Source organism: Dromaius novaehollandiae, chromosome Z, assembly GCF_036370855.1.
Source record: "Dromaius novaehollandiae isolate bDroNov1 chromosome Z, bDroNov1.hap1, whole genome shotgun sequence".
Taxonomy (NCBI): Eukaryota; Metazoa; Chordata; class Aves; order Casuariiformes; family Dromaiidae; genus Dromaius; species Dromaius novaehollandiae.
In genome coordinates this window covers 65,684,784-65,828,962 of record NC_088132.1, presented here as the reverse complement: position 1 = coordinate 65,828,962, position 144,179 = coordinate 65,684,784, and the positions used below count along the sequence as shown (strand labels likewise).

Below are 144,179 nucleotides of genomic sequence, written 5' to 3'. Positions count from 1 at the left end.
GGTGGTGGTGGTGACAACCTTATTTGCACAGTACCTTAGTTGCTAGATCTAGACACTAGATTGTTTCGAAGGAGGTGATGGTTTTTGCAATGCTCTTGTCACCAAGTAGACTTGCAAGGGGTCTAAGACTGGGTCAGCTGAAGAGAGAGAATACAAGAGAAAGCATGTTTTGGCAACCTACTGCCTGGGAGGAAGTCACAAATTTTGACCTCTGCTCCTAGAACCATTTCTGTGCTTGCCATTAACCATCATTAGGTTTGGTGCCGATGGGGAAAGACTTAAGTGCTGAGTGAAAGCAGACCCAGCTGACAACAACAGAAACAGAAAGAACAAAAAGGTGTGTGTGTGCGTTTGGGGGAGGGGGGTATTACCTGTACTGGGACTGGTGTGGTGCTACTGGAGGGGCTTTGGATCTTTGTACAAGGAACTGGGTAAGGAGAGTTTGCTATGTAATGCATATTAAACTAAAACAGCTTTTTTTTCTCCTAACGACATGGGGAGTTGTTAGGTGGCTGATTAGTGTTGGGGAGAGAGAGAAGGGGAAGGGTAACACATGTATACACATAAAGATATGTCCAGCTGAGTGGAGCTGAATATTGCATATGCTTCTTACTCAAAATGTGAACTGCAGACCAGATTAGATCAGGGAATGTTAGCCACGTCCAGTGTGAAATATGTTTTGTTTTGTTTGGTTTCTTTTAAAACAGAGGGAGGGAGCATAAGTTCAGGGAGGTAAGTGAAAGTTCAGTGAGATTTCTCCACATTCATGAAACCTGAGTTCATAGTCGAGTTACTGAGTCACATACAGATGAGGATCTTGCCTGGTCAGTTCAAAAAAAAAAAAACCCAACCCCTTCCCGCTGTAAGTTCCTTGATGTTTAGTAGGTGTGGTTTGGTGAAGAAAAGCCAGACCAATACCAACAGCTGCATGGAATCTTTCCACAGCTGAAAGGTGAATAATTAACTCTGTTATAACTGCAGCCCCTAAGGGGGAGGTGAGTCACTGGCCCAATTTAGAGTTATGTTATCTTGTAATGAACAATGAGAGGGAAATCTATACATGTCCTGACAGTTCTGGTGAGACATCGATGATCTGTGCCCCAAAAACCTCAGGAAGGGAGTTGATCAAATGCACCTCTAAGAAAAAAACTGACTTTGTACACACAACTCATTAGTGGTTCGAGGAGATCATTTTTTCTACGCATGTGAAATTCCCTGAGTATGATGCTGTGGCTTAGACAAGGAGGAAAAAAATGTGTCAGTTGTAATTGGCAATGTTGTGCCAATACCTAAAATCAGATACAATCAGGCTGGAAATTAACTTATTTTTCTGAGTCCAGTCATGCTCATACTGCGGCTTCTGGACACAGGGGATGGTGGGCGGGGTCCACAAAAGGCAAATAAGAAAAATAAGCCTGCTGTTAGGTGACTTAAAAACCTCCTACTAGATTTTTTCCTAAGGAACTGAGTGTCCACTGGGAAATCTCTTGCAGTTTGCAAATCCAAAAAGGTTAAAGGCTGGTCTAAACCTGGCAAAACTTAGCATACGTTAACAGTGCCCATGTGAGAAAGGCAGTATAAATTGTGCTTCCTCTTATGGAGGGAAAGAAGACTGGAGTCCTTAGCCCCTGCTCCTGAGCAGAGTGCGAGGCAGTGCCCCCTCACTGATTCCCCAGGCTTGCAGTCCGTTCATTGAGACTTTCAAGGTCTCCGCAGGCTTCAAGTTCAGCAAGTTGCTAGTAGACGTTACCCTTGGATCACTCTTTACTAAACCTTGCAGAAGACAAGTGAAATGGATCTGTACCAATTTTTTTCCTCCAGCTAAAATTTTATTAGCTTGATAGAAATGGGATGACTGTTCCTCCTTTGGGGGTTCAGAACTTACAGTTCCACAGCATGACAGCCATAGCGGGACATCAGCCTGATTTGTCATTGCAATATATAATGCAGTCATGTCCTGACGGAAGAAGCACCTCTTGGGTGTTTTCTCTCTTCCAGCGAGTTTAGAAGTAGCATCAACTGATCCAGGAGGGAGTTGTGTTTGTGTCATCTCAGTGAGGAATGAAGCCAGCTCTCCATGTGAGAGGAAGCAAATGACCAAGGGAGTGAATGAAAAGTTTCTTAGAGCTTTGGGAAGGGTTTAAAGAAGGAAAAAAGTTTCAAAGACTGACTTAAACCATGCTGTTTTCAAAGAGCTATGGCCCCTATGTGATCTCAGTAGAGTAGTGTGTTTGTGAACAATACATAATTAAATACGTAATTCCATAGGAACATGAAAAAAGGAAATAAAATAACACAAACAAGAATAGTCTAAATCAAAGCTGCTCGTCTGACCTTAATCCTCATTAGTGGAAATTACTCTTGATGACTGTATTTCTGACTAATCAATGGCAATAAAAGAGAAAACTTTACTGTATGTCAACAGAGACACTAATGTCCCATCTAGGGTCAACAGACTGTCACTGGGCATGCTTTAATTATTGCTTTGTCATCATCATATGTTCAGTTCATCAGTGCAGATGGTCCAGATCTGCTGCAGGAATCCTGTGATCAGTTGTAAGTTTTTTTCCATAAAAATGAGAGCACTTAGAAATGGAAACTGGGATGCTAGAGAGTAATTTAAGGAAAACAAAAACCTACTCTAGAGTGCGGAGAAGACTTTCAAATTGAACGTTCATGTTCTCAGGTGTCAGAAAGGTAAACCAAGATATCTCTAAGAAGCCCTTTCCTGCTTTCTTTTTTTTCTTTGGGGGAGGAAGGAAGGAAAGAAAGGAAAGGGAGGAAGGAAGGGAGGAAAAGTGCTGAAAGGTCATAGAGAGCCCAGCCAAGCCTAGTCCCACGATTGTGTAAAGTGACCCTCTAAGCCTTGGCTATAGATTTGTTCTATTTGGTCTCTCATATATATGTAGTGGAAAACAACACATCTGAAGAAAACTCATTGCAATGAAATAATCATTTCAGTTTGTTTGCACAAAAATACCTATTAAGGGGACTATCAAACAAGCTCTTTGTTTAGAATTGTCCCACTTACTTGTCAAAGCTAGAGCTCTTGACCCCTAGGATTTCCAGCCATGCTGCTTGTAACACGCTCTTAATTTAACTGATATTTCAGTGACTTGTTTTCTCCCTGCAGTTCAGACAGTATTTTTTTTAGCCTTGACAGAATGGCTAGACTAGGTAATCCACGCAAACAGCTGCTGCATGCAATGTGATCTTTTCCCCAAACCTTTTTAACAAAGACTTCAGAACTGTTCCTTAGTTTTGGATATGTTGGAAATATCCGGAAGCTAAAATCCTTCAATATGAATGTAATTGACATATCAACTGTCTGACCGTACTGCTTTTAGCTTGAGAAGTGTCCCAAGATTAACAAGAGCTACATGTTCACAAAACCACTCCTTAATCAGAAAGCGTTCATCAGGAAAATAGCTCTCATTCAAACCATTTTCACAGAGGATTTGCTTATTGAATGTGTTCTCGTATGTGGTCTAGTGAGAGGAAAGATGCTACTGTTTTTTTGTAGTGTGAGGTCTGCAAACTTTCAAACTTAGTGAAACATAACATAATTGGGATCTTTCATTATAATGAATTGTAATTATTTCATTGTCAACCACAGGCATTTCTGTCTGATGGAACTCCTATACAAGCCCAAGTAATATTAAAGTAAGTGTTGCAAATATTGAAGGTATCAAATAATGTTAATGGATCCATGGAGATTTGAAAAATGAACAGGAGAAAGGAAATAACAGTGTAGTTTTTGAAAAGGCCTGTGAATATAAGGGAAAACACATTCAGTAGAAGGGAGGAATTTGGAAAACAATCATTTTAAAGAAGTCGAGAGGTGAGAGTGGACAGAAAGTTAGGCATGCACAGGGAACAGAATATAGCATCAAAATGGGTAATCCAGCTGTGGATTGCATAGGCAAGTATAACATTCTGAGTGGGCAGGATGGCAAAAGTCCTTTTCTAAACATTGCAGGTATAATTCAACCCACAATACTCCACTATGTTTTAGGAATTTATGCTCTGAAGAAATCAGTGTATTGGAGAGAACAATAAAAAAAGACTAGAGGCAAGGAAAATTGATTCTAATAAGTAAGATTAAGTACTAAATCTGTCTAATCTGGTTAAGTGAAAAAAAGGCCACATGGATAAATATTTAAAAGGTATCTAATAGGAAAGGAATTATTTTAGAATGACCAAAATGTTAAGAAAAGGAAAAAAGGATGAATGTGAGAATGAGGTGTATCAGACTGTGAAATGGTCCCCAGTGGGATAAGAGAAAAACCATTCTTCTAGTGAGAATGACTTTAAAGGAGATTGGAAATTATCTTAGTGACCAAAGGGGCAGTTGGGAATATCAACTATTTTTGAGATTTTGTAGGCAAAGATCCAAATAAAATAATTTTATGAAGGCCTTATTTTTGCACAGCCTCACACCCTTTCTTTTTCTCAACAAGGTCTGTTGGGTAGTTTCAGTGCTCTGCTGTTGCTCTCCACACCGTGAGTTAATTATGAAGTAGGTGTATGGCCGAACACTTTGCTACCTAAATCTATGCCTGTCCAGCATCCCTAAATAAAAGTAATAAGGATTGCTGTTGCATGGCAAAAGCATTACTTTACACTGTGTATTTCCACATCCTGTGCTCTCCCAAGCAGTCTGCCGACTGCAAGTACAACCCCCAAGGAACCTGGAGAGTCAGAACCACCTAAACAATGCCAGTAAACTAAACCTTTAGGCATTTCTTTGCTTTGATCCAGAGAAATGCATGTGCTGTGCTGTTTGTACCCTCAGAACAAATGGCAATCTTGGGAACTAGCATGGATATTTAGAGATGGTATTTAAATACCATGCCTTGGGAAATTCCCACTGCTTAAGAAAAGACCAACTAAAACAAGAGTTTTCTTTCCCAGAAGGCTGAGACAGGCATAATGAGGATTAGCAGGCATAATTGATATCATTTCTGTATCCTAGAGGATCGTATGAGTCATCTTTCTAGTCACGTCCTCCCTGTTTTTAGGACTGATGAGAGTGAAAATGCTGCTGTGAAGTGTAAAGAGGCAACATAAACATACTGTACGGTACAAGCCACTGACTGCAAACAAATAACTTAATTAAGCAATGCCCATAATAATTCCTCGCTTTTATATAGCACTTTTCATCTGCAGATCTCAAAGTGCTGTACAGATGGAAAAGCTCAGGAGGTGAAGCGAGTGGTTTGAGGTCATTCAGGTAGACAACGGCAGCTCGGGGAATAAACCAAGCCACGGTACCTCACTTCGCGTTACAAATGCCCCTGCTGTGGAATGCTGGACGAGATCGCTGCAGCTATCGCTTGGAGAGGGACAGTGCGGAGCTGGAGCTGAAATAAGCCTGAGTCTGATCATAAGACCTTTGTGTATTAGAAAGGCCAAATTCCACCCTAATGTGCAATCTCTCTTGAAATCAACTAGAGCTTTATATTTAAACCTCCAAGTATTTGCAAGGTTTTCCTTCCCATGGTGTCTGAGTACCAGCAAAATTACATCATACCAAAACAATCTCTGAGGATGATTCCTTACTACTTCTTCCTATTAGCCCCAAGAGCCAGTATAGATTGTTTCATTTTTATCACTTTTTTTTTAAATTACACATAAACACTGGGCCTAATTCACTAATCATGGAAATCATGGAAAGTGGAGGAAAGGATTATTTACTACCTAAAACTACAGTAGTGCAGTGGTGCCCCAGGCCTAGTAAGTACAAAAGTCATCATGAAACGATTTCAGTCTCGACTCTGTACATTTAAGAAAAAAAGAGAGGAAAAAAAATTTCTGCAGGCATCCAGCAGCCCCAGCTCACAATAAGAGAAACTGTGCAGATAATATTCACAAACGCTCCATGTGATTAAAAAATAAAGAACAGAATATGAAGGGAATCAAAACACAATATATCATAAATTCCAAAATTATAAATCCCATTATGCCTGAAATTTGGAAGGTAGAATACATCCTACAGATTCCTGGAAGCAGGAAAAAAAGGCACTGATCTTGAAGCCACAAGTCTAGAGTTCCTTGCTGGCCCGGCTGCAGGCTCCCTCTGTAATCTTGGGCATATTGCTTTACTTCTGCTTCCTCTCCCACACTGTGGGTGTGCCTGCGCTGCAGTCAAAGTGGGATTGTAAAGCTTGTCAACCCAACTGAACTAGCTTTAACCAAGTTAGCTTGGTTACTGGTAGCAATGCGACTGTAGCATGGAGTTGGGTACAGACTAAGTTCTTAGGTGTGGATCATGAAATTTGGGAAGATTAGAATCTGAAAATTATCAGAAGAATCCCATTCATCTAGATTTCACATTATTCTTTATTTTCTGAAAGGATACTTAAAAAAAAAAACATATTTTCTGATTAACCATAAGAGTTGAGCCAGAAAAAAAAAAGATGATGGTTGAAGTTTTCAAAGTCATTTAAGGGATTTAGCCACATGCTTCGCATTAATGTGAGAGTGCTGCTCTGGGATACAGATCTTAAGAATGGGAGATCTGTTCCTGAACTCCATCCAAATCGTACTGTAACTAAGGTATGAAATGAGATGAGTTAGTCTTCCACAGGGCTAAGACCAGCTGAAAAAAAGTGTGCTTCAAAACTGTGAGGACGTTTTAAAGGAAAGTTGATTGTTGTTATGTCGAAGACTAGCCAGCTGATAAATAAAATTGTATTAGGCTGTAATTATACATATTATAAGAAAACACTCATATATTGTGCAGTAAAAAAATGATCTACTTGTTTTTTTATGAAAGCATACCTATAATGTGATTTAAAACTCCAGATCAGTGTCAAAAGCAATAACAAAATCTGGTATGGCACTCCCCCCCACCCAGCTAAATTGCTCTTATGTACTCTTAAAAATAGCATGATAGTTAAAATACTAATAATGGATATTAGATGGAAATGATTGTTGCAAAGTACAAACACATGTAAGAGAGTTGCTTTAGAAAGTATGGTGAGAGACAGGGTAAGAGGAAAAACTTTATTAATGTCAGAAAGATACAGTGAAATATTTAGTGCACACATGTTTGGGATAAGAGTTGGGATGCAGAGCCAGACACTCAGCTGGTGAATGTTGATACAGCTCTGTTTAAATCAGTGGGACTATGCTGATTTACATCACCTACAGATTTTACAGCTGGCTTTGATATGCATACAAACCTTGAAAGTTATCCGGACTTACCTGCCCCTCTACTCTCTGGAAACAAGGCTGGAAGTCTGGTGGGATAAGGATTCTCAAGGAGATCTCTTGCTTTTCTGTGGGCTAGAAACATGGTGAAGACAAGTATTATTGCGGTTAGGACAATATTTCTACATTTTCCTAGCCCCACGGGAAATCAAAATGCACACTAAAAGCAAATAATTAACCTAACTTTGTAAGCCTTCAAGAAACATTCATTCTGGTATGATTCAACCCGTATTTTATATGAATCAGTGTTCCCCTCCCTACTTAAATGTAGACACGTTATTTCTGTGGTCTGGAAGCTGAGATCAGATTTCACCCATAATGATTTTAGCTGCCACACAGCTCATCAAAATTGCAATTATAAATACCAGTGTTTTTCTTTTTCTGGAATGTAGACTGCATCATACAAGATCCTGCCAAAAGATGCAAAATTAGCAGTGCGGTGGATATACTTGTGCAACCTCCAGGGAAGGACAATTAGGGAACGAGGAGTAAGAGGAGAGAGGGAGTTGTCGAATGACCAAAAGCCTAAATCATCTTTATATCCATCTTCTGCACTGGGAGCTTTCGATTTTGCAAAGCCTTTTCACAGAGAAACAGCACACCAGCCTCAAAGGAGTGATACCAGTTTGCATGTAGTAAGTTTTGACTTGAATAACAATTGCCCCACAAAGTTCACTGTCATAATGAGTACAGTGACAACTGCCAGATTTCACTTCTGCCATTTTCTTTCTTCCTTCAACCGCATGTTATTAGTGTGTCCCTACAGAGCTTCTGCTCTGAAAGGATCCAGCTAGATTTAGGACAACTATCCAAATTCACTTGGAGGTCGTCAAGAAGCAGTTTTAATCCTTCTCTCCTGTTTGCATTCTACCTGTGCTGGCTTGTATTAGAATTAAATCTCCATTGAATCTATGACAGGTGTAGCAAAGATACTGTAAATAATACCAGACTACTTAGCACTCACATTATAGATGGAGGAGAGATAGGGAAAGTATGAGCTGATCAGACATCCCTGGAAGTGCAATGCCACTGATCCTGCCTCCAGCTTAGGGCTGGTCCAAGGACAGCTCAGTTCCTCATTCCATTTCATGTGGAAATCGAATATACATTTCCCATCTGTTCTTTTTGAAGCAGTAGCTTTACTTTGACAGTGCTTTGAACTGCCTCCCAATCTGCATGAAAAATTCCGCAATGTGCTTTGTTTAATCACGCTCAGAGATTTTTGGGAAATAGCTCTGATTAGTTCCAATAGTATTAGGAATGGCTGGGCTGTGCTTTTACATGTAGAATGTATAACGTTTCCAAATGCATAGTCTTTTATAAAATGACCAGCTACAACAGTAATAGGGAAGGCAAGAGAACAGTGAAGAATATTTATGAAAATTCTAACCTCCAAAAAAAAATGAAGGTATCTGTGAGTCCTCAACTCAGCTGCTCAGTTCCCAGCCCAGAGGGGAGACGGACTTGCAGGACATGGTTCCCAAAAGTTTTAGCACTAGCTGAAAGGCTATGAGGACTCGCACTGTATCTGATGGAAATTAGAAGCACACAGTTTATTGCGTTGTTGGAAGAACAAGTCTGAACTACAGTTTGTCTAAACACTTCAGATTCTCACTGGAAGTATTTGTGTAGTGTCTGGCTAGCCAAGTAGTTTCAGATGTTAATTGAATTCAGCAGCTCTATTACTGTAATCAGAACATAAAATAGTATGGATGCAAGGGTTGAAATATACTGTATGATCTTGATAACCCAGAGGACTTGAGTTATTGAGTACGAAATAAATACAGCTATGTTTATTTCTGTGACTTTACTCCTTTCTTCTTCGTGATGACCAAAGCAGCTAGCATGTGGAAATCCAACCAGCAGTTCCATTATCTGGATTTTGTCTGCACCGCAGAGGGCTATGTTTGTTTTTTGCTTTAAATAATTTTATGTTATTAAGTTGGTCATAAAAAAATAATGGTAATTTGGCTATTAAAAGTCACTGAACATTTTTTCCCTCCAAATCAAAGTAATTATAGGAAAATGTGAATATTTTGTGTGTCTGCCTGCTTTCCTTTCATAAGCAGTTGTTTAAAACATAGGAACTCTATGGAGTAATTCTGGAAGACATTTCATATGCTGCTACATGAACTTGCGATTGAGTAAACAAATCAATGTGGCCCACACAGATTAAAAATTGGCTGATAAGCATTAAAATACAACTGTAATCAGAGAATCCCTGTTCCTTCTGAAGTCGTTCTACAGTCTGTTCTTTGTTCCTCTCTCATTAGATATTTTCTACCATTAACCTGGAATGAAGAATAAAATTCCTGCTAATGAAATTTACATCCCATGCAAATATTGGAGAAGTGATAAATGACAAAAAGAGGGAAGCCACTGATACAAATAAATTCTAAATTATTTGATGTTGCATGGGCTAGTAAACTGTATATATACAGCCAAATATTAAATCATGCATGTATGAAGAGAGAGCATAGGCCACATTTAAAGGAGACAGGGACTGTAGCTGTGTAAGCAACTACCTAATAGAAGATACTAAGTGAACCTGGAAGAAAATCAGCTGGTGGGATAGACAGCAGCATCCAAGTACCTGGATACCTGGGCAGGATGCTTAACTTTTATGAACAGCAGAAAAGAAGCACTGCAGCAACACCTTTGCCAGCCGAACGGCTGGCTTTACTCTGCAGGTGCAGAACAAGCAGATGGAGGTTTGTGGGACGCTCGGCGATCCCAGGAAGGGCTGGATGGCTGTGCACACAGTAGAGAGCTGGGAGGTGCATGCTGAATGGCGTTAGGCACCAGGCTGACCACCACCACTCCCTCTGTGGCTCACTGTCTAAGCCGTGGTCCAGCGTGCCTGTACCAAGTGGTGGTATGGCTTCGGGCTCCTGTGAGAGGTGGCATCTGCAAGCACCCTGCCTTCGGCCAGTGCAATTTACCCAGCCTCCCACCAGCCCTGATGTTGCTCCAGAGAAAGATTTCCACCGGGAGGAGGACAGAAATTTAAATTATCCCAGAAGCTTGCAAATACCCCAGAAGCCATAGGCCGATCTTTCCTGCAGTTTCCATAGTACTAATGCAACCCTGACTTGTATAAGTAAAGGAATTTCCAGCATGAATAGGGAAGTTACAATATTCTGAAACAGCTGTGACTGTTTTTTGGAATATTAGGTAGGACTCATCTCACCTAAGTCATCCACACAGACTTATTCACCTTTGGTTTCATTATAGTTAGGAGTTAGAAATAGGCAGCTTTATGGTGTGATTCATTTAGAGCTGACTTACGAAATTCATCAGACGAATTCCATCCTGAAAGTGCCTATTTCTCTTTAGTGACTTATGGGGACTTTGGAGTGAGTAGTCCACATTTGGTCAGTTTTCTCCCACCCACTGTGTCTTTTCTGGTGTTCATGACTCTGAAAAAAGGCAGAATTTTCACAGATTATTCCAAAAAGGAACAATGAGAATGAATAGATATTTGGGAAATTGACTTTACTTTTAGGTAATGTAGGAGCCCACACTGTTCTGCTTAACCAAAAGAAAATTAAGAGTCAATCTATCATATTCTGTAAATCCACATACGGAAAAAATTACACCGATCATTAGCTCTTTTAGCTAACAGACACCAGCATAAGAAGTTTCATTAGAAGACAGAAGAAATTCAGAGTAGATATAAGTAACACTTTTTTTAACATTAGAGCTAATTAAAATTGCGACAGTTTAGCAAAATTAGTCAAATATTAACATCATGTCTTTCTGCATCACATAAAACAAAGAAGATCACAGAAAAAGACACAAATTAAATAAGAACTGAGTGCTGCACAGGGAAAAATGATGTTACTATATATCACCACCTGGGAAATTCTAAGTCATGTCCTGATGAGCTCAGCTCATAGTCTTCTTTTCTAGTACCTAAAGAGCAACTTTACTGTTCTGGAAAGAAAAGCCTGGTCCAGAGGTGTAAGCCTAAGTCAGTGAGTCAGAAACACTTTGTGTCTAATCCAGTTTTGTCTCTAACTCCTTCTCTTGCCTTGGGCAAGTCACTTAAACACTAGGCTAAGAACATTAAAGACTTATGAGCTATATTAATGCAAAGTATTTTTATTTTCTAAAATATAATCTGTCAAAACCCATTAGTATAAGTGGGAAAGAGAAAAAGTCCACCTTGTAAGGCCCATGAGAAATTTTGGGAAGTCACAAGCAATGACAAAGCCAGAGTACATGATTTGGAGAAGAGAATGGGGAAAAGGAGATTTGAATCAATCTAAGCAGGTTGCACTTACACTTTAACTCATTAAGTTTAATTCACCTGATACAAGATCAGATATTTGCTTTGCAGAGTATGCAGTGAAGGTTTGTGTAATGAGGGGAAAAACCCTACAGAATGTGGTTGTCATTCCAATTGCATGAAACATAAAAATTATAAACCTTCTATAGGTACACCAAAAAACTGGAACAAAGACCAGCTCATGAAAACTTTGATATCTTCCCACCAGGAAAGAATTAGAAAGAGCTGGGCTAGATTAAACATAATAATCTAAATTCTAAATCTAAATTCTGCTCCTGATTACATGCATGTAAATCTGAAATAACATAACTTAAAGACTTATTTGGGACTTAAATCGGTGTCTCTGTGAGCCTGAATTTTTGGGCAGCTTTTATTTCAGCTGGGGAGAAGAAAACATTTATAAAATCTGAGCAGCCTACAGTTTATCTGCCTTTAACAAGACATACACTGCGTGCAGACCAATAACAGACTTTCACTCATACTGCAATGCTGAATTGTACTGAAAAACGTCTATTGACAACAGCATACATTTTGGTAGCTGGGGAAGAGCCTACTGTGTTCACCTGTCTCTGTATCAGTTCCAATTCCAGAGCATCAGGGCAAGCTGGTCATACACACAGAATGCACTGAGCTTTATGAAAGAACATATTTCCATCAGAAAAAAGATGGCACAAGTGGTTGGGTTAAGGGCATGGAACTTAGGAGGGCGCACCGTTTTCATAGCCTGCCTCTCTTGTTCAGTCATGGGCAAATCACTGATATTCACATTTATCTCATCCAGCTTCTGGCACTTAACAGAGTCTTCCTTAGGAGCTGAATTGCCCTGCACGCCCCAGAAGGGAGGAGAGAGCAAGAGATGGGCTGCCCTGGCAGGTGATTAACCCCATGTAAAATCTCAAGCGCCTCCTGAGAACGCCTGACTTCCCCTCCTGAGTGCGGGGCATCCTTAGAATGACCGAGTTTCTAAAGTGGGTACTAGAAAGGGCAAAGAAGCAGGATAAATCCTTGCTGGGCTGCTGTCTGTGATTTGATTGCTCAGCTGTACAATGGAAATAATAGGTTCTGACAGGGAAAATGTGAAGATACAAGAGAGACTATGAGGAGCTCAAATGTTATGATAATAGATGTTGTATATGACCTTAAAGTAGATGAATACGAAACAAATTATTCAGATATCTTTCATTAGTCTATCGCAGATCCATCTGATTCCAACACAGCTGCAGTGACCTGCACATTTTCAGCTGTTCCTGCTTACTTGCTTTCTTTATACTTTTTGTTTGTATTTAATGTGTTTGCATGGATAACTTTTAGCTAAAGACATATTATTCAAGAGTAATAAATAATACTTGTAATGTAATAACCTTTGGTTTCCAATGAACCCCAGGAAATGTTCAGGTTTCCCTGTCCCCTTTTTAAAATCTCCACCCTAGGAGTATATGCAACACATGTGAAGAATGTCTGAATAATGAGTAATTCTGAGTCACGAATAATGCTTCCAGATTTGCACTTTTGGCAGTTGGGAGTAGGATTCCCTGTTTGTACTGTGTCCAGTCCGTTCCTCCAGCTTTCCCCCTCAGAGGCCCTGATTCTGTACACAGATTAAGCAGGCAGGTCGTTTTGTCTACGTGAAGTGTTGCTGATTTCAGAGCATCCCACCCAGGAACGCAAGCAACCTGCTAAATACTGCAGAATGAGAAGCTTTGGGCCTCTTCTCCTAAAACACAAACAGATCCCTAAGTGCTGGATTCCTACTGAAACCAATGAGAGATAGATGTTTAGGCAAATATTCAGGTACCCAAATACTATTAAAAATATATTCCCTGATGAAGGGAATGAAGGTATTCCCCTTCATTGCCTGAGATGTGACCCTGGCATCATTCCACATCCCCGCCAAGGCCGCCTGGGTCTCGTGCCGCACTGCGTGGTGCCCGGTGCCCTCGAGGCAGCTCGGGCTGGACTGCATGGCAGTCCAGGTGGCTGCGGGGACTGCAGGACCAGGGCCTTGGCAAAAGCCTTTTCATCAATATTTTCACTCTCAGGCTTCTGCAGCTTTTGGAGGATGATCATAAATTGTTGTATCTGCTGCTTTTTATGAAGTCAATTGGCATTCTCAGTCCACTTTACATACAACTACACTGAAAACATTCACAACATTTGCTGATATGGGAAGAATATGTCACTTTTTGGTAATGTAGTTATGATTCAAATAGGCAGTTGTGTTCTTGTGGCAGTTTTGTGTTCTTGTGGCAGTTTCAGCAGAGGAGCCAAACTGCACATTCACTGGGGGAAGGAACTAACTAGTGACCCCTAAAGCCAGCTCCTTCAAACCAAGCCTCGTGTGTACTGGTGAGGAAAGCACAGAAAGATTTGCAGTGCCGCAGTTTAGACTGTTGGTGTGTGAATGCACAGAAAATGTATTTTCCATCACATTTCCAGACCAGCAGTCATAAGCACTTTAGCAGCCAGTTAGCTAGAGACTGCGTAGAGTCAAGTATCAGCATTTGTTTTGGTGAGGCAGATCTTTACCTCTGGGAGAGGCAGCTCCACTGCCTTTCAGTGTTATTGTGTATTTGACCTTTGCTACGGGAAAGCCTGTAAACTCGCTGGTGTGGGCAGTGCTGGCTAGAGTTATCCACTATTCATTGATGCTAAAAGCGTTTCCCTTACGTGATAACCACCCTCCCAGGCAGCTGTCTGACCAGCCCAGCCCCCCCGTTCCCTCACCCTCCCCTGTGCCCGTGCTGCCTGACTGCGCCAGACACGCTCGTCTGTCCCCCCAGCTCCCGGGCCCCAGAATCCCGTGTGGGCAAGACGGGCAGGGACGCACAGAGGGACCCAATGCCCTCTGTCTCTCGGCGTGATCTGCGCAATTCCACAAGGGAAGGAACTGTAAGAATCCACATAACAAATCGAAAGGAAAAAAAAATGCAGCCAAGCAACGACTGTTCCTCTGATCGGCATTTCAGTCAATGGTAGAAAAAAAAGGATATACGGATTGTGAAAACCGGATCGCTCCCAACTAATTTTAGTGCTATAATTGTATTCCTCTGTTGAAGTGAAATGCCTGATTGCTCCTAAGTATTGTAAGTCTGGGCAAAACAATACAGTAAGCAGATACACTTTGCATGTGTTTTAGCTGTTACTTAACTATTTCCTTCAGACTGGGAACTTCAAGGTCAATGCAAGGTCAGGTTTTAGCTGACTCAGTCTGCTTGGGTGACACTGCAGCCCGTGTATCTGCTAAGTAGCCAGGGAAAGGGGGGCTGAGCCTTCATTCCTTACTCACTGGCTGCAGGCATTTAAAATATGAAATACCCACCTATGTCAGGAAGAACTGCATCATTCAGGGTGGACACCCAGGAATATTTTGCCCTAATTAAGAATTTTTACAACCCAAACCTGGAGGTTGAGTTATCCCATTTGGATGTCCTCCATAAGGGAGTTAATGATCTGGGGCGGATCAAAGGCATCACCCAGCATGACGACGTGAGATGCTACATGCACTGCAGCACAAAGACGGGCTCTCACTGTCAGACAAGCAGTGGGCCAGGAGTGACCATTGCTCAGTCACCATCTTTACCTCCAAGAGAGAGGATGGAAAAGCTGTGTCATTTGAAGCGCATGCACAGTAACTTTCAAGCTTGTCAGCTCATAAAATGGCATTAATGAATTCAGCTGAGGGATTTCCACTTCTGTTTTCTGCATTCTGCAAAGAATAAAGTAATGAATAATTAAATAAACAATTTGGAAAAGTATCATAAACCAATACTAAACTGAAAAGCAGATTTTCAAAAGGTTGCATTAAAAATTTGCCATTTGTGACTCAGTGATAATGATGCAGTGTGTGATACTGTAATACCACAAAGTAGTGCTTGCTCCCAGATCTGTTCAGGTTATTATCACTGGATGGGATTCAGTGGTAAGTACCTAGCTTAAGAATTACTTTGTCTACATCTTAGTCTCTTAGTTCCAGGAGGGATGATCCTTTAATTCAAAAATAATTGCCCACATTCCTATAAAACTGATGGAGAGAAGTAAGGGATCTTGAAGACGTCTTGCAGGAGATTCAGTCCAACTAAATTAGTTGTCTATTACTCAGTTGATTCTGTAGAGCCCATAGGCATGTTCATACGCTTGGGATCCTATCCACCAACCTGTAATTGAGAGGCGACTGCCTATCATCTGAGAAGAACTCAGGCAATGAAAAGAAGTGCCTGACAGCTGGAAAAAGCTGGCATTGTGCCCATCTTAAAACGGGTAACAAGGAGGACCTGGGGGACTGAGGCTTCCCTGGGAAGCTCACACACCACCTCTGCTTGGGATCCCTCTCCAGCCAGAGGAAGGACCACCAGGTAAGTCCTGGGGCTGTGTTGGCACGAGAGGTTTGACTCACAGCTCCCATGTCTCCAGCCAGTCACCTACCCAGCAGGTTCGAGCACGCACTCTCCACCTTTCACGGAAGGCAGAAGCGGGGACTAGAAGGAAAAATGTCTCTCCCCTCAGAGGGGAGAGAACTGGGGATGCAGAAAAATAAGAGAGACGAATCCAGCAAAGAAGTAGGGATCAGAAACCTAGGCTGTCTCCTCTTAGGTTTGAATTAGACTCTGTATGGCCTGCTCTTCTTCTGGCCCAATATTTGGGCATTTTTTATTTCAACAGAAGAAAATTGCACCAAAATTACCACATATTCAAGTGGTTTTCATCCTGTCAGGATGAGGATAGCTTGAGAACAACCTCCTAAGCAAGAGGTCACCTTATGAAGATAATCTTTGAATACGGACCTCATCCACAAAGCTAGGACAAATTATTAAACTTTTTCAGTTACTCAGAAAAAAACTAGGAAACCTCCCCACTGGAGCCCAAACTGCATTGGAGTTACAGCAAGACATAGGCACCTTAGTATATTTGTGAGTGGATGTGGACAACTGAACTAGACACTTGGGAAACTCGCAGGCCAGTCAGGGAGATGTTTAAGCACTTAGGCAGTGATGGAAAACAGAGGGACTGTTATCCTACCTGGAACATAGACAGAGTTTATCTGTGTCCCAGTTTAAATGGAATTTTGAATGCTACCTTCTTATTATTACTTACATATATGAAAATAATATGTAAGTAATGTAAATATTGCTATTAATTAATTGAATTTCCAACTATACTGGAGATGAAGATGCTATCTTGATAAACACTGCACAAACAGTGTTACTTACTTCAGGATAAAATTTTTGGTTAATTCTGAGGTGAATTATTTTTAGATTCTGTTCAAATTTTAGACTTATTCTAACTGTATTTTTTTAAAGATAAGATCTTTGGCATGAGTCGCCTAACTGGAACACACTAGAATGTCATAGTCTTTCATACTTCTGACTCTTTCTTAAATAAATTTTCTTTTCCTCCCCAATGACATTTAGCATTGTGTCCATATATGCCTAGAGTTCTACTAATTAGCTTTGTAATGTATTACTGTTTTCAGTGTGCAGGGCTGATTCTTTTACCATTACTCATGTTGGATGGCACCTTACTCTATGACCAATAGAGATGTCTTAGGAGTGAGGTACGACTGAGTATGAGAAATACCAAAATTTCACCCTAAAATTTTTAAATTAACATGGAAACCAGACAGCTACTGTGAAATGGCCTGAGGGCCATTCAACATGCAAAATTAGGATAAACCAGATTATGAATACTCAACGGCCTTTGCAGCTTCAGGTGTAACTTATACAGAAACTACATTTAAACTCATGCCACCAAAACAGGCTGCGCGATCATGATTTTCTTGTTAAAGCCACTGACTCTGTAAAATGTTCACTAAGCCTACAGGCAGCAGTGATATGCCTTTTCTGAACTACAAGCACAGAACTCAGAGGGGGTCTCCCACAAAAATAATTTTTTAGATCATTTTCCCTGATCACTGTTCATGATTTTTGCCTAGAAACTACCTTAAAAATGAGTTGGTTGTATGGATTTTGATTAAGAAACAATAATAAAATTCAGTAATTTATTTGCACTGGGATTTTACTTAAATTCAGAACTTGAATAAGTATAAATAGCAAGTAAGTAAAATATTCAGACCAATCCCTCAAGAATGAAAATTGAAAATTTATCTCTAAACACAACTTCTCATGATGTAAAAAAATATCAGCTTATTTGTGTCTCATCACTAAAGTGGCTGTCTGAATTATCTGCCTCTCCCTTGATTGTGTTTGTTTGTTTGTTTGATTGTTTATTACCATAATGACTACACCATATTATATCTAGATATCTGTACTAATACCCAAACAATCATGGTACCATGGATGTCCAATGATACTAGAATTTATTATAGTCTACTTGATGCATCCCTAGATTTTAGATAAAACTCTTTATTAGTGCTCAGAAGGCAAAAGGGAGAGAAAAAAACCCTGACAAAGTCAGGAAACAGCCTTAGCAACAAGCACAAGAAAAAGGACAGCGTAACTGAGCTGCTGTCCCTTGTCTTCCGTTGTGTTACGCTCTACAGAGCTGGACTGGGTATGTTGCCTGGAGCTTACTAAGGTAACACACACATATCTCCCATGCTGTTCTTTAAGCTGTCTTTCAGATTTGCACCCATCAGGAAAGAAGAAACAGAATAAAATCTGCATGAAGGAAGAACAAATAAAAGAAAAGGTTCTTACTACTACAGATTTCTTAAAGCACTTTGTTTATTTTTGTTTTCTTTGTATAGAAATGGCTGACTGGGTATTTTAAAGAACAGTGTTAATTCCCTTAAGTCCCTCAGTTCTTCAGGAACTTTCTGTGTTTTGAGACCACTCAGAGCCATCTCCTGTATGGGAAGAATTAGGGTAAAGTTATAATAACAAACAGATTTTTGAAAAGCCGTTTCTGTTTTATTACAGGACCATCAGAAAATGAAACAAAAAAGGCCTGAATGGGGTTGACTTTGTTTCTGGCCTGAACAAAAGTTCCAGAATTGTTAAGACAAAACTAAACAAACTTAATTCAAAAAATTACATAGGCCAGCGTCCCAGCTCAAGGGATAAAGCCATTCTCATAACTGTTCCATCTGCAGAGAGAGTTCATTCAGGTTCCCACTGAACTTGTGCAATTGAATTCTTCACAGTGATAGCCAAGTCATGTCAGGGATGGAGGTGAGTGTCACAAAAAAATCAGTGTGGTCAGCAAGAGAAATAAAGAAACCAGTTTCAGTAAAGCTTCAAGAATGCTCTGAACAGATTCTTTGAAAAAAAAATCCAGCATTTTCATAATTAACTCTTAGGTGTACAACCATTTTGAAATATACTTTAAGTCACAATAATCAATATAAATGCCGGCTTACTGGAAAGGACTTATTATTTAATGTGATTGCTAATCAATATATAACATTAATTTTATTTTTAACTTCAGTCTTGACTTAAAGCATAGGTGTTAAGTTCAGCCTATTCTGTGTCATTTCTAAAGATTTTTGCATCTGATATCCTGATCTCTTTTTCACTGGTCATAACTACAATATAAGTTAGAAATAGATAAAAGTTACTAAACTCAGATCTGTATTTCCACAGTCTGAAAGCATTAAGATCCTCTGTCCCAGGCAGGGCCACTTACAAAAACTGTTTGTCTACATGTATAGGAAGAGAATGTGTTTTCTGCAGCTACTGAAAATGGTGTCTCTATAACATACCTATAGGCAAAATTTAATTCTCTCCTACTCTCACCAGTACAAATCAAACGTAACTGCAAGAATTAAAACATGCATAGGTATGACAGGAGACCCAGCTTTCTAATTCTACCTATAAGCCTTTACTTTTTGTGTCCTAGTGGGTGGCAACGGGCAGCTCACCCTTCAGCACCCCAACTATGCATTATCATACAGATGACTTTCTAGCCAACAGGAAATTCCAGATAGTGGAATCTAGGTGCATTTTGGTCTGGTCAAACTTGGGCCCAAAAACACAGGTAACATTGGTCATCTATGTTACCTCTATACCTTATTTATATGAGGAGTGACCAAATAAAACAGAAAGTAAAGTTTCATTCATGCATAATCTCATTTCTCATGAGCTGATCGATTGAATAAGAAAAGGTTGTGCCTTCACAACTTGCAAAACAAGTAAAAGTGAACTTTAGCTCAGAAATAGGCTTTCCTTCTCACTTAATTCAACAGAATTCCTTCTCTGAGGACTTCTTGGAGACAAACACAGGAATGAAAATGGATGAGGCATAAATTAAAGTGTGTTGCAGTATTATGGCAGGCTAGGCAGTTGTGATCTATTACAGGATAATCCAGTCCTCTTTAAGCATAGATTTAGTATTACGGTGAAGTTTGAGTAAAACATCATTGACGCTATTAAGAACAGTCCTCTTCATATAGGGCAAACAGAAGACGCAAGTCCTTTTTAGTATAAGCCACAGAAGACAGCTGAAACAAATGAGTCATTACCCAAAACTTTGGCCATATGCAGCCCTAATCAGAAGCTGAGTTAGATGGTGAAGGACTTTTGCTAGGAGATGTCTATAAATTCATCTGAACTGCTTATTGTTTGGTAAAAGTGTGTGTGTGTTTATGGGCAGCAGCCGCCAGATGCAAGCGGAGAAGCCAAAAAGCCAGCAAGACAAGTACTTACAGGTTTGAAAGAAAGCGAACAGATGGAACTTGGGGGACAGAGTACTGGCTGAAAAAAAGCCTTGTATCTGTGAGCAAAGAAAATGCCTTCTTTTCTTTGACCTTTACGCAGTTCAGAGAATCTGAATGTTACCTGGACTCTTTGTAAATAAACAGGATCACATCAAAAAATATATGACTGTATTCTATATCTTCTGTCCTAATGGAAACAGTCTGCAAAAGCATGAATGTTGGCTACCTACTCTATAAAAACAGTAACAATGGGGTTAGTAGTGAGATCCTTTTTGAAGGGGAAACTGAAGATTTCCCCAGGGCAAGAAATTGTGAGCTGAGATTCCTATGGAGCATTCTAAACTCAAAGATCGCCAGAAAGGCTTTCCAGTCATAGTCTGAAACTTCGCAAAAGGAATTAAAACAGCATCTGGAAACTTCCCAGGAAGGGCTAGGAGAAAAGCTGAAAAGAGGGGGGAAAATCTCAGTTTAACAGCCACTGTAACAGCCATTGTCTAGATCCATTAGGAAGCCCAATAACAATGTTCCCATCATTCAGTAGCAAAAAAGAAATCAAAAAGGTAATCAGAAATCTGGGTGTCATGGATCAGAAGGTTTCCTGGAAAAAAAGGGAGGCTGAAGCTGAAAAAGGTGTAGCCAACTTTGAACTTGCCAACAAAGTTGAGTTGCAGCAAGGACTCGAGCAGATGGTTCGCACTGAGAAGAAAATCAAAGGATCACAGACCTTACTGGCAGTCAGCCACCTAGAATGGAGCTGGGCCATCCAGAGAACTGTAGTAAGACAGAATAATCTCAATATTCTTCTAATACATCTCTAACCCTCAGAGGGGAGAATCTGGATTGTCAGACACTTCCATCAACTTTAACTGCCCAGACCTCATCACAGACTGTAGGGGTGATCTTTGTACACTGATGGCCCCCTTTCCCAAAATTTCCCCTTTCCTTTCATTTCTGTCCCAAATAGAAATCAAGAAATTATAATAGTAGTAGAATTTCTAACAAGCAAACAGATCTGAGGTTTTAAAAGAATTTCCCAGAAATCTAGGGAGGATTCTTTTTTTCTTTTAATTCAGACTATCCAAATTTTTGAAGAATCAAGGGTCTATAAAGTGCCCCAAACCACACCCTGAGTCTGATGGGACAATGGATAAGTTCAACAGCTTCCTATCTTTTTAAAACATCAGCAGTGGAGCAAGCCCCAGCACATCCCCCTCCTTGGTGGTTTATTCCACATTCCATCAGAGTACAAAACATACCCTAACTTTCCAAAATCTTGGGCATAAGCTAAGGAACTGCTGAAGTGGAAACTGCTGCAGTGGAACAATGGCATTTGGACCATTTGTATTGTGCAGAAAGGTACAATCTCCAATTTTAAAAAGGTTGCACCATTTGCTAAATAAAAGGTAAGGAAGACAAGGCCACATAAAGGAACTTTTAAACTGGGCTACCCATCCTGTTTTCCCATGGAAAAAGAAAAGATTAGAACCCAAAGCTAGGCAAGTATAAAATGGCTGTTCATATAATGCTGCCCAGAAGAGCAGTCACAAGTATATAGGCAGATCTCACTAGTCCTTCAGGCCCTGAATGCATAGGCAATACAATTGATATTGGCTCAGGGGTCCATAGGTAAAATTGGCACTGTGCAAAGCCACAATCAAGAGGGACCAGGGGAGCTGGTCATGGCTGACCAGGCAGCAAGCACCGTTCTAGGCCTCAGACATTTTTGCAATTCAGTCCAAGGAGAGAATCTACCATTATCAGCAGAACTGTCTGAGAAAAGGGCAAGGAGACAGTATTCACTATGATCACAGTCTAACATCAGATATCCATATAGGATGCAAAGTTCAGTGCTCTGTGTTTGCAAAGTCTAAGGACAGTCATATTTGCTGAATATATCCATAAAAACAGAAAGTTTGAGAGTACCGAAGAAACTAGACTGTTTTGTACAACTACAGAAAAATCACTCAGAGCAAACAGCCCAATTCTCTTCATACTTACTGTGGTAAAAGTCTCAAGCAGGAGTAATTCTACAGGAGTAGAATATGTGTGAGTGTAAGAGGGGAATTCAGTCCAAAAGGCACAACATTGACATAAGTTTCATTACAAATTTCCTTATCTTCTATTTATTAATTGAATAAAAGACATGGTCAAATAAAAGACATGGTAAATCAAAACTAAACTCTCAATTCCTTTCTGTTTGCACTCACAGTTTGCCAGGGAATTTGTTCGGTTGGTTTTTTGGGGCAATTTTTTTTTCAAGGTCATGTAATTTCCTCTAAAATAGACATTCCAGTTCCTGGAGTGTTCAAATGTTGTCCTTTTTATGTTCTCATTTCTGATCAGTCCAAAGAAGTCTGTTTTGGAGAATAATTTGCTGGAAAGGTCATTCTTTGGAAATAGTTTTGGTGACATACTGTTTGTGAAAATTGTGTAGAAAAATTCAACTGCAATTGCCTTGCTATGGTATTGCGGCACAGTATTTGAAAACCACATTTAAAAAGCTAAAATATGAGACAAGTCATGAGTGGATCACTCAAGCCTCCATAAATAGTTACCTGCCTCATACCATACAGCACTGCATACTGCAACACATCACTAGGAAAGGATGTGTGAAGCAGAAACCTCAGATCAGTCTGCTTACTATGGGATGTACTTCTTCTGCCTTACTTTTGCTGGTGTAATTGTAAATAGAAAATGAGAGTATTACAATAGAAATGTCATTGTAAATAGAAAGGGAGAAAGGAAAAATATGCTCTGGGAAGAAAAAAAAATCAAAAAAAGCAGTATGTGACAAATGCTAGTTAAATTAATTAGGGTGTGATTTTTTAATTTCTTAGGCATTTAAAAGTGAAGACAAAGTCACAATGGGATTTTCAAAAGCACCAAGGCATGTAACCCTAGTATGGCTGCCACATAATTTCAGGGTATTATTGAATGAATAGAATAGAATAGAGCACTGAAGTAAATGAGCTTCATTTTTAATACTCACCATCCTATACACTTGCCCAACATTACATTAAAATAATTTGGTGAAAACAGTTTTTCTTCTCTTTTGGTTTCTGGTTTTGGTCTCTCTTTGGTTTTAGTCATGTGTGAACATTCTTCTTAACTCATGGTTTGTGACAATTTTTTCCTCCTTCCTATGAGTGTTACTGGCTTCGCCTGGGCTGCAGCTAAGTAAATAAACAGTTGGAGTTGTGAATAACTTACAAGACCGTTATGGTGAGAGGGGTAATAGTTCTTACACTGATCTTAGTACACTATACAGTGCACCCAGGCAGCAACGATAACAAGCTATACTGGGTGAATAGAAGCACAGCCAGGAGAGGGAGGGAAGTGAGTCTCCCTCTTGACTCAGCACTTCTTAGGCTACGCTGAGATAGTGTCCTCTGGTTTGGGGCTCCCCACTACAAGACAGACACTGCCAAACTGGAGTGAGGCCAGCGAAAGGCCACCAGGATGCTCAGGGCTGGAGCACCTGCCCTGCGAGGAGAGGCTGAGGGACCAGGGCTCCTTCAGCCTGGAGAAGGGTAGGTTTGGGGGAACCTCAGAGCAGCCTTCTCGTACCTACGAGGAGGTCAGTGAGAAGAGGGAGCCAGGCTCTGCGCAGCAATGCATGGCATTAGGACAAGAGACAACAGGCATGGGTTGAAATCAGAGAGGTTCAGAGTGAACATAAGGGTAGTCTTTTTTTCTCAGTGGAGCAGGTTGCCCAGAGAGGCTGTGCAGTTTCGATCCTTGGAGGCTTTCAAGACCCAACTGGATAAAGCACTGAGCAGCATGGTCTGAATTTAGTTTTGACTTTTGGAACAAGAGGTTGCACTAGAGACTTCTTGGGCATCCTTCAAACCAGATTAGTTCTGTAATTCTCTGACTCTATACAAAGCACAGTCAATAGCTTTGCAATTTTTCTGAATATGGCTAAAATAAGTTATATATAGCTGGATCGCCTAGAGATTTAAGGTGCAAGAAACTACATAACTGTAATTTTGTGAACAGAAATAATATGTAAAAAAACGTGGGTGAAGTCCTGGATTTGCATGAGCTCCCATTAACTGGGACTGTGCTCTTTATTAATCAGAGGAAACTTTCCCTATCTCACATGATCTGTATTTATTATTTAAAAAACATTTAATTCCTCATACCTAACTCCTCATAATGGAAGCTGTAGGACTGCACAAAATGAGAACAATGGCCAGGTTTGTAGATGTGCTGTGTTCATAGTCCTTTCAAGTTAGACAGTTTGCAAAGTCTAGACTTCCTGCACCTTTGAAATCAAGGACTAAAGGCCAAGATAAACAAGGAAGCTTTCTTTTTCTGCTCTTCACTCTTTGATGAGCTGGAAACACCCTTCTTAAATGTAGCAAACAAGTCATTCCAGCCCCCTGGTAGTCTCCCTCTCCCCCCTCCGCCTTCTTCCACCACATAACCCAAATACGTAGTTAGCAAAAGGTATCAGATGTTCCCCAGATAGTTTGTAAACAGAGCTGTCCAATATTTATTAGATCATTTATTAAAATTCCAACCCACTTGCCTGCAGAAATAAGAAGCAGAATAACGATAGTAAACATGTTCAAATATCCAAAGGATGTAAACACCAGCTATTCAGTAATTAGATGGAATTATGTCCTGACATTGTGACGTATTAGGTTTTGGAATAGTTCCCCTGGGGAAGTGGTTAGATTCCTTGGAGAATTTCAAAACTAGAGTGGACTAGCTCTACTAAACCCTGCTTACTTTAAAGTAGGAAACAATCTGAAAAAGGCAGGAAGTTAGATAATTTGAGGTAATAGGTCTTTCTTATACCTAAGTTGTATGATTTGGTGAAAAGACATCTTTAGACATGTTATTTTTATGTCAAAGTGTATTGAAGTGGATGAAAAACCCTGTAAGTGATATGACAATAGTATTCAATCAGCAAACAAGTGGGTCACTAAAAATTTCAGATACAGAATTCATGGGTTTTGAAGAGGAAGTCTGTCTGGTTTTTGAAAAAAATCTCCTTTCCACACATTGACTTTTAAAATATGGCCTACATCTGCATTAATGAGTGACAAGGAATTTGAGAAATCTGGTGCACATGTGGCTTGGCAGGTGCTTTATATTGAAAGGCACATGAGGTTTTGTCAAATTGTGTAGAACTGCTCTAATCATAACCTCTGAGCATCAGTCATTGTTTACCTTAATTCTATCATAAGCACATCTGGGTAACTCCTTAAAATAGGTAATCGTAATAAAATAGGTAATTAGTAATGAATTGAGTTGGAAATCTGATAAAGTACTTATGACATCCATATTGGTACCAAATGAATTCATCATGGTTAACATTGTTACAAAAACACTAAAGGAATTAATAATAATTTGTGCCAGCATTTGAATGTGTTGCTAACATGAGACCACGTATAATGAATGCTTTTTAGAAAAATCTTATTATAGAGGTATTTCAATATCCCAGCAAAACTTCATGTCTGAATTCTGTTACTGATAAAGCAAGTAACTCTTTTTCATGTATTACCATCCCTCAGGGAGAGGACAAGCAAGTTAATTTTGTGCATCTTTTCCAGTAAGTTTTCAAGATAATTCTTCCAGGCAGCATTACAACAGCAGAACACTACCTCTTCAGACCCACTGCGCACTGCAAGGTCTTTTAGGTGGACACAATATACACAGAGTCCCACTGCAGAAATACATGAATGAATAGTTATGGTAGATCTGATTCTTGCCTGTTTTGAATTGACATAGCTGTCACTAAGGTCAGTAGAGTAATAGATGGTTCACAGCACCTAAGAAGTTGGCCGTATGTGGCTGAGGCAGTGACACTATCACATGAAGCTGGGGAAAGCCTGATGCTATAAAGTGTGACTCATGCTTTGAACCAGGTCAGGGATCTTTAACCAGAACTGTCCAGTTTTTCAAGCTAAATGGCTACAGCTTCCTACATTGCCTGCCGAAAAAGTATTAGCAAAAAGTTCCATCATTCCACACTAATATGAAAGTTGTCTAACGCCAAGGTGGAAAATTTCTGCCACAGAGAAAGGAGCCTTATTATAAACCTACTTATGAACAGGAGGATGTATACATGTGTACATTGCTGTCCTGTCACTTCTATTTCCAATTGTGTCAATCCTCAGTAGACTTTGAGCTTACTAGTTCAGAAACCTGTACCCTGTGGAAGCTGCGGCACCCACCACGACAGTAAAAGCCAGTGCAGCATTGAAATGGCACAGCCATCAGGCTGTAACCATGGGACGGCGGCTGCTGCCGCGGCTTCCCTCCGGTTACCCAGGCGCCTCCTTCCCCACCGTCCCAGCATTTCCACTTCTGTCTGCGGCCCCTTGGAGAGCTCCTCTCCCTGGCCACTTACTTCCTGGTGGCCAGCTCAAATGCAACCTCCCGCTTGGGCGCGCAGGCGGGATCCCAAGCCTTCCCCATGTTTCTGCCTTTGTAGCTCTAGTCATACATGCATGACTCTGCGTCTCGCTTTGACTTCCCTTCCCAGCCTGACTCCCAAAAAATCCTTTTGTTTTTCCTTTATGTTCTTGCAGCATTTATCCTTTCGTTCTCACTTCTGCCACTGAAAGCTTTACTTGCGCTTTAGTCACCTGACTTCCATAATTTCTTTCTCTCTTACCCTCTTTTTCTTTGTCCATTCCTGTTTGTCCAACCTCATTTCCTATTCTCACTACTCAAGAACGCAGTGATCACCTCTTTGAATTCCTCACTACCGCTTTTCCACACAGAAAACTGTGCCAGGAGGCAGTCAGCCCTTCAGTGTTTGCACAACAGCACTGTGGTTACACCTCTGCCCTAACATCCACTGACGCTCCCTCTGCGCTTTCTGCCCTGCTCAGCCTCCCCCGGCTGCTTTGCAGCCCCCGCCAGTTCGCTGGAGATACTTGCAGTCACTTGCTCACTCTGATGGAACAACTTTGCCTTTGTATATACTGACTTGCCCTCCTTTTTCTTAGCTCTTCTTGCTTCTGAAGTGCATCGAGTATCCTTAACTCCAATGGCTCTCCAACTCTCCAATCTTTTTTTTTTCAGCAACCCTTTCCTCCAACACAATTTTAACAATGATCAGTCTTGTAATTGGTTCAGGCATATTGCAAGCCTCCTGTATAACATCTCTGCCTACATCACATTGTGAGCTCTGTAAAGTAAAAAATGTCTTATTCTGTGTCTATATAGCATTAGGCTGGTGCTTGGCACTTAAAAAGAGTGATTTATTTCTCCCATTTATATTTCCTTAACTTGAAGAAATGTTTTCTCATTTTGAATGCAATTTTTCTTCTGATGTGAACCTGTCATGTAATCATATCAGTGTGTTTGTGACAGCAACAAACTGTGATGTCATAAATGCAGGGTTTATATCTTTTCTGCAAAATCAAGTAGAAGAAGCAGATGGACTAAAAAAAGAGAAAACTCATTAAAATACCAACAGTTTCTAAAAACTGCAATAAAAATACCAGTGGGAACCCAGACAAATATTGTTTAATAGATTTCTTGCTATACATGTTCCCTGATTTTTAAAAGCTTGCTTCTCTGAATAAGCCCCTTTTTTGGGGGTGGAAATATATTTTAAAATAACTGCACAAAATAGGTGTTTGGAATCAAGGCTCTAAAATTCAAAACAGTTGCCTCAGACAAATTAAATAGAACAGAAAGAAAAGGGCCACAATGATGAGAAAATACATATAAAAATTTCTGGGCTACTTTTTCTCACAGCTAAATTGCCAGTTATTCATTAGAGTGCCTATGACGTATTAAGGATGTACTTGTGTAGATTATTTACAAGAACTAAGAATGATTAATAAGAGGATCGAGTTGAAAACATCCTCTGCGATGTTCCTGCTAACAAGTGGGCCCAGCTTTGTAATCAGACATCGTCAGAGACAGCAGCACATCCCAAAATGGTATGAATCATTACTGACTTCCTGCCCTCCCTCACTGAAAACATAGACGAGGAAAAATGAAAACTTCTGAAGATATATAGCAGTTTAAGAAATAGGTTCAACAAAATCATATCTTCTCCTGGAAATGGCAAAACAAAAAGCGTTTCTAAATTAACGTTCCTAAACAACTGGGTCATGTCTAAGATAATAACATGTATAATATAACATGCTTTGCACTGTAAATGATACATGTAGTGATTTCTCCTGAAGATCTCAAAGGATGTTACAAATGTAAGTTAAACAGTAGCAAATTGCTGTCTTTAGAGGTCTGTAAGTTTTGCTTCCAAACTGATTCTCACAGCATTGCTGATAAAATTCAAATAATATCCTTCCAGCTTGCCTGTTCTTTCTACCCACACTATTCTAAACAGATTTATTAGACAGATGAAAAAGAAGCTGCTGTTTCCTGCTTTTAGTTACGTTGAAGGTAATTCTTCCTCTGGACCCAGAAGAAGGAAGCCTTCTTTCTGAAGTGTTCCTCAGGACTCCAGTCATGGGTTTGGATGTGAAGCCACACACGTGCTGTGCAGTCTGATACAACTGTGTCACCCCCAAGAGCTATAAGAGACAGTTCAACAGCCTTATTGAATACCTACAGGTGATCGCATGGTTTCCACCAGCTATTGCTGTGGTCCTTGCATTTGGCCCTATAAATAGTATCACTTGTTCCAGTGGGACTACTTTCAGTATAAGGTAATGTTCAGTGTGAGTTGCTTAATTTCTGCCCCGTGCTTTAAGAGGTTCCAAACAAAGATACTCCAAGTTTTGCAAGTTGTGCATAGTGCATCCTTAACTTTTGAATCAACATGAATCTTTATTTGCTTACCAGTTAGGCACCATCAAAATCCACCATTGGATTAATAGAGAATGATACATAATGAGCTCAAGGCCAAACCTCAGAAAAGGTTGCCTATACTTGTGACAGCACAATAAACTATTGCAGCCAGCTGGTGACAAGCAGTCCAGATGTGATCCAACTGGTCTGTTGACAAAATAATCCTCGATGGCTTTCAGAAGATGGCTTTCTGTAGCTCTCCGATGACTCTACAAAGAAATCAACATCACAGTCAGTCAGACTGAGGTATAATGTGCCTAACATACTGCTGGCATGCAATCCATTCAGTAATGTAAAAAATAGCCATACATCTTTATGTTGCAAGCATTTCCTACCTACATTTATATAGATATAAAACTGTTAGTAAAATGGAAGCTATTTGAGGCTTGTAAAAGAAAGCAGAGCATATTATCTGGATTATTTCCATTTTGGACATATTTTTTTACTTAGCCCAGTATGAATGGTTTATATTAAAACATTTAAATATTGAAAGAGGTTTTGGGTTACAGACTGATAGTAGTTCCATAAAAACAAATTATTTTTCCATTTCTACAAAACCTAATTAAATACGTGAAAACAAATGTGTTGTGTAATATTAGAGTTATTCTTACTTGTGTTCAAAAATAATGCAGAATACTAGTAATTCACTATGGACTTTTTTTTTCTTTGGTGGCTGTGTGGCTGGTGGTTGGTTTCTTACCACTTTGTAAAATATTTCTCCATATTTTCTTTTTCTCCTCTCTTTTTCTGCTGATTTCAATTTAAAACATTTTCCAACTTTTATTTCTAAATTATTATAGATGCAAAACTTGGGAGAGTAAAGCATATAACTCAATTACTATAGTGAACTTACTTACACTACAAGATACATTTAAGCATGCAAATCTCCCTTAAATAAATAATGACAGGCAGACACACTCTCCCAGGTCTTGTCCATAAATGGAACCATGCCCTCTCCAGGTAGAAGTGAGACCTGGGCCCTAATCCATGCAATTGCCATTAATGGTAATCTCTCATTTAATTTGACTGAAAAGATAAGAAATATAAGGTGATGGGATCCTTGACTTAGAAGCTTCAGTTAAGCATTGTCAGAAACATTTTCTATCCATTTTTAGGCAGCATAAATCTGCTCCTTTGAGTATAACCCAAGACCCAGTGGCTTAGCAGCAAGGTAGCCACATGCATGGAAGGAAATCTGCAGCCTCATAGATAGTGTTACTTCTCAGGTCACAGCTTACATCACATACCTTTACTTTGGTATGTGCTATTATAAGGGCAAAGCAATCATACTTATTTCCCTCTTCAGCAGTCTTCTGAAAATACTTGTCTTCATCCAAGCTTCCTACCTTCTGGGTCTCTTTCCACCCTTTCTCTTCATTGGCTCAGTAAAGCATTCATAATGTATATCATTTACCCTCCCATCACCTGTTTTTTTGAACTGTAACAATCTCAACAACTCTTTCTCCAGCCCTCTTCAAACAGGAATTGTTACTTGAAGATCTTGACCTTTTGTCAATAATGCACCTGAAAAAAAACCAAACACAATTCTTTCCTTGCTTTAAAATCTTACTGACAGCAGAATCACCTCACTCCTGTTTTCCTCCATTTCATCCTCTTTGCTTACACACCATTGAAAAAGCACCTGCCAGTATCTCCTGTCACTGCTGTAATTGCTAGGACTCCAAACACTGAGTCTGTATCATATACTCGACTCACTCCTCACAGTCTAATTTGAACATCTCACATCGGGGTTTTGTATCCCTACCATTCTGCAAACTATGGCTCTTCTCCTTCACCCTTTCCTGTGGTGGGAGACCACATCAGTGTCAACGCTGCCAATGTTTCCTCCTAATTGTCTTCTCCGGATTCTCTTTTCAGTTTTGCCTGCAGCTTTCCTTCCATGAAACTCTTTATATCTGAACTCTGTCTGCCTCTCTGTCTTTCTGTCAAAATATTCATAGCATGCTTATCATCTCAGAGGTCAGGTTTCTGTCCTCTGGCTTGACTAACCTTCACTTCATTGATTCTTCCAGGATATTCCTTGTATGTCAGATCACACAAGAGGAGACAGGAAGGTCAGCCACATTTGCATCTCTTTTAAAGGCCCACAGGCAAATATCTTTGTATTATTGTAACTGCTCACTAGATTGGGATCTTAAAACATCGATCTCTGAATCGTCACGAACCTGCTTACAGACCAGTTAACTTTGATCTTACTGTCTGATAAGATATTAAGTTCACTTTCTGAAAAAAAAAATCTTTAGGAAAAGTGACATATAAGTAAGTTTACTGGACTAAACAAAGTGTTAACTTGCCAGCTTAATTCATGTTTAAAATCCACCAAGATATTTTTGCTGTGGTATATCAGACAATTAAGTTCAACTTTAAATGAACTTAAATAATCCAATAAGTCTAGAAGAGAGACACAGGAGATGAGAAAATTGAGAGGGAGGAGAGAAGCAAATGGAGCTAAGCTGGTTTCACAGGACTGATTTGGCTTTAGCATAATGCCCCAAAGACAGCTGTACTGCAACAATACAATACAGTTAAATGAACAGATGTGTGCACCAACCATACGTTCATAAAATAAGAGGTAGCCTTTTTATATGCATGTCTGCTAAAGGAATAGGAATAGAAAATAACATATTTCCAGTCCAGGAAAGGGTAGAATATTCAATCCATACAGAATGGCTGGTCTTTACCTCTCCCTCTTTATTACTGTAGTAGTAGAAATGGAAAAGTTCAATTAATCATCAGCAGTAAAATTACTAGTCTGCTGTGGTTTTTACAGGCTTAATAAGTGTTATGCTATTATTGGTGACTTTTACCTGATTATCCATATGATCCTTTAAAATAAAACATAGAAGGTTTGAAAAAAGAAATACCTATTAAATAAATACAATATCATTCTGTCCTATTTAAATAAACAATAAAACTCTCTGCCTTTTCAGAAAAAGGCCAAGTGTATATCTGTCAACTTCTAACCACACTGGAATTGTAAATACAAATGGTATGAATCATGAGATAGAAATGGAAGATGGATGTTACCTTCTGTGTGTTGTGATAAGATATTATCACCCTTCTATAAGAAGATTGATGGAGTCATATAATGAGAAACGTTGTTTGAAGGAGAGACAATATCATGACAAAAACCAGTTTCTCAAAGTTTCCCCACTTCGGAACTGTTCTTTGGGAAAATAATACTCAGGCATTCACATCTATAATAAGTGATGGAACTCTGGAAACGTTTGGATACCGTGAATATCTTGTGATACCGGTGATCACTCAACTTACAGTGTAGGTAGATGAGAAGTCGAACACAGTAGAGCCATGGACCCTTTCCTGGTGAAACCGACTACAACAATAGGAATTCTTCCATCTTCAGTAACTTGCGGATCTTTGAAAAGGAAAAATATCTCCAAGTACATGCTGCTAAGTAGATGCTTCCTAAGTAGGAAGAAGCTTCAAACCATAGTAAGTACAGTAATCTCTGGATAAGACCTTTTCAGCATAGCCCATGTGCATCTGTAGAGGCTCTAGGTAATCATTTTACCTCACATTAGCAATCCAAATACAGTGTATCTAGTTTGAGTTACTAGTCTAGGCTCCCTATAAAGGTACCTCCAAAGGGCAATTCCTTCCATCTCAAAGTCATCACTGAAATTACCACCCTCTTCCTCTTTCTCTCCCTCAGGTACAGAAGGAAGCTAGCCTGCTAATGCATACTAAACATCTAACTCTTTTTAATAAAAGTTAGGTGATATTAATTCCAGCCATTGTATGAAATCTGTCAAGTGTCACTCTAGGAATAATGAAAATTATAAACAAGTAGATTGAGTGCTAGAAACATCAGTAAGTTAAAAGACTTCATTTGTTTGGTGTCTGGCATAAATTGGCATCACTCCACTGAAGTTTCTGTAAAAGGCTTGGCCTCCAAAATGTTGGTGGATTTTATATTAAAACTGTCCAGAAATGTACCCTTCCTGTATGTCTCAGCGTTGATTGTTACAACAGAGTCCATTACCAGGAGACATTCTGTTCATTCCCTTGGGTCTGATTCACTCTCCACTTACACCAGTGTGAATAAGACAGTGAATGACACAGAAATTATTATAGACACATCAAGATTAATGAAAAAAAAACAGAAAAATCAGAGGAATCAGATGTAACTCAATCTGAGGATCCTCTTTCTTTAAACTATAGATTTTCCCTCATCTTAGTTTCACCAGCTTTATACCTCGTTCTCTTTTTATATTCTTAAACTCTTTTTCTAGGAAAATTAAGCTTATAAGCCTAATTATGGTGATTCTGTGTGTGTTTGTGTGTGCACATGCTTATGCATCTGCGTATTTCTCTCTCTCACTGACTCTGGCCTTACCTCAAAGCTTTTGAAGTCATTATCCAGGTTCGTTGACCGATATGACAGAGGGGAGTGACTCTAAGAGATATTAAGTTCCTATGAGCTTCCTGAAAACAGACAGCTGGAAAGAGAAGATAACCCCTACCAGTGTCTGTGAAAAGGCCATGGTGAGAGTCTGTATCTCACTGGACACTAGAGAATCTAACCACAAAATACTGCTCTATAGTAAACTGTGCTTCAGTAGTTCCACTGTTCATAGACCTATTAGGAATGAAGTCTATCACCCACCATTAAATTTCTCTTAAACTACTGTGGAAATGCCTAAGTGGCTATAGATGCACAATCTCATTTTAGAATTAATACATTGCAGACTAACATCACTGTCATCCAGAGGAGCCAGCTAAGCAGAGGATTGGACTGTCCACTCAGAAAGGTCTTCCTGAACCAGCAGCCATCCCAGCAGCGGCAGATTGCATGCCCAGAGCATAGACTGCATAAATGTCTTTTCTAGCACAGACTGGACTCCCCTGTGGGCAGGGACCATATCCTTATTCTTTGCATGAAATAAATTTAATGCCCTATATAGAAATGTTAATTAGTAACACCAGTGAGAATGCCAGTGCCTGTTTTGAAATGAATTGAGATGCACACAGTAAAACCCTGCCAAACTTGAACCAGTTCTGTGAGACCCAATGGCCTTGGAGTTCAAACTCGCTTTTCTTTTAAAAGCACAGGAACAAACCACAAGCCTGAGAGCAAAAGAATAGCTTATACCACCATACTTCATTGTTGCAGGAGAGAATTTAAAAAATCCCCATCCTGGCCTCTTCAAGTCTCTCCCTTTGCATTTGTGCTTCAAGCTCAAGTGGCACAAGAAGATCAACAGCAGGGGAAACTGGAGGTGTTAGGAGGTATCTGGCCATTCTCCACCCCAGTCACTTTGTAATGACACAGCTTTTGCCAGTGGCATTTCTATGAGAGGAGGAAAAAAACCCATAAAAACAAACAAAAAAGAAAGAGCACCACCTTGGTCTAACTAATATTTCCTTTCCTACTTGTTTTATATTACACAACCAAGTGTGCTAACACTAAAACACCACATCGTCCATGCAGAAGTATGAGTTAGAACAGCTGTAGCCACAGGATAAGTGCCCTTGAACACTCTGAATTTTTCCAGTGTATCACAATTACAGAAACACCTGTGCCAAACAGCTTTCTTCTGATCCTCTATAAAAGTTCACAAAGCCCTCAAACTTTCTCATTTCATACAGGTCTGCATTGCCTTGAAGCCAGCTCCATACGTCTCAATATGGGATACCGCAGAATTGTTCCTTTTCATGCCTTAAAACATAAAATAAAGAGTATGTGCAGGTGCACTAGTAGACATGTGATTCTGCTGGTTGACTACAAGGCATAAGACACCATACAGCAATATTCACTTTCTCAGTAAAACCTTTTGATGCACAAAAGCACTTGCAAAAAGAAATTAAAAGCACAAATATTGTGACAACAAATATTCTCCACACTATAGTACTTGGGAAACTATGTATCCTAAATTTCTGCAGATACAACTATTCCACAAGTATTTCTTAGCTGTTATTTTATTATCTACTCTGTTTTGGGATAGGGGGAGGGGTTGTTGAGTCATATGAATGTGCCATGGCAAAAGCCTAAAGACTGAATACATTTAGTTTGGTTGCTGTTTTATGAACAAGATGCTATGGCTGCATTAGCCTCAGAAACTGCTGGCTGAAGTCTATCAAGTTATTTACATTTAAAACTACCCAAAGTGTCCGTTTTAAAAGGGTCAGAAGAAAGTCACCCTTAGCAGTCACCCCAGAAAGTGTGACTGACTATCCTTCAGGCAGAGCTCCAGAAAAGGGAAAGGGAAGTGGCAGAATTCAGCTACCAAGCCTAAGTGCTCAGCTCATGCATAATTGCAGTCCGTAGATAAGCCTGCTTATGAAAGATGAGGAGTATGTAATAATTACGCAGTTTTCCAAGTCTTGGCTCTCTGCAGTCATTCCTAGCTTTTAGAAACTTATCCATATCCAAAAACTCAACGAAGAAAAGTTTCAATAATACATTAGCCAAAAAGGCCAGATTTTCATAGTTTTCCAGTGTGGAAGCCTTCCACCACCCCCATTTACATAGCCCAGCATGAAAAAAAATGCCTTTTTTTTCTGCAGAGCATGAGCAGATAATAAATAATATTACTACATTAATTCGGGAAGTAATGTACAATGGCGAGTATGATATGAACTACTTCTGCACTACTTACACACTCAAGAAGAACAGCTAGATGCCATTGTACAGAGCTCAGGGGAAACATCTGTTCCAACTGCATTGATCAGCAAGTAATAAGGCATATTACTGAAAATATCTAAATGTTGTTATGCAAATCAGTGGTATGCCCTCATGTTGAATATTATGTTCTGTTCTGATTTCACCTCAGCAAGGATTTAACAGAAATAGAAGATGACTGGAGACAGCTGATAAACATGTTACAGCCATAAGAAGGATTCCATAGTCTTAAAATGTTAGGACTATTTAGTGTGGAAATAAATAAAACCAGCAACCACAGTGCAAGCATATAGCATAAAATAAAATAGTATGAAGGGTGTAAAATGAATACTCTTATTTTGTTTGTGTTTTCTGTCACTTTTCTTTCCCTTCATCTGTCTGGTCTATTTAGATGTTAAGATATCAGAATTAGGAACTGTCTATTACTCTAAATTTGAACCATGGCTACGACAATGAGGCTCACAGATGGTCACTAGGCAATCCCATAACAAACAAGAATAATCGTATTTACTCTTTGTCCTTATAAAACGACAAGGAGACAATTAAATTTAAAAGGCAACACATATTAAATGTTGAAAAGGAAACACTGCCATAACATAGCCCCAAGCGAGGCACTTTGGTGGCTTATGCAACCCTGGGAAGTATCCTCTGCTTACCCGGGAGGGTACCAGATCGAGGAGCAAGCTGCCCTCCCAGGGCTGTGTCCCCCACCCTGCAGCAGCCCAGCCTCCTGCCCCTTCACACAGCCCTGCAATGAACCTGGGCTGCCAAGGAGGACAGCACGCTGCTCTTTAAAAGGACCTTTCTCACTTGCCGCTGGAGAGCTTGGCAGGCTGCGAAGGACTCAGGGTGCAGAAAGAGGCGCTGAGGTTTGCCCGCGCTCTCACTCATCGCCTGGCACGTGGTGCAGCTCACCCCGCACAGCTCTGCTGAAGCCAGGTGCTCCAAATGTTTCCAGCCAGCACTCCAAACATTTTGTGCAGTATAGTAAACATTTTTGCATACTCCTTTCTGGAGAATCTGATACTGGAGAGATAAGAATCTAAACTGCTGTGGTCCAGAATTATATGTTTCCAATTCATATTTCCACCAAAATAGGAGGTATTTTTACTAGTGATGAAAAGAACTGCTTTACTGAAGTTTTAAACTCATTGCTACAAGATAAAAACCAAGGCAAAGACTTTAGCAGGATTCAAAGGGCTTAGACTCTGTGACAGGTCAAAACTTCTGCAGTTACATAAGACAGACAGACTACATTTTTTTAAGAGAGAGAGTATAGATGCACATGTTTCAGTCACAGAGCTGACCACTAACTGACTACTACAAAGAAGAATCTTCCCTGTGGTCATATTATTCCATATTTATCTACTCTGCGGTTTCTTGGACTTTTTTAGAGGCTTCTGGCATAGATGATCTCTGTCAGAGATAGGCTGCTACACTGAGGCACCAACCAACTCAGTATGCTCATTTCCATGCCCCAGATAAGGAACTGAAATTTCTTTCTTTTCTTTTATCTTTTATCTTTGTGTGTGTGCATGTGTGTGTAAGAGAGAGAGGGAAACAAAGGGAAGAGAGAAAAAAATCACTGTATCTTTTATGCTTTTACATTTCGAAACAGAACTATTACAAGCAAAACATCTGAGATGGGAATCTTAACAGTGGCAGAGATCAAAAATAATCTTCCAGCTGTAGTATTTATGGTTCCAGTCTTAGTTTCAGTAGATAGGAAATTTGTTCCAGCATCATAAGCTTACTTCCATTTGTTGTCTATTGCAAGCACTGGCACATACTTTTAGTATGGCTATTGTGGATACAGTCTGCGAATACATGTTGGCACTAGTTCCCTTGCAGCCACGGAAACACCTGCCTCGAAGCTAATTTATAATCTGCACCTATGGCCATGGGCCACTTACAAGTTTATTGAAAAAGGTCTTGACAAACCATATAGGAAAGACTGTTCTTTCTCTTCCTGTTCCACATGACATAAGTTTGGCATTAACAAGTCACATTTTTATGTCCAACTTTATAGATTGTTAATAATATGTAAAGATATTTGATAGGTAAGATCATGGGTCAAATATTTCTCACCTTACTCATGTGAGTAGTCTCACGAACTTAATTTATACAACTAGTCTGAGGAAGACAATCATGCTTTACTTTCTCTGTAAAATTACTCTGCAGTATTATGAAGCAGTTTTCTCCATAACTTACAGTATTCTCATTAACTCTGAGGCACAAGGCATGTCCCACTCTTGAGCTGTTCAGACTAAATCCCATAAGATGAAGGAGAGTTGTCCACATATACAAAAATATCTGCTAATGAAATAGGGTGCCCTGGTTCTTCTCATGTATGATTCACCATACTAAAATATTGCATCCCCTTTATGTTTTCTGGGATTAACGTATCCCATGTGGTTCTACCTAGAAAGGATTATGAAAATCCATTTAACCACTATTTCCTTGACAATGTTTTTTTCTTTTGTTTATAAATGACTGTGGAGAACAGGTCCGTAAATGAGTCATTGCTTTTACTCTAGTATACTCAGCTGGCATACTGTATCTTGGCCCTGTGCTAGAACTAGGTGGTTTGTTTTCTTATAATTATCATGTAAGTAATCAGGAAGTGGAACCTCCTAGGATGTTTATAAATATCATGAAGAGTCATTATTAAAAGTACCAGGAACAACCCTGTAGAAGATACGTCACATGGTCTGGATAGCGCAGAGGAGAAGTTCAGGTTGTAGTAGCTTTTCTCCACTAACTTGCATAGGAAAGAAAAACAGTCCATAAACTACAGAGCAACATAAACAACTCATTTCGATTCAAATCCGGATCAAAGCAGGAAGCACCTTGGGTTTAGCATTTAGCACTGAGACCATTTCAACATAGAACAAATAGCAGAAAGTTTCCATGGCATTTGCAGTTTTATTGGAAATCAGCAGATGGTCCTTCCACAAGGCCCTTTACAAGCTCTGCTTAATGAAAAATATAGGTGGCTAAATCTTGGTGAAATGTTAATTTTAACTGTCATGCATTGCTGCGTATTGCACCTGTAAAGGCTGCTCATTGATCAAGTTTCTTGTATTTTTTTTTTAGTTGCTGACCAACCCATAAAATGGATGAATTATGTCAGAAGCTTCACTGTTAAGGAAAAGTAGTCTCAGTGCAGACGATGGAGCAGGTATTTGGAGTCTGCCATTCTATTCCCCAGAGCTTGAATCAGTGATGAGAACAAACCACATAGCTACTTTGCAAGGTTTCCTTGAAATCCAAAAGCATGGACCTAAGCTAGATGAAAAGACAAAGCCCTGCAGAATCCCGGCATAGGTCTCTCACCTGAAGAGGAGAAAGAGCTGAGGGCATCATCAGATGAGACAGGTAACAAATAGCTCTGGCACAGATCTATTAAGGGGTAAAAGTATCAGTAACAGAGATGCAGCTGCTTGCATGGCCACACTCTACCTTGATTTCAGGGTTAGCAAGGGAAGCTACCTCACATCTCCACTCCCTTGGCTTGCACCCTCAGCTGCACAGATAACTGGCCTTCTCCTCTTCTGCCCCAGAGTCAGCAGGTAACTGAGGGAAACAGTGATGAAGCAGAAACGTTTTGTTCCCTCTGTCAGCATGTGCCACCAGAACTGTTAGGATGTGACAGAAAGAGACTGTACACTGTTGAGGGACAGTATGTTCCTTCTCTCTTCAGAGAGGGGGTTGCTTTCCACCTCCAGTACAGCACACTGGCACGTCTTCCCATATACAGGTTATCAATCCAAAATCCAGATGTCTAAATTATCCCTACAGCTACCTTGTGCACATTCTATACTTCACAGCAGAGCTTCAAAATAGCCCAGGACCAAATATTTCATTCAGAATTAGACTCAGATTACAACATCCAGGTATACTATTATCATTACTCTAAATTTAGAGTGACCTGGAACAAGACAAATGAAATGAGTTTCTCAGGATGACACAGGAAAGAACACTGGAGATTTTCCAACTGCTAGGCTCTATTTTAACCTCAAGTCCATCTTTCTTCTTTGCAAATTAATCTTAACAATAAATCTTGGTCCATTTATATCCAATACCTTATCCATTAACAGAGGAACCCTGAAGGCATTCCTGAAAAGTGCTTTAAAAACTGAAATACTGAAGGCCAGGAAGAAATAAAAACTATTTCTTTGGTTTTCAACTGTTTGTGATGGCATAAATAATCTGGTGGCAGTTAACATATCCAGACACTGCTAACAATTACTTCAAATTTCCAGCTTTCCTTAGAGCAGATACCTGAGAAAGGAAGCCACTTCAGGAACAAAACAACATGTGATCACAGTTTGAAACGGTCATGTGGTGCAACACCTGGGAGAAGGGAGTCAAAGAAGCAGCTATTGACAATTTCAGTTTAAAAGGGACTTATTTCATGATCCTGAATATGACCCACCATCCATCTCCCTAAAAAAAACAGAATCTCCATTTTCCTTTCATCTTGGGATCTCTACATCTGATTTTTATTTGCCTGCTTTACAGTGAATCCAGATTAATAGTAGTTTGCTATTTTCTCTTTTCTCCACCACAGGGGAATGGCCAGCAAAACTCAGAAGCCAAAAGCAAAACCAGTAAGGTTCGACAAGAGAACCAAGAGCAACCCAGGGGTAGTCCTCGATGTGATATAAATTAACTGGGCAAAGGCAAGACCTCCGAGAGGGCAGCACACGTCTTAGACCTCAGACCTCAGGTTCCTATGGACCTCGATGGGATTACTCCCTCAAGGAACGTGTTAGCAACGCACCTCTGGACAGCTGCTTGGTAAACATCTGTCTTTCTATGCAGGTTTTCAGAGAGCCAGAACTCCGATGTGATCCGAGCGATACCTGGGGGAGCATCCGCGTGGCACCCTGTGTGAAAGACACTGAAGCCATTTCTGACAAGCAAGTGAAATCCCACCCGGTTCCACTAGAGGGTTATGCTTCAAGGACAAGCCTAAGCAGCAGCAGTAATAGACTGAGACCAGTGTGCTCTGCCTCAATGTAAAGGTAATTTTAATTTTCCAAATACAGGGGTACAGTCCTACTTTACACCACTAGTTCTAGAGGCAGAAACAATTTATGAAGCATAAAAACTCTAACTTTTGTCCATTTTTCCTAGCCTGTGTCTCTGATTAAGGCCTTCAAAGTTCCCACGCCAAGTCTTTCTGATTTTGATGCCTAGGGAACAAGAAAACTTATCTGACTGCAAGACATTAATACAAAAAAGATGCTAAATGATGTCTCTTCTTCTCCTCCACCATACCAAAGAGCTACTTTTTTAATGACAGTGCATGTTCACAACATGAGCAAAAAAGGAATTCTTGCAGAAGAGCTTGTCCAAAATAACAGGCCATGCATAATAACTGTATAAATAAGAAAAAGATGGATCCTGATCTAATAATAGACATCACCTCTACCAATAGGAATACTCAAAAAAAGAGAGATCAGATTTGAAGATAATCTTAATTCTGCCCCTAAAAGGACATCGCTGTAATTGAATCACAAACATCCTAGCAGTTTAAGCAAAATATTAAAATAAAATACAAATAAACTCCTGCTCTCTACCTTCTCTCCCAATATCCAAACATACATGTGACCATTCATCTTTGTGTCAAGTTTTTTCTTTTTTTAACTTGGGCTGATTTTGTCCAGGATTTAACCAACCTCTTCAGTAAAATGAATATGATTCCATTTCTGAGAAGCTCCAAGAACGTTTTGGAATTTTTTTCTTTTTTAAGTATGATGAATAAAATCATCACCCTCCTACAAGAAAACTATTAAAATTATCTGTGTCTGTCCTGTTGTAGGATAACAATGATGAACATGTGCTAACAAAGTATTTAGGAGGCTTAAGAAAGATTGTAAAAATCATGTTCATCTTTAAACGAGACAGGGTAGAAATAGTACTTTTATTTCATTTGTAAGTGGTTCCAGACATTGTGAATTATGTTGCTGGTAAACTACTATTTTCCTCAAAAGAGTCAGTTGCTTCCCTTGCAGTATTGAATTTTGGGTTACTGAGTTTTGAGCCAAATAGCGCACACAGTCTGATGGTTAAATGTCTCTCTTACTATCCAGATTTGTGACATCTTCATCTTTAAAAGGCACTCATCTGTAAAAGACTTCAGAATTAATTCTTTTAAGGATTTGTATTTTCCTAATAGCAGGTTACTAAAGAATGCTTCAAAATTTTGTGAATAAAGCATTCACTTGCTCGTTCACTTTCTTTCCAACTTGTGGATGTCAAATCAGTTTTGACTCAGGTCTTCCCATGAATGCTTTCCATTATGCTGTTTTCCTTTGTTTCACCAACAGGTGAGTAGGCAACACAGAAATCAAAGACATCTAAGGGGAAAAGAGCTAATGGAGTTCATGCTTAGTCCTCAAGAGGTCTCTCTTATTTTATGAATTCTCTGTAGATGTCAGTTTGTTGTTGTTAACATTATTTTAAATTAATATACTTTCAGATTTTTTAACTCAATTATTTACCTCTGCATATTCCTCCTCCTTCGCTCTCCCCTGCTCCTCTACCAAAAATTCTTCAGTTTCTGTAAATGAATATGAAGAAAAGTCTCTTTCTCTGACAGTCATATTTCTATAAAGTAGGCCACTTTTGCTATTCTGCATTCAGATCTTTCACAGCCAACAGGGCCTCATAGCTTGAAGGTCTAGCTTAGTAGCTGTAGTTGGAAACTCTGTTTATATCAAGGAGACATTTAATGTTCTTCTTAAAACTCTGGCTACTGCAATCAAGGCATTATATAAGAATCTCAGTTTTCATTTTTTAAAAATTATTGTCTAAATGTCATTGTACTGCGAAAAAGCTTGAAAATGTGACCAGAATCTCAGAAACCAGAAAGTAGGAAAGAAAGAGAACCCAGTTAAAAAGCAACTTATTTAGTCTCACTTCTTTTAGTCAAGCTTCACAATACTCTTATATTCAGGACACTTGATCTTGGCAATACTGCAGCCAATAAGGTGAGCAATCATTGCAACCAAAAGCTCGCAAGAATCGCTGGTGAGAGAGTGAGAAGAACAGCAGCACCCATTAGTTAACCATTATGGTTATCACTACAGAGAAACACGGGTCTGCCCAAACTCACCCAGACACGTTTTCTTTGTCCATACATGTACTGATTAGCACTCAGCTTAGGAGGAGTTTGAATGGTCTGACTGATTAATTTTGTACTATACCATGACTTTTCAGATTGGCAGAGATGGCCTCCTTTGCATACAAAGCTGTCTGATTGCAGCTGGAAAGGAGACGAAGCCACCTCCTCTACAGAATTTCATCTTTCTTTTTGGAACCTGCAAAGGATGCTCAAAAAGCTCAATTGCCTCAGCAGGATGTGGCCAATGAGTGTGATGAGGGACTAGAAACAGATCAAGTTTAGAGTGGAAATGGGGACTTTACAACTTTATGCAGGGATGATTCTGCAATTAAGGTGGAACTCTGGGGCTAGAAATAAGGAATAAATGGAGTCTGGGCCAAATCACTACCTTCTTCTACTGCCCAAAATGGAAGAGAACAGAACAGACCTCATGAGTAAACTTAAGATAATTGTTTCAGGTCTGCGGGGATATTTGAGCACCTGCATTCGAGTCTTTTTTAAAAAAGTGATTCAATACTAACTGTAACAAATATAGGCGAAACACAACCACACAATACAGACCGAATCCTGAATGTCAGGATTTTATGATGCATTCGTGAAACAATTTATTTTTTAATAACCATCTCTTCCTTATCATTTCATATTGGGGCGGGGGCATGGGACTTGTCCATGGACTTTTGCAGGTGTAACTGAGATAAAGTAACACAGCAGCCAGAAAGGATGGCCCAGTGGAGACAAAACTAGTCCAACTGGGGTTTGGGGTTTTTCTTTGCTATTCCACAGTCATTTGCCTTTGGGCAGGTCACTTAGTGCTTGATTCAGTTGCCTAAATATAGGCATCTAATGTCATTTGTAATGTCCTAGTGTATCCAGGTTATTCATACACAGCTGGCAGATGTAGTGCCACATCTGTGCCAGACACTTGTACTTCTGGAGCACAAGTTACAGGCCCAATAGGATAGGCACTATAGGTGGGAAAATGACTAAAACCTTATTCTGCTTACACTTATCTGAGAACACATCCTCTCCCTGCTCACCCTTCCTGCTCTCGCAGCAGTGCAGGGTCTCAGAGCTGGAAGCTGCGCAGGTGCCAGCCCATGCTGGGGAAGCAGAAGTCCCCGCTCCGGGATCACGCGTGCAGCGCCGTCCTGCAAACAGCCCGACTGAACTGTCTCTCCGGGGCACAGAAAATGCACAATCTGCTCTGCTCTCAAGATAAATCTTTTTCCAGACATTCAAGGAGAAAGGAAACTCACTGTAGCCCTAAGGACTGGCAGTGTGGATATCAATCGGCTTATTTAGGCTCCTCAAGTCATCTCTCAGCCAATTGTAGAAGAAAGCCCATGTGAACTGATAAATTTAGTGGACAGACTTGGAGCCACAAGGCTCTTCCTAGACCCCTCCTTGGAGGAGGAGTGGAACGACGTGAGCAAGGCAGTTTTTGTGCTACTAGAAGTAGACAACTACATGCTGCAGGGCCAACAGAGTCTCAGCAGTCCACGCATGACCTCCACTCGAAAAAAAAAGGTATGCAACAGGTCACAAGAGAGAGCATAAATTGCCACGGGCTTTTTTCCTTCCCATACCATTATCTAATAATTGCAGTCCTATTTAGTCCATAAAAACCTGACTCCAAAATAATGTAAAATAGGTTTGCTTTAGAAGGTCCACAGATATCACTGCTGTGCACTGCAACATTGACTTAAGCCTACAGAGTTGCTTGCAATGTCATTTAGTTAATATAACTTAATACCTTTAGTTTGAATTAAAAATTCATTTTGGAAATTCACTGTTGCTTATACAATGGCAGAAATGTGCTTTTTAGCGAACTGAAAAGAAAACTTTGGTGACTTACAAAGTGTTTTAATACATCTGATGTTATAGCAAGTCTTGAAATAAAAAGATGTTTTAACACTAAGCACATTTTGATATTCTTATTCCATTACAAAAGAAAAATACAAAAGAATTAGAATAATCATGAGCTACTCATTTTCTACTCATAAAAACAAAGAAGATCACCACAACTGCGGAAAAAAAATTCTTTGCTTCCATCATAGCCATAGCCTTAACTTTTCCAAATTCTGTGTTAGAATTAGGCTGGTTCAGGTCATATTTCTGCTCTGGGTTCTTTCTATTTCCTTTCTTCTCTCACATGCTCTATATTCAGCCACATGTGTAAGAAGGTGACATTTGCAGTTTATCACATGTACTGTGTAGGGCAATGATGATAATGTTCTAATAACTTGCCATTGACTAAACAGCATTCTAAAATCCATTTGGTTCCATTAATCTCTGAAAGTAAACCATTAAAACCGATCCTCTTCCTTGATGGGCAATAAAGTAAATACAAACCTCACAATAAGAAGTTAATGACCTGTCCCTAACAAGGCTGTAACTTTGACGTACTCAAGCACCTACTCTCTCAGCCTAAAAACAAGATCCAGTACATCACCCGATATATGCACTGAGCCAGAAATTGTCCATTTGTTACCCCTTTTGCCATGCTATATTGAGCTTTTCACAGTTGGCTATGGATATCACTCTCAACAATGATTTTTATTCCATTTGTGTTGCAGGCCAAGATCCACAGTCAAACAAAGCCATTTTTGGACTAGAAAATGATGTGCCTCCACTTATCCGGTGAGTCAAATATGCCTTCTGCATTAACTTTAATAGAATCAAACTAACAAGAAGAAAAATAAAGTAATAGCAAAAAATCAACTGAATTTTCACAGTAGTTATTTACAAACTATGTCCGTCCTCACTTTAATCTTGGGTTCAGTCTCCCATCCTGTTCCAGCTGCAACTGATTGCCAACTGACTTGTCTTTTGAAGTCTGCCACGCAAAATGTTCCAGACCTTACAAGTACAATAACAACACATAACCCCACCATTCTTAAAGCACCATTTTCCTCATCTATAATTTTAAAATCACAAATTTGAAGTTATATCACCAATTGTGGCCTAGCTCAGTTTGGCAGAGTTGCAGAAGTAGAAAAGGCAATTTGCCAGCCAGGAAACTGGGTAAGAGCCATTTTGCACTTAGTACATGACTTGGGTCAGCCTAAGAATAGCTTAATATTGCACAAGCTGAAATGGTCTTTTAGGGGCTGTTCTGTTTGACAGCTTTGCTCTTTCCCTGCTCCCTCCCACTATGCCACTTCTTGTGCCTTTACATGGGAATGGGTTGTTCAGAGCCGGCAGTGCTGGCTTCCTGGCGTTCCTTTAAACCAGTGGTACCCTAAATGGCTGTTTAGAGCAGATTTCCAGCAGTTATTGCATTTTCTATTGTTTGTTTAAGTTCTCCAAATTTCATTTAGAATCAATGTTGGAATTCCTGCTTCTGTTCATAGCACTGCAGTCCCAACAAGAGCAGAGTCATTTTCTGCTCTAGAAACTCCCTGGTCTGTGAGCATTTCTGGTTGTTTTCTGTTCTCTGAACAGAAAAGTACAATAGAACAGTATTTTTTTTATCATTTTTCACTTACCTTCACCAGATAGTTAATGATCTTGATGTTTTCCTTACAAATTTTTCCACTCTTATTTTGTACTTTTGTCTTGGCTTAATAACATGGAAAGCTTTTGTAACTTGTTTAGCAACCTGTCACAGTTTTCATTTCACTCATGCGTTAAGCCTAGTCTTATCACATCGCACGCTGTTTGCAATGGATACTGAAAACAAGGCCTGCAGCACTTTCCTCAGTGCTGGTTTGGGGTATTGACAACACAGGAGAAAATTTCTCTAAGACAGTTTGTCCTGTTACGGCCTCCAACAAGGCGAAAGTAACCACCAAGCTGCAGAGTTTATGTTATTACTCCCAGAGTTACCAATAAAACGCAGGGAAGGGGTGAATTTGGTTCCTACCACATATACATAGACTTTATTTGACCTAAAAGGTGAAGGCCACCTGTCCACACGCCCTTTCTGAACAAAGCCACAGACACACAGAGCTGTTAAACCTCCATGGGCTACCAGAAATTTCCCATATTTAAGATCAGAGTGCTCACAGTCACAGTATCATCCTGTTCCTTCCATGGCCAAAAACGAACGATCAAGCTAAAACTTTGGGGTGCCCTCCAGGCAGTGTGACCATCTGTCATAGGGTGGATTATCAAAACTGCATATTAGTTACCTACAAGAGGACGTATTGACCACGCTCAAGTCCTTCCTTCCACTGAACCACAGAGAGAAATTTCAAATTGTATACCTGCTTCCAGCTGTCTTGGTCAAAGGTGATGATAGCTTTTCAGATCTGACTTGCCAAATATTTACTCATGATCAAATTAATATTCCCTTGGCAATTTTTGCCAGTGACATTTATTAGGTAAAATTCCCTCTATTTTGTAATTCAATCCATAGTCCACTACCTGAAAACAGTCATGAATTTTTGCGTCAGCTTAAAGAAAAAATAACTGTTCAATGTACTTGTTTACATCTCATAAGTACAACTCTTACCCATAGCATAAAATATAAGTTCTATGTATAATAGTCTCACTTATGTGTAGGAACTCAGTGTGATGTGTAGTATTACTCAGTGTAATAGCACATGTACCCACTACCTGGAGAAAGTAATACTCTAACTTAGTTAATACATTTTGGGGCTTAGTACCATCAAGAACTTTGCTTGTTTTTCATGAGAAAGTCTTGGCTGAATCAAGAAATGAACCTTTGCAATCCAACTAGTTTTGTTACTTTCCTCTGAGAAACAGCACATGAAATTCTACAGCAGAAAAGGATGTTCGAGTGAACTGCCCTACAAGGAACAAAGGAAAAGCTCTTAAAATGGAACCATACAAGGGTGCTTAGAAACGCCTCTAAATCTGAGATCTGAAACAGGTGAACTTTTGTAAAACTGCACATTTCCAGAAATGGCCGCCTCTTTTTGTGACAGTCAGAACAATCAGGCAGGAGTAAAGGAGGCTAACAAGTTTTCTCTCCTACCAGAAGAGGACGTCCTACCTTTATTTGAGCTTAACTCGGTAGGCGAAGCCAGCTGTAAGAGAAACCACATCATATGATACATGCAGCCCATGGCAATTGGATCCTATCTGAATCTTCTTCCTCTCTCTTGAATTTTAGGTAGGGAAATGTCAGGGTAGGCCTCCAGATTTTCTCTAGCCACAAACCCAGATCACTTCCAAATAATCAGCTTTGTTTGGAGTCCTACCCATATTCTCAAAAATATTTATGCAGACATGCTCCTTATAGAAGAGAGGGTCCAGATGTGGCCCATTTTTGATACAGAGTGACAGCTCCTCTGTTGAGAGATAGTACCTTGAGGGGCAAAGAGTAAAAGAAAATACATTATACTAATACAATGAATATTGAATTATCACATCAGAAAACAAATACACCCAATATAGGAATGTATGGGTATATACACATACGTACATACATATATATGTGTGTGTATGTAGGTATGTTAATAGCACATGTTACACAAAGTTACACTTTGGGATTATTTTTCTTTCTACTCCGCATTTTGCTGCAATTTTCCTCAGAGACCAGCCACGCAATATTTTTGGTTATGGAGTCTGTTGTAGCTACAGCTATATTAGAGATAGGACAAAGCCACACATTTTATGTAAATTGAGAGCTAAATCTGAACTTTCTGAAAAATTTGAGATGCTAGTGCATAGGGGTTTTTTAAAGGCTTTATTATTCCAAGATCAGGGCCAGCTGCAAAGATTGGATTCACATCCAAAAACATATATTAAAATGCATACACTTCTTGGTAGAAAGAAGTTTTAAAACCTGTCAGGCTGAGAACAACACTCTTTTTGTGTGCTGCCTGACAATTCAGTTACAGATTGACCCTATTGTTTTTTGGTAATTTAAATGTGATTGTTGGCAAAGCAGAAAGGGGGGGGGGGGGTTATGGAGGCACACAGATAAAAGGAAGAAAGCATTTCTGATTATACAATATAGCCCTGACACGTTGTTACACACAAACCCAATATTTAGCATTTAAAAAAGAAAAAAAAAAACAATAAAAGAAACAGCAGCTGTTTCTATGTGATGTCAGAGAACAGGTGTGATACAAATCTCCATACCAGCGCAATCATATTGATCTCCTGATGATGCACGCATGAAGCACATGTGCAAACGTTATCGACCCATGCGGCATCTTATTTCCAGGAATACGGCCTGAAAACGCCCCTCTATAATTGAAAACATTGTCAGGATAAACACTGTGCCGGCCAATTATTAAAACAACCAAACTGAAAAGAAAAAGGTGAACCTGATGCCCCCCGCACGCTCCCGCACGCTCCCGCATCCCGGCGCGGGCGGCAGCAGCAGCCGCAGCCGCTACCCCGCCGCCGGCCCGTGACCCCGCCGGCACCGCCGGGCCGCCGCCGCGGGGGGAGGCGGCAGAGCCGGGGGGCAGCGCCGGTGCCAGCCTGCGGGATCCCCGGAGCGGGCCGAGGTCCGCGGACGGGTGTCCCGGGGCCGGGGCAGCCCCCGGAGGAGGAGCTGGCGGCAGCGCTGCCCGGGATGGGGCGCGGGAGGCGCGGGCAGGGGCGGCGGGGCAGGCGGGCCGGCGACCCCCGTCGGCGGCGCGGGGCGCGGCGCTGAGCGGGCGGCCTGGAAGGGGCGGGCGCCGCCGCGGCTCCCTGCGGCCCCGCGGCTGCACGGCGGCAGCCTGCCCCCAGGCGCCGTCCCTGCGGGGGCCGCGGCCGCGGGCCGCGCTCTCGGCGGCTCCGCGGTGAGGGGTTTTGCTCTGGGCTGTTGGAGTCGTCTGCCGTTAGAGGGCACTAAGCAACCCTGCATTGAGGCCGCGCCGCAGAGCGAGGAGGGAGAGGCAGGCGGAGGGAAAGAGTGGCACCAATTTGGGAAAAGATTAAGAAGGATGTGGAGTCCCGGAGCTTCTGAAGTGATCAAAATGCCCGGGCGCTGCTCGGGACGATGATCATAATAATAACAAAAAAAAAAAAAAAAATGCAGCGAGGTCAGTCATTTACCAGTCTGCTTCTTAATGCGTGTGACTGCAGGTGGTACAGAGGGACATTGTGATTCATGCCCACTTTCAAAGCAGGACCAGGGCCCGGTCTGAGGCACCCAAACAACTGTCTTCTAATATTAGCACGGCTGTATTTCTGGATCTATTATAGTCTGTCCAGACAGATCCCATTGTAATGGGATCTTTTATTAAAAGATTAGCACTATCTCCTGCAGTTGGTGGAAAAAAATCTGTTATCACTGAGTTATTTGCAGTTGTGGGGAGGGGGCGGGCGGGGGGGGCAGCCGGGGGACGCGGTGGGCGGGGGGGTGCGGGGAGGGCCGGGCCGCGGGCGCGGAGGGTTGCGCGCACCGTGCCCTGACCCGGCGGTGTCCGGGAATTCCTGTCTGCATACTTCGCAGTCTGTTGTGCTTTGGTGGCTCAGAAAAGCGAAAGAATCGAAATTAAAAAGGCAGCTTTTGAATAAACAATACAATTTTCCGTTAAGTAATCGTTTTGTATAAAAGGAAATATCGCCTACTCAGTTTCATTCAGCGGTGCCAAAAAATGTTATAAATGAGAGACCGCCAACTTTTCTAAGGGGAGAATAATGCCAGACTGTGCTTAATAAACTAGTGCCCTAGAAGTTCATTATCGATGTTGCAATCTTTTCTGATTCTGAAAGGAGACCGCCTACGTCGCCCCCATTCCCGTCTCGTCCTCCCGGGCTCCCAGTGAAAAGGCTGTCACTGGGGCAGAGCCCTAGGTATTAAACTTTTATTTGTTTGGGGCTTTTTTTTTGGTTCGGGGTTGGTGTTCGGGGTTGGGTTTTTTGGTGTGGGTTGTTTTTTTTTTTTCAGACGAGTCCCGCCGAGCGCGATGCGTGTGCGCGCCAGCCGCCGCGCTGCCCTCGGAGGTGCGCGGCGCGGGGTCTCTCCGTAGCCGCGGCGTCGGGTGGCCATGGCGGCGGCCGCGGGCGCGCAGCAGGGCGGGCGGGCGGGCGCCCCTCCGCGCCCCGGCAGCTCCGCCGCCCCGCGCTCCGCACCCCCGCGCACCGCTGCGGACCGGCGGGGGAAAGGGCCCCCTGCGCTGGGACCCCCGCGGCCCCCAGCCGGGCGGCGCGGGCGCGGCCCGCTGCGCGCCTCCCCCGCGCGCGGGCGCGGGCGGCTCCGCGGCGGCCGCGGCCGGGGTTGCGCTGCCTCCCGCTGCTGCGCAGGCGGCTCCGGCGGCCGCGCCGCGCAGGGCTGGCCCGGGGGTGCGCGGGTGCGCGCCTGGGGGTGCGCGCCGGTGCGCCCCTGTGCGCGCCTGTGTGTGCGTGCACCTAGAGCAGATAATTGGAGAGGGTTTCCAGAAGGTGGAAAATGTCACCTGATTCACACTGAACTTTTTAAATCTCCCCACCCCCGAGCAGACACACACACACATTAGGAGACCGCCCACCGCAGACAGCTAAGACCCCCGTATAGATTTAAAGAGAGACTGCATTCAGCGCCTGACGTTCATTCAATAGAGCGATCATCGCCGGCTGGCTGGTGCTCGCTCCCTCCGCCTGCTCCCCGCGACACTGCTCCTGGGTCTCCTCACTCCGGCTGCACGGAGGATGTTACACCGGAGAAGCCACCCGGGCATGCTCTTACTCCTGATGTTTCTGTGCCACTTCATGGACGACCACACAGTGCAGGGTAAGATGAGATTGTTTACTCGCAGATGCGTTTTTCTGAAACCTATTTTCTCCCTTTCGGGCAGCGCTCAGTTTGCTGCGGTGTTTAAACGCCTCTCTCCAAGGTCCAACAGGACAGAAGTTAGCTGTGGGCATGGGGCTGCTCTGTACCGGTGTGCAGAGGTGTCATTTAGGTTCCTTTTCGATCGGATCTTCGCACTGCTGTGCATAGGCACAGAGGACAGATGAGGATGATTCTTAGTATTTATTGTTATTCTGCAGCATGAATGAACAACAGCATCGCGAGGGAACTTTCTTAGTGTCGGATTTCGAATGAGTGCTCAAAGTTTGTTGGTAATTTAGCTGAGATTTTTATCTCGCCTGCCTGACGGAAGGAGAGGTGGTGATGGGGAGCCCCACAATTACAGCTGACATTTTCAGAAACCAGTAGTGGTCATTTTCCGGACATTCCTTTAATATTGGGATTTTCTTCCCCCCCCCCCCCTTTTTGATGAATAATGCTACTATGTTGTAAATTCTTCTGCGCTGAAGAGTATGGCTAAGTAAGTTTTTTTCCATGCGAACAAAACAAACCCGAACCTGATATTGACAACTCTTAAGAGCCCTCTTTCGACACAAGGGAATATTGATTTTTAGTTTTGGGATTTTTTTCCCTTTTATTGACCGTGTTCCAGCCATAACCTGGATCTCTTACCATTGCTTATCATTGGTTTTTTCTTTCTTTTTTTTTCTTTTTTTTTCTCCACTGAGCAGAGCATAAGTTAATGTAACGCAGGCAACTGTAAAACACAAAACTTTCTTTTTAAAGGGCGTTGTTTATTCAATGATTTGGGGAGGGGGGAATGTTCCCCCGCACCCAGCGACATCTCGGATGGCCAATCCTGACCCCTCACTGCGGTAAATTCCCATCGGAGTAAGGAGGCAGGATCGAGCCCTCGCTGGATTAGCACCAGAATCAATTGGTATTGAGTTGCTGGAGAAGTCACATTGGTTATTCACGGGAGACTCATCCCAACCAAAACTCTACTCTCCAGCTAAAAAAGGGGGAGTTGCTTGGACTAATGTTCTTGGCTTGACTCCACAAATAACAGGGATACTATTAAAAAAAAAAAAAGAAAGGAAAAAAAAAAACCTCTATCCGGTTTAAGGACAGTGTACTTTCCTCTGAATTGCTTGCGGGAGAGACGACACCTATAACTTTTCCAGTCTGATCGGTTTTTAAAACTCTGCAGGGACCCTCCTACTCTATGTGCCACTGTATTTTGCATACTTTGCTCACTTTTTTGGATCTCTGCTAACTTATTTTAGTAAAGGAAAGACATTTGTTAATAGAAGCAGCAAAATGTGGAGATTTCGAAAGACTTCTCTAACAGCAAATGTTCCCAATTCGTGCAGATTGCAAAATGGGCTGGGACTGAAACTCTGTGCGGCACTAAAACAATGCTGCTGTGCAGACGCGGTGAGGAGGAGAGGGCAGGGGGAGGAGGAAGGAATTTGCAAGCGCGATTTTCTTTTTATTCCCTTTTAAATGCACATCCTTTTCAAGCCTCTGTCACGTGCAGGCAGTGTTCCTTCTGCTCTACATATGGAATAAATACCTAAGAAAACTGCCTCGTCCTGTTTTGATCAGTTTGGGGGGGGGGCGGGGGGGTTCGGTTTTTTTTTCAAACTGCACTCCCAAATCGGCCAGTGTAGCTGCGGGTTATGAAATGGGACAAATAAAAGTAAACAGTCTAGTAAAAGTCAATGCAAGGCGCACGTGTTGTGTCTGGGTCACTGGTAACTGACACTGATATGGCTGAGTGTCTCCCCTCGCTCGCCCTCTCCCCCTCCGCAGCTGGGAATTGTTGGCTCCGGCAGGCGAAGAACGGCCGCTGCCAGGTCCTCTACAAAACTGATCTCAGCAAGGAGGAGTGCTGCAAGACGGGTCGCCTGACGACTTCGTGGACAGAAGAAGACGTCAACGACAACACGCTTTTTAAGTGGATGATTTTTAATGGGGGAGCCCCAAACTGCATCCCATGCAAAGGTGAGGAGGGGGCGTGTTTGTGAGCTGCATTTTGCTAAGGATCAGTCCAGCCAGGGACTGGGATGAGGAGGAAGAGGAGAGGGAAAGGAGCTGGGGAGCGGGGGGACAGTGGCCTCCTGCTTCTTTCCTCACTGACGGCTGGAAGTGCATCTTGTACCAGCCCTGGGATCAGCGAGGGGGGAGCCCTTGCTTGTGCAAACCAGGGCTGCGGAGGGGAGTGAACTCCTCCCTCCCCTGCCCTCACAGGGTAGGAGGATTCCCCTCGAGTTTTGTCTCCTGCTTGGGGGGAAAGGTGTTTGCTCTTTATACCCTGGAGTTGCAGTGGCTTTTTTTTTTTTTTTTTTTTTTTTTTTTTTTTTGCAAGCAGTTTTGACAGGAAGTCTGATCTGCACACTCGATACTAAAGCGGTGCCTCTTTCCTTCCATCAGAAACATGTGAGAACGTGGACTGTGGACCTGGGAAGAAATGTAAAATGAACAAGAAGAACAAACCTCGGTGTGTTTGTGCTCCGGATTGCTCTAATATCACTTGGAAGGGCCCCGTGTGTGGCTTAGATGGGAAAACCTACAGGAACGAGTGTGCCCTTCTCAAAGCCAGATGTAAAGAACAGCCCGAACTTGAAGTCCAGTATCAGGGCAAATGCAAAAGTAGGTTTGCAAATCTAATCCGATCTCCCTCAAATGCCAAAGGGTGTGTGTCTGAGTGTAGGGAGGAGGAGCTGACGTACTTCCCCACAGTAACCAGAGCGATGTTCCAAATGCTGGGAGACAATAACCAAACCACGCGCCACAGACAAGGACGTAGCTGGATTGAGAGTTCCCCACAGTCTAGCAGCGCTTGTGTCCTACTAGCTACCCTGAGATGGGAAGGTTTCCTCCAGCGGCCTTTAAATGACAAAAGCTGCTGAAGGCTTTTATCTGATCATTTGTTTCATTATGTCACTCATTCACTCCTCGCTTGGGCTCCGGGATCTCCTATTAATCACTGCGTATTTCCATCTTTATTTCAGAGACCTGTAGGGATGTTTTATGTCCAGGCAGCTCCACATGTGTGGTTGATCAAACTAATAACGCCTACTGTGTGACATGTAATCGAATTTGCCCAGAGCCTACCTCCCCCGAACAGTATCTCTGCGGGAATGACGGCATAACGTACGCTAGTGCCTGCCACCTGAGAAAAGCCACCTGCCTACTGGGCAGATCCATTGGATTAGCCTACGAAGGAAAATGCATCAGTAGGTATCTCGGTTGGAGGGTAAGAGTGGGGAGAGCTTCTTGGCTCAGTTGTTCTGGAATACTGTGTGTGGAATCGGATGGACGTAGATTGTGTCTGGGCGCAGGACACAGACCTCCAGCAGCCTGGGCTTGTGTCCCCTCCAGGAGAAAGGAAAGCTGGGGCAGCTTTGCTCCAGCAAAGGTTGCAGAAGGGGCGAGGGTGTAGAGGGCCTGTTCCTGCTTCTCTTGCTGTCGGTGTGGGTGGGTGCTGACATTAGTGTCCAAGGGAGAAGTACCCACACCATTAAATAGATGATGACATGGTTACAGTGTAATAAGGTCTCGATATTCAGTGGATCTGGATTCCTGGAAACAATTGTCTTCAAGTGGTCTTGGCAGAGCTTGCTTTAACTTAATTGGAAACATCTGATCACTTTTTCCTCTTTAAAAATACTGCAGAGTTTGGAGACAGTTGGTGCATCTCTGTGCATCCTGACATTTTGTATTGTGACTGTGATTTCCAGAAAGGAGTGATAGTGAAGTGTGAGTGTTACAAGGAAGCACCTTCAGGAAAACCTCTGCTCCCCAAAACTGCCGGGGGGATTCTGGGGAATCTCAGGCTGCTTTTAGTTGGCCTAGGTTGAGGTAAATTCACTTTCTAATCTTGTAGATAACTACCGTACATGGTTTAGTTTAAAAATAATTGATTTAGAAATGCCGAGTGTGTTGGTAAATTCTGCACTTAGCACTAAAGTTATGGGGAGCTGAATTTCCACCGATGATCAGACAGAGCAGGGAAGGACGTGTGCAATATGCAAATGCAATTCTGCATTCCCAGGGCCAGACTCTCCTGGCACGGCTCGGTTCCCTCCCCCACAGATAGACAGGCAGCGCTTTCCGAGGAACTGCTTGCTTGAGTAAAACCAGCAGGTATCATCACATCTACCTCATCTGAGCTTTGCCCGTTCACAGTTCTTGGAGGAAAAGGAGTCTGGGATTGTTTGTTGTTGCTTTGCTTCTCTCTTTGTCTTTTCACTTACCTCTAGTATCCTGTGTGTATTTTTAGAAGCAAAATCCTGTGAAGATATTCAGTGCAGTGCTGGGAAGAAATGCTTGTGGGATTTTAAGGTTGGCAGAGGTCGGTGTGCCCTCTGTGATGAGCTATGCCCTGAAAGCAAGTCAGACGAGGCAGTCTGTGCCAGCGATAACACTACTTATCCAAGCGAGTGTGCCATGAAAGAGGCAGCCTGCTCCATGGGCGTGCTTCTAGAAGTAAAGCACTCCGGATCTTGCAACTGTAAGTGAGATTTTTAACTCTGCAGTCATTTAAGGCTTCTGAAGGCAATCCCTAGGTAATAAAGACTTATGCCTTTAAAAGTAAAAAAGGCTTAATTTAGAGATTCAAGATATGGTACATGTGCAATATAAATATGTATATATCATGCACACGCTTTGGTTACCGATAAAGTGCAATAGATCTCCAACAATTGGTTTGCTTCCAGCTTGGGGTTTTGGGGCCATTTTAAGGAAAAGTCATTTTATCAGAAAGGGGTTGCCCTAGGAGCATAATTCTAGCGATTTTTTCCTAATTTGTTTGCTCTCGTGTGCTTCGCTGATTGCTTTATTAACACTCGGATAAACTCTAACTCTGTCCAAAAGAACAAGCTTAATGGTAGCACATGGGCATCTGGTTTAGCACAGTTGCCTCTACTAACTCTGAATGAAGGGCACAAAGCAGTTAAACCTAGAACACAAGAGCGCTTTTTATTTGATTTCAGGAATCTGCCAATAAAACCTGAGCCATTGATTCTTCAGAACTTTCTGCAGTAATGACTTCATAGATTATGTATAAAAAAACCTTATTGCATAACAGCAGATGCCAAAGAGCATCTCACTACAAGTCGCATAAAATGCAACGCTGTATTATGGCTGTTCAGAGGGCTTTGAAAACATGCACTGAGCTGCTTCTGCGCTGTTGTTGTCCTTATTTAAACAACAGCTCCCCTGTATTCCCCCATCTAGCCATTAATGAAGACCCAGAGGAAGAAGAGGAAGATGAAGACCAGGACTACAGCTTTCCTATATCTTCCATTCTAGAGTGGTAAAACCTCCATCACTATTGGAACAGCCATTGGGCACGAAATCAATGTCCATACTGTAAATAAGTGTATGCTTATTTATTTTGGGGAGAAAAAAAGTATACATATAGTTGAGTCTCGTAGACATTTATTTATACTGTGTCATGTTTTATAATTTATACATAAAATGTCTGGTTGACTGTACACCTTGTTTTTTGAAGAAATTTATTCGTTACGGGAAGAGCAGTGTTATTTATTGTGAGGTCTCTTGCTTGTAAAGTAAAGCTTTTCTTTTTTCTTGTAAACTATAAAAGTCCATTCCTTAGAGCTTACCCACATGATCTCATCTCTTTGTTTCACTGATGTTAACTCTTTTCCACTTTAACAAACTTGCATGTCGGTTTCTGTTATGTTTATTTATTGGATTTTCTTCTTGCCGGTTCTGTACATAAAAGATCCCTCGGGTTTTTGTTTACAAGGAATCTTGACTGACCAAAAGGCGTTGTAACTCACTTAAATATACTTCCAGGGTGCAGTGAGGCGATCTTTAAGGAAACTTCTTCCACTTCACTTTTCTCTACTGCTGATCACATCATGTACTGAAGTGATCTCAATGTGCTGAGCATATATACTGTACTATAAGAATTCCGGACCCAAAGAAATCGGATTATGAAGGCTGTTAATAGCTACATGGCTAACTGTAATAAGAATAAAGTTTTTATTTTATTTTTATTGTTTTTTTTGTAACACGCATAAATGTTTTATCAGGTGTTTCCTTTAAGATGGTCTTGCAGTACCACTTTCAAAGTTGTGTTTTCCCAATCAGTGTGTCACTAAAAGTTATATCAAAGCTTTATCAGTTCAAGTTTCTTGCTTTTCATAATACTTTTTTTCTGAGGCAATTTTATATTTTCAAACATGGCGAGTTAAATATAAATTCATTTAAATATATAGTTTTGTACTTTTCTACCATGTAAATGTGCAATGTATATAAAAGTTATAATGTGTATTTGTAAATAAATGATGAGTGAAAAAATAAAAAATGGAATTTTCCCTAGATGCAGTCCTCTGTCTTTGCTTTTGAAGGATTCTGGTCCTCTGGTGCAGAGAAGAGCTATTGCTGGTCAGGGGAAAGAAGGCTTGTGTGTGACATGGAAGTGAAACACATTGGTTATGGCCAAAGCTTTCAGCTGAAATTGATTCAAGAAACCCTTCTTTTCAGACAGGATCAGTGTCTTCAGGTTTTGGTATTATATAATTTTAAACCCAGGTAAACCGATCAATGAGATGAGAAACAGCATTTCTGTCTCCCTCTCCCTCCTCTAGGTAAAAAGTTTGTCATTTCTTGGACACCCTACGTTTGCATACTTCTAGGAGGTTTTGAATATGTATTTGAATTTTTGCTAAGCTTCACATTCATGTTACTGCAGTATTCTGTTGAAACTGTATCATCATTTTAGATGACCAATGGAAAAACACAAAAGATGGCCTAGTTGCCCAAATGCTAGCTCTGCAACCATTACCACAGAAGACAAGAAGGTAATCAAAGAGCATGCTTTCTCTTGGAGATGACTCTCTCCCCAGAGGAAGTTTAATTCTGAGATTCTGTTTAGTGAACCAATATCCAGACTGGCCACACTTTTCAAGGCAGATTCCAATACAGTGAACTGAGAGGAAGGAAGTAGCCATAAGCATAGTGAACCGAGAGGAATGGTAACAGCCATGAGCATAGCAGGGACAAAAATTCTCTTTTAAGCCACTTGGGCTATGCTATTCTGCCAAATATGGCCCCATCTAGCAAAATTTCTTATCCTACTGCATTCAACTTATAAACGTACTTAAGCACCTTATTCAATAGCATTTAAGTATTTTTCTGAATTGAGGCCTGAGAGCTGAAGCTGACTTACCCATTTTGTTTAAATACAAAACCCATTTAAAGGCTGTTCCTGCTACAGCGCTCTGTATATTTTTCACTATAAACTCTAATTTGTTATGGGTTGTTTAGTATTATCCAAAGCTAATAGAACTTATTCATTTCTGAATAAATGCACAAAAACTACAGGACTGCATTTATAATATTGTCTTCAAAATACTACCAAAAAATTCTGCCCTAGCTCCTCCTGTTGCTTCGTTTAGACGAGTAGTCTCTTTGGAAGGAAGTGCCTGATGAGAGGAGCAAAGTGAGCAGAATTTTAGTCTCCTGAGGGCAATAGAACCTGGAAGAAAAGAGAATGGGGGCTGGGAGAAGAGAGGGATGGAAAAGGAACCTTTCAAAAAATCTCTTAAGGAATTAATAAATGCATGACAATGAAACAGAGATGAAATGTTTAATAGATGTGGAGAGAATCAGAGGACATTTTTCTCAAATTCAGATAGGTGCCAGCTACTCCATGTCCAACAAAGTGACAACACTCAAGACTGTTTTTAATTGCACATATATTTACATGTTTTACAGAGAGACTGTAGCAAAGCAGGTTTTCTGGGTTCTAATTTTATGTCCTGCCCCTGGTTCACAAAATAACTTTGAGAAAGTAACCGAGGGCCAAATTCAAAAATGCAACAATAATGCCAGTAAGTGATATTTAGGCATGTACCTGTTTGTGAAAAAGCCACAAAAATCTACATCAGGTTTTTGCTGATAAAATTATCTAAATGTTCTGCAACTGTATTATACCATCACTACTGCTATTTCTATATAGTTGAAAGTCTTGAAAATTACCTTGCACCAAAGCCTGCCTGTGATGTGCAGATGGGGCATCTCCAGAGAGCCTGACAAGGTAGGCATCCTCTGAGCACACCTAACGTACACCAATCTCAGCATGAAGTGCAACAGCTCAGAGACCTTCTCCCAGAAACGTGTCCAGAGGTGGTGGTAGCATGACTGCCAACATTTTACATAATAGCATACTTGTAGATAAGGCACCTGCTCATGAGGTTCAGGTCCATCACCAGCCTCTTCCTGGGGAGATCATTCCCACATCTCCCAAGACTGCAGCCTCCACCAGCCCAAGGTGAAGTTCAGGCTGGAAAATGGTCTATCATGCCTGCTGCAGCCATACTTCTGTATTGGAGAGGAATCAAGATTCATCGAGAGAGGATAATTTGCAACCCTAATAGGTGCTCCTTTTGAAGAGGAAGTCTTGGGTTCTTGCCCCATGGGGTGCCTACACATTTTGCATTTGTAATTGAGTAACATACATAAAAAGTGTGTGAAGCAGGGGCCAGCATTCAGGTTGCCTCTCCTTCTCCTTCCCTCAGCATGTAAGTGCCTCCATCCTTGAGCTATGAAATCATGCTTAACCCTCTGTTTAAATCAAGATTACAAATCTCACTTCCCTCTCTACACTGAGTCATAGTTACAACAAGAGAGGTTGCACTTTTTTGTCGCCTTTCTTCTAGGCTTGCACCTGGGGAACTTCCTGGGAAGTGGAAATGTGAAAGTTAGTTCCCTCTGTCTGAGGATGGCATTTTCTGTCCTATTTTTTCTGCTTCCTGTCTAACTAATAGACTATCCTACAACACAGATATGCTGGATGTTGTTTAAATGAAGAAAGAGAGGTGTCTGGAGGCCTAAGTGCAGGAAGGTGGTTTTCAGCTCTGAAATGATCTTGCACAAACGCCAAAATCCAGAAAAGAAATAAGATTTCAGAAATTTCTCTCTCTTCAGTATTTTCTATTGGCTGGCATACGTGTTCACCTTGCTCAACAAACCCATTGCTGTAAATCACATTTCTGGCACTCTTAGTTCACTGTGGCATGTATCTGGGTACTGAATCCCAGGCCCATAAGTTATATTCACAAATGCAGGCACTGAAGAGTCAGGCACAGTAACACGAAGTGAAATGTGTATATTTGAAAACAGAAACCCATCTTCTGGAACTTCAGTAAAATCAGTTTAATTCCAAGAGCTCCAGTTTTAGACATTTGAACGATAGGAATATTGCCTCTAAAGCCCTGGTTCCCAAACGTATTAGTCTGTGCAATAACTGCAAGCAAGTATACAGAATTTTGATCACACTAGGATGCATTCCTGATAGCTACATTCATAAGACAGACTCAAGAACAATATAATGGATCTCTTTTGCACCTTTTACCTCTTTGCTTGCTTTCTGCCTGCTAATACACCTCAACTAAAACTACATTCCAAGCCCCTCAGCAAATTTCAAACAGCTGCCATTTCTTTTTTTATGACATAAAAATGTTTCCTTCTTTCCCTCCAAATGGGAATCAGGTGAAATTAAATTTCAGTATGCAGTGCTGTATTCTAGGCAGTGACATTTTACCATACAATGAATCACCAGCACTAGAAACATCTGTATCTTATCCCTTTGAAGAATTGGGATTCCTTGCTTTCTAGCGAAGCATAACATTTGTACATAGACCAAGAGGTTCACAAGGTATCAGATTTTAAATTCATAACTCCCTGAACATAAAGCAATTACATTTTTTGTTTGATATTTCTGTAATTCCAAGGCCTGCCTGACCCATTATGGTAGTGTACATTTTGCAGCTAGAGGCAGAGGAAAAATAGTTCCCATGAATTAACAGTTTGAAATATCTTTTTTTTTTTGGATAACATAAATGCATAACGGACAGTGGCTACATTCTTCCAACACTCATTTGGGCTGATCTGCATAATTCATGGCTTCATTATTCCTAAACAATGTGGCCAATAAAACTATCACATAGTGTAGAAATCCAACCTGAAAATGAGGCGAGTCATAATGTTCAGCTTAGAGACTGATTTGGAGTTAAAACTGCACTGTATATCTAGTTTTCCTGTAATTTATAGGTACATTGTTTTGACCTCTTAATCTTTAAGTGGATTTGTTCAACTTTGCCATGGGATTGAAAAGCATTAATGTGTTGGAAAACTGAGAAGGAACCTTGGAGTTTGATAACAGCTAGATGCTGTTACAAGATAGTTAGTTTAACACGGTGGTCCAGTGTAAATTTGAGTGTGTAAAGGCCCCTGAATTCCTACCTGTGCAACTCAATAATAGCACCTGAGACTCCCAGAGCTTCCAGGCAGATTTACAGATATTCAGAACTCCCCCAAATGAAAGCACTAGTATGGAGCTGTCTACAGTTGCATTCAAGCAGCAAATTTTAGTCACCTGGTTTTAAAGATTTTTGACAATTTCTTTAACAAATTTTGGAAATACTTTTCATGGCATATTAGATGTTCAGCAAGGCAACATTTAAAAAATCATTATTACTCTGTGCAGAATGATTGTATATAAAAATATATGGCAAGATATAATCTGTAGTTTCAATAATTCCTTTATAAATAATGCAGTTGTTTTGCCCATAAGAACAGTTTTAATATATTTCTCATTGAGATCCATTAGCAATGCGGAACACTGTTATTCAGATAATAGCTCTCCTATGAACCTTCCGTTGAGTTTCATGTCATATACCTTTATTTCAAATTTCGGTCACTTCATACTTTAAGAGGCACCTGGAACTACAAGGATGATGTTGATGGGTGGCTGATGTAGAAACCTTTCATTAAACTGCTTAGAAGATGCTAAAATATGCTACCATTTGATTTCTGAATTAGAAGCATTGCTAAAAGAAGTCACAGGGCAAGATATATAGATAAGCCAGATATGTGTTTAGGCAAGTCCTTAGACTACGCAGACAAAGGCAGTGTTGATGACAAGTGAGTCCAGCGGAGGGCCACCAGGACGCTCAGGCTGGAGCACCTGCCCTGCGAGGAAAGGCTCAGGGACAGGGGCTCCTTCAGCCTAGAGAAGGGAAGGTTTGGGGGCACCTCAGAGCAGCCTTCCTGTACCTAGGAGGTCAGTGAGAAGAAGGAGCCAGGCTCTGCGCAGCAGTGCATGACATTAGGATGAGAGACAACAGGCATGGGTTGAAATAAGGGACGTTCAGAGTGAATGAGCCTTTTTCTCCATGAGGACAGTCCACCTCCTGATGTCCCTTCCAACCTGAATTATGCTATGATCCTATGAAGAGGTATGTCCACACCCTTGAGTCTTACAGACTCCAAAATCAGAAAGGAATGATCAGTTAATAAGAAACAGTTCCCAGAAGGAACAAATGTTCATGCAACAACCATGTCACCACAGCTGTTGGATGCAATGTCAGCAGGAATAGTGTTCCTTCTTCAGTATGTCTTTCCCTTACATGATCCTTAAAATTTCTCATAAAATCTATTTTCCCATTGATTTTAGTGAAGCTTTTTGCTGTGCAAGGAATGCAGCGTCTATTCACTAGAACATTCATGCTATGCAGAGTAGAATGCATAGAGAATAAACTGCAAGCAAAAGTTCATGTCTGTATTTTTAAATGAAAATGAGTAAGTAAGATGAAAGAGTGAAGTAGTTAAAATGCAGTTTAAAACTATTGTATTGTTCAGTTCCACAATTTTTTTTAAACTGACAGTAACTGTCAGTGAGGCAATAACAAGTACAAGCTAGATTGGTCAAGACTGCAAGGAAAGCAAAAAAGCCCCAAGGCAAGACACTTGGAAAAATAATGGATAATGCCTACCGGAGCAACTAAAAAGACTCCTTCAGGGATTTTTCCCATAATCTTTTCCCACATACAGATGGTTTAGTCAGGGCAGTTCCAATCCTTGTTTTAAATGGTGGCTCCACCAAAACTACAAAAAGCCGAAAATGTTAATTAATGTAAATTAAATTTTAAAAAAATTTAAAAATATTGAGTACTTCCACATTTGGACTCAAACTTTGGAGAAATTAATTTTCATTCATTTTCTGAGAAAGGAAAAAGGGACTGAGTTTATCTCTACAAAGACACAGACATGGAACTCCAAATTTACACAGCCCACAAGCTGGAGAGTTGCACTTCCCATCCCAGCATGCCTGGAAGTTGTGACAATTCGTTTATTAATCTCTCAGGCATTCTCCACTCTTGGGCTCAGATGAACTTCAGCCTTAACTGAAAGGCACTTTCCACTGTCAGCAGCCTAGCAAGCAGCACCACATGTGCTGATGAGGCAGAATGCAACCAGGGCGCAAAGCAGAAGCCTGAGCAAAACCCTCATTTCCTATTTGGAAGAAAGTACAGGCCAGAATCTGAAGTGTTTAGCTGGAGTTTGTGTAAAGCAAAGGTAGCATAACATCTAGACTTGAGGACATACAATGTCTTTGGATATATTCACAAATACATTGCAAAACAGAAAATCACTGTTTACCTCATACTGCAAAAAATACGTGTTGAGGCATAGTGGTATGGACTGTTTCTGATATTATTACCATTTTGTCTGTAAATTGTAGGTGGTCCATTGCAGTGCACTTCTGGAGCCACACAAACAGATACATACTTACGACCTTGGAAACCCTTGAGACCAAATCTTCCTCCCTGGGCTCCTCTGAGTTCTCCTCAGTAATGAAACATTCTGGGTCTAGATAATTCTCTCTGAAAAAAATAAGGTAAGGATTTCCATGTTATACGATTTCTTTTTCCCCTTTTGCAAAAAGAAAAGTATCATAGCAAGGAAAACGAAAAAAGAGAAGGGGAGAGTAGAGATCCCAGGAAAAGGGCACAAGACCAAAGAGAAATAAAATTATACTAAAAGTTGTATCTAAAGAATATACACATTTTTATCAGCTCCTCAGATGCATAAGCAATGCTATGAACCCTGAAGTGCCATCTACTGGTATATCTAGTATTAACGAACCGTGTTCCATGGCGTCCATCATGGTATACAAGAAACTTGGGAGTCATCCTTCTCTCTGCCATCGACTTTCTGGTGACTGTGAGCAAGAGACTCTGGCAGATCAGTGTCCTAATCTCCCCCTTATAAAATGAAGATATTAAGACTTCATGAGCTGTATAAAGCTCCTTGAGACCTAATGCTAAAAAGTTTGGTAAGACAAGTAGGATTTTTTGTAGCATTATCTCTGTGTACAAACTGAGCACTCCTGTAGAAAGGGTTTAAAAATGAAGAAGGAGACACGAAGAAAAAGAGAAAAGAAGAAAGCAGAGGAAGAAGAAAGGAGAAGAGGGTAAAGACCAGTAGGAGTTAAGGAGGAAGAGAGCTGATAGGATACACTGTAAGTGATTAATTGCTAAGGACAATACAATCTACACTGCAGCTTTAGCAGACGTGTGTGTGTTGCTCCAGCTGTGGGAACAGCAGACTCTCCAGATCTAGTTTCTGACACACAATAACTGTGAACTCTATTACGTGAAAATAATAAATCTAAGCAGCACCTCCAACATATGAATGAGCAAGAAAGAGAGGGTCCTATTTTCAGAAGTGTCAGCACATATTCGTCAACACCCTGTTTAGCTAAATAGCACAAAGGAAGACTACAAGACAATGGTAACGCATGCCCAAAGCAGTATGTGAGCTCACGAGGAGATATATGGTTTTGAAAGTCTGACCCATGTTTAATAGGTAAGGCCTCTAGGGATGGCAGACTGCACGGGGTCTTGGGTAGAGTGGACAGATCTGTTTTGCTGATGTATTTACTGGCTGGTATGTTAATTTTTTCAATGTGTTATAGAGCAGTTCCAAGTTAGGGTCATGACCCCACTTGGGGCCCACAAGCCTGGAAGTGAAAATGAAAGTGGGGTTGTGACCCTGGAAGTAGGGTTGCTACGGGAAAACTTTGGGAAGCACTGGTGTTGTGCTACTAGGTAAGACCTCTACATGGATGGTGAGTTTAATCATTGCTGAGGGATAAAAAATTTTAAAGTGCTTATATTTTCAGAGACTTAGGTCTCATTTTTGACTGATTTACTGCCAGATTCAAGTAAAGGCCTCGGGTTGTAAAGAGACATTTGAGAATCAAATTCAGAATTGTACATACTGCAGCTTGAAAAGATCAGGCCCATCATGCAGTGAAGACAGAGCCACCATTTTCTTTAAAATGCCCTTTGGTAGTTGTAGTCTACTGATTCGAGCACTTCCCTTACCATCCTTAGCCTGAAGAAATCACACTCACCTCTGCCATTTTCCAGGAAGGCAATCTTAGCACCAAGCTGTCATGGTGGGATGTGGCCAAGCTTATTGTTTTTGCACAACTCAACAGTGTTATCAGGGGAAGTAGGGGTTGTCCCTCACCTACATGATCTAAATGCTTTGGGTAAGGCAAAAGAGAGGTTAGCACCTTGGCCGAGGTTACTGAACACGAAGGGATATCCACTCTGAAGGAAAGAGCAAGTCTTACACAGTTTTTTTGAAGAAGTGGCACAGACACCTACTTCACGAATAGCTCCTAAGCTTGAATTCAGCCTGCACTCTGAAGGCTTATGGTTCAGTTGCCAGCACACACTCATCTAGCGCCACTTCAAGCACTCTAAGATATCCTGGTTGATGTCCAGCTGCTGTTCCCAAAGGACACAGTTCTTCCATAGGTTCTGTGTTGTATCTGACAGCCCCACGAGGACGTCTGGGATATCCTACTGCATTTTAAATAACACAATGTTCCTATGTGCAGACAAGTTAATTGAGCCCTTATTGTCCTAAATTACATAAGTACTTCTGAATACACTCATTAAAAGTAAATACAAAGAGCTCTGTCTCCTTATTTCCCATGTTGTATGCACATTTATTGCAATCTCAAATTATATTGTGCCATGAATATAGCGTTCATGGTAGAACTGGAAAATATTCCTGACTTTCACCTTGTGAAATATTCTGTAGTTAATAATAAAATATTTGCGATATGTAACATGCCATTTTCGTAAATGGAGAGTTATTAACAGGTGATTTTTGGCAGTGACATGTCTCTGTTTCTCATTTATTAGTAACTTGTATTGATTTATACCAGGATTAATTATTGATGCAAATATTTCATCCATATTTTTTCTGTCACAAACAGGGAAAAATGCATGCCTGTGAATAATCCATACAATGGTTTATGAAGCCCAAATTCCTCAGAGAGTATCACATATCCACCTGGTCTCCCTGAGTGCTGGATTTCACATCTAGATCTCCGAATTAACAGATGTGTACAGTCACATACACGCAGATAGCTCCTTCTTGATACTACATCTGAGGAGGCTCATGGGCACTGTTTATTTTAATAAAATCGTGGGATATCTTGAGCTTGTGAAATTTGTTCCAAACTTACTAGTTTCAGAATGGTAATAACCAGTATTCTGCTCAGAGCTGAACTTGCAAGTTATAGTTTATAAAGCACATCTAAAAAACATAAGTTTACCTACTATAATGTGTTTCCAAAAACAGAGGCACCTGATCCTCAAAAACATACCTTTCTAATGTATGCAATCCCATTAAAAAGTAAATTTTATTACACGTTTTTGCCTGGACATTTCAATACATGACATCTAACACATTTCAGATTAACTCAGGCAAATTTAAAATTTATAGAAGTCACTAATTTAAAATTTATAGAAGTCACTATTGTCAAAACTACAGCGTTAAAAAAGGGAGGTCCCAGAAAGAAGGAAATTCATTTAAAACTTACAATAATATAAAATACTGCAAATTTCAAATAATTCTATTTTCTACATTAAAAGTGGGGATTGTAAGAGCATTTTAAAGCTTTTCACCACAAGAAGAAAGACAGCTGGAAAGGTCATTTCAAAGCTAGAAAGATGTTTTAATATGAAACACTGACTTTCATGCATTCATGTTATGCAAGAACCTGAGGATTTTAAGAAACAAAACAAAAACAAATATTGAAAAACATGATAAAGTTATAAGAGTCAGTAGGGCTGACTGCCAGACAGAGAGCAGTTTATTTATCCAGAACTCTTCTGGCTCTATGAAACAGAAGCCTTGCCTACTTACGGATGCCTCTTTTTATTAGTCCCACATACAGTAATCCTTTCCCTTATCTAGAAATAACATTTCTAGCTTAAATATGTTTCTAAAAGTGCATCTTACTTCCAGTCAGTGAAGCAAAATCAGTATCTTCAGCAAGAGTGCCAGTATACCTACATCTGCATTAGGGCTGTGTTAGGCACAGTTAGGATGATGAAAAAAATTGCAATGCTAGCAAACATAATCATGCCAGTAAAACTTATTAAGTATAGACCAGACTTGAATCCACTATTTTCTGCAGGAACCACAGAAACCAAGTTGACATTTGGGATTTGCTTTTTCACAGGAGCTAGTAGCCACAGCTGCTTATAAAGTTTTAATAGCTATGTTTTTCACTACAGTAGCAAATCATATAAGAATATATCAAATAAGCTTTTATTATAGTCTTGTAAAATAGTCAATGGCATGTATCAAGCCCAGAGCCTATGTTCCACGCTTTGTTCTGATGATGTTAATAAAGAAAAAAATACATAATGTTTTGACATAACTAATCCAGAGAAGAGGAATAGTTGACTATGGAGGTCATTTTGAAATCCTCATCTTTTCTAATGAAAAGCAAAATATTTAAGGACAACTTTTCAACGATGCATGGAAAAAAGCCTGCATATATTATTTGCATATTCAGACCAAATAACTATATCATTACCTGCACGTACAATTACCTGTTCTCTGTCTCAGGCAGACTGGCTGCACCACCGTGCATAGAGTTCTCAAAGCTGGGCCTCAAAGATTCCCTCGATTTCACAGAAATTTCAAATCACAGATGATTTGTTTAGAGCTTTCTTGGGGGGGCGGGGAGTGGCTCAACAAAGTATGACAACTGTTGCTTATTTTCACAAGGGAAGTTAGACAGATCTGCTAAGCATTCTTTCTTGCTTCTCCCAACTTACTTTGAGGAAGGAGGTGATATTTTTGGCCTTCTACACCTTCTGTGGAGGCAAGCAGCCCTAAACCCGCTGGGTTGGGAACTGAAGGCTAAGCCAGGGTTTAGGTTATTCAGCTAGAAAGGGACATACAATGGTATCCTGAGGCAGGCAAGGATACAACCAAATCTGAAAACACTATACTGATAAGCTAACAGGGCTAGAGCACAGGTGTGCAAGTGTAGTGTGAAATCATTATCAATGTTCCTGGAATAGCTTTGGCTCAGGCCAAGTCCCACCCTCACAATTCAAAGTTGCATTTCAGGAATTCACACAGGCCAGGACCATTCCCAATAAGCATGAACATAGCTAATATAGTCTGAAGGGCAAAAGAGCTAGCCATATGGACACAAGCCTTGCGACGCCAGTTAGACTTGGGACCAAACAACAATCCTTAGTCCATTTTATTCACTTATATAGACATAGCCTTCAAGTCAGATTTATATGCTGTATGCATGAAATGCCTTATTTATATGGTCTAGGAATTGCTTGTATAACTTAGGAGAGATGGAGTGACATAAGACAAAGCCACAAATGAGTTGTGCATGATACTCATCTTAACTGTCTAGCAAATGCACACATGTATCAACCTGCTGTGTTCCCTTACTCCTTTAACACAGAACTTCGGAGATTTTTCTTGGAGAGTCAGGAAAGAAAGACAGCAGGTAATTCTCAATTACTAAATTAACTCAATATCTTAATATGCAAATAGTGTATAAGTAATATATTAATAACAGGAAAGGTGCTTGTTATTAATATACTTGGGAAGAAATTGATCAATTTGAATAGCTCAAGTGAACTTCACAATCTGCATAGGAGAAATGCCAGATTTGAAATAAGTAGTTGCCTTATGGAATCTTGGCATTTTCTCCTGTTCAGAAATGCAAACGTGAAGTTCAACTGAGCTATGCAAATCATCTTGTCTTATGCTTCTCTTATTAGGCAATTCTGTCTTGATATTCTGAGTAGTGAACTACACAGTCCCAATGGCATGTGGAATCAATGTGTTACTTAAAGAGTGGAGACACTGTTAGTAAATAATTATTTAGAATAATTTCTTACATGTTTAAACTGAGGAGCTGGTGTATGCACAAATATAGCTAGGAGGACCGAAGCAAGGAATAAGAAGGAATGAAGAGCATTTGGACAGACCTCGTGGTGTCCAAATGGTGCATCACTCAATCTGAGATACTATCTAAACTAGGGGATGTGCATAGATCATTCACGTTTCCTTTTCTATGTGTCACCAATCTGTCTGTATAAGAAGAATTTATCTGACTCACTAAACATAAAAACATCATGAAGCTATGTTTTAGAAAGGATCACAGCAATTTTTACAAAGCTAAAGCAAATATTAAGATACAGCAGTAAAATATAGGGAAAAAAAGGAAGAATGCTTGACAATAAATCATATTAAAAGAGCCAGATGGATTAGTAGTCCTAGCAAGTGAGTAAAAGAGTTAAATCACACATGCTTATGTATGTGGCTTTGTTTTTATTCCAGAAAGATGATCTTACAGCAGGTAATTAACAGCTACCTTCTTGTAACATCCCAGTGGAAAGAAAGCACCCTGGTTTTCCAAAAGGAACTAGGCAGTCAACACTATTGCCTTCATACTTCACAGCAGGAACAGTATTGTCTTGTCTCCACTAGGACTTTATAAGGAGTGGGTACTAGTTGATCCAGTGGGAAAAGAAGCAGGCAAAAAGGGAAGCAGTGAAAACAGCTTCTGAATCTATCCTGCAGTGCTAGCTAGACTAATATGCACCTGATTTTGAGCACCCAGGTTAGCCTTCTCCTAGTGAGCCACAGTGCAGTATTACTCCTCCCCCAGCTAGATCTGTACTGCCTTTGTGTGTGCAGTTTGGTGTTCTTGGGAAGATCTCCCATTGTTTTGGGGTTTTTTTCCTGCAGTAAGATGAGCTGTTCTCTAATTCTTTCATTAGAAGAACTTTCTGTGTTGGGTAGAACTGTTGGAAGGCATTAAATGACTGTCAGCACTTTGATGATTTTAGCTTGGATTTTCACTGCAATAGAAATGGGCAACCAGCTTTGATAAAAGTGAAATCCAGACTCTAATGACATAAAGGTAAGGCAGTGAGAAAAGTGAGGGAAAAGTTGTACAAAATGCTGACTATTGCATTTCTGAGGCTAATTTTAGTAGTGTGATTCAGTAAGATTCATTAATTATTCCAATAGACCTAACTGCAACTACAGACATCTGTCATAAAATTCTCTTGATATCATCTGAAAATAAAACCTTGATCTCACTTGCCTGGTCTGTGCATGGAAGATGAAAAAAATGTTTATTCTTTTATTGACGAGGGGATTTGGGGGCCAGTTGACTTTTTTGACAACATATCTCTTTCCATCAAGATCTGTAGACTGCTTGCAGAAGATACAGTCAAGAAGTCCCTCACCAAGGAAGTCACATCCATCTCCAGAGATTACGCTCTTAAAGTAAAATAAAATGCCACCCATATTGTCAAAAAATGTTAATTTCTGCTCTCCATAAAAAGTAAGATGAAAAAAGGGAGGCCTCAGAAAATGCCTATATTCATCCTGCAAATTAACATGGATCTTTTCTGCACTATTTTGCAATCAAAATCCATAAAGTTGTGGGGTTTTAGTTGCTGTAAAATAAAAATCACTAAGCCTTTAGAGTTTTTTATTATACAAAAAAGCCCTGTCATATAAAAATCTGTTAAAATAAACATTCATGCTTTTCGCTGAAAATAAAGTGTATTTTCAGCCATCATGAGACACTTCTGCAAGAGATCTTCAAGACATTTGTGGACAGCCTGCATTGTAATTCTATTCTAATTCTGGAAACCTATTGCCAGAAACTGGCCACAGGGATATCAGGGGCTTAACATACTACAAAGAAATACAACTGTCCTCCTACATATTTAGATAGATTCATAGAGAAATATAAATTTTTTTTTTGTGATTTCTTTCTGCTGACTCCTCTCCATCTACTTTTATTGTAATAAAGGAGGATGACCTATGCCATAAAAAACACTACTTAGTGACTTGTCAAAAAGGGAATGAATAATACAAAAACAAGAACAAAATCGTACTAGGCTAGAATCAACTTCTTAGCGAAAACATTCCTTAGGAACTCTGAGTTTGGAGCTTATTTTTGCATAAAAGTAACTTTCACTTATATTTACAGTTGCAGACATCCCAGTACTGTTTTTTGTTTTCCTTTAGTAAGCAAGGCTCAGTTTCTGTCTTACATATTTCAGCTGGCTGGTATATCAAATGGCAAAAGTGAAGGACGTTCTGGGAAATCTGTAGCTCATAATTCTTGTTTCTTAAAGATCTGGCACAAGAAGTTTCAGGTTCCATGAAGCTGGTCTACAGTAAAACAATGATAAGATCATTATCCATAATAACCCTTTGAACCAGCAAATGTAGCATCTATGTTTGAGAAGGGAGAAGAAGGTGATACAAGAAACTATGGGCTTGTTAGAATGACCCTAACAATGTGCAAAACTTTGTAACAGATAACTTTATTTTTTATAACTTCATAAACAGATTTTGAAGACAAGAGTAAATGAAGAGAAAGGAAGGCTATAAGAGATGGCAAAATGCTACAGGTAAATTTTGTCACGCAGACACTGTGTGTCAGACTGCCATCTTTCTCTGATCAGATAATGTATTTTAAGACTATGAGTATTTTCAGGCTATTCAGAAATGCAATAGAGATAATCCACTTGGACATCAGCAAAAGTTACGTTATGACACCATGCAGGTATCATAAGTCATGCCAGGAGAAGGTGGGGATTACTGAAATAATGCTAAAGGAGGTAGAAAATGGCAAAAAGAAGGAAAAGGAGATGATCAGATGTAGTCTTGAGAGAGGAAGTATCACACCAGAGTGCTCCTCAAATATCGTATTTTATATATTTGTTAATTACCTTGAGACAAATGTTCAAATATACATGTTGATGACAAGTTAAGATATATGATCAGTACAGATGAAGACACAGATATCACCCAGAAAGAACTGAATGAATCCAAACTGTGATGGAAAACTTTTAACCTGGTAACAGTCAAACCATAGTAAAGATAGGGAAAAAAACACAGGTTTTACCTTCTTAGGGAGACCTTTAAAACAGAAGGCTCTTCTGACGGAGAGGGTCGTAAAGGTAATTATTCAAGGAAAAGTTCAAAATAATTTACAAAAGAATTCCTGAGATTCCCATTTATTTATTATCAAGTCAGTAGCAATTAAACAAAGTTGATTCTAAATGTCCAAAATTCTGGCATTTTGCTGAATACATCATTTTCCTTGCTGAGAAATCAAACATTGCTTATTATTTAACTATAGGAATTGTGACTGTTGTGGATGGACTTCATAACTTGGACATTAGCAAAACATTTTTCAAGAAATAGCCCTAGAAACTGAAGGTCAGAAACATACAAACAGGTTTCAACACTGTAATCTGTGTTCTTAAAGACAGAAAAAAATAGGAAAAGGGAGAATTCCTTCTCTAAGTTTACTATACTTTCTGATTCTAGTTGTCTTTCTGTAGTGTAAACCTCCAAGTTTGTGAATAATGAGGCTATTTCACATCATTTCACATTTGTTTTATCCAAGCAGAAAACTGTGACAAACTTTTTTTTTAAAGCCTCTTTTTTCTATCATCTTTTGGAAGCTGTACTTTCTTGCAGGTCTTTCCGCTTTATTTGAGGATCTCAGTTTTGTGCTGCATTTCAGTTTATTGGAAATTTAGGCCTCAATTCAGCAATGTATTTTAGTATGTTCTGACCTTCTCCGAGCCCATGAATATTCCCTTTGAATGCATAAAGGAGGCTGTATTAGTGTGAGAAATAGAGCTGGCCATTAAACAGATTTGAGGAAACCTTATAAAGCAATTTAGACTAAAATACAAATAGTCAGTGATACGTCAATGAAAAATGCAACAGTAAAAATTGAAAAATGCATTTGTTTTTGAATATATATTTCTACTGAGGTAATATAAGTTAGTGGTACATCCAATACCTATACATGAGGCTACAAAGTTCTCTTTAAACTGTTTGAACCTCTTATATGCTACTCATGCAGTTGTTACATAGCTTAACAACAGTCTTTGAGAATAGAAATATTATTTTCCATTTCTAAGATTCATCAAAATTAGAAATGAACATGAGGCTTGAGATGAAATTCAGGCTTTCAGAATATGTTGCTAATTTCTTAAATTTCTCTGAGAGCCTTTGTTCTCATGCAGAATGTCAGTGATCCTCTCTGAATCACAAAGATTCAATAGAAAACCTTGACCATCATGTTCATGTTGTTCATAAATGTACCCTTTTATTTCATCTTGTGCTCTCTATTTTCAGAACAACCACCCCCTTCTGCAAAAAGGAAAACCCTGATAGCACTTTCCTCCAAAGAATTCCAGTAAAAGGGGCAAGCAATAATAGAAGTATGGATTCATGGGCACTAAAATGAAACCATACAGAAACATGGGCAGAGGATTTGTGCAGGAAAAGTACTGTTTAAAAATTAATCTTTATGGCTTACGGTGGATTAAGAACACTGAAAAAGTTCTGAAAATTATTAATTCAATGCTGTTACACAGCTGATGAAAAAGCTAAAACAACATTGATGTTGTAGAACTTGCTCACCGTAGAATGACAGCCTGGAAATGCACTTTGTGACCTAAATGCTAAACTAACAAAAGATGCCCAAGAATACTTATTGTATCTGCCATTTAGTCACAATTTCTGTGGCCACTGACATATATACACATGTATAGGGAATTTATTACCCTGTTGTAATATTACTATCCTTCACCTTCTGATGAGTAAAACAGAGAATGAGAAAAAGGAAAGATCTCAAAAACCTCACATAACAAAGCGGGAAACATGAGATCTATAAAAATATTTAGCTTGTTGTTTATTAAAAGGGCTAAACACATTTGTAACTTAAATTACAGTATTAGTTTTCTGTCTGTTTTTCCACTACACTTCAAGGATATAAGCTGGAATTTATGTGAGAACAGCAGTTTCAAAGAAGGCTTTTTATTAGGATAGTCTCTGAATTGACAAGAAGAATACACGGACACACAGGGATTACAAGTCTCTTTGATGAAGTCCCTCTCATTTCAACCTGTTTCTACCTTCTTCATGAAACAAGATAATCTCTCCAAGATGAATATTTTTTTGAAAAAAAATGACTCAAAGAAAGATAATTGCTAATGTAAGGCTCGGAGGTCACAACAAATGTGGGAAGAGAGGTAAGGAGAAGAATAATAAATATACAGCTAAATTTAGAAGAGGGCTAAGATGAGGTAAATTAAAAAAACAATTAATCTAGCAAACACTTAACTATTTCACTGAGGAGGAGGAAGAGAAAAAGTAATGTTCATACAGCTTTTCATATGGAAGAGCCTTGCTTTCACAACACATGGATCAATTAGATCCTCCCTGATTTAATCTTGACATGTTAATGTCTGAGTCAAAAGGCATGAGTGTAAATAACTTCACTCTTTGTTTATATTAGCTAAAATTAAACTCGGCAGTAATATTGAACTGGGTGGAAAAGACCTATTTTTGTCTAGCAGTTTCTGCTTCAGATGAAATATAAATTTATTTCTGTGGGATTTTTTGTGTTGCAATACAACTGCCTTCGATGAAAACTAAATCTGATACAAAGCACAGCAACAACAGTTTAGTCAAGCAAATGTCATAGAAAATGAAGTAGAAAGTGACCCAAAATTAAAATAAGACTGCATGAATGACTTTCTTTTATTAACATGTTTTAGGGAATTGTTTTTATTTACTTAATTTATCTCAAAATAACAGTTCAAATTAATTTGACTGAGAATTAATGTCAGTTTTGCTTTGGCACTGCTTCCTGTTGGATATAAGTAATCTGTTCTTCAGTATGACAGTGTCCTGCAGCCGAATGGCTGATAGTGGCAAAGAGCTATTAATAGGCTAAGCCTTTAATGGCATAGGAGAGAACCATTCTCTTCTCCCCAGATGTTGCAATAGGCCTACAACTTATCAATCGATTTAAAGACTCTGAAGTCTGATTTGGTAATCAAGCTATAGTCTCCAAAATTAAGAATATAAGTATTTCTTCTAAGTAGAAATCCTGTGGCTTTTCTATGTCCCAAAGTTATTATTAAATTACACAATATTACCTTAAATAGAATAAAGAAATGGAGGAAATAACTCATTTATAGCACTTTCTAAAATCATCAAGAAAAGATGCAATAGAAATTGCACAGCTACTAGAATGATAATCCCATAATTGACTGTGTATGCTACTAATGACAAGGTAGAGCTCAGGCCCTTAGAACAAAACTATACTGAAAAGTATAGGTAAGCAAACAACCTTTTTCTGTACTGCATTTTTGTGATTAGTTTTATACAAGCTGTAATATCTTAGGATGAGGAAAAATAGAGTGCATCACAGATGCCACTTTGATTAAACCAATAAAAAAAGAGTTCATAGAAAGCTATTTAGAAGTAAAGAAGAAGAGAAAACAGATAATTAATTCTGAATAAGCAATCAGAAGCATATACTCCTAAAAATAAGAGCACATTTTGGAAAAAGTGTGGTGGGCAACCTAAAGCTGCCACTGCCAAGCATCTGAATTAAAAAATATATTCATACAGCCCATAGGCTGACCATAGATTATTTTGAAGAGGGCATAGCATACTTTCACCAATGTAGTGAGTAGAACCAGACAGTTATTCAACATCTTTTCCTATAAATAAGTCAGAAACTTTTTACTGGGAATTTGAAAAATATTCTATTTAAACAATATTCTGCCAATATATAATATTTTGGTAATTTACTTCCATGGAAACAGAATCATTAGTCCTTATGAATTCCAACAGCTGCTCTACAGAAATCATATTATTTTCCTGGCACCATAATCTTTTTTGTAGAAACTAATTTTGTCACCAAAACTAACCTTTCTGGAAGTCCTGATGTATTAAAATGCAGTGATGGTTGTAATCAAAATGTAAAGTACCATTTAGCAGGCTGCATTTTAGCAAAAGATTTTGATCACCTTTGACCAAACACAGAAGGGTGCAAGTGTGGCCACTTGCCAAAAACGCCATGAATGCATGTGTGGCCACTTGCAGTTCTATCACACCAGTGCATAAAGTGAACAGATACAGAGCTTGCAATTCCTTATCCAAAGCACTCAGAGACAAAGCAAGCACAACCCAACTGGGATGCTGCCTTCCTTTTTGTAGTCCCTTGATTTCAGATTCCAGCTGCAATAGGGAAATCTACCTTTTTCTACACGCACAGTCAAAGATAAGAAGACTTGTTGGTAACTGTCATGAATCTTAGCCTCCCAAGTGGCACAATTAAGAGAAAACTTAATTTTCATTTTACAGCAAAGATCCAACGAAGTCTTCACGCTTCTGTAAGAAAATTTGAATATGCAAACTGAGTGAACCAAAAGACCTCAAAAGTCTGGAGGCAAACTACATTTTATTATTTTAAAAGAACTTTTAACCAAACTCATGACATTTTGGGTGCAACTTCTGACTTCTGGCCAGATGGGGTTTGCAATGCTAGGTTTGTGACAGATGAATCAGCCCTCACACAAGTTATACTATGGTCTCCCTTTTGACCAGATGGGGACCTGGGAATTTCCATGGGAGGGGAATCCCAAAACTGCACAGAGCTGAATAAACACTGCCCTTTCCCAGAACACACTAGACAGGGGAGTCTGTTGGGGTAGGCAGGCAGTACGAGAGTCTGCATTCCAGTGAACTCTGAGCAACGCAGTAACTCCTGCAAACACCACAAAGAAAGAGAGCTGAAACCAGCGCTTTCTTCAGCCTGGTCAAGAAAAAGGGAGCAAAATGGCACATAGCTTATGGATTGTTACAGGCAGGAGAAAAAGCAAAATCACTCCTTTAAAATCTCTTGCAAGTTTTGCAGCACAGTGGTCAGATTCTTAATCTCTTCTGTGGTTCTGAACCACAAAACACCAAGATCCAATTCAGTTTGCATGGGGTGGAAAAAAAACAGTTGGCCTTCAAGTCCTGTTTACATGAAAGCGAGGTGGGGCTAATTGAAAATTTAGGAAAATAATTCAAAAAACCCCAAACAAAACAGAACTAGCTTGTGGTGTTTACTACCACAGAATATTATCAAACTCGTAAAAAATGCATCTTTCAAAGAAGAACATTTATGGGTAGGAAAAATCTTAATCATTAAGAATATTATTTAGGATTAGAATGTCAGTGTGGAAGACTTAATGTCATCCTTCCCTGCATTTGTCTCAGAAGTACCTGGCAGCGGTGCCAGTGGTACTCTCTGTACTAGAGACAGACTGTTGACAGGAAAGGACCTCAGTCTGATCTAGTATTGCACTGTATTTCCATATTCTGTTCTATATTTCAGTTCTCATAAGGCTATAGCAAATTCTTTTCCTATATATCTTATTGGACAGTCTGGTTGATTCATCAAAATAATTTTTTATTACATAACTTTAATAATTCTCTGCTAATCTCTCGAAACCGTTAAAAAGCCTGTTCCTTCAATGAAACTGGTACCATCTGGAATCCATAGTTGATGCCATTCAAAAAAAGGCAGACCAAACAGAAGAGAGAGAATATTTTAGTCAATTTTTAAAAAACATTCAAACCTCTCTAACAGAATGATGCTACTCTACATAACACCTCTTGTGAAATCTAACTCCAGAATTAGCTTATGAATCCAAATGAAGATCGAATGAGAAAGAGACTGAGCTTTGAATGGCACATAGCAAAGGAAGAGAAAAAGGAAATAAAATCACAAATCAGACAAACAAAATGTTAATTTTAATATAGGTCTATTCCCTTTAAATAAATTAGCAATTGAGCAAGCAATCTCTCCCGTAATTTATTTTTCTAAATTCTCAAATGCATTTATTTTAGCGTGCCTATGTTTTCTTTATTCATAAAGAATTAGAAACCTTAAAATATAAATATTTGAAAAGCAATAACTTCTTTTCAGTAATACACTTAGAAATATTTCCTAATTTTGAATGACAGGGAATTTAAGTTCAGAAAACTGGTACTTTTAGTGCACTAGATGTAATTCTGTGACATAGTGTTTCAGTAGTATTATATATTCACCATTTTAAAGTATTTTTCTTTCATATTAACCAATTTAGGATTTTTTTTTCTTAACACCCATGTATTATTTCACAAAGAACCTAAAATCTCATCACTTGAATTATACTATCACCTGATCATATCCTATCAAAACCATCAGATATATATCTTTATGATGGTTGGCCAGAGAGAATCCTTTTAATTTTGGCAGCATAATTGGAATACCAAGCACGAGCCAGATATACTCTGTCACGACTGGAGAGAACCATTTCGTTAAGTCTTAATTCTCCATGAGCCTCAGGAAAAACTATGAAGGAAGAATGATTATCATTCGCATTTTTTATCAAGGCATATCTGACCTGGACTGCTAAAAGGACCAGAATCTCCAAGAATTGCTCTCCTTTTATTATTCTGACACTTCCACTTACAAATACTCAGGCACACCCAGAATCTTTCAGAAATATTATGAGAAAGCAGATGGCTATAAAAATTCAAAGACTAAAATCTGCTTCACCTCCAGTCTCAAAAAAAAAAAAAAAAAAAAAAAAGTAGAAATTATCCTACAGATGTTAATAATTGTCTGGGGTGGGAGCTGGGGGGGAGTCTGGCTTCTAAGTAAACAATACAAAAAATGACAAAGAGGTCCCTGCTGATGTAAAACAATAAAAGCAGTTTTCTCAGCAGTGTCAGCTTAGCAAGCCTGAGGGTCTGTATTTTAAACCCCAGTGGCCTGACGTCACTCACCCTGATGGTGTGTGTGAAGGATGCTATCTCTCTGCGATGACCGACCTGAAAAGTGTTTTCAAAGCCCAGTGGGCTAATGTCACTCACACCGATGGTGGATGGTGGGATCTCTCAGGGTGGCAGCCTGAGGGAAGCGAGCTGCAACACCAGCAGCCTACCATCACTCACTCTGATGGCAGGGGGTCAGCTGGGATTCTTTGGTGGCCTCCCGGGCAATAGTTAAAAAGAAGATTTTGGTTCACATGTCAATGTCTAGCCTGAAAGCAGTGAGTATAAAAAGTGATTTTTTTTTTTTAATTGTAGTTCACAAGTGGCAGCAGTGCAGGCAGGAAGGGGAGTTTCCCTAGGCGGCTGTTTGATTGCATGTGGAACTCACAATGGAGCTGGCGTTGCCTGGTTTTAATTTTTTTCTCCTGTATGAGCTGAGATGTTTCATTCCCCCATATGAAAGGGGCGGGGGGGGGGGGGGGGGAAATTAAATCCAGACAGCTCAAACTGCACTTTAAATTTCATATACAATCAAACAGACTTTAAGAGTATTGTCATATTCCTTACCAACCTGGCTGCCATGTAGAGAACATAAGTAAACACTAAAATCCCTAAATATTACGTCTTTATGCTCAACTTTTAATGCAGAAATTGGCATTTGGGACAAAATCTCCCATTAAATTTATCCTGACACCTAAAGTCTAGTAAGTTTTACAAACGACTATCTAGGAGAAATAATCTTTGTTTCACTGCAAATACTCAGGGAAAAAAGTGTAAGCAGAACTGCAGCTGATATTTCATCAGCAAGAGAAATCATTTTGGATAAAATGGAGCCAAAGGAGTCACTCCTTATAAAGTGAGCTCTTAAAAAGATAAAATATATTTTCCAACCTAAAAATTAATATTTTTTAAACTAAGGTCCAATCCTATAAATGCTCATTAATGTAAATAACTGCATATTAAGCTACTTTCATGCTTAAGTACCAGAGGGGTCAGGATCTGAGAATTACCAAGCATTGAAATGAGTTTCCATATGTAAAAGCAATACAACCAACAGCAAAATGGAACTGAGAATATGTAGCCATAACCAGTATAATCAGTTTGCTAGTATGTTGTAGCCCTTTTCACCAGTCATCATCAGTTCTTTGCCTCATTAAACTGTAAAGATCTTTGAGACAGAAACTATTGCTTCCTATATGGCTCTTCTACATCATCCAGAATGAAATGCAACAATTCACAATAATGATACATGCAGGAATATCTGTAGAATCTTGCTATCACTGCTAACAGCAGTTTGTTTCAGACTAGAAAACTATTTGTATCAGAACTGATTTGCTCAGACATAGAGTAAAGCTTGCACAACCTTACTCTTACAAGAAAAAAGTAAAAGGTTAAATTTTCCTCTTGAATTCTCACAATGTGTGCAACTCACATGTGAAGAGAAAACATGACTCTAACTCTGCATAGTTAAGCTAATAAGCTTTCTCATAGAGTGAGACAATAGGAACTGTGAGCATACTGTACAGCACAATAAGTGCTGGCACATGAACTGTTTCAATCTTGAGGGACAGTGTTTCACAGTATATCAGTGACAGAAGACCAGTTTGCAGCCAGAATTATGAATGAAAAGTTTAAGCCTTCATGAAAATACGGACTTAGAATGAATCTTTTGCGGTCACCTCAAAAATTGACTTGTATTGAATTATTTTTGGCATACAGCATTTAACGCTTTATTTTCTAAGACCGTGTATACACACACAAATTGGTTAGTTTAACCTAAGACACAATGATTTAAAAAGATGGTATATTACATGTGTGGATACATTTACATGATTTTAAGCCAACCAGATAAAACATTATATATCCAATTTAAAGTTATATAGGAGTATCTTACAGGTGTGTTTCTAACTCTATTAAAAATTTCCAAACCTAGAAAAAATAATCTCTCTCTCCTTTCTTAGGCACCAGACTGCAAGGGACTGTTGGTGCATATTAATTTCACGGTAAACTGTGTACTTGGAATTGCCACACATGCTGTCTCTGGAGAGCTATGGTTATTTGTCTTGAAATAGTCTCTCGTGCATTTGTGACTACTATACGATAATACTTCAGCAGCAAACACTATGGTTACATTCATGTGAGTAAATAAACAGTCCAGGGACCCTTTTGTACCCCTGATGCAGCTCTGCTTACGTGGCACGGCTCACATCCATGGAGCTAAACTCTTTCCCCTCTCCTCCCCTGCTCCAAAAAAACAATCCAAACCCCGTAATGGCCTCATCCACACTGCTTATTAGGAACAGTCCCAGGCCCATGCGAGTTCCCAGACTGTGCTCAGACATTGTTTGGGACAGTGCTAATTGGTCAGGGCCAAAACCGTTCCAGAAACTATTGCTAACAATTAGCACCACGTTCAATCATGTGCACATGCTCAAGCCTATAGTTGCGATGATCTAGCACCAGACGGTCAGCCCCAGCAGCTGCCAAACCCAGCTCCTGATTTTGGCACCCTCTTCTACGGATTCAGTTAATAAAGTGGCAGTTTGGTGCACTACCTCTGTCCTGTCCCCTCTGCCCCAAGTAGAGGTAGCAGGGATAGCAGGAGCTCAAATTCAGCCATGTGAAGCACAAGAGGCATTCACACGCTATCCAAACTGCCCTTTTCCGTCTCCAACAGCGAAAGAAGATGCCAAATACAAAAATCCTGAAAGCTGAATCTACCCCAAGGGCCTTCAGTTGAGCTATGATTATCTGGCAACTGATGGAAACTTCATCAGCTTATCTCAGTTTACAACTAGGCCCTCCAGAGCACATAATCTCACCAAACCACTCTTCACTTGCTGATACCTTTCAACAGCACTAAAATCTTCCTGTTTCCAGCCCACTGCCCTGACATTAAGAGACAAAATGGGAAATTTCTCCTAGCTGAAGGATCACAAAAGGTACAAGTTTAGGTTAGCCGAAGCAAGTCTGAGTTGGTGTGAACAGTTCCTACAACCTTACATCATTCATGCTACCGGAAAAAAGTCTTTGGAAAAGGGAGCTAAAAAACCTTGGATTTCCTGAGAAATATATGCACTATGTCTATCTTCATGTGATTGATGTTTTTTAGTGAAAGATAATATACATTATTAGGCTGATAACTGATACAGTAGAAAAAAATCTGAAAAACTTTGCAGAAGCTTTTCAAGTCTTTCTCTCAAAACACTTGAAGAAAAACTGTTGAGCTCAAAAGTTCAGAGGGAGTTTCCACCTATGTTTAATAAAAGGTATCACCTCCCCACATCAGCTGGTTCATCAAGAAACAAGATTACTCCTGTAAGAGGAAAGCTTTCTTTCTACATCTGACCCCGATCATATTCACTGATAATTGAAAAATGAATTTTAAAAATTCCTAACCATTAAAGCACCGAATTTCCAAACCACTGTTCTTAATGTGTATTTTTATTATGCTGCCCAGAATGATTTTTCATTTTTGTTCTGCAGCAGTGCTATGTTTTGAAAGGGAAAACAATGTATTTCTTTCATTTCCCCCAAGTTCAGAAATATTTGAAGGGAACAAAGCATAGAAAATTGTATCTTTGACAGTGGAAAGTTCTAACAGGAGGGTTTACAACAGAAAGTGTGTTGCAGCCTTTGCCCAATACAAACACTATGAAATAATGACTCTAGGTCTGACATTTAATCAGAATTATATAATACAAGTTTGTTGCTTGTTTGCTCTCACTGGAAATTAATGTTCTGCTGATTTGATAACTGCAGAAAACATTCGTTGAAAGGTTAGCTTTTCATTGGAACTATTATTGTTCTAACGTCCTTTGTTCAGGGCAGGAAAAAGTAGAATTTACTTGCTTCTATAGAATTTTTGTATCTGAGGCTGTCAAACTATACTGTCAAAACAGAGTATTGGCTAGTGTCTCCTGGAGCAACTCTGAAACAGTCAGTCAAACTAGCATCTCCTTTAGCAGGAATTTAACAACTTTTTAAACAAAATTCTAAACATTTTTAAATTTTCCAGTAAGAATTAGGCTGAAACTTTAGTATTTTTCAAAACGTGAACAGATTTTAATATCAAAAATAATTAACATTAAGAATACAGACTTTTTTTTAAAATAACAGTAACTTTTCTGTCCTTGAGGATATTACAGATCCCACTATAACACTGTGCTCTAGCACTACACATATTCCCAGAAACTTTTGAGGTTTTGGCACCGAACACAAGAGTATTTGACTTTTCATTTATAGCAATCTGTCTTCTTTAAACAAGAACACAGCACTGTGTTGCTTCTAACATGTAAGTACTGTTATTTGCTTCCCTTTTACAGTCAATGTGTTAAAAATACGAATCCACTTTCAGAGAACAGTGGTCTTACTGGCATTCCTTGTTTGAACATAGGAAATATGCCTAGAATTGGTTTAAAATCAACACGGAGCTCCTAAAAGTATCACAGTACGTCAGACACTTCTGTTAGTGAACTGAGAATGTGAGTGTATTTTATACGGTAAACCCGAGAAATACGTTAAAAAACGCTTCTGTGCCTATTTTCAATGCTATTGCAAAAAGACACATCAAGGCTATGGGTTGTGGGTTTTTTGCATGAAGGAATGTGCTATTTTCTGTGAGAAATACAACGAGAGAGAATGGGGACAATAATATCCTCATCGCAGTCTGAGCAACTTGTCGCGCTTGTGTGTCGCAATACGACAGGATCCAGGTTTTTGGGGGCAGCGGGATGTAGCGGCCGCGGTCACTCGCCGGCTTTACCGCCGGCCCCTGCTCTGGACTAGCGGCACGCGTGACACCGCGCGGGGCAGGGCCGCGGCAGACCCGCCGCTGGGCCCGTGCCCTTCCTCGGCGCCGAGGCCGCGGCTCGGCGGCCTCCCCTCAGGCCTGGGGCCGCCGGGAGGCTGCGCGAGCGGCGCCCCCGCCTCGGGCCTGCGGCGACGGGGACCGGCAATCCGCCGCCCGGCGCCGCCGCCCGGCCCTCGCCGCCCTCGCCGCCCCGCTCCCGCTGCCGCTCCTTCCCGCCCGCCCTCCGCGCTCCGTCCGCGCCGCGCCGCCCCCCTCCCCCTCGCTCGCCTTCGCGTTTCCTGTCTGGGCGGAGGAGGTTTGGCCCTGCGACGCCGCCGTTCCCCAGCGGCGGCGGTAACCGTCATGGCGGCGGCTCTCTCAATGTCAGCGGCTCTGAGGCACCTTGTTGCGGTGAGCGGGGCCGCCGCGGCCCGCCGGACTCCGGCCAGGTAACGGGGACCGCGGGCTCTCCACCGTCCTGCCGGGCGGCCCCGCGGCAGGGGGCAGCCCGGCGGCTGCGGCCCGCGGGGCGGCCGCTCGTCCGAGGAGCCTGACCGGGGCCTAGGGCTGCGCCTGGGGCACGGCCCCGCCGCGAGCGGGGGGACAAGGCCGCGCTGCGAGCGGGCCCCCGCCGAGGCCCTCCTCCGAGCTCCTGTGTACCAGCGGGCCGTGCCACTGCGTACTTTCTGCCCCGCTCTGACCGCCCGCCCGGCGTCCTTGTGGCGCCCGGAGGCCGGGAGCTGCTCGAAACAGCAAGGAAGCCCCGCCGTGCCCGGCGTCGGTGGGCAGTGCTCGCCTGCTCCGCCGCGAGGGAGCCGGGGAGAGCGATGGCCCTTCCACCACCACCGCGGTCTTCCCGGAGATCTGTTCCCCTTCTCCGTTTGCCCTCTTCCATACCCTGTCCCTTTTCCTCTTATTTTCCTCTCCAAGATTTGTTACTTCTTTTCAGAGGCTGTGCAGCTGCTCCTTCACTGACTCTGGAGGTGTGTGCATGCGCTTTCTTCTGTGCACATCACAGGGCTGAAGCATTTGTCAGACTGCCTTTTCCACTTGTCAGGAGAAAAAAATATACTTCAGTACAATTTACTATAATTTGGAGCTTTTGTTTTTCCTTACTAGTTAAATCTTTAAATGTCAATCTGAGTAAAAGATCATTTCTGCAATTCTTCAAATCTCTTTGTGTTTATATATATGTAAATATATGTGCAGAAAACTATATGGACACATATATAAGAAGAAAGAAAAACATGATCTTGGCTATACTAACTTTTTGTACTCATTTTATGCTCTGACTGTCCCACTGGTTACTGCTGCACCTTCATGAAATGGTACCTGTTTTCAGTGCTTGAAATTAATTCTCAGTTTGATAAAAAGGCTTTGGAATCTGTGGATATCGCAGGATGACAGATTAGTTGAGGTTGGAAGGGACCTCTGGAGATCATCTCGACCAACACCCCTGCCCAAGCAGGATCACCTAGAACATGTTATGATATGAGTTTAGGAATTTCTCTATGCTAATATAGAAACTTCCTGTTCATGTTTGACTGCTTGTTTCTGCTTTCCTTTTAGTCCTTTGTGGTGTTGACATAACTGTGCCATATGGTAAATGAGATCAATGAACTGATTCAGGTTAAAAATAATTTTGTATGTTCATTTTAAAGTTTTACCACGTTACTTCTAAATAGTTATTCCAGAACAAATAGTGGGATACAGGAGGAGTGGGAATGAACAGCATGGAGGCATGACGCAGGGACTTTTAAGTTGGTGGTGCTTCCAAGAATAAGACCTTTGAAACGGTACCCAGGGTTCCTTGCCTGCCCCAGAAGGAGACAGTAATATTAGTTAGAGATATTTGCTTGAGGGGATTTGAACTTGTGTTTCATGTTCCTCAGGAGAGTTGCCAATTTGCAGATTTCTTGGAGGAGAAGTGGAGAGGAGCACTATGAGTCCCTCCTGTTTAAGGTTTTATACGTTTTTGCCATCTTTGCGTGTTGGACAAGGAATAATAAAATTTTCCTTGGAACCAGGAAAAGATGATTCAGAATAAGATAGATAGTGGTTTTGGCACTATGAAGGAACAGCCAAGGTTGTGATCCATTGAATATTTTTTTTGTAAAAGAATTAATTGTTTACTTGATGAAGTAGGCACTGAAACTTTCATCTTTCCTCTTCTAAGTTAGTGTTTTATACTAAAAATGTTGTTATTGTAACCTCTGTACTTGGAAGAGAGGATCAAGGTACATGACTTCAGAACGGCATTCATGACTAACTGTTGAAATGAAGATGTCTGCTTGCACCTCACAGGGAGGTAATAAAATTATGTGGAGGTGCAAGATGGAGAGTGGATCTTTTTGTTCTGCTCTTCCTATTGCTTCTTGTAAGCAGCTGCTTGTTTATTAGCCTTTGTGGATATCTTTCTTATGTACCTTATCCTTTGTATTTTACTAGAAGTCTAGATTTTTCCAATATCATGAATTTCAGTAAACAGGAGGTGCTTCAAAGCTAGGCACACAGTGTTGCAATATTGTAAGTCTCATTTCCAGCTCTACCTAATGTTCTGTGCTGCATCTTGCATCTCATTTTGTGAAAGGGAGATAAAGGAACTATCCTACCTCACAGAATTATAAATTGTCTTATAAAACAAACTGCTTAGGCTTGTTTTCCAGTTGCAAGGATAAACAACCATCTAAAAGCCTACTTTGAGACGTCAATGACTGGGAGCATATCTTGCACCTGGGTTTATAGATCTTGCGATCTTGGTTTCCTTTCAGGAGGCATTTTGACAGATACAGTTTGGTACAAGTAGCTTCTTTGTTACAGCAAATTTAGAGTATATTAATACAGTATTTGTCTGTCTAATTAAATATGGGAGTAATCCATATATTTGTCAATATATAGAAAGAATGTACTATACATATATGCTAGATAAGAACATCTACATTTACTTTAGGATTCAGGTCTAATTAGAATTACTAAGAATAAAAGGTAATGCTGCTGTTCAGAGATGACTGAATAAGATGCTGAAGTTGTCAACAGTGAGGGCATTTGGATGAATTTTCTGTCACTTTAGCACTTTTGTTTATTCAGTTTCAGAATAAGGTTTGATCTAGTTTGATGTGGCTTTGGTAAATTACAGATTCATGTTTGCCTAAATTATCATACTGGAGTAATGTAACTTATCGTTTGAGCATTGTGGAATTAAAGTTAAAAACTTCAAGTAATGGTTTTATTTGCAGTGGGTTTTGCAATTTTTTTGCATGTCAGACTTCTGATAGTTATCTGATTTTTGGAACTTCAATTACAGAGTAATATGGCTGCCATCTGATTTTTGAAAACTTCCCGAAATCACTCTTCAGTAGTCACAAGAGAGAGTCTACTCTGATTTCCATGAGTTATATTTGATTCTTATGGATATTATGACTTTCTCCGAGGAAGAGACTACATTTACCAGTGCATGTTTAAGCACTTTAAAACATACTTTCCCAAGTTGCTTGATGATTCTCAACAGATGACTAAACACAATGAGGAAGTAAATATTCAGCCCTGAGTTAACAGAATGTGCAGCAGTATTTCGATACCTTTAGGAAGGAAGTTCAGTGTGCCTAGCTCTGAACTGAAGCAGCAGTCACCTGAGTCTACCATTCGTATGGTTAGTGGTGAGCCAAATAGACTGTTGGCAAGTGGCTTGAGCTGGTCCGATAGGCAGTTCAACTTTCTGTATGTTGCTTAGATCACAGTTTTGAAGAAGAACACTTCTGTGTTGTAAGATCTGTCAAGGTTTCAGGAGCTTGAAAGTATGTTAAACATGCTTTTCCAAGCTTTTCCAAGTTCAGTCTTTTCAGGAAGAAAGATGCACCTTGTTCGTCTGTCCTACCTAATTACTTCCAATTTTATGAGCCAAAATTTGATTAAAGGGGGTAATTTAAATAATGCAGGTAAATTCCCACAAGAGTCACATGATTAGGAGACAAGTAGATATAAATGTCTTCATCTTGGGAAAGGTTGTGTTGTCACTTTGCATTATAGAATCTAGGTAGGTGGAGTTGGGAAAAGAGAACTTAAGTGATCCCTATTTGAAGAACAAGCAAATTTCTGCTGAATCTGAGAATTGGCCATTCATTCCAAAACCACTTAGTATTTCTTAGAGTTACTTTGTTTTCTGGGATATTGCAGTCAGGATACAAAAATATAAATTTCTATTCATTTTGGTTGTTTATAGGGGGGAAAAAAACTTCTAAAATATATATTCATCTTGAATTTTACTGTCATCTTAATTCTTTTTAATACATATCAGACAAAGCACAGTGTTGAATCAGATTATACTATTACACAATAGTACAACTGTGAACTGAAATGCAGAGTAACGCTCCAGGGAGTTTCTTAGTCGGAAGATTGCTGGAGTGACATGGAGCTATGGAACAAATTCAAGGTGAAAGATGTGGCGAGACAAACTGACATAGCAAAGGGAGGAAAAGATGAAATGCACTGCAGTTCTTACAGTTAATGAGGATAAGTATAAAAACAAGACTCCAGGTAGCAGTGTTTGTCTGAACTTACAGATAGGCTGAAGCTGTAGTTTGGGGGAAGTAGATGTTTCATATATCTTGTTGTGTAAGTCATTTAAAACACATTCGCTTTGACTCCACCCACACTGTTCAAATAATGACTGCGTGGATAGGAGAAGGTCTAGCAGCCAAATCTTGCACGTTCACTGTGACTGAAAACATGGTCGGTGGTTATGTTTTTATTGTCACTTGTCTCTTGAACAATGATCTGGTCTTTGTTTCTCATGAAGGAAGGACCTCTTGCTCCATCAGTTTTGCATGCTTTGAGGGAGCAAGGAAGAAGTTTCTGACAATGAAGGGGCAGCTTGAGTCCTTTTACAGTACTTTATGTAGGATCTCAGATTATTAGTTCATCCCTACTTGTTTTGGTCCTGTAAGATCTGACTGAGGCCAACAGCATATTGGTTTAGTCATGACTGGTGTGTCATTCATGGATATGCACCTTTATTACGAGGTCATAGTGTCTTTGGCAAACCACAGTAGTGTTTTTGTTTCCTTGCTTTTTGTTTCCCTGTTTGGCTTTATGGGCGGTAAGATGTCCGACTACTCCTTGTTTCCTTTAGAATGGAAAGAAAAAGCTTTGGAAAGAAGGAAATGTTAGGTGTAAAGAAACATTGGAACATTAGAATATTGCTGTCAAAATGAGAATTGCTGCCTCAGCTGAGAAAAATATCGGATTCTGTTGGAATATGTAGAACCTAGGATGAGAAATGAAAAACTGAAAAATACCATGTGTCATATAGTTTAGTGTTCTTTTCATGCTCAACCTGTGTCTTCTAGTGAGCTAAAATCAAGATCATTCTTGTATTCAGTGTTATATGGGATTTCCATAATGTTTCTTAAAGTTCAGGTAGATTCACTGTCAGTCTAGGTGAGGAACAGGGCAGGTAGAAGGAGTGAAAGTAAGAGGGTCAGAAGGAGAAAAGAGGTTGGAACAGCCAAAGTTTGAGAAGGGGGGGGAGGGAGAGATGTGTTGCTCTAGAAATGTCTGTCTTTCTAATGTAATTACAGAAAAGTAAATAGAGCAGGAGGTGATGACAGCAAAATGTTCCTGATGAGACTTCTTAAATTGCTGTTCATTGTTGGGCATGTAACTTGGAGCGGCTTATTTTAATTGCATCTAGTTCCTTCCCTTTTGGAATTAGAAACCTAAAATACCCAAATGGGGAGGATGACAGACAGCATTTTTAGCTAGAGAAGGTTTAATGAAGAGAAGTACAAAGATGTTTAAGGTATGCTTGTACTGAAAGATAACTTTAGTAAATAAGCTAGTGCTCACTTCTGCACTAAAACAACTGAAAGGTTTTCTCACCAGCCTGTGGCAACTAATGGTTCTAGGCTGAGAACTGCTCGTCACTTATCTAAAGTTTGGTATATCTTTAAAAAAGCATTATTGCATGCTAGAGTAACTTGTCTTCTAAATCTGCTGATCTGAAAATTTAAAGGACAGCGGAGATTAAAAATAAAGTAGGACTGAAGGCTGAAGTTCATTGGCACTCATATTCTAAACCAAAAAGACATCTTTCCCCTTAGTTGACTAAACAGTTTAAACTAGGTTCTGACATTGCATTTGAAAATTACACTTCTTTTGGTTTAAAAAAAAATCTTTTATGTCAGTATTTCCTATTACCAAATATGTGGTATGTTTAAGTTTGAAAGTAATGTGTTTATATGGCTTGTTACAAGTAATCTCAAAATTTAATTAATACCGTCTATCTCAATAGCATGCTTCTGTGGCCTTTCACTTGCAACTAATCACAACCAAAAACAGTATCTAGTATTTTGGGGAGGGGGGAATAAGTACAGATCAAATCAGCCGTAGGAATTACTAGACCAATATATTGATATAAGTCTCTGCCTTGACACTGCGGGTAATCTCACCCATTGGTATGTTAAGCACATGTTGATGAATGGTAAGTGTGGACGTTTTACAGTCAACTTAGTCTCTTAAAACTTTTGGCTGCATTTTCAATTTTGAACTTTGTTTTTGCTGATGTCTTTGTATAACTTACCCTATGGACAAATCATCTATTTAGTATAGTAATGATTTCTAATTATCCACAAACTTGTAACTGTTTCTGTCATTTTTTTTAAATGGATCTATGAACTTTAAGAATGCTTCAAAACAGTGTTATGCCTAAGGTAAATTTTTGGAGATACAAAAACAAGGTTTCTACTTAATCCTATTTGGGAGTAGCATGTAGTCTTTTATAGTATGCTTTGTGCTGATTAGTGTTAAGATCTTCAAGTACAGATATTTTCCTGCATCACAAACTGTGCATTCATGGTTCTTTAAAAATGAACCAGGTTTGTTTGCACCTTTTTTCTATTGCCATAAAGCCTGAAATTAAACTTGTACTGTTCTGAGGAAAATTGGAAAAGAAAGATATCCCCCTCCCCAGCAGCTGTTGATTTTCCTTTGTTGACCAAATTGACTGTTTTAAGAAAGAAAAATTACATGTATTGGAACGCTGAGAAGCTTACGTAGTTAGCAGGGAAGCTTGAACCTACTCATAAATAGCTTTTAAAGTTGTTCTGGCTTCTGTTTTTTTTAAAAAACCCTCTTTTTTATACTAACAGTTTCAGTAAATTTGTATAATCCTTCAGAGCTTATTTTTATATTTTTTCCATGTATATGTTTTCATTCACATGAGAATGATGCAGTGAATTTCAATATGCTTTTTAAAATTTTGGTTTCTTGTAAGAAACTAGAATTGAGTGTGTTACGAAGTATATGACCAAACTGTCTTGAGATCACATCAGTTATTGTTTTTAGTAAGAGATGCTACTAGGCTAGCAGGAGACAAGCTGAATAGTTAACATCGTTGTCTTAATAGTGCAATTGACGTTGTAAGATAGAAAGTGACGTTTTGTTACAGAGCTGTCCGGCAAATTTTTCCTAAGAAATGAACTGTGTGCTTTTGTCTGAGTTTCAAAGTGTGGTTGTTTCTTCTTGAGAGTATTACAGTATATTTAGATACCGTTTTGTTAACAAGCCACTTTCTAGCTGCAGTAATTTGTGTTTGTCTTAGTCTCCCCTTGACCTGTATCTGATGTTGAGGAAGTAAATTAACTTTTGAGTAAACTAGACAGACTGTAGGCAGCTCCAGAATGTGTGTGGGCAAACACTTCTTGCAGCTGCTTATTCTTGTAGTGTTAATATGGAAGATTTTATGAAGGGCTTCAATTAGTTATGGTTTCAAAATCAGATTTGATGTATTTTACATAAAACAATTGAAGACCTTGCTTTTATGAGTTTATACTCAACATGCTTATGTTTTTTCTTTTTGTCATTTGCTATCAGTCTAAATAATGGCCTACCATGTTGGTGATGCCATTTGTATTAATGTCCAAAAATAAAATTTCATTGCAGAGAATAATCATTTTAAATTTTTCCTCATTTCCACCTATTTCAATAGTTTTAATTATTTGAGATTTTAATGGAGATCTTAATTTGTTTCCTCTGTATAAAAAAAGATTGAGACATCTTAACTTATTAATGTTCAGAAATACCCTTCTTGATTATAAAATTAGAGATATTTTAGCTATTTAAAGACCCAGCCATAAACAAGTGGCTTGCTACTTTCAGTAGAACCATTGTCTTTTCAAATTAAGAAAAAAAATAGAGCTGGTCTTCATGCAGTAGTTTTGACTAGTCTATCTTGTATTCAGGGAGTATTTGTATGTTCTGCATAAGTTATCTGAAGGGAAATTTTGCAGCAGTTGTGTTCTGTCATATGTCAGTGTTGATTGTGCCTAACAGGAGAAAGAGACAAATAATCTGAATGTTGTCTGAACTGGAATTCAAGAATAAGTTTTATATCTTAAGCACTAGTTTTGCCTTAAGGGTTTATTCCACTTTAGAAAGGAGTGAGCAACAGCAAGACTGGTAGTCTCCTTTCAGAGAGCTGATAGCTGCTCAGACAGTAAGAATATGGAAAAAGACTACAAAGGGGAAAGAATAGTACTAGGGAGGAGGAGAGGAGAGGGTCAGTATATAAATAAGAGTACAAGAGAACACACAAATATGGTAGCTGATAAAGTCATTTTTGTTTTCAAAGGTGATATTGAAATAGCACAGTGGTTGTTCCACTCAGAGGTATGTAAAATGCAGGATTTGGGAATAAGTCAACAAAGGAATAATGTGGACAGATAGAAGAATTAAAAATGGGCTGTGGTGTAATTAAGATGTGTGATACAATGCAGAGTAGCTAAGGCAGATGGTAATGCTAGAATGGTAGCAGTTCAAAGTGGAGTTAAAGACAAAAGCTGAACATCAGGAAAGAAATTGAAGAGAAGAAAGTGGCTCAGATAAGACAAAGGTGATGAAGTAAAATCATTCACAATAATACTAGCCATTCCCTTCTAGAACAAGCACTGAGAGCATACAGATCTGGAAAGTGACTTTTTTCTACGTGTTGTGTTCCGTTTCTGAGGTGTTTGGCTGTCTCTGACTGATTTTTTTGAGGTACTACAAACATAAATGAGTAGATAACTCTTCAATTTTTTCATAGCTGCCCAATGATTGAGGCTTGCTAGCCAAATAGATGCATTGGCTTCTTTTGTGAACTGTTATAAACCAAGCTGTAAATTTTCAGTAACACTTTAAGGGATTTTCTACTGTAGTTTAGTTAAATAATTTACAGTTGAAATGTTTGAGGGCATTAAAATAAGAAAGAAGTTGTCTTAATTTATATGCCATGTTTTATAGACCTTGCCATTACCTTGACATTAAGAGAATATGTATTACTTAAACCTCTAAGCTTGATCAAATGGGAAGGCTAAATCAAGAGGAAAGAATAGGGATGGAACACAGGACTGTGCTATGTCCTAAAACAATTTGTGTAAAGATTTCTGTGTGTTTGCATTTTTTGTTTAATTTTACATAATTCAAATGCCCTTATTCAAAATGCATAGATTTCCCTAAGACAGAGGTGGGTTGTGGAACATTAGTTTCATTCCTCACAGTTTTGGAATTAAACCCTTTGACTTTTGTTCTGGCTTTTATAAAGAGAGCACAGTTTTTAGTTATTGTCCAGTTATATGAATGCCTGAATGTGGATGTGTGGGGAGAAGTTTGACATTTAGAAAGCACAGACAGAGCAAATATGTCACCTGTGTATTTTTGTCTTCTTTACTCCCTACACAACGTTTCCATCTTCCTTTCTAGTTTTATTAGACTTTCTAACTAAATAATGTGAAATTCAGTTGATAGTTGATAGGGCCTTGTCAGCTTTTCTTTAGTATTATTTGCCTTCCAGCTGACATGCCTCCAAGAGATTTCCATTGGTCCACAGGGAATCTGCCATCCTAGGATTGTGATCTGAGGTTAATTTCTAGGATTAAGTCTTCTGGTCTAGAGAGTAGCGTGTAATGAAATTGCTGGTCAGCAACTGTGTAACAGATGGCAGTAGTTCAGAACTTCTCTGTCACCTGACAATTGGACATCTTATAGATTACGCTACTGCTGAAGAAAGTAATACACCCAGTGTCCTTACATAATGAGTCTTATGACCCCTACTACAACATTTTTAAATGATCTTGGGTCCTTTTATTCTTAATGTGGTGAACCCCTCTTCTGACAGTGTTTCGGGTCTATACCCTGCTGTCTGTCGTAAGCAACTGGCGTACTTCAAATACTGGGGTCTAGAAGCACTGATGTGACTTTGTTCAGAACACATCAGTTCAGTTTCAAGTAAGAATAGAATTTATGTTCAAGGTGAATGAGAAACAATGTGGTTGGTATCAGTCTGGGCCTTGCTCAGAGCTGGTTCAAGAGGTGGAACCCTCATTTGCCCGGGTGCTGAAATGACCCCGAGCTAGCTCGGTGGGGTCTTGCCCAGTGTGTTCCTCAACTCAAGCTGTTCACTTTGGGCTTGCAGCATGCGGGCACCCATCTAATTAATTCTCCTATAAATCAAAGTGCTCAACAGCACACTGAAAACACTTGGGTGGCTCTGCAGGAGACGGTTGGGCTTGCCTGTGCTCATTATTTGGCCATCATTGAGTCTCCTGAAATCCGTACTGCTCTTTGTTGTGTTTCAAGTGGTGTCAGCTTAATTAGCTGGCTAGAGGGCAGTTTAAATGGGCCCTGTTTGAGTTGGGGCAGTGCAGGCCTGGCACTAAGTCAGGGCTAAGCTCCCTCTCCTTGTTGGCCCTGGCAAGCTATTTTAATGAGGGAGACTGGTGGTGGGCGACACAAGCCGAACTGTGTCTCTGCACAGAACTGGCTTTTGTCTTCAGGACTTGACTAGGGCCCTTCTTAGCATGGAAGTGGCTGTACTGCTCTGGTCCTAATGTAGTTGTAGAGGGAGTACACTTGTGTGTGTTTGCAGGGTACTGTGGTTCAACCGGCCATCTGCAGACATGCCACTAGCATTTCTCTATCTGTGGGATAATTAAAGTACAACTCCAAATAACTAAAATTTTACTGTTTACTACTGTAAAAAAATTTAGTACTTAAAAATATTACATGCGTTGAATTCCAAAGGCAGATGAACTTAACGTTTGGCTTTGAAAGTTGATGCTAAGTTACAAGCCGCAAGTCAAATGCTAAAGGTTTTCTTGTTTATTTAGTACATTTAGATGACTAGTGCTTGATTTCATAATGCAGCCTTGCCTAACAGAAAAGCACAATCAGTCCCTGCCCCTCTCCAAATCCACATGTGGAATATATATATTTTTGTATATGAGCTTTTTAGCAGGTAGAAGCAGTGTTTATATAATGTTTCTATTTCAATTTTTAAACTTTTTTGCCACTTAATATGGAAATTTAAATAGTTTAGATTAAATAGGTCAGTATTCCTTTCATCCATTCAGAAACATAATTTACTGTGTTTATCACTTAGCATCATTTTTTAGGCAAAGGAAAAAATTACGATGTGCCAGTGTTGTCTGAGAACTTAACTATTTATAAATGAGGAACTTGCCTCTCCTCCAAACCCAAAAGTTATTCATGCAGTTCATACCACAACATAGAACTACATGGTATCCGCATACACTGTTTGGCATTATAAACTTGCATATTTTGTTTATGTTGGGGTGTTGTAAGAATAAGAAATATATTCTGGTAAAAATAAAATGTCTGTGATTCTGATAAGTCATAGTTGCTTTAATTACAGGTTTACAATAGTAAATCTACTGCCAAAGGAGTATTCTGCCACTTATTAAGATCATTTCCCACAAGTTCAACCTTAGAAGCTTTCTGTATAAAAATGCATTATATTCGGGCTGAATACCATGATCTGTACCATATGTAATATGATAGAGTAGGCAATCATTAATGTCTTTATTTTAGCTGAAAGAACATTATACTAATTTGTTTTTAGTCTACTTAATTGCAGCATGTGACTAGGTTGGATGTTACGGAAGTTCTGAGCTGATAGTTTTTTTATATGTTCTTCATTTTTGTTCAGAATTTCAATGTTTTTATGGCGGCTGTACACCCTGTTAAATGCCAGAATATTAGAAAATGTTGGTTTTCCAAGAATGATTACCTGTACTATACATCAGAAGGTTCAGTACTGAATTCTGCATGTATATATATGTACACGTGTTGGTGCTGTGGTCATTCAGGATCAATATATTTAAAGCTCCACTTAGACTTATTTTTAATGAGTGCCTTCATGTTTCATGAGGCTTTCTTAAAGACTTTTTTTCACCTCTCTGTTGTGATCTGATTACTGGTGCTGTGATAACTAATTTTCTTTAACATATCTCCAACTGTTGACCAAAAGGGGGTGCTAATAGATCAAACAGTTGGATGTGTTGCATATAGAGGTTAAATAGATTTTCTTTTTTTTTGTAATGAGTTCAATCTTAACTACTAGATTAGATCACATAAATACAAGCTTTTGCATCTGAGCAGTGTGTAACATGCCAGTTGCAATGTTGTTCTTCATGGACGCAGATTCATGCCTTCTAAACATGGCTGCTTTTCATCTTCCATTAGGTTTCAGGAGGATTCTTTGTTACATTTCCACAGGTGCTGTATCAGTCATTTCCTTCCCTACAACTTCAGTTAGTTTTTCTGCTTATATAGTTAAATGAACAAAAGCAAATAGGAGTAAGCATAGGTTGTTTAGCATAAATTTAAGAACTTCAAGTTTGTTGAATTTTAGAAATTGAATACAGACATCCAAAATTGTCAAGATAAATATTTAGGCCAGATGCCTTAATTTTCTAATGTCTGTAAAAATTCTTGTTAATATTCTTCAAACTTAATGGCTGAATTGCATTCTCAAGTCTTCATCCAAATATCACAAAAGACTTGCTGTCTGTTTTCGACTGATTTCTCCTGTTCAGCAGAACTGCTTAATGGGGTCAGCAGAGCTGTGGCCTCTACAGTTAATGTAAGAAAGGAAGAGGAGACATACAAGAAGGTCCCTGGAAATGAGGAATGCTGCTATTCCCTTATGGAATAAGATTGTCAGGAGAACTGAAAGTAGTGTAAGTGTTGTAGCTAGGATTGGAAAATTTCAAACTGCTTCTTGACGGACCTCTCCTTTTCTGTAGCAGAGATGCAGAAGTTCTTTGTGACTATGCTAAGAACAGCGACTGTGAAAAGGGAGTACTTTCTTCCAATGGAAGACACGTTTTTGGTTGATCACAGGATTTGTTTTTCCAAAATACAAAAAACATACAGAAATCTTTGAGCTCTACAAATTCACATTGTGTAGTGTAGCATTTACCATTCATTCATTCATCCTTACTGAACTAATGTTTTCATATTTTTACAGATATTTAACAAGAAGAACATGTGGTGTACTTTTTGCTGAATTTCCATTCTTGTCTTGCTATTCATTAGAAAAAAAATTTAAGTTTACTCTGAGACTCTGAAAAAACAAATTGTATCCATAACCCAGTCTGGCTGTTTACAATGTCTTTCTTAAGAAATGCATACTATGGATGAAAAAGTGACTTAACCCTTTTTAAATATCCAAGCCTGAAGTCCAGAAATGTAATTAGAGTGTATAGATGCATAGTAGATATTAAAGCAAAGTTCATGCCAAAGCTGGACTGTAATTAGACTGATGTTAAAGACAAAATTATAGTACACAAAATTATATTTTAAGTGAACTGTTCAAATGATTGTAATTAAATGATAATAAGTGAGATCATTAGATGGTGATAATGTAAAATGATTATACTGGAATGTATAGATCAAGTTTAAAGAGTTTACGGTGTTCAACACAATGCTGGAGGGGAGGGGGGAGAAAGTACCTGTTTTACAATTACAAACCAAACAACATGTTGACTGCTTTGGGTGGTGGTCTCCATTTACAGCAAAAGGAGCTGCTATATGATCATGCTGTTAGCCATGTTTGTGGAAACACAAAGATACCTCCTTATTTGTGTGACAGACTACTGTATAAAGAACAAACAAGAAAGCTCTGTTCCTTTAAGAGGAGTATACTGGGGGAGAAGGGAGTGTAATGCTAGATATATTTGAAGGAAGAGGCACAGAAAGACAGACTTCAGCAGGAGGAAAACTTAACTATCTGAGTGTCTGCTGTTTTAAGTCTAGCATCTTAGCCAGCCAGGAAGCCACAGAGTTGATTAGCCTCAAACTAAGCTTTTGAGAAAGGACCTGCCTGCAAGATCATGATGGACAGGGGTGATTTTTTTTAAAAAACTTACTTTACTTTTGTCTGACCAATTCATTTTTATTTTTTTGTTTTAAAGGGCTAATGAGTCTAATAAAACATGGGGTTTGCATTTAAAAGCTTGTTTGTACATCACGAGGGAGCTCATGAGAAGAAAAATATTATGGTAAATCCGTAACAAAGCTTTGGTCAGCTTGGAGTCCCACCATACTTTGCGTATTAGATGGTAACTGGGAAGTTGGTTTAATCTGTAGTTTGAATGGGAGATCAACAAACCTAGAAGATAGAAGGGCTTATTACTGTTAGCTGTTATGTCTAAATATTTCTGTATAGTTTCTGCACTTTAGAATTATATTGCTGGTCTATTTATCATTATATAAAATATTTTTGTAGTGCAATAATTTTAGAGGTAAGAACAGGGCAAGAAATGTAACTTTTTGCTCGTAAGACCTCAGTCCAGGATGTTTAGGCAGGAAAAAAAAATACATAAGCATTCAAGAAAAGGTAAAGTGGGAAAAAGTGGAGCCAAAGATGGACATGATACTTACAGAGAGAAAGGAGGAAAGCAGATTACCTTTCTAGAGGCTGGTAGTAGGGGAAAGGAGGGGAGCTATGTGAGGAAGGAACTGTGAAAAGAAGTATATTTTATACTTCTGCCGGTATATCTGATACAGTTAAAAGCCATCAAGGGTCAGGGAGTATGTGGGCAGAGGCAAGTATTAATTGGAAAATTAGTGAGAACGACTTTAGTAGTGGGGATGGAATAAAAGCTTTAAATGGAATAGTCATATAGATAGTATATTCATTTCCTTTGAAGGTAAAATAGGAAAAATAGTGCTGTCAAGATTATATGATTTGTAAGGGGAAATTTGGATGACAAAGTGATAGTTACAGTTGTGCGAGTTTGAGAAGAGGGGTCTGAGAAGAAGGTTTGTTGCTTGTTGTCTCTTCAGTTAAGTGCCTAACATTAGGGACAAATTTGCAGTGAAACTTGTTGAAAATTAAACAAGTGCTTTGGGAATTAAGTAACACTTCCTATTAACTTTTAAATATTAGTATCTTAGATTACCTGATATTTCAAAATTGCAGTCATTTCTAAGCTCCATGTTACTTTCTCGTGAAAGATTGAACAAATGGAAATATCAACAGCTTATCGTCTTTAAAGGATAACTGGCATTGTATATGCTCTTATGCTGAGAGATTATCATGGACTTATATTTCAGATTCCTGGTCTATTCTAAATGTCTGTTTTCAAACAATTTTCAAATAGAAAGTTCTTAAGAAAAGTATATTCTTTCTAACTCATAGTAACCCAGGGATGGAGAGAAGGCCGGGTGTGAGGAATCCATACAACATTGCAAATTCCAATGACACACCTTTTCAAAATCGTGTACTACCAGAAAAGCAAATTTGAAGAATGATGAAGAGGAGCAGAAACTGATCGAGGTTAATAAATAGTCTGCCTGCTTTTGTAGAAGAAGAGCTAAAACGTGATGGAAATCCATAACATCTGATGCCTTGCAGTTTATCTCAGTTGACGGAGATGTCTTGTGCAAAAAATCACTCGGAGAGTGATTCTGCCAACCTTTTATCTGATTGGATAGTGTCTGTTCTAACTATAATAAACTATCAACTATAATAATATGAAATCTTTTTGATTTTTTTTCTGCAAAGACAGAATTTTCAACTGAAATTAGGTTTTACTCAGGTGACTGAGTAAAACCTAAGTCAAATGACATCCCGCTGAGTGGAAATCATTTTAGAAGGGTGTGGCAGTTATACTTTTCAAAACCAATTAATATCTTTCCAAATTAACCCCCCCAACTCAAACTGAAATATGCTAAATTTTACTCGTTACATTTATATTACAAGAAAAAAGCATGACTCTGATCAGCATAATTACTCAAATTCTAGTATATTCAGCCCTTTACATATTCATCAGCCCTTGCTACAGAGTAAGGTTCAGAGAACTTCTTGACTCATATCTTAGATTACTTTCTGTCCAGAAAGGATCAATTTGATTGCATAACCCATTATGCTGCTTTGACCATAGATAAAGCAGTGCAGTGAAAAGAACATCATGTGAAGGTCTGGAGTATCTGCAGAATACTACTCTGATGCTGACATCCTGGGAAGGGAGTGGGGGTGTGGGTTGAAGCTCATTTTCCTATAAAATATTTTGCCTTGTTTAAGGTTGAAAATTGTATGGCTTAAGCTACTTGCCCTTGGAACTCAAGTATTGTGCTGCTATGTAAGAGACTTTTAGGACTTAACTTCTCCTTGGATGTGTTTTTGAAGAAAGACTGATAGAGAAATGAAGCAAAATAATTGTGAGATTTGCCCATTCCTTTATAGCATATTGTGGTATCAGTCTACCCTATTTTTATTAAGTATTTGCTTTTCTGTACAAATTAAAAATGACAGCTTTGTTGTGCTAGAAGCAGTCTGGGACTGATGCGTAATTGCCATGATAGTCAAGAGATTTTGCGCTAACAGAGTACTCATCATCTGTATGTTTGTGAAATTCTTGTGCTCCCTTGCTTCTCTGAAAACTTGATCTTTTTCTTCTAAGTACCCTTACAGACAAATTCTGTCAGTTCAAATAGGAATTAGATGTGTCTGTGTCACGAAGTTGGGTGATTTTATAAACTCTGTGCTCTTTGAGTTCATTTTTCACGATGTGGAGTCTTGTTGTTAATGGCAAATCAAATGTAACGTAGCTGAATGTGATCTGTGTTTAGGAGTATAGATTTGTGGAAATCTACGTTTGAAGTATTACAGAACTGAACTTTATTCCACTTTCTTAGTTTTAAAAGATTCATGTGGCTTGCTTTATACTCACTAATTTCGAATTGCTTCCTAGCGTAGAGTTTACCTTTTAAAACTTTACCACTCTACCATGTTTTCTGAAAATTTTTACCATGTTTTCTGAAAAATCGCTCAAATGTTTTCTGAAAATTTAATGTTCATTGAGTTAATGTATTAAATGCAGTACAGCTTTTCTGTTATTACTTAGTATTATTTCAAAGTGATGAAGTTCATATTTTCAAATGCATTCTCACCAGAATCAACAAAGATTGGAGCAGGATCTGAAGATCGGAAAACATGGGTAGATGAATGTGTTACATGGGCTCTACCCTGATTACATGTTTCATCTTCTCATGGCTTAGGAGCATGCTATTGAAGATAATGCTCTTTTAATTCTCCAGTTTTTGAGTGATTGTGTGCAAGTTATCTGGTCCTGTTACACCTTTAAAATTACTGACATTTTAACATTTATAGGTCATTTTTGGGGTTATGGTTCAGAGAGTATTGCAATTTTTCTGAAAGTTCTGTAATTCTGCTTTTAGAAAATGTGGGGTTTTTGAAGGTGCTTATATTACATGGCTGGTTTCTTCAAAAATTAGATAGCTGTTAGCCATAGTGTTAAATTACTAGAAGGACAGTTTTAAGGACCCTGTAGGCAACGTCTTAAAGTTCATTAGCATCTGCAGGTCTGACTTCCCAAGTTAGGTTATCTTCTGAAGAACAGCTGAAACTGAAGTGGCTTAGTCCTTCTTACTGTTTGGCTTTGTATATTCTCATGCTTTTGCGCCTCATTTGTTTAAAAAGACCTTAATTAAACATGAAGCACACTAGAGAGTTGTGCTGTTTGGCTTGTTTCACTTGCTGTTAAGTTGTTTTGTCAAAGATGATTTGCACTCAAAAGGTCCAGTCCTGACATCAGTGACATATTGAAAAATAATGGCAAATTTTATTTCTCAATTCAGTGATGTGGGATTGGGCTCCATGTTCCCATCTGTACCTTACAGGTTTAGTAATTGTGCTAAAAGATGAATCATACTTCTTGGAAGCTCATAAGCTGACCCATACTGATAAAGAAAAGAAGCAAAATAATTGAGATTTGCCCATTCACACACAGAAAACTTTGTCTGAATTATCAGTTTAGGTTGTTTTTTCTTTTTAATTTGGTAATGCTCTGTCATTAAAGTGTGGAACTGGAGCTTTACCATTACAAGTAGATTTAGGATTTTTTTCCTCTGATGCCATTATTTTAAGGATCAGAGTTCCAGAATGCTTGCAGCAGCCTTGTATTTTTCTGTCTGTTCGTGACAAACCAGCTACTGTACATTCATATAGAGCAGTACAGTCCTTGCCACTGGCAGTCTCTCTGTGACAGAGAGCCTGTAGGCTGACATAAAGTGCAGCCTGTTGTGAACTGCTAAGTGGGAGTCTGCCAAAAACTCAGCAGACAGAACTAATTGGGGAGAAAAAGGATTTTTGTGCCCTCATCTCTCCCTCTTCAATTTTTTTTACAAGACGGATATTGTTAAAGTAACTTGTTTATGTAAGATTTGTCTGCCTCTATTTTCTCATTGCATGAATCATTTTTTAACTTCAAGTCTTGCACCGCAGGTCACTGAGCACTTCCACATGGCGGCTGGCACAGGACCAAACTCAAGACACGCAACTCATCACAGTTGATGAAAAATTGGTAAGGGTTTTCTCCTGCTTACTGCTATGATACAGCCTTCAGGGTTATATCTGCACAATAGGCATTCAGTATGGTATTCTGCGCTCTTCTAGGAAAGCTGTATAAATGGGAACTACAAAGCAAAAATCCTTCATACATTTTAAAAGGGGAACATTAGTAAAACATAAGTATGTGAAGGAAATACAGTATTCCAAGTATTACACAATGTAAAATGATGAGTACCTTGTTTATTATTATATTGTGGTCAAGGACTGATATGAACTCTGATTTATAACAAATTTGCCCTTTTGAAATCTAGATTTTTTCTGTGCAGTGGAATTACACAGAATTTGTCAGCTTCCTGAAATTCTCTTCCTTAGGACCCATATTACTAAAGAAGTGTGTAAAGAAGCATGCAAGGTTATTGTTACTGTGTACATATACTCCAGCTTTTGAATATGCATGAAGGTTAGATTACAACTAGGAACAAATGCATAACATTCTTCTGCTAATCAGTAGCAGATCAGAAATTTGGCAATCTTTTCTTGTAAGTTCTTCCATAATGTGTGGTCTGTTACTCTAGATGCAACCTGACACTTATGTTTACATTATTCAATAGCGTAATTTTTGTAAGACTTCTGGAGGGAAAGCGTCACAGCAGAAGGATGCTTTTCATTGGTTTTCATATTGCTTTTGAATCTTCAGGGAAAAAAAAAATTCCCATCATCTGTACCAGATAGTTCCTGTTGTATGTACTTTCTTGTATCCCTGAAGCTATGTTAACAGCTTGGGAACAAAAGGAAATGCTTGGAATTTATATTTATTAATTGAACATTTGTAATGGTAACTGTAATTTGAGATAGCTGAAGTTTAACATGCTGTTGAAAAAAATGTACTTAATTTAACAACTCTTTAAGGCTATGTTTTATAATACAGATGTAGCAATAATTAATTTCTTATTTGTCAGTAGATACATTTCCTCTGTAGACTTAGTATGATGCCTTAGTAATTTTTCTCTGAATTTAAAAAGTAATGACATAATCCTAGGTTTAGAAATTAGGGGGAAATTTTAATACTGTATTTTAACAAACATGATTATCTTGAAAATCTAATTGCATAACTCAGGTTTCAGGAAATTTCATTTAATGTACAAGAGTTTATGAGTCATTATGTAAATAAGATTCACCAAGTCAGTTGACCTACATTTCCCTAACCGTATTATGAATTGCATTTGGTTATTGTAGCATTGTTCTTTTTTTAAAAAAGAAATCTAAATAGCGTTTTTTTACAATGCCTTACTCTACAGTATCACATTTCCCTATTGTGACCTCAGATGATGGATACGTAGATATGTAGAGGCTACAGTGTGAAAACAGACTCACCAAATAAATCCTCTGTCTTCTGTTTTGTATATAAATGCACATTATCCCAAGTTAGGGTTTTTCATTACTCTAACAGTGAGAGTTTACATTTACAGTTCAGTTAAAATGATACTGATTTGAAATACAACTCTTCTGTTCTCTCAGTGTTGGTATAAATGAATCGTGAATGAAATGGTTATTTTTTATGTTGTTGTGTGTTCTGGTCAAATCGAAGACATAGTTCACAGATTTTTTTGGGGGGGTGGGGAGATCTGATACTAGCAGCCATTGAATCATTGGTTTAATTCTTCTGTTCACTTGCCATCTTTTGATACATACAAACTAAATAATCATTTTATGCTCATTTCTTTTGAGTATTAGGATAAATGTCAAACTGAATAGTATTTTTCTGCAATGTTGTGCATGTAGAGTTCTTTTCTCTCAGATTCTTGTAGGGCTTGAAACAAGATGCTAAAAGAATAGAGTAATCTTTTAAAAGTTTCACATGTAGATTCGGATGAATTTCCATAATATGATAAAATATCCAATAATTGATGTTCCGTGTAATGGTCAAAATGCATATCCTATTAGCAAGGAAAATCTTCAAGAAAAGGTTTGATGTGGTTTTCAACTTTTTCAGGATTAGCGCAAGTTCTGTAGACACCTGTTAAGCTTCATGGAAAAGTAAATTACTGTATTAACCTGTTTTAGGTTGCTGGAATGTATTTCTTAATTATAAGGATTAATTCTAACACATTAAAACTAATTTAACATATTACTTGATTTTCCTGTTTTTTAAATAATGTCGCTAAGCACAACAAAATGTTATTTCTATACAAGTTATAATTAAACTGTATTCCAGAAGTTGATGTTTTAATTAAAAAAAAAAAAAAACTCTTTTGTGTTACTGCCAGATACATGCATCTTATTGTTAGAAGTCATTAAATCATGTTTTGATAGATTTGTTGTTTGTCGTACTTTATTTATTTCTTTTTTTAAGCCTGATGTGACTTTACTGGTAGCCCATATGTTTATCCTTGTTTGTTCTGTTCCTTTTGTAACTCTTATTTTGAAACTGAACTCTTCTGTTCAGTTAATGTTTACAAGTTTAATAGATTAACACTGTGGTTATTAAAAACTTTTAATTATATTTTGTCATTGAATTCATCTGTCTGCTTCCAGTACTTTTATAGGCCTTGTATTCCTATATGTATGCATATATGATAGAACTTCATCAACAGGGATTCCTTCTGGATTATCTAGAGTCCCCTTTGAAGCCCTGTTCTAGAGTCCCTTTTGAGGCCCTATTCTAGTCCTGTAAGGGCTAGAATATTCCTTCTATTAGGAAACACAAACAAAATAGAAGGGGGAACAATATCCTAACATTGAATTATTAAGCAGTAGTGAGTCACCTTCTTACTGCAACCCAGTGTGTGTTGAACATAATAGAAAAATGTGTTTTAATGAAACAGTGAAAAATGAATGTGATCTAAATTACTATGTTTTCTATATTAGAAAAAAGTTGGACTCTTCAATGTAAAAGGAGTTAGAGTGCTCAGCTTGTATAGAACACACCCAAGAAATGATGTTTTGTCTCAACTATCAGTCATTTTCTGTGAATTTTAATAAAAATAACTTAATGAACAGTTAAATCCAAAGAAAATAACATACAAAATGACCAAAGCTAAACAAAAATATAGTTCTTGCATCATATCTTGAATCTCTGGCCACCAATTAGGTCATATTCCAAGAGTCTGGACAAATAGCTGGGTGAAAAGTAGTCTCTCAAGACTGTTTGCATTAGGAAATTTGGGCTATAGAGGACAAAGGCTGTCGGCAGCAAATCTCCCTCAGGTAATGTTTCAAATGATTTAACTGTTTGTGTGGATCCAATAACATCGTTTCTATCATCATTATAAAAAGCTTTGGAGGTTTTGCCTAAAATGGGGATTTGAACTATTTTAAATTACTGTGATTTGTTTCAACTGTTGTAAATACAGCATATTAATACTGCCCTTTTTAGCTAAAAGTAGTCCAGTTCAGCACGTGTGCTTTAAGCAGGCTTTCCAGTCAATGCAAGTAACACTGAATTATGGGTGTCTAGCCCTGAGTTTCTACAGGCTAGACGTTTTTGTGAAAGTTGTTGTCTGCAGTTGGGAAGGTGCTGTACCAAATTACTCAAAAATATTTGCCAATAAAGGACTTTTTGTAGTGGTTAAATGATACCAATATTGCAAGAATATTTGAATATTAGAGCAACTGCCAGAATATATTCTTTGCATCTTTAAAGCAGAATATTCCACTGATAATGTGTATGTTGTAGCTCAAAGCAAAAATTAATGCAAGAGCAGTTGTAGAGCTTGGTCCCTGAGGGGATACCTGAAGCATTGTGGGACTGTGCTTAAGGATCAGCTATTAGTTGCAGCCATCTCACAAATGTATACTATTCTGTGTTAGGTCGAAGATGAATAGGATGACTTGCTACGAGGTTAAGCATTCAAGAGCATTGCTATCGAGTGCAATTAAAATGGTACTAAAATGTTTTTTGCAACGTTGTGAGAACTTATGTGGACATAGACAGTATTACAAGAATGACAGGCTAACTACAATAATGCTGTTGACATTTCAGCTGCTGTTCTGAAATTGTTCTCTTTTGTTCATACTGTTAATTACGCTGTTTTTCAGTACTAGTGCAGAAGTCTGCATACTGAATCTCAGTAGTGGGCCCATTTCCTTCTTGCTGTAGACAAGCTTCTACATATCTGTCATTAAAGATAACTAGTATACTGAAGTATACATAGAATTTAGCACATAAATCTAAACCCCTTTTTGAAGGTAAGCAGTTCATACTTTTCAGACGATGTTCAAGAGTAGCATTAAGTGCAGCCTAGGCCAAAACTGATTGATGACTATTGTGAAATGTGTATCAAGAGTCTTAGCAGCTTTATCTTGCTTGTCCATAGGTAGCAGTTAATGTCTGTGTCAAGTGTTTACTACTGGCTAATCCAGGAGTAGCAGTGTATTGATAGGATTCTCAGAACATGAACCTCTTTGGCAAAAAAACATGCATGTACTTTCAGTAATGAGTTGAAACATTCATTCACTTCTAGAAAACTGCATTATTAGCAAACATCACACAATGTTTTCAGGATTGAGTCGTAACTAGTTCACCTTCATCCAAATCCCAATTTCGTTGAGGCTTGGAGAGTAGTGAAATTGTTTAATCCCGGTGTGACTAAAGCAGCATAGACTTGACTATAATAAACAGTGGTAATACTGTAGCTTAAAATAGAAATATGCAAACAAGTAAAAAACAGCCTGGAATGATGAAAATTCTTCAGATATCAAACTGATAGTCTACAGTGCTGTGAAAAAAAGGACATAGCAAATCAAGCTTTAACATGCATTCTGAAGTGTGATCACTCCTTGCAGCCTTTCCCAAGAACCAAAAGTATATAATACACTTTATGCTGCAAAACAAAGCACTAATGCGTCATGAAATTACGTGTGAGACAGTGTGACACTGCATTTGAAGACTGTGCATAGGAGCTGTTTTTCAGTGAAGAGAAACACTTGGCAAAGTGTGCTTTTATTGAAGACAGGCTTACTGGATTTCCTTTTCGTGAAACTACTACTCAGCCAAAAATTCTCCAAGCATTACCACTGTGTTAGATAATAAGGATATAGTGGATGTTCTGTGTTTTGGTTTTTCAAAATTCTATTAACCCCTTGTGGGTTATTCCTTGAGGGTGAGTTCAAGCTGTTCCTAACGTAACTTAATGGGATAAAAGTATTTAGAATAAGCTTTTCTTCATTTAATCCAATCCAGCTGCACTATTTGTTCAAGTGGTTACCATAAAGGATTTGGTTTAGGGCAACATTTTTCTTCAGGAGGAATGTAACTTACAAATTTTTGTGTGCCTTGTATGTATGACTCTGATGTGGAGTTGTCATATGCAAAGGGTACAAGATACCAGAATGGAAATCTGTCAGGTGGCTCAGAGAAAGGTACCACCACCACCAATCTTCTCCTCCCCATCCAACCCCCCCTCCCTCAAACTTTTGCCTTGAAGGCTGTATTCCTTCTACTTTTTTCTAAATAGACCAGCAGCTTGCAGTCTACTTTGGAAGAATGAAGAATAAATGAAAATGTGCATTCAAACCTCTCATGTGAAATGCAATTAATAAGTGTTGTTACCACCATTTTTTTTTTTTTGCAGATATGATTGAAGAAAAACCTTCTATCTTTGGCCAAAATGGCCTTCTTTATGAGGCCTGTGGCTTGGGGAAGTTCTTTCTTCCATCCTAATTGTGTCAAGTAAGCAGGTGGCCGGGTACATGTTGTATTCTGAGTTCAGCATAAATGAAAAGTTGTTTGCCGGTGGTTTATAAAATATTTAAGATAGTGTGTATTGTCCTCTGTTGTTACACTTCATATGTAATACTTAGTGTTCATTTTGCATTCTGTCATCTACAGTTGCAATGGTTGACATTTGAATGGTGTTAGTTTCCAGTGTAGAAGGTGTTCAAGAGAGAAAATCACATTCTAGAATTACTTGTAGTCTAGAATTAAATATATCCTTTCAATAAATGTGAAATGTACAAAAACAGAAAATTAACTGTTTGCAAGTAAAAATATATATACAGCTATTTTAATTGTAGGTGTTAATTAGTGTGGACTTCCATAGAGTTAAATACACAAAGGCCTTAACTGTTTGTGTGGTCACTGATAGTTTGTTATTTGTGTGTCTGTTTTTTGCTGCTAAGCATAATCTACTAAAAATTTCCTTCTTTGTTCCCACTAAGAAAGACTGCTTGGGGAGAAAAAAAAACTGTCTTGGATAACTTTGTCAAGCAGTTAATCTTAAATGTAATATTTTAAGATTTTAATTTGGGGGGGGGGAATAGTCTTTCTCCCTCCTACACCAAGCTGATCTGCCAAAGCATGTATTTGTTTCTAAACAGTGTTTTTTTTTTGTTTTTTTTTTTTGAAACAAAATTAGGCAGTTTATTCATTATAGTTTTCACTGGTAGTTGCATTTGGTGTTAAGTACAAGCTCAGGTGTATGTGTAGATTATCCTTTTTCAGTATTGCTAATTCACTATATTTTGCTGCTTGGCAATTAAATCCCTCTTTAATTGGAATATCCCAGCTCAGTTCAGCCTATACTGCTTGCTACAACTTGCTTTTGTAAGCAGTTATAGTTTGATGAAGTTTGTGGTAGTTTAGAAAATGTGGTCAGCTGGGTACTGATAGCTTTTTGTAAGAATGTCTGCAGGCAACAAGTTACTCCCCAAGATAAAGATTTCAATAACTCTGACAGTCCAAGTAAAGAAATTGCCATCACTTTTTTGTTATGTCTTTAGCCTCCTTTTAAGTAAATATTGTTATATGACTAAATTGCAGCATTAGATAATTTTCTTACTCATATTAGAAAATTCTGCACATCTTACAAGTAGCTCAGAACCCAGTATAAACTGATACATAGTTGTATCAATGAGCTGCACTTGCACTCTCATTCCTATGTAGGTTTATTTGTTTTTAGGATAGGGTAAAGGAATTGGATTTCTTCCTCCGAGAGCCTTTTTTTTTGGTGCATGGTAGTGCTATCTCTGCTGGGTATTGGAAGGAGGAGTGTCTGAGATTGGGGTTACACAACCTTCTAACATCTCGAGTGTCTGTTTTGTCTGGACTTCCTTCGTGCAGCATTCTTGTGCAAAAATTTCAAGGCTTTAGTCTGGAGCACTGGGTCAAAGAATATCTCTTTGAAGGGTATGCAGGAGAGTTTTTGTTTCATTACATAGTATTTCATTTTCTATCAAAGAATACTGGTTTTGAAGAGCTTGCTAGGATGGCAGTTCAGAACAACTTAGAAGAATGACATTGTACCATGTTTAGTTTGTCTGATGTCCAAAGGGTTATTCAACTTTCAAATACTTGTTTGGTTTTGTAAGCCTAAATAGGCAATCAGAGTTTGTAATCCACTAGAAAGAATAAAAGTAAGCCATCGATATAGTCTTGTAATCAACAGGAGTAGCTTCATTTTTCGAGCTGTTTTCTATAGTTTTGCTTTTTAAAGACTAAGCTGCATTTTCGTGTCCTGATAAAACAATACAATTACATAATCCTTTTCTAGAATACCTAAGTTAGTATGCCCTGTTATGAAAAATGTCTTTAGATACCAAGAATAATTCTTGTCCTGTCAGGAACAGTGAATGAGCAATTCCTTGTAGAGCCTTTTCTCTTCAGCACAGTCTGTTTTCCTTCTGCATTTGTGTAGTAAATCCAAGCTGTAGGGATAAGACACAAAACCTAGCCCAGCTGTTTACTTGGTGGGAAAGTTCTGTGTACAGACTCAGAGATTGTTTCCAGTCATGAAATCCTAGTTGAATCATTTTATTAAGTCAGAAAGGAAAAAGCTTTCCTTCTCTGGAAGGAAAGCTGCAGCCCAATAAGGCTGTGGAAATCCTTGAGTGTCTTGGTCACACTATAAGAGAGCTTGGTGCTTCTTCAGTACTACCTGTCTCTGCTCAGTAGATCAATGATGAAATGAAAACAGATGCCAACTCTTGAAAATTTTTAGGTACCTCTGAACTACTTTCAGGGCTGCTTTCTCAAATCGGGAAGGATAATCTGTGTTAACTGAGGATATGGACCATGGAGAGAGCATCTAATGTTCAGATCCATAGAGTTTTAATATGCAGTTTAGTTCTTGTATTGTGAAGACTGGACTGTAGAAGAATTGTTCTTTCTCTTATGCATCTGTTTGGCGTACCCGGTTGTATTCACTCCATAAAGCCCAATGGCTTACTTTTTGTGTAAGAGAAAATCTTTGCTTGATTTGTAAATGTTATAATTTTGCTGCAAAAGCTTTTTAAGATTATTGTTAATTCAGATTATTAACATCTGAAGAAGTGAATAGCTTTTCTTTACAGAGATCTCATTTTACATATGTGCTCACATATTTGTGTATAAAAATGAATAATGTTATTTTTCTGTATAGTTCGTCATCATCATAACTCATATATTTTAAAGATTTCACTGAGTAGCAGATTAACGAGCAGAACCTTTTTAAAGAAATAAATGTAGTGTGCACTAATATTTCCTTCTCTATTCTTTTATTTTTTTATTTTTTCTTAGTTGGCCACATTTCTGCTCCTGTGCCTGCTGCATTTGAAAGCATACCTGGGTCAGCTAATTCTGGCTTTTTGATAAGTCAGAAGTTGAATATTCTTCTGTAACAAAACAAATTCCTACTATTTTATTGATGTTTAGTCAACATAATGGCTACGTTGTGTTCTCTTTTGATTCTCTCTGTCCCCCCTCCCCCTCCAGTAAGAGAAAACTGAAAGGAAAGATGTAACAAGTTAAATTATTGAATTTACATACCAGGTTTTTATCTTGGTGACAGATTTCTCTCTATGGTATCAGAAAGTATGAGACCTTGATTTCTGGCCTAGAAGTAACTTTAAAGGCTAAACATATGTAAAGCACAAATAGCAAAGACAAACTTGTAGATAGAACAAGCTAAAAACAATTTGCAATATAATAGTAATATATTCTGCTGATGATTCAGCTTTTAGAGAGAGACTTTAGAAAGCTTCCATTTTAACTAATTTTATAGATAGATTTAAAGAAAAAATTTTTGTCCAGTGGTATTCAGCCACACATTTTATCAATTGTGATTAAACAGTTGAAGCCACATCAACGCATCCCATCCCCACCAGAGAATAATGAAAGTGTTACTGTTAGAAAAGATCTTTCTAAAACATGTTGAAAGCCCTATGCACTAATTAACAAAATACAGTGAACATTTAAGCTGTTAATAGCTGCAGCATCCCTGATGCACAGAACTTCAGTACGCTAACACTGCATAACAGTACTCTATTGTGCATCCCTTTAAAGAGGGTAACTGTGTCAGTTCTTTTCTTGCCTCACTACCTGCTGTGTATGGAAATTGTGTACACTATTTAGCACTTCCTTTCAACTTTTAAAATCCTTCTATATTACCTAGAAGCATTACATCTTGCATTAGAGTAAAAGACAGCTTTTAAGAGGTTTGATTTCCTTGTAACTTCTTAAATGCAACTTTGCTTCTTAAAAGCATGCACCAACAAGAGTCTCACTTAAATTTGCATTGCTTGGTTGCTTACTTTCTGTTCTCCCCTGTGTTTCAAACTATTTGTTACATTGTAACAAAGGTCTGTTACAGTCACAGGAATCACTTTCTTTATGAAAGAGATGTGAAGAATAGAGAACAGGCATCAGGGTGAAGGCGGCACTGGTTTACGTGAACTAAAGATTTCTGAATATTGCGCTTAATGGTAGAACACGCGCTACTGTGACAATATTGTCAGGTTAAACTTTAAAATACTACTTTTTACATTTGTTCCCCCATTCTTGACGAATATCATATTTTTATAAATAGAAGCCTAGTTTGTTAAATTCTAACCCTTAAACAGTGTTCCACAACTGTCAGTAAATAGGAGTAAATATGTAATTGGGAGGTGAAGAGAAAGGAACACCTGAATGCACTATAATGACATTTTGAAGAAATGTTATAGTGTTCTGTGCTCTAACAACCCACTCAGAAGGTTGTCAGCTAATTTAACTGGATCCGCAGTAGCTGTTTCATGTACTGCAGTGATAATCTTTCTTATGACTTCATCATAGGAAATCTTACTAGAGTTATCAAGTCTTAAGACTTTGCTTTACATCCAAATTTGAACTCAGCAGTTCAGATTTTAAGATACTTGCTGTCCAGTTTAGAGTATGAATTGGCTCAGTAAAAGTCCAGGTGCTCCTGCTTCACAGCAGCAATAGCACTTCTTCTGTGTGAGTAGTGTCCCAATTCACTGTCAGGCTTTTAATGTCACGCTAGCTCCCTTGGGTCTTTGCAGCATGAAATGGTAAGTGAGCTTTTCCAAGAAACTATGAGAAGATACCACACATTTAAAACAGATTAGATTCTCTCCCATCCCAAGGCTGCAGATGATGAAGCAAATGGTTTCTGTGTTCAGGAACTTACCTGGGCAGTATTTGGAAAATTTCTTAATGGATACTTTAAAGGAAATTTAAAGGTTTTCAAATGGGCATAAAGCAGGTCAGAACTGTTTGTTTGTTTGTTTGTTTGTTTGTTTTTTCCCTTGCTTGTGACAGAATTCCTGAAAGGTAGTAGCTCTTTAGAATTAATAGTTAAGTCATATGTTTGTGATTTATATTGTAAACACATGCACATAAATGCAATTAACTGTTTTAATGAGCATTAAAAGTAAGCAATTCACTAAAACACCATCAGAGACATGAAAAAATGCAGATATTGTTCCCAGTGTACAGGAGTGGCCTGAATTTGGGTTCTCACTTAAAATGTGGAAGACCCAACCCAGAGCTTGTGGCTGGGGCTTTGGGTGTCCATGATGAAAACTAGATTTTATATACTGGAAGATGAACAGTCATCTTTAGTCGTAATTCACCAGAACGTTCATGAAGATTTATGTAGCCTTGTAAGCCAATCTGCTTATTATGACTTCTAATAGGAATATAGCATAAGTAATCAGTAATGAGTTCTGGAGAGAATGTTGTACTGAAATCTTGCTGTGTTCTGCAAAAAAGAAGTTTATAGGATCTCCTGCAAATAACTCAATGACTTTTTTCCACCTTGTTTTAGATAAACATGTTGTTTATAATTACCTCAATCTAAACCATATCACATCCACAGTGAACTGTCAAATGACTGTTAGTAACAATATCAATCTATTTATATTCCTAACTCTCTCTCTCTTCCCTTACCCTCTGCTTCATTTAATTTAATAATGGTTTTCTTAATTTCACTCATATGGAGAAAAATGCAAAATGTAAAATCAGCTTTCATTCCCTCCTTTCTTTAATTTCGTCAGACTTCCATACGATATGTACAAAGCTAGGAGGTACTAAATTAAAGTAAAAAATACGTTATTTAATAATTAAATTGTTGTTTTTTGTCTTACTCTTTGATTCTTGGCAGAAAACATATTACTGAGTATGAAATACCTGTCTTTGCTGAAAGTGGGACTTACCTGTTTTGAATGCTTCATTTTTAATTTCTAAAATGTGGTTTACCTGTCCATCAAGAATACAGGCTGAATGATAGGTACTTTTGGCTTGTTTGTCATGTGTTATGTTTTGTCACAAAAATGCTTCTCTGCTTTGAGGTTTGTCAGGGCACTGATAGGAGCAAAATCTGAGATTTTGTTGCTATTTTTAGTATTGTAGCTTAAACTAACTAAAATACTACTCAGCAGCTTTTGCCATAATGTTTACTATTGATCACTTTTATAAATACAGCTTTTCTATGACTTTTTTCAGGAGACCAAATTTGAATATAATAGAGTGTCTAAGGTTTGGAGGAAAGGTTTTTTGGGTGTGGAGGAGAGGGGAAGTTTTCTACTGATTAATGGGAAGCTGTGTTCAAATTTGTACACAGCACCTGGCATTCTTAGAAGTCCAGTCGTACATATGCCTGTTCGCTCCTTCGCTGCGTTCGCTCGGAACAAATCCAAGCGATGCTGGCTAAATGGCCTGTGGGATGTGTCGTGCCATAATGTTTGCAATAGCTCTTTCAACCAGCACAAAATAATATTGGACATGCAAAATATTGGGGAAGTTGAGCGAGCCTTTGTGCAAGGGAATGACAGGGAAAATCTCAAGGAGGTGTTGTGACTCCAGAGACTGGTTTGCCCTCATGGCTGTTAACGTAGGAACTCCTAAGCTGTGAAATACAAACTGATGAGTAGTTTGTCGAAACTAACAGCACTAGCAAACGTTGTCTTTGTCAAGAGATTTTTAGGATGCTGACACCTCATATGGCATAGTGGCAGTCAGTAGACTCAAGAGTACTATCAAGGACTTTGGTTAATTCCAGTCCACGTGACAATTTCTGCTTTTATCATAGGCCCGTTCTTCAGCATATTCTTTGCAGTTTCTCTATGGGGTTTCCAGCAAAGCCACCTGTGTAAAGAGACTTTCTTTAAGTGGAAACTTTCTTGTAATCATTATTGTATCCTGTTTCATGTTTACAGTGTTTGGTTTTCTGTTTTTTTAGTACGGTTCTTTCACTGCTTTCCTCAACATTTTTATAAAATCTCTCTACAGCATGGTTAGATGGGAGAACACATTATGGGCAACACATGTTGTTCACAGATTACTGTGATAATGCAAAAAGATTGTGAAGCCTAAAAGAAAACTGTATTCTATGTGATACAAAATTTCCTAAGGGCAAATATGCTTTTTTTCCTCCGCCTTGTTATGTCTGTAGCTGTTAGATAAATGTTGTCTGACCATGTTTAGTTCATTCTGCTCCTTTTTTCCACTTACACATTGCATAGTAGATTTTTTCTCTTGCATTTCTTTCAAAAACACCATAGTGAGGTGTAGAAATGTAAATGTTCCCATCCTCACTTGCAGCCGGAGCAGTTGAGCACATTAAATAAAAAGCTTCTTTCGCAGCAGCTACTTTGTGGATATTATGCAAGATGTTCAATGTCCTGTTCTGCGCTTTGATATAACAGCTCTTAAAGAAAGTGTTTTGCAACATGAATTTATGGCAAAACTTTATACACTTTGCCTGCTAAAACATATTGGGGGCAGGGAGGAGAGCAAACTGTTGTAAACTCCTATAAAGTACTGAAAACTTCTACTTTCCCTCCTTTCTAACAAGTGTAAACTATTGAGGTTAAGTAGGTGGGGCAACCGGAAGTAATTACTAAGGCCAGTGGCATTTTTGCGGTTTAATAAAGGCAGAAACTAATTATTCAGTTTTTATTTAAGTGAAATGATGCCAAAAAGGAGGTTCCTGCAGAGCAGCTGCACTCCTTCAGTGTTACCCTAATTTACCACAGACACAACTGTCACAAACAGAACTTTTAAACTTGATATATAGCCACGAAAGTAAGGAGCCCTTTGTCTGGAGTGCATGCAGAAGAACTCCTTTATACAAATCAACCGGCAGATGACGGACAATGATGAAAATTTGATTCTTTGAAGTCATAATGGTCATTGAAATGTGTGAAATTCTGGTATTGAAAAGAGAGCGCCTAGCAAGGCTCTAAATCCTGGGTGGTTGCTGGAAGCTTGCTGGGAGGTTTTTCTGTGTTTTGACATCAACTTCCCATTGCTTGTTCCCTGTTTCCTTTATTTAAAAAAAAGGAGTGGGGGGACTTAAACAGTAGATAGTTGATAGCATTTATGTACAGTTTTTGTCTATGCATGGAAAGAAATGTCGTAGTAGAAACGTGACACCTTTAGGCACACCTGACTCGTCTATTCAAAACTACTGGTTTACAGAGATATTTTAAATGCCTTGGTCACTTTCCCTTGAATTACAGAGTTCATCTTTTTGTTTCCTTTGGAACTTGTGGTACTCATGGGGTACTCAAAAGAATGAAATTTTCGTTTCCTTCTAAAGTCACCGTTATGCTGAATATTGCTTTCATTCATTGACACTGCGTCTGTGAACCAGTTTTTCTTTCTGCTATACAGCACTTTTATCGTTTTCTCTTGCTCTTTCAAGAATAGCTTTACCAGGCTCTCTACCATGACAAGTGTTCTTAAATAGCATAAGTTATAATAAAGACAAAAGCTCCTCTTGATTTTTAAGCAATTTGATGTGGTTTCTGCTGTTTAAAAAAAGTAAAAGTGTCGTTTTCGTCTCTCTCAACTTATTCCAGGAGCCAAAATGCCTCTAAATTGATATTTTAAAAGCTCAGAAGTTACTATTTAAAAAAATCTATATATGTATTAAGAAAAACAATGTCAGAATGCATTTTTAGATGACAGCCTGCGTTAAAAATGAGGTGTTTTTAATTTTTAGTAAAGCAGATCTATGCAGTTCAAATCTCAAGTCTTTTAATACAGCTCGATACATTGTCACCTAATTATTTAGAATTTTTGATGCTGAACACCTCACTAATATTTTAATATGCTAATAGAGCAAAATTCAGTAAGGAGCATTAAAAAAAGGGATGGCAATGTGAAACTTGCTGTCGAAAACATCTTTGTTTTGGAAAGTTGGTTCACAGGTAGTTTCAGTGAGAACTTGAACTCAGAACAAAGCACTGAAGACACAGTAGAGAGTTCAACCCAGTGCAGCATAGTTCTTTTCAAGTATTATATTGTTTTAATGGAATCTTGGAGCGGGAGCTTTAGCCCATTGAAATGTCGCTTAAAGGACAGGTTCTTCTGTCACTAGCTGGAGCTGTGTGGATGAAATGATCACAATAGAGTGTTGTAATGCATTTTAAAAGTGTGAGAAATCAGTTTGTCTAGACTAAGAGTGCGCCTACAGGGAATAGGAATTTTAGAGCTTCTGTGCTCTTTAGGTGTCAAGTATGTGATAGATGCCAAGCCTTTTTATTCCATATCTTTGGCAACAGCTCAGCTATGCTACAGTACCTTACATGTCTACAGCAAGCAAAAACAGTGATTTTATGTCAGGACAACTTGGGCTTCAGAATCCAGGAACTCATTGTCCTAACAACTGTCTGTTCAATTGCCAGCTTTGAACTGGGGAAGATATCAATAAACAATTGCTAGAATCCCAGAAGGCATGGAAACTTTAGCTATAATGAATCAAAGTATGAAGAGCTAGCAACACCATGGAGTTATTTTAGTTCCTGAAAGTAGGCAGGTTTTAGTTTTCACCTTGGAAGATTTTTATGGGATGAATCTCATGTTATTAGTAAGATAACTTTCATTTGGAGCCAGTTGAGTGCCCAGAAAACATGTCTTGGAGGTGCTGGGGGTTTGTTTGGGTTTTGGTTATGTTTTTATCCAGATAAACAAGTCTAGGCACTTCTTTACTACAGTTACCTCATAAATACAGCATTCAACATTCTTCCATTGTGTAGGTTTTTTTTTTTTATATTGTATTCTGTATGCACTAATGTGTCATATTTTTATGGATTTTGGTATGGAGGCTTCAAAAGAGGAAATTGAGTATGTCCGTAATGTTATTTAATATAGGATTTTATTTTAATCCCACATAACTCTGGAGTACTTAAACCTCTAAATCTTAAGAGTAAAATTCATAGTGGACATACAAGTTGCTGAGAATAATGGTTAAAAAAAATGTTTTTATCATTTTTATTTATTTGGAAGCTTGCAAATTTGGAGGTATTTGATGATAACAAAAACACAGAATCTTTACATGTAGCAGGATCCAGATTATTTAAAAGGAAGTATCAAATTTTTGGTGAATATTCATATGTTTTCTCCATAGAGATATTTTGGGGATGTTTATATGTAAAGGATAATTTACTGGCCCATTTCTATAAACAGGCAAACTGTAACATTGAAGCCCCACCAAGCTTTTACTGCAGGTAAAAATAAAATAAAATAAAATAAAATTGTTAAACAAAGCAGTTTGCCAATTCAAATAAGAAAACTTTAAGCTGTTTCTTTCTAAAACTGGTTGATTTAAACTGCAGCAGTCATAAATGCCAGTCTGTTTTTTGTGTATGTGTTGCAACATTTTGGTAATTGGTAGTGTTTCATTTTCATAGCATGGCTAGACTCATACTAAAAATAAACATTATGTGGCCCTAATGAAACGTTTATAATTAAATTGTAAAGATATTTTGACAGTTTCCGGTAGGTAGTCCGAGTACAACTTTTAGAATTTGGAAATTTTCTGTGTGTCTGTGTGTGTGTGTGTGTGTGTGTGTGTGTGTGTGTGTGTGGTGTTCTACTTGTAAATGCAAGACAAACACTTTAAACTTGCTCCCTGATGCAGTTTTGAGGGATTGATCTCCCAGTTTGTTTTCTGAAGTGAAATGACAAATGAAACATTTCTCATTTCAGAGTATGATCTGGTGACAGCATCAAGAGCTTTTAAGATGGCCACAGAACAAAATACTATGAAGCTAGTAGCTACAGACGTGTAAACCCACAGTGTTTTATTTAAACTTGTTTGCCTTTTCATTCGTGTCATGCCCCCACTGGCGAGATGAGTTCAATATGCCTGAAGTTCTGCTACACATTTTGGACTTCTACCAGTTTGCTATTTGTTCTTGGGGAGAGGGAAGACCCAGGAGCTACCACTGGCCTTTTAAGTATATATCAGGAGTAGTTTAGCATCCTTAGTGGAAGTATTTGATGTTTGATTTCACTCTCTTTACTGTACTAGGATGAACTGACAGGTTAATTTTATGTAATTACTGTTTAGTTTTTAAAGAGAAAGTTCACTTTAATTATATCAATGCTGGTGAGAATAACTTTTCATATCAATTCTTGTGAGGTTTTTCTCCATCTTATTCCTTGTTAAAGTCAGCTAATATTTTTCAATTGTTTTTGTGATACTTCAATTTTTATCTTTTGTTAAGTTTATTTGTTGAGAACTCACAAGTGAAGCCTTTGTAGAGGGCATCCTACTACTGACTTTATAAAATCTTATAAGCAGTTTTCTTTGTAAGTTGGAATCTCCCAAATCTTTTTGTTCTTCACAAAAATGCCTCAGAATGTCCCCAGTATCAAATGGTGCAAAAGCTTGAACAAACATCCCTATCAAAAATGTCAAGTCACTACAATGCCTATTTAAGAAACATGGGCTCGAGCTGACAAAGGGACCTGAGCAATTGTAGGCCTGGACATTACTGTGCTTAATTGTTAGAGCCCCTGGTCTTGGCATGGAATTAACAGTGCTAAATCAGACAGTGTCATAATCTGCGTATATTGAATCTGAGTGCTTCAAAAAAATGAAATAGGTCTGCTCTTTGAGATAGGGAATGTGTAAGTTAGCCGAAGACCTCTGAAATATCTGAAATTTTGTTCCTCTCTTCATCTTGAACATCACTGAGTAGTACTGAGAAGTGACTCTGAAAAGCTGAGATCCATACTTGAAACACTCTTAGGCTCACCATTTAAAGAAGAGAGGTCAATTTTATGTAATGACCTAATGGTTAGAGAAGTAAGAGAGCTGGATTTTAGTACCTGCTCGGCAGTCTCAACCGGTATGTTATTGTGGAAAAGATAACCACCTGCCTCTTCCTTCACGCTAAGCACAAGCAAAAGCACGCACTTACACTGAAGCACATAGCGAGCTAGCTACAGTTTTGGTGAGTAGTACTGCTTATGTGAGGCTTAGGCTCTCGATATTAACATAAAATTTCCAGATTTGTCAGTCTGTGCTCTAATTTTTTTCTTCAAGGAGGTGGGGCGAAGAAGAGCGTATGCTACATTTCCACATCTGCTTCAGCTGGTGTAAGTTGGAGCAGTGGTGACCTTATGGCTGTGGTCAGAGGATTGGAGGGAATGTCCTGTCCCTTCTCTGGCACAGGGAGTTGTGTAGATGGATGGTGCGCAGGTTCAGATAACTGATCCATACAAAATCTAATTCAGCCAAGGGAAGCAGGGTGATGGAAGCCCCAACCTGAGTCAGCTTCACTTTTATAAAACTGCTCTCCTAATATTTAACTCTATGAAATTTTTATTGTAATTTTAAAAAAAAGTATGAAATCATGTAAAAACAGTAAAAATTGCTATTTTACAAGCCTTTTATGTGAACCATTTTTAACAAGATTCATTATATCTTTCTTAGGATATCACTACTTTAACTGGTGTTCCAGAGGAGCACATCAAAACCAGAAAAGTTCACATTTTTGTTCCAGCACGTAATGCAATGCAGGCAGGAGTTAACAACACAAAGAAGTGGAAGTTGGAATTTGATAACAGGGAGCGCTGGGAGAACCCTTTAATGGGTTGGGCATCTACGTGAGTAGTTACTAAATTTGGATATGTTTTTCTCCTATGTTTGGCTCTTACTGTTGTGTAAATTTAACTCTAAAATGTCCTTCCTACCTGTCAATCTGCTTGTGTTTTAATAGTACTTAGACTAGGTAGCTGTGTGTTGGTCACGTGATTAATGATCCATTACGTTTAAAAACAGATTTTAGCTCATAAAATCATCTGGAAGAATCTGAAAGAAGTGCTAACACAATAAAAAAATGCAGCTATTACATTTGTGGTGATGTCATTTTATGTCAGCATCAGGGAAAGAAGGTTATTAGTAATTTGAAGCAGTAAATCCTTTTTAACTCTCAATTGCATATATTTCATTAGGTTAAATGTAAAATAATGATATTTGGCTTCTGGAAATTCTGAATGAAGCTTTATGAATATCCTGAGGATCTAAAATGAAGAACCATTACTGTTTAGAAAAAATACACTCTTTAAAAACATTACGCTGTTTGCCTTAGTGTTGCTGTTATCAGGAGTGAAAAATCTTAAACGTGCCAAAATCCAGAAGAATACTAGCCCTGGATAATTATTCTGTAATTTAGGGTTGTAAGTATAATTTAGATGCAGCTAAATTTTTTTCATAAATATACTACCTTTATTTTACAGTGATTAGTTTCTATAGTGTGTGATGACTGTCCACAGTTCTCATGACAATATTGTAATTTGAAGGTTTCTTCTTAGAGACATATTCAGAAAAGTTAATTATTAGCATAAACAAAAACTAACCACTGCAGATTATTTTTCAAGCTTCAAAAAGGATCTGACGCCTCTTGAAAATGTCTGACCTGCAATCATATAAACATTAGAGCTTATGATCAAAGAACACAAAATTCTGATTGGAAAAAAAACCCTAAAACCTTAAATATAATATGCTTTGAGGAAGTATTTTTGGAGATCTGTTAATATTCTAAATCCAGCCACAGAATGAATAGTTTTTAAAATAAATGTATCTTGAAATATTAATTCAAAACAGCTCTGAAATCAAGTCTTCCTGTTATGTTTTTCTCATAAAAAAAAACAAACTGAAGATACTCACAACCTATAACATCTCAGTTGCATTCGTATTACAGAGCAATTAGCGAAGCCAAGATGAACTCTCAGTAAATTAACGAGAAGATTGACTGGGGGTTAAAATAAGAATTATATTAAAATATTAATTATATTAAAATACCTGCTTTAAAACTTTAAGCCTGTATATAATAATGACTACCTCTTAAACAGGTCCCCAGGTTTCTTACCTTTTCATCATAAGCGTGTTCAAATTACTGTTTCAGAAGACAAAACTGCAGTGATTTAATACATATAAGATTTGATGATTCCACTACTGCAAGTAACCACTACATTTAGCAAGTAATGACCAGGTTGTTTTACAGTGGCCTAAATCAGTTTGTTAAGCGATGAACTGTTTACCTGCACTGTCCCTTTCCCTCCATTCTTGTGTGCCCCCCAAAACTCCCAAAGTGTCTAGCCACTCAAGTATGGTCTATTTATACCTTTGAACAGACTATGATATTGTAGCAGGTGCCAGTAACACCTGCTTTAGTTCAGGTTGAATTTAACTTTTCTTCTCATCCCCCTTTGCTTTTCAGCTTACTTTAACCTCCCCAAACAAATTATTTTCTGGGTGGGATTTTGCGTGATCTCAGCCAAAATAATGGCTTTTAAACTTTCTAACAATTGTATCCATTTATGCCAAATAAACCACCTAGAAAAATGAGCTGTGGTATTAAGGGCTCATTCGTTAAATTATGCTGGAGTGAGCTTATTGTGTGAATTTAAAATGGAATAGCTATTCTGAATGGCTCTATCTCTGGATACAGTTTTATTTTGGGGTAGGGGAAGGGATATTTCCTGTGTAAACAAGCTCCAAGTAGGCCAAAAGTGAGTGCTGTGTTGTGAATTGACACCACTGGGTCAAGGGTTTTGTAAACTAGTTTATATCCGTTCATTTTTTTAAGGAACTCTCTCAAGAGCTATTAGTGGACATTCTGGTAATTTCAAATTACTGTTCAACACCCAAAAATACCTAAGAAAAATTTCTTCTCTTCAGATCTAATTTCTGCAGAGATTCTTCTCCTGGCAGAAGTATTCCCATTTACTTTTGAATAGTGTAGCGGGATTAATTAATTAGCTCTTTTCCTTTGCACTCTAACTTAATATACTTACCTGTATGTCTTTGCTATACTTCTGTCATTTTACAGTCTCATTTGCTTTTTCTGCTATATTTTTGTCATCTCTTCTTGGATACAGTTTTTCCATGGGAATTACCTGGTTGTAGATCCAAATGAAATGGGCCCATGGCATTTTTTTGAAAGTTTTAATTTGAGAGCTTTCGTTACAGGAGTGCCCATGGATAGTTCTTGAGTATTTTTTTAATATAAAGTTGTAAACAAAGAAGCACAGGAAACATATGGTTTGCATTCTGTAGAATCTTATACAAGAACAAAATGTAGCATCTCTGTTTGTAGTAATTGATAGACGGCTTAGAACATAGGAAATTCTGCAGCACTATTTTTACTAAAGCTGTCAGGACATCGTGCTGCCTCATTCTGAACTCCACAGTTTGCTCACAGATTATCACAAACCAAAACATGCGAATAGCTCCTTTATGGAAAGAAATCAAAAAGCTGTATTAAATTGGATGAAAGATGATCCTACATGAAAATAGAAGAAATCATTTCTGTACAATCCTCATTTCCAAACTGCTTCTGTCGTGGAAGGTTTTCACCAAACTTCTGTAGCACTGAACAGACATGAGTCCTTCGCTACACCTCAAATGTACCCTTCTTTGCTTCCTAGTAGCATTCCTATGAAGCAGGATCATTTTCTCACCCCAATCATGGAAGAAAGGAACAGTAAGCAAAAGCTGTTGCAATACTGCAGTATTTTGGTTGCTTGATTCTCTACTGATCGTGGTATAGACTAATTCATAGTTACTGATTCTTACCACCTTTATAAGATAAATTTTTAAATTTCTTTAAGAAAGCCTATCTTAGTGGCTTGTGCAAGTGTAATTTCTGCCTTTATCCTGTTTTTTGTTGTTTTTTTGTTTTTAGTGGGGAATATATTGGATATAGAGAGAACTCCATTTGTTCCATGTGTACATCAGATAAAATTACACTGTTGTCTTTGCTGGAAGCTAAATTCCCCCTCTTCCCCTCCCCCCTGCCTCCAGTCACAGGCTTTGTCCTTTATTGTAAAGAGTTCAATGTATCTTTGGTTGCTTTTTCTCTTCATCTACCCTTATAGCTTCAAAGAGAGAGAACAGTTGAGAGGCAGCTCCTTCAATAGTTTGTTGCAATTTGGTCTTGTCTTGTCAGTTGTCTCCCAGGCTCATGTGCAGTGTTGTCTCAGGGAAGCATTATGGAATCATTTTGCAGCTACAACAGATTTCTTATTTAATTTTCGTAAAAGTTTTGTAGATGAATTTATAGAACCATACTTGTTTTCATTGTTTTTGTTGTTCTTAAATCGAGTTTTTATAGCAACAAATTAGATATTTTGATTTTTAGTGAGATTTAATATGTTTCAAAAAGCTTTTTGCTGATTTGATTGATTGTTTTTCAGAAATGAAATTGAGAAATAGCTGATCATCTAAAAATAACCACTATGTAATTAGTTGGCTAGCAGTTTGAGTTTCTGAACTTTGTTTTCAGCTGAGGCCTGAAATCTGATTGCTGTACTGGAATAATTTATGGAGGTCATATGACTTCAGCCAGGTTGGAATTCTGAATTTGTTCATGTACTTTGCAGTCTCTGATTAATTCCCGTTCCTCTTAACTTGATATTCTACTCTCTTCTAAGATTATTCTTTCCCTAGTCATTCTACAGACTTCTGGCTTCCTTGAATTGTTCAAAATTACCTTAAACCTTCCACTCTCCAAAAAGGTTCCTCCCACTGTACACAGCTTTCAAAATTAAAAAGATTGCTGCAGAGCACTTATGTTACCTCAGCAGGTAGTTAAGCATATTTGTTGAATAAAAAATTCAAAGCATTAATTTCTGCAGGGAGTTAGGAAGGAATTGATTCAACAGACCGAAAGAGGGAAAGATTCTCTGCACAAAGTAAGTGTTAATCCTTGGAATAATTCAAAAAATAAAGGAATTTTGAATGGCTGAAATTTGGGAATGATGCTTTTGAAGAGTTTTACTAAAATAAATTGTTTAATACAGCATTTGGTTAGCACTTGAGATATGAATATAATTAAGTATTTCAGGTTTCAAATTTGCTTAAAATTTGTCATCTGCTTTCTTACAGAGCTGATCCTTTATCCAACATGGTTCTTACTTTCTCTACTAAAGAAGATGCCATTGCCTTTGCTGAAAAAAATGGTATGTATTACGTGTGATGGGTTCAGTTTTCTATATACAATCTTGATCTCAAAGTACTTAAAAAAAAAAAAAAAAAAAGTACAGGATAAAGAATTTCTGCTCTACTGCACAAAATTTTAGACCATTAGTGCTCTGCTTGAAGAAGTGGAGAATTTTTGGGGTGGGATTGGGGGAGGGAGGAGGTTGTATTTCTGAGGGTGAGGAAGGCTTTGAATCCAGACCTTTTACTTCCTGGAAAAGTGTTCCAACCTCTTAGCATTACTTTTGTAATATTTCTGCAAGCATCTGCATTTTTAATGAGAACTGAGCCCTGCTCAGGTCTTGAAGGAAAATTAGTATGATTACTTTATCTTTGAGAGGCTGAAGGTCCCAGCTGGCTGGCAGTGTGACTTTTGCTTGAAGCTTTGGCATGAGCACCTGAATACTAGTTAAGGAAGGACTATCACAACACCTGTGGATGACAATCAGAAAAGCTAAAATTAAGTGTCTGCCAGTTCAGCATGTAGGGCTTGAGTGTTCATTATGTTGTGGCGTGGATTATACCTAACTCTTCCCAAGTACAATATGGAAAGTCTAAGCATTTACACTCGATGATTATTTGGGTTTGAGAAAAAGATACTAGAAATGCCCATATCATTACTTAATATTTTAATGCTAAAGATGAATCAGAGGGACTGTATCTGTAAAGTTATTTGGGTTTTTAGTGTCTATAGAAATTTAGACTTGTATTTTCTCACAGAATCATGGTATATCACCAGCACTATCCCAGAATCTCAACTTCTGAATGTTCCAAAGTCCTTTTATGCATTTGTATGAAATTTTCTCAGCACTTCCATATCAGTTTCATTTTCCTTAAAGAATTTGGCATGACATTTAGTGTTGTAGATGTGGGGAGTTAATAGCACTGAATTAAAGGTAGGAATAATATACTTCTTCAGAAGTTTTTCCAGTGGTCTACAGCTTTCAACTGTTTTTAGTCCAGGGTAACTAGGGGCTAAAGTGTCTCAATCAAACTAAATTGTACAAAGTTATTAGATGGTTAATGTTATGCACCCATAAAAAGAGGAAAAGTGCATGAACTTTTACAATTAAAAAGCTAAACCATTTAACTTGAAATGAAATTGAGCTTTTTCTGTTAAAGGTTATTTCTGAACTTAAAATAGTTTTGGTTGTGTTAAAAAATAAATTGTATTCATTAAGAAATGAATAGGATCACTGTACATGCCTTGGGTATACAAATTACTGGGCAGTTGTCAATAGCATTCTGTAATGTGTTGTGAAGAATATGAAATTCAGGAGAGCCTGATGTTGCTTTAATTTTTGCTTCTGTATTGTTCAATTTATATTTCTTGGCAAATCCAGCCTATAAGAGGGAAATACTGAATTTTGGCATTTATATTAACAAGTTAGTTATACCATCTCTTTGGACATGCTATATTTTGTCCTTTCAATATGCAGATTCAAGTAAAATATTGATTTGTTCAGTGTAGGATCTTTATACCTCTGCTGAATTAGTGATGAATTTTGTTGTTCAGAAAATTACAGAATTAAGGTTTTGATCTACAGAAAAATTGTACCAATTAAACTAAGTTTCTTTGTTTTTGTTTTTTAAACAAAGTAAGCCTTTCTGGAAACATCTTTATTAGTTTAATATCCACTTAGGTTGCATCCATAACTTTGCCATAATTGAGATGCACGAAATTTTTCAGTGGGTGCTGCCTTTCCTAAATTATTATTTCATTTTTACTTAAAGTAGCATAGTTTTGTATGTATGAAATGTGCATAGTATTTTCTGTAGTAGTAGCTTCAGTATCCGATGTAGCTGGATACATAAATTTTGCAATATTTAGTTCTGCTTTTAGAAAGAAATGAGAAACTTAGGCGCACATTTACAACGGAACTTGGCTTCTAAACTGAGATACTGGTGTAACATACCTAGGTCTAGGAACACAATATTCACCCCTCTGTCCTTCCCATATGAACCATCCCAAGTTTTCATTAACAAAATTCCTTAAGAACTTCAATTTAGCTTCTGCAAATTCTGCATACTGCAGCTATTTTGATATGATTAGGAAACCCAGCAATTCTCTCTCACGAGACCTTCAGGAACCTCAGGCAAGCTCTCTTTCTTCCTGTCTCCTCTGAGGTATCTCCTATAGTCGGAATAATAGCACTGAATACAGTAACAGGAGAGATCTCTGCCCAAAATATGGCAGCTGAGGATGGTCTGAAGCCAAAGCAAGAACGTAACACTTGTAACTGGAAGAAATGAAAAGTTTAGTCTGAGACCTTGATTTTTTTTCCTTTCCAAAATCACTGAGGCAGTTGTTTAAAAACACCACAGCTTTTGTAACAGGGATGGAGTTTTTCTACACCACAATAGCCTTTAGTGCAGTGTTCTCCCAGAAATGGTGAAATCTGCTTTATAACCTCCCCCACCATTGTGGTATTTATGTAAAAGTGACCTCTGCTCTCTGTCATGAACAACTGAAGGTGTCTAACTCAAAGAGACTGTTCCAGAGTGTGAAACCTTATCACACACGGCTGCCTCTTGCAATCCAAAGTTAGGTGTAACTAGGGTTGTGGGTTTTGGATAGCTCTGGCAGCCCAAGTCACTCTGCTGGCAGTTGCGAATCTCTTTTGGAGGCACTCAGCTCCTCTATCTAGTGTATAAAAAGACGAAGCAATAACTCAGGGCCGTAGATTCCATTCCAAGAGCCAAGTGCCTCACAGTTAGGTGTTATAATGCTGAATGTTGCAATACCAATGTCTGTCTCTGGATCTAGTTCTGACTGTTTACTCAAGCTTATATTTTAATCGGAACAGTAGGTGAAACTCAATGCTCTCACAGATGGAAAGAATATTTTTTTAAAATCACCCTTCCAGTATTTCTTATGCAGAATAGTTAACCTGGAAATTAACATTGGTTTAATTTACAAAAAAAAGAAGAAAATGTTTCTGCGGAGTTTGTGAACACACAAAATTGAGGTGCAGTGGCATGACAACTAGTGTATTTTACTATATATGTTTTGATATTTAGATGTGTCTTGAGTGTTTCCTGTGACTAACAGAAGGCTTATCGAATTCAGCCATTGTGTGCGCAAACATATGTATGTGCTTTAAAAATGTAAAGATTCAGATTTATGTTAAACATTTCAGGTTTTATCAAGTTTTTGTTTTAAAACTAAGGAGGAAATGTGTCATCTTTATTAGTATCGGTTAAAACTGCATTCTTATGCACTTCTAGCTTCAACTCCAGTACCTCAACTTTGAGTGAAATGTTGCAGCTAGAGAGACCAAACTTTGGAATACTGAGTGCTGCCCTGGCAGATTTCCAGGCACCTGGAGGCTGCAACCAATTTGCATATTGATTTACATAAACACTAATGTCTCCACCTCCTCTTTTTTGACATTTTTTAGCATTTCTCTTGCTTAACTATCATATAATTTACTTGTCTCCTATCACTTCATTGCCTTCTCTCTTACTCCTAATTTTTTATGTTCTTAAAAAAAAGTAAGTATTTTACTCCTTTCCAATGCTGAAGTTTTTTTTCTTTGCTCTTCCTTTCTTTGGTCCTCTCACCCTTCTTTTTTCCTCTTGCTTTCCAAAGTCTCCTTTCTCTCCCATACTTTTCGGGTTGGTCTCCTGTACATCCTGTGTGGTGTTACAGAGTTGTGGAGTGATGAACTTGCAGGATTGTATACAGAAACAGTCAGCGTTCCCTGTTGAGGTTCACTGATGACTATCAGGTTTTTTCAGTAATATATCTGGTGGGAGCAATGAAAATTGAAGTATGCAGTATGAAGTATGATGAAGTCTGACAATTATGAGAACAGGCGTATGTCACATTTATGGCATTTCTGTATTCTCTGCTGCCAACTACAAAGGAATAAACTAGTGGATGCTTATCTGGAGGAAAAAAAGATTAAAGTTAAAAGGTTTAAGTTGCATTTGCCCTGTATTATATGCTGTGCATGTTTAGAATTCTCTTTGTTTCTTGTCTTCTTCCCTTTCCCCCTTGCCTCCCTCCCCGATTTTTCCCCTTGCCCCCAGGCTGGAGCTATGATGTTGAAGAGAAGAGAATTCCAAAACCTAAATCCAAGTCTTATGGTGCAAACTTTTCTTGGAACAAAAGAACAAGGGTGTCTACAAAATAGGTTGGCATTGGCTATCTGTCTGACTGTTAATAAAGTCAGCTGTGCTGTATTTATAGTCCATGTATAATACATCTCTTAATCTCCTAATAAATTTGACCTTTAAACTACAGATGCATCTTGTGATGTCTATTTAAAATGTTTTTGATGTCTCCAATTGAACCTGTTACAAACTTCCCTATATATAGAGGAGATTTGGGGTGTTCATACTTCTAGAAAATTACTGTACTAGGAATCTATCAAAAGGAATGTTTGAAATCAGCTGCAACTTTAAAGATTGTCATTTGTCTTTCATCGTAGTATTATATTCAATATCTTGTTTAAACTTCTCAGTCCTGCGTGTACAAACTGTATCAGTAAAAACTAATGTCTTGTTATATACAGGAAAAAAATCATCAGTCAAATAGCAAAGTATGATGTACAGAAGTTAAAGTTCGAGTATTATTTAGACTACTCTGTGGAAATATATGTTGTTTAAGCTCCTTTCTGTCCAAATTAATATTGGACTTATTCCAGCGGCATTCATGGCTGTAAGAGAAACCACTAGTTTTGCATTAAACGTACAGGAGGTTTGGTCCAAAAGCCTGAGATTATAATTGTTTCTCTGCGATGCTTTTCGAAAATGAAACTAAACTAGTTAAATATTTACAAATTAAGTCAGAAGAGCATCAGTTACCTCCCATAGCATCAGCATATATTAATTATATAATTATCCTTCTGGTTTCCTATTGCCAGTTACATGTTTATCTGCATTCAGGTTTCCTATTACATAACAAGAGATGTGGTGATAGCGTTTCAACCTTAAAACTGAATGTATAGCCTGAACTTATTTTGCGTTACATGACATTTAAATCATAACTTATTGTGATGTACAGTATTATGTTTGGAATCCTTGGTCTTACATATATGTTGCTTTTGATTTAATCAGTTTTTCCTTTAACTTTTACTTAACAGATCGACACATCAACACATAATCAGTGAATTTAATTACAAATTGGGGGGAGAGTACACCTTTCTTGTATGCAACTGAGAGTTTTATCACAACTTCTACAGAAGAAACAGGTCAAACACATAGATCTAAAAATGGTATGAGTGCTATCCATGTATTCTAGTAAAAAGAAGGCATAAAACTAACTAATGTTGCCCCAATTTGATTATGTTCTTGCTTCAGTTTTATCCAGCTGCCCTATATGCTGGTTAACGTTTGTTTAAACCATTGTTTTTGACCCAGTTTCAGTGTAATCAACCAGTTGGCTGATGTCGTTACTTTCCTACCACAGACAAGAACTGTTATTTCAGTTCATCTTCCTGTTGAATTTTGAATGCTACATTGTGCAGTGGAGCCTAAATTCCTCGAGGAACACCAAAGCGCACCAAACCGCAATATTAACAGTCCAGAGTCTACTGCATCTCTCTGTATTTCAGCTAGTCTTAATACTCTATTCTTAATAATATTGTTTCTAGAAAGGGCTTACTGTCTTTTGTTGGTATCTCAGCAAGCTACATGTCACAATGAGATCTGGATTACTCACCTCAAATCTGGGTAAAAGTCTTTTACATTTGAAATTCATTAGTTTGTGTACATGTGCTTGTTTAGGATGGACTTTTGAGCAACTGTAGCTTGCTAGAGTAGCATGTGGCCTTATGTGTCTTATTTAGTGAGCATAAAGAAAGGTGGAATTCCAGACTGCCCAAAGTTTTCCACGTCACTCCTGGTGTCCATCAGGTAATTTCCACTGAAGCCTTGGTGGTGCTGTCTGAGATACTACTGCCTCCAAAATTGTGTGTAGATGCGAGCCAGCAATAATCTCTGAAGAAACTGGGACATATAGGAAGACATCACAGGCCTTTTTTTCCTATATACTACTACTTTTTCTTGTATCAGCTCTCCAGGGTATGTGATAGGTATTTTTATGGCTTTTGACCATATGAACATTCCTGGTACACAGGTTTTGAGAAGTTGGCCACTCCAGTACTGTGACTTCTGTCTAAAAAGAGATATGTTTTGGTTAAATTTTAACTTTGCTAATAAATTCAGTTTTTTTCTTTTACCCTGCAGTTGCATTTCCACCTTCCTGTCACCTTTTCCCCAAGTTCCCTGCAATAAATTCTTGCATGATTGTGTTCTGTTAAATGTATGCTCATTTATGTCAATTTGGTGATGATCCATCAAAAAAAAAAATTGTCTAGCTGTCTTCTGATTGCTCTGACCTGTCGTGATCTGCACATTTATGAACTTTCTCTTACCTAAGTCAAATTAAAATGCTGGAGGTATATGCGCCTCATCCTATTGCTGAATGCATGTAAATATATCTAACAAACGCTTTGCAGTATCAGACTCACTACAAAGTGTAGGTGCATACCTGCATATACTTAATATGTTTTGGTGTGAAAAATAAGACTTTAAAGGTTTTTGCAGGACACAAAGTTATTTTGAAGATGGGTAACCTTCCTAATTCCAGTGAACAATTTCTTATTATAACAAATGCCCTGAGACTCTTTAAGTTCCATTACATCATGATTTTAAGACTGTCAGGAAACTAGGAGTACAGGTTCAGATTTCTAGCAACATATTCCTTAACTGTGCAGTTTGATGGATAATTTAAAACAAATCAGAGTAGTAAGTGATATTATGAAATGGAAAATTTAATTACCCTCATCTGCAAAGTTTTGTCATGTGGTAGAAAGAGAAAAGTGAATTCAGACTAATTTTAGCTTTTGCTTGTAATTTCATGCCAGGAGCTTAGGTAGTTTGGTTTTGCCAGAGATAGTTACCTGACATTGTTTGGTTACTGGGCATGCTGGCCTATTTTGTTATTCCAAAAAGAAAAATAGTGCAAATAAACCTGAAATAAGCTAATAATAATTTTAGACAATTGTACAATAAATTAAGGTATGCCTGGTAATGCCATTTTCCGTGAAAAATCCTTGTCATAGTATTGCTACATTCTGAGAAGGAAGGAAAGATTTGTAGAGTAGTTGCACCCTCCACTTTTTTAAGGGCTTGATTAATGCTGGAGTGTAACATTACCAACATCAGAAGATTTCTGAAGTAAATGTCCCTACAGCAACTTAGCACAACAAAAAAAGGTGAATTATTTTGATATTGTATTAATATTTGAATTTCAATTAGATTTAAAATGTGGATTCTTCACATTCACCATGAAGGATCCTAGAGAGTTCCCTATCCTGAAACCTTCCTGCACAGGAAATGTTAATGAAATTCTTTTTGAACAAATTAAGAAGAATAAATACAAAAGCAAGACAGTAGTCTTGCAAGAGTCCTAAAGGAATTTAAATATCAACTACTATCTGTGGCTTAAACATTTTGCTTAAAACTGTTTCTGTACCTGATTCATAGAAGGTGGCAAATGTGATGCCAGGTTTTTTCGAAAAAGTCTATAAAAACTGCTGTGAACAGATATGATATATAAACGATGAATCAATATGGCTTTTTTAGAAGGAATTAGCTTTACATACCTGTTCATGTTCTTCAGGGGAATTAGTGAATATGAGGACAAGGTGATTCAAGTAGATCATTTGGATTTCCAAAGGGCTTTCAAAAGTGTCCCTCATGAGGGTACAGAGAGAGACAACAACATGCTTAAAGATGTAAGTAAGTATCTTTTGTATGAAGAGGAGGTCTGTGGAGTGGAATTAGCTCTCCAGTCTGTGGGAGAGATGGCAGGATGAATATGGTAGTTGCCTGTGGTGCAAAGGTGAATACCGCATGATTATTCAATGTTTTTCCTAAAGAGGAGAGAGACCAAGGTAATCAGGATGCAGGTTCAAAATAACCAGGAAGTAATTTTTCACATAGCAGATTTTGTAATTCATTGGCAAAGAATATTGTGGCTGTCCAAAAACTAACTTTACGCTAGCTCAAAATCAACGCAACAAATGCATGGAATAAAAATCTGTATTAAATGCAAAATAGTGTCTTTGTTTAGAAAAATCCTTGAGCTAAAAGCCACTGACAGCTAGAAAAACTGTATTGTTGAAGTATCTCATTAGAAGTTTGTCCTGCTTCTATATGCTTATTTAGCAGCTACTGTTAGCCGCTGTCAAAGATGAGTTTGTTCAGGTAGGTATTCTGATCTGGCACAAGGTGGCTGTTCTGCAGTATAGTGTTTATACATGTCATGCTATTCCATTTGTCAACATTTTACGATTAAGTATTTTCTTCGGAGGGATATGGAGTCAAGACACAACCCTCAAGGAATTTGCACATTTAAGCTGGTAGAAATTTACTCCTGACCATCATGTTTTTAGCAGAAGTATTTCTAACATCATTATTCATTGTCTTTGGTTCTTGCAGGATTAAACTTTAGAGGCCTGATGTAATTCCTATTGACTTCAGCAGAAGTTGAGTCAGATCTTAAACATGCATTGCACATATGCATGAAATAATGCTTTTTTGTTTGGCTGGTTGGTTTTTACCTTACATTTATTCAGTGGTATATATTAGTTGGGGTGGTATGGCTGTCTAATTGTACTTTGAGAAGTTCTTGCTGAGGTGGCTGTGGGGGCTTTTGATATTCCTGGCACATCACTGGATGCTTTAATACTACATGCTCTGTGTGGAACTGAATTAGCATAGTGCTTAAAAAGGGGGGGCAGATGGAAAAGGCAGAAATAGACACAGAAAAAGTTCATCTATCTGAACTACTAAATGGAGAGTTAAAAAAAATATTTTTGGATACAAATTGTGTCAAGTCCTTATTTGGATTTGGGCAGGTAATTTATATATCTCTTCCTTTATGTATAACATCTAAAAATTCTGCTATTATGGGCCAGCAATAGGATCAAGCACATTTATATTATTTTGCAAGAAACCTCTGTGCAGTTTGTGCAGTTGTTTGAGAGCTGGAACTGCTGGGAGCTTGGGGAAAACTGAAAGAAATGGGTAATAAGGATTTTCTTTTTTAAAGCGGGGGTAGTCATTTTTAAAAACAGCTTATGATACACAAATACCTACGTATGGCTAAATTTAACATGCAAAATTATTGTCTAAGATTAATATTTAAAAATGTAAATTAAATATTTTCCTGTAATACATAGTTTACCCACCTGAAACATCATAGTGAAATAATAGCTTTGCAAGACCTGATACAATAACTACAGCTCATCTTAACGAGGTATTACTAAGTCGGAAGAAGTGAAGAAAACCTGCCTCCATGAGTATAATCTAAATTTTAAAAATAACAGTAAACTGAAAACAACTTTGTTCCAGCCCATGTCTGTAACTTGGTTTAAAACTGCAAATGTTGGTATCTTACAGTATCTTCTTTAAAATGAGGTGATGTGAATCCTATCCACCTTTCTACAATGTGGATATCCACTTGTAGACTTGGATTCCTTTCCTAGCTAGTGGATTGTGGTTCATTTAGCTAGTGTAGACATCTGAAACAAGTAAGTTGCACTGAGCTTTGGAAGTACCTTTTTGTCTGTCGCCATAGGTGTGATGTGAATGCTAAATATTTATATGTCTCAAAAGAGAGACTAAGCAAATAATTGGGAAAAAAATCATTAAAGGTTATTAAATACATAGAAGCCACCTCCACCTTGAAGTCCCTAAACCACTAATGGCTGGAGGCTGTGAGAATGCACAGGTATACTACTCAGCAGGCATCCCGCAGAGCCAGACAGCTGCCTACACTTGCTCCCTGTCAGAAACAGGACCTGGGCCTACTATAACTACTTTTATACTCTTACATATGACTATAAACAGAGTTTATTAGCAAAGCTGCTGCCATCTTCATGGTAAACATCTGAAGTTTAATCATCAATACCACTGCTCATGTCTGAGAGATAATTACCTTTTGAACAGTAAAATATTTTCTAACCAAGGGATGTTGAAACTGTTGAGCTGGTATCTCTAGATTTGAATCGCCTTGCTTTGCAGAGCTGAAGTCTGAATTACAGATGTATTTTTATTTTGTCATATTATCTCAAGTTTCTTCCAGGTTTTTTACAGCTCCCTTACAAAAGATGGCTGAAGCAACCCTCTCCACTAGCAGGATTACCTAAGAAACACTTTGCCTACCTCTGTTTGCTTTGGGTGGGGAGAGGAGGGGTGGTTTGGGGGTGGGGGGTTTTTTTGTTTGTTGGGGTTTTTTTTAAGACTAACAGTATGGTTCAGTAAGTATCTAAGACCTTACGATTCCATATGCTTTCTGAAGGAGGCATAGATGCTACCACTGAGTGCAATAGAGGAGCAGAGAGAGTTAGGGATACTCACTTCTCTTGATGTGACCTCAAAAATAGTATCCTCACTTACCATCGGTGCCTACCTTCAGATTTCAGACTGATTAGGAAGCACAGGAGAGAGACATTGCAGAGCGCATGTTTGAACTTATGCCTTTATCTTCTTGAAGAGATCCAGGAGAAGACCACAGAGGACAATATAGGAATCCCATTTCAGCAAGGAGATGACTGACTACCTGAAATATTTTTAAAGAAAGAGCTGAGTTCCTTCCCTGCCTGCCTTCTATGAGGAAAAGCTGGTAACAAGTACAATTAGCACTTCTGCTGCTGAGTTTTACATGTTAGAACAGGGGAGAAAATAACACCTGGCTCCCCCACTCACCAATCACAGACTGCACCTTAGGAAATTGTCTCAATACCAGGTTTCGCTTCTTGCCTCCTTTTCCCACACTGCTTGATGGCTTATCTTCAAAGCATTCCCACTTCACTATCTTCAGACAATTCTGTTGTGCAGGTGGAAGGCAGCTTTTTGTTTTCCCTCAACTTTGATCATTAACAGATGGTCTTTTATACATGCTCAGGGTCTCTTTCCAGGATCACAATTTATTTTTCTCTGCCTGGACAATCTTTCTGACCAGGTCTCTCTACAAAAAAACACACTGGAACACAAAGTGATGTGGTTCTTGGGAGTATTTTGGATTCCAGACAAAAGTAGTTGCAGGGTGCCAGGGACATAGATCCATGGCCTGGCCTGGGGATGAATGTTATCAGGTATGAAGCCTTATCTCAGAGGAATGTTAACCTAATAGGCAAATATTCATAATACAAAACAAATGGTGTCACAGAAACAAAAATCCAGTTCTTACTGGCGCCTGTTGGGCCTTTTATTCTTTTCCATCGACATTGACTTAAAGATTCACAGCCATTCTTTGAGTGATGTGGTTATATGTACTCCATCCCTTTGCTATGTTTTCTGGAGTTGGGAATTTCTTTTTTGGGCAGTAGTCTCAGCATCCCACATCTGTGCACTTGAATGACCTTCACCATCTCCTGAGGGCATAAAATGGCAGAGTGTAGCCGACTCATCTGTGATTAGAATTGCTAGTAGTGTCTAGGTACGTAACTCTCTTAATCTGTGGCATATCATTGATCTAGTACTAGGGTAGCTTTAAAAGAGGTTTTATTTTTAGGCCTTATTTTAAATTATTTTTAACCTTTTAGAGTCCTGCTGTTTAAGTTGTCAGCAGCACAAAGTTCTCTGCGGCCTTGGCAGCTTAGAAAGTGTTCTATGAAGAATTAAATAATGTTGGGAAATGTTGATTTGTTGAAATCATTGTGATTTGTGGGAAAATTCTGGCTTAAGTAAATATTTGTAAATTTGTAAAAATAGTTTTCAAATATTTTGCAGCCCAGACATAACTTCAGTTCAAAACCACTTAGCTTGCATGAAACCAGGCAATAGCTGGAAATTACAACACTGATACAGGGCGAGACTCATATCTGGGAATGCAGAATAGAGGGACTTGCACTTGCTTCTCCTACATCCCAGGTGAATGCCCTAGTGTTAGGCTATGGAATTTCTCACCATTTTGCTTGCCCAGCTAATGCCTAGTATCTGCAAAGAGGAGGATTGCTCCAAAGAAATGATTGAAAGTGGCAATAACTCTGGACTGGGTTAGGTTACTCTTCTAATATGGGAATGACCCAGGCCCAAACGTCTGATTGGGAGCTTTGGTCTGGATCTTATATCCCTAGATAACTGCTGTGACTATTATTTGCTTTAGTTTATTTTCTGTTGCTCTTTATTTTTCTTTGCAAGGAACTTCAAAAGCTCTCAGTTTTATTTCCAGGCAAGATCCTCAGGGATAATATTTCCCCACCCACTTCTAGTTAGTTTAGAGAATCTTCTTTGTCAGATCACAGGCAGGATATGCTGCCTATTAAATCTCTGCCAGACTTTGGCTCAGAATGAAAAAGAAATGTAATTTCTAATGCCATCCTGTGGAATAGAATTTACAAACTCTGGATTTCAGAGCAGCAACAGGGATCGGTAAAACTTAGATCAATTTTGGAGAAATCCTTGTGCAGTAATAAGCTTGGATCTAAGAATACTTAGTCATGTGCCATCAGACACGTCCATTTCTCTCAAAGCCAGATTTTACCTTTGCTATATGCAAAAAATTTTGGCCTGACATCCTCGTTCAGAGACTAAAGCATTCTGTCATGTCTGGGGAAAGGATCCTGTTGCAGTGTGTAAAGCTGTTGTCACCGACCTTCACCTGCAGTGATGTTGATAACAAGATTTGCAGTCTTACGTTCATCCAAATAAGCACTCCCGTTTCCCTGGGACCTGGGGAGTCTGATCAAGTATCAGCATTTCTCTGAGCATTTTGTCACAGTCTGTCTCAAAAATTGCTTTGTGTACGCTGCAGTTATGAGCCCTTGCTTTCTAGCACCATAAGGGAGGTGAATGGGGGCCTTTGCCTCATTAATTTTGTTTCTTAAATTATCTTTGTGTGAAAGTAGGGCCTTTTATGAATATTCTATTCTTGCTTCTTGAGAACCAGTAGAAGTTCACTTTACCTTAAACCGCATGCAGAATTTCTCCTTAAAATAGTTGTAGCCTTCCATGTCACTTGTTTACTTAAATACTTTTAAAAAGGCTTCATACACTATAGATGTTAGAAAACCCTTTGTTGACTTGCATCTTGTCAAAGCATTCACTACCTGATTGAGCTGACTGGCTTTGTTCAAAAAATAGCAAGCCATTCTGCAAGCAATCCTGCACATTTTCTCCCAAAGCTTATCCATATGGATCACTAACTGAAATACTCTACGTCAACATAGCTAAATGAAATTCTTTTCGCCAATCAGATAAAGATATACTCCATAAAAGGTTCTGCAGCTTTTTTTGGAACTACTCCCATCTTTGGAGTATGCTCTATGCCACCTGTTTATGCATTTATGAAACACTGCTCCCTGCGGGACAAGTCTAGGAGTATGCTTATTTTGATAAAGTCGTACTTTAATCTTCAGTCAGACACTAAGCTATTAGCTCTTGCCACTGAAGTCATGTCCAAGAGTGGAATAATGCATGATACATTTTTCTCTCTCCTTTGACTTATTTCCACGAATTAACTGTTCTTTTTAATGTATATGTGTATTCAGTGCCCTGCTATTATAAAGCTTTTAACAGATTAATAAATGAAGGAAATAAATGAAAGGCCTTTGGTTTTGATCTGTCCTTTTACACGTGTGAAGAAAAGAGGTGGGGATACCTGGCACTCAAATGAAGACCATCCAACAGCTCTGAATTAAGTATTCTGACTGTGCATTTGTGGCACATGCATAACAGATAAAGATTTGTTGCAAAATATATTTTATAAAACAGCTACTGTAGAAGAAGCAACAATTTTGTCTCCTTTGAGTGGGTGTTTATGTATTCACTGTTGGTGCCTTGCAAATGTTAATCCAGTGATAGGAAGAGATGCTTACCATCTAGCTAAATAAAAGTTGAAATGCTGCTTGATCAAATAAGCTTATGTTCAAATGTTTGCCTAAGGGTACCCAAATGGTTTGATGTCTGCATACATGGATTAACCAGTGCTAGGTACTCTCTCTACATCCCATCCCATTGTATCTACAGCTGAGCTGTAATGCCAAATAATGTTACTTACTCCATAGCAAATAAAGATGTATAGAGATGGCTGGGGGGCTGGAGGTTGTTTCATTTGTTTGTTTGTAAGGCATCTTCACAATTCTGTTTAGGGAGTGGATATCATGTTACCTCCACCAGATTGATTGATGGTGGATTTAGAAGACTGATCCTTTCGTGAATAACAAATCTGTTTTGGTCCTGACAGTCAGTATGTTTGACAGGGAATTCATAATAAATGAGAAAAGCACTTTTAGCCCTATCCAGAAAGTCTTCTGTTCTAGGAGGATCAGGAGTTCCTGTTGCGCTGTACGCTACAGCTCCATCAAGGTGCAAATGAACATGTAGACCAAGCTGGGTTAATAGGAGTTACTGTTCTTCCTCCAAATATAGCTCACTCATCATAAATCTACTTGTAGAACCTGTGGTTGACTTTTTACATCTGGTAGCAATAAATAAGTGGCCTATAGTCTCCAAGTGTCAAGACTGAAGATGTGAGGTGGCGAGTGACATCTTACAAAGCTGAGCAAAGACCCTACTGTAGCCTGTCCAATGTTTCACAATGCTTTCTGAACCATACCGAAAATAGTAACGGATGAGCTGCAGTGATGTGATGCTCTTTATGCCATCTGGCTAGAAAGCTATGACTATAACATCACATCTTCAGCAGTCACTGTCCAAAGATAAAATTCTGTCATTGCAAACCTGCCTACATGATGGAGTTGGAATGGATACCTAGAAAAAGTGATTATTATATTCTTGCATCCCCAGAAGATAGAACTTAGTCTTTTAGCTGATGAAACAGTTAAACAGAGCCTAGGGAGTTTTATGTAAACATAGGAGTGCCTGCCTTAAAACACACACACACACGCTCCTTGAGTCTCTGCTGTAAACTGCATATTCTCAGTATGTTCAGGTAAAGGAAATATGGACCCGTTCCCTTTATTTAATGTTCCTTAGGGCATCAAATATATTCTAGCTAGCCACAGTCATAGTCACATGGAACTTCAGTCTGCTTCCCACAGGAAATTTTGCTGTATTTCCACTCTCTTAGAGTAGGCTTTTTCATGACTAATACTTCCAGTCAAATTACTTCTTATTTGAACTTGGGTGGTTGCTCTGAGATTCAATAATGTCTTTGGAATTCAGACACATTTCTCATTGCATTCTTTCCCAAAGTAAATTAAAAATATTAGATTCAACAACTATTTGGTAAACTTAAAAGACTAAGGAACATAGATCTTTGCAGGGACCTGGAATCAATCAACCAACCATGAATAGATATTCCACAGCTGGCTACAAAATTATCTGCTGTGATTGTCCGAAGTATGTAACCATGCACTTACCCATCAAACCCCCAAATCCTATATAAAAGTTCCTGTCACTCTATAACTAACCCCAAACATTCAGTATGAAGACAAAAATTATCAGGAATGCTAATATGCTACAGTAAATTAGGAAGAAATAAGTAAAGGTGTCACCAATGTCCTAACCATGGCCTTAGCAATAGTTGGGCATTTATTACGAGAAAATGCCTAAAGGATCCTAGGAAATAAGCACTGCCTGACACCACACAGAAGGGCAGAAAACAAAAAGGACCCTAACAACACACTGACTTTGGGGAGAGGAATCTATCTGAATCCAAACCTGACAATCAGTTTCTTCATAAACAAGTGACCAGGGCTGGAAGAGGTTTTTTCAATATCAAAAAATACCAGTGAATTCTGCCCAGTATCTTATCACTTTCTGTGGCCATTGTCTGATGCTTCCAAAGGAAGTAACCCAGCCTACCCTGATTCCCCCAAAGCCAAATTATGCACTGAGGGAAAATGTAAATGTTTCTGGCCCCTGCAGGTAAACAGCTAGCAGGATTAAAGTATTTAAAATACAGTCCAAAAAATACATATAGAAATCCAGTCTTCTTTCAAGCCACTGTTACAGACACAAGAAGTTAACTAACCAAAGATACAAATCCCAAGTTTTAATTTTCAACAGCAGGATCACTTCTATCCTGTTGTTAAATCCCCCTTACTTATAAACTTGTGAGTTGCTAGCATGAAACATGCAATTCCTTGTGGTCCTTGTTGTGTTTTGAAGGTAAATCCAGAATGGCTCATCCCTGAAATACTGGGTTTTTTTCTATCCAATTTTCAGACTAATTGGATTTCATAGGCCTTTCCACTTTCTCAACCAGTACTGCCTCTCTGGTAGGTGCCTTCTGGATAAAAAGCCTAATCAGATTCCTTTTCAGCCTTTAAATACTAAACTAAACATATCAAACTCTTAAATCTTCTCTCATGCCACAGGTTTTTCATTTCCCACATCATTCTAGTAGCCGTTGCTATAAATGTTGAATTATTCTTTTTGTAACATACTTGATAAGAACTGTACATATTCTAAACAAAGCCATATATTGCTTTGCATACTGTTCACCTTCAGAGCACTAATAGTCTCACTGCAGACTATAGTTTTCTTCAATACTATTGAGAATGACTAGCCTACTAGGCAGCTACAAGATTAGCACTGCCAAGTTGTGCATACCCAGTTTTAGCCACTGGCATTTTCTTCCTTTTGGCAAGAGTCTTCTCTACGGCTTTGTCTTCAGGCAACGTTAGAAGATTGTATCTACAAAATGTATTTTGTTTGCACGGCCATACATGAAGGATGAGTCAGTTCCTACAATTTCAGCATGAAGACAAAAAAGGAAGGCTTACCTGAAGGTCTCTATTCAGCCAGCTTCCTCTGATCCTTAAATCTGGTCCAATACGAAGCCAAAAAATTTATTCAGAATGGGGATGCGAATTGACATCCAAGAACTTGGGTTTGTTGTCATGAGAGCTGATGATGCTTTGTAGAGGGAGGAACCACACTTCTGCCTGAAAGTGCAGTTAACACAAACCGGTATTTTAGAACATAAGCATGAAACATCCCAGCCAAAGAATTTTCTCAGTAGAAAATTTTTAAAAGTTAGCAGTGACTTACAAATCTGATTTTGAATTTGGGCTGTAAAGAGTCTGGAATATTGAATGTATTGAACTGAGACCCTAAAAATTTTCAGATAAGCATTGGGAAAAAAAATATTTTCTGTTTTGCTGTATTTGTTTTTAAGGAAGTAACTTCTAAATCATCAACAAATAAGTTGTAATCAAACATAAAATTGATTAAGACACTCACTTTTAACTGCCTTGTGATGGTATTGAAATTCTTTGTGTTTTAGCAAATTTACTTCAATACATGAAAGTTTTCCATGGACCTAGATCAAATTAAATACAAAGATAGGAAGCTTATTTTTCAACAGAAAGAAATTTTGAGCATTAAACCTTGAAGTCCTGAGGAGAGATCTTTATACCCAGAAAGCTTCTCTTTTGTTTTAGTACTTCAAAAAAAAAAAAAAAAAAAAAACTGTCATCAGTTGGCCTGAAAATCTTATCACTTCTGCAAACTTTGTCTTACTTATAAACATTAAAGTAACAAGGAAAAAAGTCAGCTGAATATAGTCAACAAATAACAAATGGGAGTTGTTTTCTTATCAGAATGTCAGTGCCCATGGTGGTGATTGTACTACTGGTATTTACCTTCCATTTGCAACACAGCTTGCTAATTTGATGATTATTTGTGTGTAGTCACAAACAAGATAGATGGAGGAGAAAGGGAAGTTATTCATCAAGACTGCAGACTGCAATGCGGCCGTGGCCGATGTGTATCAGGATTGCAACTGTTGAAACAAATGCTGATTTGCTAAGCCCAAATTGTTTAGGAAAGGCAATGTGTTAAAATAGTCTTTTGATAGATTTACTATTCTATTCCTTATTTAAAGACTCAAGAAAGAAAAGTGTGGAAGAAATCTTTTTATTATAAAAAGTGTAAACTTTCATTGAAACCATACTCCCTTGATCATGCAGGTAAATGAATTCTGACTTAGCCTTGGAGCTAAAAAAAGAATACCAAAGCTAAGTCTGTAGGGTTGGATGAAATTTATATTAACAACTCAATTAAATCATCAATTTTTTTTCCTAGTCGATCAAGATTTTCGCTTTCTCCACAACAACAACAACAACAATTTCTTCTAAAAGAAGCAAAAAAATGTAAGCAAAGTCAATTTTCATCAAATTTTCATCAGATTTCAAGTAAAGTTCATTTCCGTCCAGGTGCCACACATAATATGAGTTTTAAGTTGAAATTCCAAAGTTCTGTGGAAAAAAATTATTCTTTGAATTTGCTAGTTCTCAAAAACTCAGAAAAGGGGTATACTGAACAGGTTACTGTGCAGCACATAGCCATTTTATTTAGAAAATTGCCTTACATCTTTCAGGATCAAGTCCTTTAAGTCCTTCCCATTGCAGTGCAATGACTAGAGGTAATGTTGTACAAAGGGGGATGCGAGATGATTAATACATATTCTAGCTTGGATAAGGGAAGCGGAGAGGCAAGTGTGTGAATTGCTGAAGTGGACACAAGAAGTTCCATTCTGTTCTGGCATAAAAACTGTGGATCAATCAGATCATATTAGCAACATTCTTTTTTTTTTTTGGACACCTTATCAAAAATTATGTCAAGAAATTAAGTGTTTGTTTATCAAAGTTGTAAGGTAGTAAACTTTGTCTGATTACATTGACACTGGACACTGAAAAACAATGAAAAACAAATGCACAATGAAATATATATACACACAAACCCATCTTACCTTTTTTATTCGGAATGAAGACACTCTCTTGTTGCAACAGTATGCTGTTTCTTAGGGTGGTCCAACAAAGAGGAAACTAGTCTTCTCCTTTTTATGTCCAAGGGAGTTAAATACATTTCTTGTCTTTATGCATTTCATGAAAGGTTAAAAACGTAGTTGTTGGCACTGTGAGTCCATGATAACTTGTCAGGAAATCATAGATCAGAAGAAATGGTTTAACGCTGTAAAAATGAACACATCCTGTGAATGCCTTCTCCATTGCAGGGAGCAAGGCAAGGCACGTCCTTTCAACCCAATTTGGTAAGCCAGTATAGATCTCACTCTGTGACTTCACTGCTTGAATTCTTTTATGACAGTGGATGTTGTTTTCCAAATAAGATCTAGAATTAAAAGCTTT

The 144,179-nt window shown here is 38.7% G+C and overlaps 2 protein-coding genes and 1 long non-coding RNA gene across 5 annotated transcripts; 2 read left to right on the top strand and 1 right to left on the bottom strand.

Moving 5' to 3' along the window:
• Positions 1–50,312: 50,312 nt before the first annotated feature.
• LOC135324710 (follistatin) lies at positions 50,313–57,704 on the top strand. Of its 3 annotated transcripts, XM_064501541.1 has the most exons (7): positions 50,313–50,410; positions 51,155–51,326; positions 53,163–53,354; positions 53,784–54,002; positions 54,365–54,589; positions 55,636–55,866; positions 56,592–57,704. In XM_064501541.1, the coding sequence occupies exons 2-7, from the start codon at positions 51,245–51,247 to the stop codon at positions 56,672–56,674; spliced, it is 1,032 nt and encodes a 343-aa protein (XP_064357611.1). In that variant the 5' UTR covers positions 50,313–50,410; positions 51,155–51,244; the 3' UTR covers positions 56,675–57,704. The 3 variants fall into 3 exon arrangements, with proteins under 3 accessions (XP_064357611.1, XP_064357612.1, XP_064357610.1); XM_064501542.1 differs by lacking the exon at positions 50,313–50,410 and having other exon boundaries at positions 50,995–51,326; positions 56,348–57,704; XM_064501540.1 differs by lacking the exon at positions 50,313–50,410 and having other exon boundaries at positions 50,998–51,326.
• Positions 57,705–84,254: 26,550 nt separating this feature from the next.
• Positions 84,255–129,348, top strand: LOC112995760 (NADH dehydrogenase [ubiquinone] iron-sulfur protein 4, mitochondrial). The gene is made up of 5 exons (XM_026120948.2): positions 84,255–84,422; positions 102,560–102,638; positions 120,550–120,722; positions 125,008–125,081; positions 129,136–129,348. Exons 1-5 carry the CDS (start codon positions 84,337–84,339, stop codon positions 129,237–129,239), a joined length of 516 nt encoding a protein of 171 aa, XP_025976733.1. The 5' UTR covers positions 84,255–84,336; the 3' UTR covers positions 129,240–129,348.
• Positions 125,076–135,807, bottom strand: LOC135325111 (uncharacterized). The gene is made up of 3 exons (XR_010386303.1): positions 135,517–135,807; positions 132,717–132,986; positions 125,076–128,991 (listed from the first exon to the last, which is right to left on the bottom strand). It is a non-coding gene; the product is annotated as an uncharacterized LOC135325111 (long non-coding RNA).
• Positions 135,808–144,179: the final 8,372 nt, after the last annotated feature.

Coding starts and splice junctions, on each gene's coding strand:
- LOC135324710 (XM_064501541.1), top strand. CDS start 51,245: ATGTTACACCGGAGAAGCCACCCGGGCATGCTCTTACTCCTGATGTTT. Junction 53,355..53,783: donor AAACTGCATCCCATGCAAAG/GTGAGGAGGGGG, acceptor TCCTTCCATCAG/AAACATGTGAGAACGTGGAC. Junction 55,867..56,591: donor GCACTCCGGATCTTGCAACT/GTAAGTGAGATT, acceptor TCCCCCATCTAG/CCATTAATGAAGACCCAGAG.
- LOC112995760 (XM_026120948.2), top strand. CDS start 84,337: ATGGCGGCGGCTCTCTCAATGTCAGCGGCTCTGAGGCACCTTGTTGCG. Junction 84,423..102,559: donor GCCCGCCGGACTCCGGCCAG/GTAACGGGGACC, acceptor CTTGCACCGCAG/GTCACTGAGCACTTCCACAT. Junction 102,639..120,549: donor TCACAGTTGATGAAAAATTG/GTAAGGGTTTTC, acceptor TATCTTTCTTAG/GATATCACTACTTTAACTGG.